This window comes from Myotis daubentonii, chromosome 8 (assembly GCF_963259705.1).
Source record: "Myotis daubentonii chromosome 8, mMyoDau2.1, whole genome shotgun sequence".
Lineage (NCBI taxonomy): Eukaryota > Metazoa > Chordata > Mammalia > Chiroptera > Vespertilionidae > Myotis > Myotis daubentonii.
In genome coordinates, this window is record NC_081847.1 from 67,668,507 (window position 1) to 67,793,991 (window position 125,485).

At 44.8% G+C, this 125,485-nt stretch overlaps 3 protein-coding genes, 1 long non-coding RNA gene and 1 pseudogene across 5 annotated transcripts; 4 read left to right on the forward strand and 1 right to left on the reverse strand.

Annotated features, from left to right (window-relative positions):
* Positions 1-370: 370 nt before the first annotated feature.
* RPN1 (ribophorin I) lies at positions 371-25,646 on the reverse strand. Its single transcript, XM_059706801.1, has 10 exons — positions 25,331-25,646; positions 23,613-23,677; positions 16,118-16,424; positions 11,039-11,248; positions 9,200-9,392; positions 7,232-7,331; positions 5,341-5,479; positions 4,974-5,093; positions 2,315-2,560; positions 371-1,029 (listed from the first exon to the last, which is right to left on the reverse strand). The coding sequence occupies exons 1-10, from the start codon at positions 25,589-25,591 to the stop codon at positions 847-849; spliced, it is 1,824 nt and encodes a 607-aa protein (XP_059562784.1). The 5' UTR covers positions 25,592-25,646; the 3' UTR covers positions 371-846.
* A 4,745-nt stretch (positions 25,647-30,391) lies between these two features.
* On the forward strand, positions 30,392-32,109 carry LOC132239043 (large ribosomal subunit protein uL4-like; annotated as a pseudogene).
* A 15,951-nt stretch (positions 32,110-48,060) lies between these two features.
* Positions 48,061-93,302, forward strand: RAB7A (RAB7A, member RAS oncogene family). 2 transcript variants are annotated; one of them, XM_059706817.1, is made up of 7 exons: positions 48,061-48,261; positions 62,271-62,331; positions 75,995-76,055; positions 78,130-78,256; positions 84,999-85,217; positions 87,353-87,481; positions 91,866-93,302. In XM_059706817.1, the coding sequence occupies exons 3-7, from the start codon at positions 76,003-76,005 to the stop codon at positions 91,959-91,961; spliced, it is 624 nt and encodes a 207-aa protein (XP_059562800.1). In that variant the 5' UTR covers positions 48,061-48,261; positions 62,271-62,331; positions 75,995-76,002; the 3' UTR covers positions 91,962-93,302. The 2 variants fall into 2 exon arrangements, with proteins under 2 accessions (XP_059562800.1, XP_059562797.1); XM_059706814.1 differs by lacking the exon at positions 62,271-62,331 and having other exon boundaries at positions 48,062-48,261.
* A 5,536-nt stretch (positions 93,303-98,838) lies between these two features.
* LOC132239856 (uncharacterized) lies at positions 98,839-108,878 on the forward strand. Its single transcript, XR_009454170.1, has 2 exons — positions 98,839-100,868; positions 103,363-108,878. It is a non-coding gene; the product is annotated as an uncharacterized LOC132239856 (long non-coding RNA).
* Positions 108,879-115,215: 6,337 nt separating this feature from the next.
* On the forward strand, positions 115,216-116,560 carry LOC132239845 (histone H1.10). Its single transcript, XM_059706802.1, has one exon. The coding sequence runs from the start codon at positions 115,536-115,538 to the stop codon at positions 116,151-116,153; it is 618 nt and encodes a 205-aa protein (XP_059562785.1). The 5' UTR covers positions 115,216-115,535; the 3' UTR covers positions 116,154-116,560.
* The last annotated feature ends 8,925 nt before the right edge of the window (positions 116,561-125,485 follow it).

Sequence of the window (125,485 nt, forward strand, 5' to 3'; positions counted from 1 at the left end):
CGGGCAGGGGCCACAGCAGAAGTGGCCGCCGTGGCAGTGGGGGCCAAGGCCCTTGCACAAATTTCGTGCATCAGGCCTCTAGTAGAATTATAAAATTAAAACATGCATGCGATTGGTGCCAGCAAGAGCTTTATATGTATTGCATATGCACAAGTCAACGCTGATTTTTAAATTGCACGTCATATGTACCAGTCGGTCGGTCAGACATATGTACGGTCGGTCACTTTGCCTTTTATATATATAAATAGATACTTACACTTGTATGCACACTTGCTCTAAGGAATAAGTCCATTATTTAATCAATAAAAAGCACTTGATAAAAGCATTATACTCAAGAAGTTATGAGAGAGTGTCAACAGGACAAAACAAATGTTTCACAGTCCCTGTTTTATTTTCTTTTGTTCGCACATGTTTTAAAAAACATGCATATACTTGCAAAATACTCAAACATCAGGAATTAGAAGGGCATAAAACAAGGAGCTTACAGGCTTGAAAGAATATCCTAGGCTTCAGAATAAAACAAAACCAATCAAATATTGAAAATTTATTTGTTCAAAAACACAAAGGTATTTTATTTTTAATGAAATTTAAGTTTTGATGTGTGTGTGTGATTTCAGTTGGTTGTTTAAAAAAATTTTTAAAGGAACAGTTTAGGGGGAAAAAACTAAGCTTCTTGTTTTGTCTAAGGCAGGGCCTGGCTTCTCTTCCTTGAAGGCCTTTTATAAAACACAGATGCCAGCATTCACTGGCCTCAAAGTTCATCCCCCCACCCACACACACACACACACACACACACCTGCCGTAAGTGCAGCACCCTGGGCTCACCCAGTAGACAACTGGCAGGGCCTACAGAGCATCCATGATGTGGTCAATCTTGGTGACCAGCTCCTGTCGCTTTCCCAAGATGAGCTTTTCATTCTCGATATACGTGTCTTTCTTGAGCTTGCCAGCCACCAGCCGCTCAGCTTCCACTGCCGACTTCAGCACCAGCTCCTTGACCTGTGCATCCAGTTTCTGCATTTCGCTCACCTGGCCAAGGCAAGAGCAGGGCAAGGCTTGAGAGTGGTCCTCTCACCCTCATTCAGCAAGGCTCACCACCTCCCATGCCAACAGATTCCAGAACTCCCAGGCCACAGGGGCTGGTTGTGAAGGGAGACAGGCTTGGCTTCAAATGCCAGCCTCACCCCTCCCACCCCCTCACAAACCCTGTTCCTTCAAGCTCTGACCCTGTGAACAAAACCCTTCACCATCCCTGGGCCTTAGCTATAGAAGAGGATTGCAAGAAATGAATGGGAAAATATGTAAAACCACTTAAACACGGTGGTGCCAGGCACACGGTAGGTACTCAAGGAACATTCATTCTCTTCCCTTTGATTATCAAATTAGGTGCAGAAATTCACATAGGCAAAGGACCACTGGCTGGGGTGTGATATTAGGTCTGAGTGACTCCTGTGTTATCACCAACTCGATGTCAGACTGAGGACTTTTATACCCACATTCACTCAATATTCAACAAATATTTAGTGAGCCATAGTGCTAGGGATGATTCTAGGTTCTGGAAAAAGCACTAAAGACAGATCAGGCATCTGCCCCACAAGAAGCTGACAGATTATTAATACTTAAGCACATGAATAAACAGTTTCAGAAAATGGTAGCTGCTATAAAGAAAACAGCACAGGATAAGGAGAATGCTGGGGCGTGGCACATGGAGAGTGTGGTCCGGAACTCTAAAGGACAACTCCAGGGGGAGAGGAGGTTCCCCTCCTCATTTATAGGCCACAGGAACTCACACAGCACGTCCCAGGCAGGATTCTCAGCCCTTTACATCAAGCATGTCAAACTTATTTCACATTCACAACCACTATGGGTAATACTAATAGCACTCCAGTTTACAGGTGAGGCAACTGAGGTACAGAGTGAGATAACATGCCTAGGTTTACAAAGTCTGAATCAGAGCCTGGACTTAACCCCTCTTCTAAGTCTAGTTCTTCTCACGTGGTTCAGACTGGCTTCCAAGGAGGAAGCAGCTGCTGTCAGTACCGGCTGTGAGGACAGACAGGTTATATAATCTAGGAGAGCTTTCTCCACACCCAGCTCAGATCCAAGACACCCAAACTTCCTGTTCCACCACAAGGATAGACACAATGCCACTGGGTGCAGTATCACACCACAAGCCAGCAGTGAGCAAGAGCTGCCTGGTGGCTGACCCAGACAGAGCAGCCATATGATGCTCCAGTCTAGATAGTGGGGTACAACCCTCGAAGATGGGATATGGCAAGCAACGAGCCAAGCGACAGTGCTGACAGGCACCTACCTTATCGCACAGGTCAGAGCCCTCCGTCTTCAGCCTGGACTGCAGCAGTGCAATCTCACTGGTCAAGGCTTTGTGTTCCGTCTCCAGGCTCTTCTTGCCACTGTTGAGGGTGGACACATCCCGGGACTGCTTATACCTATTGACAGTCTCGTCAAAGTGACGGTAGAGGCCTAGTCTCTTATTGACCAGGGTCAAGACCTGCTCTGTGATGCAAGCCACCTTCATCCTGGCTTCCGCAGCCGGATCCTGGAGGAGAGAGACAGTGTAAGACAAAACCAGGCCTGAACCCACTCCAACCTTCACCTCCAAACATCACCCACTACCAGCTGTGCAAACAAAAAAAGCCATCTTCTTGGAAAGTCAGAGAATCAAACTTGTACTAACACTGAATCTGGGCCAGTTCAGCAATGGGAAAGACTGGGGACATGAAGATGAAACAGATGTTCACTTCAAAGCCCAGCAGGGCAGACAAACAGATGTACTAATGCCAGAGTGCACCATGAAAGACATAAGGTGCTGAGGAAAGAGAAATCTCAGCTCAGGTAAGGGCAAGATTCCAGGATGTCCATTATGTCTCTCCTTAAAATACTTCAAGGGAGCACTAGCCGGTTTGGCTCAGTGGGTAGAGTGTCGGCCCGTGGACTGAAGGGTCCCAGGTTAGATTCTGGCCCAGGACACACATACCTCGGTTGCAGGCTCAATCCCTGGCCCTCTGGTCAGGTGCGTACAAGAAGCAACCAATCAATGTGTCTCTCTCACATCGATGTTTCTGTCTCTATCTCTCCCCCTCCCACTCTCTCCAAAAATCAATGGAGCCCTAGCCAGTTTGGCTCTGTGGATAAAGCGTCCGCCTGTGGACTGAAGGGTCCCAGGTTTGATTCTGGTCAAGGGCACATGCCCTGGTTGCAAGCATGATTCCCAGTAGGGGGTGTGCAGGAGGCAGCCAATCAATGATTCTCTCTCATCATTGATGTTTCTCTCTCTCTCTCTCTCCCCGCCCTCCCTTCCTCCCTGAAATCAATAAAAATATATTCAAAAAAAGAGTTAATATCACCAACACTAGGAACTCCTGATGTGACACACTGCAAATCAGCATCACTGTATAGTGTTCGTGATAAAAATGCGTAATCTGAATTTAATCAGGAAGAAACATAAGATAAATGTAAACTAAGGACAGTCTATAAACTTCAAAAGGTCTCTACACTTCAAATATGTCAAGGTCATTAAAGACAAAGAAAGGCTGAGGAACTGCACCAGATTAAAAGATATTAGGGGTGCCCTGGCTGGTTTGGCTCAGTGGATAGAGCGTCGGCCTGCGGACTGAAGGGTCCCAGATTTGATTCCGGTCAAGGGCATGTACCTGGGTTGCAGGCACATCCCCAGTAGGGGGTGTGCAGGAGGTAGCTGATCGATGTTTCTAACTATCCCTCTCCCTTTCTCTCTGTAAAAAAATCAATAAAATATATTTTTTAAAAAAAGAGAGAGAGAGAGAGTGACTAGGGAGCTATGATAACTAAATGAGCTGCATGATCCTGAATTGAATTCTGGAATATGAAAAATAATTGTTATAAAAGTTATCACTGGGATAGTCAGCAGCATTTGGACATGAGCTGAATTACATTTCCTAAATTTGATCATTGCATCGTGGTTATGTAAGAGAACACCCTTGTTCTCAGGTTGCATACATGCTTAAGTATTCAACGGTAAAGGAGCACAAATGTCCGCAAACTTCTCAAATGGTTCAGGAAAAATAATGATGTATAGAGATCAAATGTTAACTGCTATATATAGGTGATGAGTATACCAGTACAGAGTTATTTTTATCTTTTTTTTTTTTTAAATATTTTATTGATTTTTTACAGAGAGGAAGGGAGAGAGATAGAGAGTTAGAAACATCGATGAGAGAGAAACATCGATCAGCTGCCTCCTGCACATCTCCCACTGGGGATGTGCCCACAACCCAGGTACATGCCCTTGACCGGAATCGAACCTGGGACCTTTCAGTCCGCAGGCTGACGCTCTATCCACTGAGCCAAACCGGTTTCGGCTATTTTTATCTTTCTTGTAATGTTTCTATAAATGTAAAATTGTTTCATCAATAAAACAAGAGCAATTTTTATAGCTTAAAAGATAGGGCTATTTCATAATAAAACCTAGACTCAACCCTTCTGCATGACAAAGTTTGTTAGCAGCTATCCCAACTGCACCACCTTGAGCCTTGGGCAGCCTTACTGGTTTATGGAACCAGCTGGATCAACTTTTTTGTTTACATTTATACTACTGCTACCCACAAGTCCCTGTGAGCCCTCTCTTCTGTCCCACAAACTGTTCCCTCTGGCTGAGTGCCCTTCCCACCTTTTCTGCACCTCACCTACTCAGGGTAGCCTTTTGGGCCCTTAAAAGTACACACTGTGTCTGCTGCCCTGATCCCACAGTACTCACTCACCATTAGCAACCTGTGCGTGCTCCATGATCACAGCAACAAAAACAAGGTTATCTTTACAGAAAGGATTAGCAGAAGCCACAGGCAGCAGAGAATCTTCTGGGCTACAAGGAGCTACGTTGGTCTACTGTGACGACCAATGCTCAGTAAAGCTAGTGAAACACATTATCAAGGGTGCAAAATGACAAACTGACAAGAAGGAAGACACAAGGGTACCTTTGTGATAGAAAAATCCAATCTGACATAGATGATGACTGTGAAGAACAAGATGTAGAAAGCAGCCACTACCAGCAGGGGCTCCTGCAGCATGAGCACCTTGTTGAATGTGTAGTGCACCTGGGGGGAGAACCAAGAAGATGGGCTGTGACAGGCCTACATGGACTCAGAAACCTGGGAGCCAAAAGGGGCTTCACCAAGCCAACAATCATCCAGGCTGCCCCACCCCACCTGCCCAGCCCTACCCCCAGAGGATGCCATGTTCAAACCACTCCAGCCCAAGGAGGGAAAGATAGGCAAGACCTGGCCCCCAGCACCCATTCGCTGTGAACGGAGGCACAGGAGACAGAACCGTGGAGTCACGTACCACAATGTCCTGAATGTGCTGTTCTACCAGATTTTTTTTGTAGGCAACAATCACAGGGCGGCCAAATGTGTCCAGGTAGGTGTAGTGCAGCTCATCTGGGGCACGGCTGATTTCATAGGGACTGTCAACTTGGATGTTCCTGGAGGCAGATGGGAATATAATATAGCCTCAGACAAACTGCACTGACCAACTAGGTTTATTTAGGGTTGGAAAATTCCAAGGCTCAATCCAGGGGGCCTTTCAGGGTCACTAAGTTCACACTCCACTCTGCTCCCTTACCAGCACCAGGAACACCTGACCACCTGAGGCAGCTGACCCACTGCCAGAAAGTCCTGAGTATGAGACCATTCTTCTGCTGAGGCAACAACTGTCTATCTCCCTGCAACCTGCACTCATAAGGGCTCACCACTACTGGCCCACCCCTTGGAATCACAGAGATCACAGAACTGTGTGCATTCTACCCAACAAGAGCCTCTCAGGGACTTGAAGAGGCTCCTGAAAAGTTACTCCAAATGGTCTGTCTCTTTACAGATTGGAAATTTGTTACAGGGCATAGTTGGACATGTCCTGCTTTTGCCTACACACACTCATTCTCCCTTCTCCTAGTCAACAGCACTCTAGTTTTACTTGGAGGAACTACCCATTCTCCAACTGAATGTCTTCCACAGGGAGAACAATCAAGATGCCTCTCCTTCTGATGATCAGAGTAGACAAATAACCCAAGGAGGCCAAGTAGATGTTTCCCTTTAAAATGAATCAAGAGTAAAATGACAAAAAGCCTACAAAAAGGTATTTGTCGCTCACGCCAAGGGCAGGTGCCCCTGTGTGTGTCCATCAGTTTTAGCCAACTGGAGTCCTGGAGATACTCTGGCTCTGGCTTCCCTCAGCCTAGTTCCTCAGCCTATGCTGTCATTTTAGGATATCCCTTATTCTTCCAAGTCCACTCCTTTCTTCTTAAATTGACCAAAGACAGCTCCTACAGCTTGTAACCATGGAACGCTAATACACCATCTGAGATCCTCTCCTCTCCCTCCTGTGCCCACCTTTCTGAACCTGGTCTATGGAACCCTTACCTTTCTTTATTCTTTTTTTTTTCTTTTTAATATATCTTTATTGATTTCAGAGAGGAAGGGAGAAGGAGAGAGAGAAATATTAATGAGAAAGAATCATCAATCGGCTGCATCCTGCACACCCCCTACTGGGGATCGAGCCTGCAACCCAGGCATGTGCCCTTGACGAGAATCGAACTTAGGACCCTTCAGTCTGCAGACTGACACTCTATCCACTAAGCCAAACAAGCCAGGGCTCTTCTTCATTCTATTAACACAGCACAAGGGCTGCCTGACTGTCCTGACTTTGAATTATTTCCTACTGCAGATCATCCCATCCGAATCAGGCCATCACTGTGGCCTGCTAAGGTGACTTTGAAGACTGCTCCTGTCACACAAAAGCACTGTGTTTGAGGAATATTTCATAAATAAATCTTGTTCCCTCATCTGAACCTAACTTTTCCACTTAAACTCCAGTCAAAAGGTCCCTACAGGCTTCTGTCAAAGATATATACTGACAACCGGCCAGCGTGACTCAGTGGTTGAGCATCGGCCTATGAACCAGGAGGTCACAGTTCGATTCCGGTCAGGGGCACATGCCTGGGTTGTGGACTCAATCCCCAGTGTGGGACATGCGGGAGGCAGCCAATCAATGATCCTTGATGTTTCTCTCTCTCTCTCTCCCACTCCCTTCCTCTTTGAAATCAATAAAAATATATATATATATTTTAAAAACTATATACTGAGCACTTACTCTGTGCCTCCTCCACACAGATTAGCTTTGAGTAACCAAGGGCACCACCACAGAAATGGGAACAGAGGAACGGAACAATCACACTCACCTGGCTCCTTCGGGCAAGATGATCTTCACAGTCAGAGAATCTATCACTTGCTCATCAAACACGTGGTCCACAAACCTCATTTTCAATGCATACTGGTCACCTGAAGGATCAAACAAACACATGCAATGATGTGAAAAACTAAGAAAATAGGACAGGGGAAAAGGGGAGTACACTCCCATCTTACACAGGAGTAAAGATGCTATCTGAAGTTAATGCACTAGGAGACTCTGGAAGACAGAGGTGGTGGTAGCAGCATAGATTTTGGGTTTTCCCCAATTTCCACATAAAGACAGAGCAACTAGATAACAAAGAAAAAAACCCATGGACCATATTCACAACAAAACTAGGTAACATGGCATCTCCACAAACCCCAAAATACAAGGGGGTGTAGTCCACAAAACACCAACAGCCACACGACCTACACATTATTAGGGTCTGTAAATGATAAAGCAGAAGGAAGCAACTGGGCAACTGATAGACCTGAGGAAAGAGGAGCCCCTGACAGACAATAGTGTTCACTTGAGAGTATGGCAGGCCAGCTGGAGAAGAGCAACTAAAACTCAAGAGTCCTACACCCTGCACAGTGGGTAAGTAAAATGGGCCACAGAAACTCTTTAAGTCTAGAGTAGTCTAGTCCCTGAGCACTTTGAAAAGCCCACCAGAGCTCCCCTGCCAGGACAGTACCCTACACGGATGAAAAACTGCTGGAGTAGAATCAAAAGCAAGTATAATGGGGACAACAGAGCTACAGGAAAACAAAGCCATAGAAAGCTCAGAAAGCAAGCCACCATATTTTTTAATATTACACTAAACAACAGAGAATTGGGCAGTAATAATTATTCCTCCTAAAAGTTCACATTAAAAATGAGCAACAGAAGCCGAAACCGGTTTGGCTCAGTGGATAGAGCGTCGGCTTGCGGACTGAAAGGTCCCAGGTTCGATTCCGGTCAAGGGCATGTACCTGGGTTGTGGGCACATCCCCAGTGGGGAGTGTGCAGGAGGCAGCTGATCGATGTTTCTCTCTCATCGATGTTTCTAACTCTCTATCTCTCTCCCTTCCTCTCTGTAAAAAATCAATAAAATATATTTTAAAAAAAAAATGAGCAACAGAAAAGTATCAGACTCCCCCTTTTGTATTAAATTATATTTTAAAAACTTGTCAACTATAATTAAAAATAATTTTTTAAGTTACAAAAAAAAAAAATCCCTAGAGGAAATGAAAGTAAACCATAAGACATGCCCACAAAACCAATCAAATTTGTTCCTACTATTTCAAACAAGCTAAAGGTATTATGAAAATGACACAAGTTATGAAAAAAATATATAAATCAGACTTATAGAAATTCAGAAAAGTTTCAGAACTCAGGAAAGAAATTAGAAATAAAAGAAAAAAATCATTTTATAAATGAAGGCTAACCTAGAAGGAATGTGAATGAATAAACAGATAATATCTTATGATAAAAAGTAAAAAGAAGTTTTATTTTTTTTTTTTATTTTTTTTTTTTACTTTTTAATGTATTTTTATTGATTTCAGAGAGGAAGGGGGAGAGAGAGAGATAGAAACATAATGAGAAAGAATCATTGATTGGCTGCCTCCTGCACGCCCCCTACTGGGGATGAGCCCGCAACCTAGGCATGTGTCCTTGACCAAAATCAAACCCAGGACCCTTCAGTCTGCAGGCCGACGCTCTATCCACTGAGCCAAACCAACTTAGGCAAGAAGAAAAGTTTTAAATGAAGAAAAGATTCAAGAGAAAATGCCAAATACTGAAGACTGGCAAAGATTCAACCCCCACTGAGCCACGCCGGCCAGGCATAATATCTCAGCCTTTTTAAGAATGATAAGAAAATATTCTTTCTCCCCATCTAGAAGGACTGGCAATTGTGAAATAATAATAATAATAATAACTGCAAGAAACTAAAGAAAAAGATGGTCTCTCCATTCTCCACTCCCTTACTAAGACTGACCCAAATTATAGAGGTACTCATAGCTTGGAAGGTTGTAACCAACGATGTAATGGGTCTTCCACCCTCCAAAAAGAGGGAAACGAGGCCGGATTTCCATCTCTACAGAGTCGTCTAAAACAAGGAGGTGGCTGGTGGAAACATTGCCAATCTCATCCCGGTAATAAACATCCTGGGCAGCAGCAGGAAGAATGGTCTGCAAGAGAATGAACATACATTTTTCAGAGGAATTAATCCTAAATAGAGAAAATACTTTCTGCACCAAAATTTTCATCCCAGTACTACTCAATTAAAATAGTCCCCAAACTGTAAACAATCTAGAGCAGTGGTGGCGAACCTATGACACGCGTGTCAGAGGTGACACGCGAACTCTTTTTTGGTTGATTTTTCTGTTAAATGGTATTTAAATATATAAATATCAAAAATATGTCTTTGTTTTACTATGGTTGCAAATATCAAAACATTTCTATAAGTGACACGGCACCAGAGTTAAGTTAGGGTTTTTCAAAATGCTGACATGCCAAGCTCAAAAGGTTCGCCATCACTGATCTAGAGGCTAACTTTTCCCCCAAGGCTTCAAAATGTCTCGATATCAAATCTACTTCTAAAAAGGTCAATAGTCAAATTCTTCTATAAGTAGATAATAAAGAGAATAATAATTACCTAGACATAACAAAGGTAAAAACAATCTGAAAGTTATTTTACAGAGGGAAACTAAAGATGGAAGAAATTACATCAAATAACTAGGAGACAGGCAAGGTTATAGAAGGGTTTTCTCCACATTACATTCTTTATTGTAGCTTCCAAATCTGGAAGCATATTTTGATAATCAGGGGGAGAAAATGTAATATATTTTTCATACAGCAAACCCTTCTGTAATATGTAAGTACATGAAAATACTTATAAGATTTCATTTGTAAGGCAAAAAAGATAAAACTATATATAAAATATGATCAATTACTTTTTTATTTATAAGACAAAAAGATAAAACTATAAAGTATGATCAATTGCTTTTTTCAAAACAGTGTAAAAAATATTAAAATGTCAGCAATTTTAATTATGAAGGGTAGTATTATGTTTTTCTTTTTTCTATTTAAATTTTCTTTAAAAAAACATGACCTAGTTATATAAATGAGGGCATTTTTTATATGCATGTGACTTGTAAAATTTTTCTTGTATATGTATATATGTTTTTTCTTATACACATTTACATATACATATACACATTTTTTTAATTGATTTCAGAGATGAAGGGAAAGGGAGAAAGAGACAGAAACATCAATGATGAGAGAGAATCACTGATTGGCTGCCTCCTGCATGACCCTACTGGGGGTCAAGCCCACAACCCAGGCATGTGCCCTTGACAGGAATCAAACCCAGGACTCTTCAGTCCATGGGCTGATGCTCTCTCCACTGAGTCAAACAGGCTAGAGGAGGGGTGGGCAAACTTTTTGACTCGAGGGCCACAATGGCTTCTTAAACTGGACTCAGAAGAAGGAGCTGCGGCCGTGTTTCCCAACGTTGCCATGTTTACACTGCTGCTGGTGAAGGAGCAAAGGGAAGAGCAAGAGAACCCTCCGCTCTTTCAGCTCCGCGGGCCGGATAGAACAGCCAAACGGGCCAGATCCGGCCCGCGGGCCGTAGTTTGCCCACGGCTGGGCTAGAGCAATGAGGGCATTTTTTAAAGATTCTTCCTCTTGGTTTTAACCCTGTCACCCAACCACTTAAACCTCAATTAATCTTAAACAAGTGCCCATATTTAGCTACTTTCAAAAAGTAAATGAAAGAACAAATATGATAAAGTCATAGTTTCTACCAACGTCCAAGCTTAAAACTCCATACCTTAAAAGAACGGATGGAGGATATACCACTATCGGGTTGCCTCTGGTAATCATAGCGTGAAAAAGGTCCCTTAAGCACAGCCCCTGTGTGCTTCAAGTCCACATTTTCTTCCACAGCAATATTACCCCAGTGAGAGACCTCGATGACTCGGGTCATGCTGGTGATAGTAAGAAAAGGGCTGTTGTTCTCATAATGTACTTTAAAAGTATCCTGTAGAAAAAGGAAACAAGTAGTTCAAAGTTCAAATCAAACTGATCAGAAACTACATATAAGCAACAGAATGATTAAATTATAATGTATCTACTGTATGTAACATTTTTTAAAATTTACTACAAATTTTTAATACTATATGGAAATATTCATGATGTTATTAATTAGAAAAATAGGATATACAAAATTCTTTTAAGTTCCAACACAAATATCACTTGTTTAAAAAAAAAACTTCTACACTCTACTTATAGCAACTACGTGAGAAAAAAGATTCTAAAATGCAATACATAAGAACGCATATAGGAAGCAGAATTAAAGATTATTTGTACTTTTTCCTTATAGTTTTAATTTTTTCCATTTTTCAATTACGGCTGACACTCAATACTACATTAGTTTCAGGTGTACAGTACAGTGGTTAGACATTTATATAACATATGAAGTGATCCCATGATAAATCTACACCATAGTTATTACTGACTAGATTCCCTATGCTGCACTTTATATCCCAGTGACTATTTTGTAACTGCCAATTTAAACTTCTGAATCCCTTCCCCTTTTCACCTGGCAACCATTAGTTTGTTCTCTGCATCGGAGTTTGTTTCTTTTCGGTTTGTTCATTCATTTTTTTAGATTCCACATATAAGTCAAATCATATGGTATCTGTTTTTCTGACTTATTCCACTCAGCATAATACCCTCTCAGTCCATCCATGTTGTAACAGATGGTCAAGATTCATTGTTTCAAAAGCCAACTACCACTCCACTGCATGTATGTACCGCATTCTCTTTATTCACCCATCAATAGACGGACACTGGTTAATTCCATATTTTGGCTATTGTAAATAATGCTGCAATGCACACAGGATGCAAACATCTTTTCAAATTAGTGTTTTGGATTTCTTTGGATATATACCCAGAAGTGGGATTGCTAGGCCAGATGGTAGCTCTATCTTTAATTTTTTGAGGAACATCCACACTGTTTTCTATACTGGCTGCACCAATTTGCAATTAGGCCAAAAAGCATGAGGGTTTTCTTTCTCCACATCTTGACAACTTAGTTTGTTGATTTATTAATGATAGCCATTCTGACAGGTATAAGGTGATACCTCATTGTGGTTTTAATTTACATTTCTCTGATGAGTAGTGATGTTGAGCATACTTTCATGTCTACTGGACAACTGTATCTTACTTGGAGAAATGTCTCTTCACAGGTCCTGACCATTTGTAACAGATTGTTTTTCAGAGGGTTAAGTTGTATGAGTTCCCTATATATTTTAGATATTAACCCTTTATCAAATGTATCATTGGCAAATATCTTCTCCCATTCAGAAGGTTGTCTTTTCATTTTGATAGTTTCCTTTGCTGTGAAAAAACATTTTAGTTTGATCTAGTCCCATTTGTTTGTTTCTTCATTTGTCTCCCTTGCCCAAGGAGACATATAAAAAAAAAAAAACAGTACTAAGAGCAATGTCAGAGTTTACTGCCTGTTTTCTTCTAGGAGTTTCATAATTGAGTCTTACCTTTAAATCTTTAACCCATTTTGAGTTTATCCTTGTATATGGTTTAAGTGGTCTAGTGTGGTTTCCATTTTTGCATATATCTGTCCAGTTTTCCCAACACCATTTATTAACCAGTTAACTGCCACGCGTCCAAAACAGAAACCAATAAAGGTCCACCACTGTGTCTATAGACACTTATGGTGTACAAAGGGTTAAAGAGACTCTTTACCCCATTGTACTTTTTGCCTCCTTTGTCAGATTAATTGATCATTGATCATATAGGCTTGGATTTATTTCTGGGCTTTCTATTTTGTTCCATTGATCTAGGCATCTGGTTTTATGCCAGTAGGATGATGTTGATTACTAAAGCCTTGTAGTATAGTTTGATATCAGGTAGTGTGGTATCTCCAACTTTGTTTTTTCTCAAGATTATTTTGGCTATTAGGGTCTTTTGTGGTTCATATAAATTTTAGAATTCTTTGTTCCAGTTCTGTGAAAAATACTATTGGTATTTTGATAGGGATTGGACTAAACCTATACATTGCTTTAGGTAGTATGAACATTTTAACCATGTTAAAACAGTTCAACCATGTTTATGCTTCCATTTACTTCTCTCTTCTTCGATTTCTTTCTTTGATGTCTTATAATCTTTTAAGGCCAGGACTTCCAATACTGTTGCATATAGGTGGGGAAAGCAGACATCCATGTCTTGTTCCTGATCTTAAGAAAAATGCTTTTAGCTTTTCATCGTTGAGTATGATGTAAGATGTGGGTTTGTCACATATGGCCTTCATTATGTTGAGGTATGTTCCCTTTATTCACACTTTGCTGAAAGTTTTTATCATAAATGGATGCCATATTTTGTAAAAATGCTGTTTTGTGTAATATTGATGTGATATGGTTTTCACCATTCATTCTTTATGTGGTGTATAATGTTAATTGATTTGTGGATATTGAACCAATCTTATATCCCAGAAATAAATCCCATTTGATCATGGGCACGATTTTTTTATTATACTGCCGAATTGAGTTTAATATTTTGTTTAAGACATTTGCATCTAAGCTCATCAGGGATATTGGCCTATAATTTCTTGTTTTTCTGTAGTCTTTATCTGGTTTTAGAATCAGGGTGATGCTGACCTCATAAAATGAGCTTTGAAGTCTTCCCTCCTCTTCAATTTCTGAAAATAGTTTAAGAACGATATATGATAATTCTTTGAATGTTTGGAAAAATTCACCTGTGAAGCCATGTGAAGCCATCCAACATAGGACTTTTGTTGGGAGTTTTGTTTGTTGGGAGTTTCTTGATTACTGATTCAATTTTGTTAGTAGTTATCAGTCTATTCAGATTTCTGTTTCTAACTGATTCATTCTTTTGGAAGACTGTATGTTTCTAGGGATGTATCCATTTCTTCCAGGTTATCCAACTTGTTGGCAAACAATTGTTCATAGTGTTTTCTTATAATTATTTATACCTCTCTTTAATTTCTGATTTTATCTGGGTCCTCTCTCTTTTCTTCTTGATGAGTCTAATTAAAGATTTAGCATTTTAGCCCCGCCAGTGTGGCATCAACCCAGGAACCAAGAGGTAGCCAGTATGATTCCCAGTCAGGGCACATGCCTGGGTTGTGGGATCAATCCCTGGTAGGGAGCCTGCAGGAGGCAGCCAATCAATGATCCTCTCTCATCACTGATGTTTCTATCTCTCATCCTCTCTCTTCCTCTCTGAAATCAATTAAAATATATATATATTAAAAAAGAAAATGTAAGAATTTTAATTTTCAAAAAATTAAACCTATAAAAATTCTTAAAAAGTTAAAAACAACCCAAAATAAACAGCCCTAACTATATGTTAAATGACATTTAAAAGAGAAAACAGAAAGAAAACATAGGGTGAAATGATATGATTCCTAAGATCTGCTTTAAATTATTACAGCAAATGCCGAATCGGTTTGGCTCAGTGGATAGAGCGTCGGCCTGCAGACTGAAAGGTCCCAGGTTCGATTCCGGTCAAGGGCATGTACCTTGGTTGTGGGCACATCCCCAGTAGGGGGTGTGCAGGAGGCAGCTGATCGATGTTTCTCTCTCATCAATGTTTCTAATTCTCTATCCCTCTCCCTTCTTCTCTGTAAAAAAATCAATAAAATATATTTTAAATAAATAAATAAATAAAATTATTACAGCAAAAAAAAAAGGGGGGACAGCTCAAGTGTGCTGATATCTTGATAACCACTGAATCTAAGTAATATCTAAGTGATGGGTCTATTGGGAGTTGTTATACTACTCTCTATACTTTTACATATGTTTGAAATTTTTCATAACAAAATCTTTTTTAAGACTTAATTGCTCCTTCTACTTTTAAGGCCCTATGCTCTGGTTTCTCTTCAGATCACATAAATCTTTCGCCTTTTACTTTTAAGGCCCAACCCAAGGCTCAGCAATGGAGCCAGCTTTACTACCCACAGCAGCTACTCCAGCCACACTAGACAACACACCACATATTTTCCCATTTCTTTCCTTTTCTCTTTTTTTCAATCCTCATCAGAGGATATGTTAAGAGAGAGGAAGGGGGGGCGGGGGAGAGAGAGAGCAACATCGATCAGCTGCCTCCTGTATCCACCCTGACCAGGGGTTGAACCCACAACCTAGGTATGTGCCCTGACTGGGAATCGAATCCACAACCTTTTGGTGTATGTGACGACGCTCCAACCGACTGAGTCACCCAGCCAGGGTTCCTATCTGTATTCTTATCCTCAGGCCTCTGTCCTTTTTTTCTTTTTAGGATATATTTTTATTGATTTCAGAGAGAACAGGAGAGGGAGAGATAGAAACATCAATGATGAGAGAATCATTGACTGGCTGCCTCCTGCATGCCCCCTACTGGGGATTGATCCTGCTGCCCAGGCATGTGCCCTTGACTGATATCAAACCTGGGACCCTTCAGTCTGCAGGCTGACACTCTAACCACTGAGCCAAACCAGCTAGGGCAGGCCTTTGAGCTTCTTATTGCCTCTACCTAGAATGCCTTGTTTCCTTCTCCCCCAACTCCTACTCCAACTCTCCAAATGCTATCTGCTTTAAAGAGTCTTCCTAGGACATATATACTTTCAATAATAAAGTTTTTTTTTAAATAAAAAATAAATAAATAAATAAACAAACAAACAAACAAATAAATGTCTTCCTAAACTCACAGCCTCTATCTGTACTCCCAAGAGAACAATGACCCCATGGGTCATTCCACAGCAGATTAAAAAATTGATCTTGGATTTCCACCAACCCTACACTACCCAACCCTATCAACTAACTAGCTGTCACTCTAGAAGACGTTTTCTGAAGTATACAGGCATGGGCAATATTCCACATGAGCCTACCTGACTATAGGCAGGGACATCTCTGAAAGGTCCATAATCCAGGAGGTCCTCAGATCGTGTGGGGTTCCCCAACTTGGTGTAGCTCTCCACATTTCGAGAGGCAAGCTTCACACGCATAGTTTGTGTCTTTGTGGGATAGGGAGAATAGAAATAATGGTTTCCCTCAAACACCACAAACTGTTTCTCTGATTGAGTGATCTGGGTTGGATATGGCTGAAGCACATGGGTATAGACTGTTTCCAAAATGACTGAAATCTTCATCCCAGGATCGAGAGCAACTGGTAGCTTGACCATGAAGAATCTACCACTACAGGAAAAATGAGGCAAGAGAAGTAAGGAAATTAGAAACAGCTAGGAACTCAAAGTCACAGCAAAATTTTGTAACCAAGATAAAAGCACGAAATAATCCAGTCGGGGAAAGATAAATATCACATGATCTCACTCATATGTGGGATATAATGATCAACATAATTTGATGAACAAGAATAGATCCAGCCCTAACCAGCTTGGCTCAGTGGATAGAGCGTCGGCCTGCAGACTGAAAGGTCCCAGGTTCGATTCCGGTCAAGGGCATGTACCTTGGTTGCAGGCACATCCCCAGTAGGGCGTGTGCAGGAGGCAGCTGATGGATGTTTCTCTCTCATCGACGTTTCTAACTCTCTATCCCTCTCCTCTCTTCTCTGTAAAAAAATCAATAAAATATCTTAAAAAAAAAAAAAAAGAATAGATCCAGAGACAAATGGTAGGGGAGAAGGTGATTAGAAAGCAATCAAAGGACTTGTATGCATGCATTTAGCATAACCAATGGACACAGACTCTGGGGTGGTGCGGGCACCCGGGCTGGGAATGGCTGGGGGGCGAGGGGAGATCAATTGGGGAAAAAGGAGACATATGTAAAACTTTAGACAATAAAAAAAGAGAGAGAAAAAATAAAACAAAAAAAGATAAAAGCAGTTATATTTAAGAGATCACCTTTAACCTATTAATTAAAACCTTTTAAGATAAATATCTGGATGTTCATCTCAAGATTGTTTATAATAGTAAAAGAGTATAAAACAACATAAATGTCCAACAATAGGATAACAGTTTCAAAAATTCTAGTACAGAGCCACACAATGGGATATTGGCAGCCACTAAAGAAGATACTTAGATTTATCTATATTAAACATTTCCATGTACAATGTAAGTAACAAATTAATTTACAAAAGAAACAGTGTGATTCCTTTTAAAAAAATACATATATACAAATGTATGTGAAGAAAGTATCTCAATGAATGTTCCACACAATGTTTAATGGTAACCATCTCAGGATAGGAGAATAAGCTTCATTTTGTTGTTGTTTTTCCAATTTGTTTCATAATGAGCTATACTCTCATAACCAGAATGAAATAAAGCTGTTAGCATTTTAAAGAAAAAGAGATGGCCTGGAAACTACTAAAATTCATATAAAGAATTAACTCAAAAAATGAATCCTAGTTTATTATGCCAGGTGACCAATTCCTTACAGACCCAGAAACCATTTGTGGAAAACTGAAGGCTTTTTAACATGCTTCCATGGTATTTAGAGTCCTTAACCAACTAACCAACTCTAAGCTAGAAACCTCAGGCATTTTCTGATGCATCACACTACTCTATCCCAATTACAAAATATTGGATTTATCCTGCCTTACAATGTCTCCCAAATCCATCCCCTCCTGGCTTTCCATTGCCTCCTCCTCAATTCAAACCATTATCTCTTGCCTAGATTATTAATCTCCTAATCTCTATCTCCCTGCCAGCCCATCAACACAATTTGATGGTGTCACTCCCACCTTAATTTTCATGTTAAATAATCCCAACATAATTGAATCTTGCTTTGATAATTCAGAGCCATTCAGTGCTCTAGGGTCATTATTTCAGACATCAAATCTTACTGAAGCCCGGCTGGTGTGGCTCAACAGTTGAGCGTTGACTCAGGAAGGGAGAGGTCTCTGGTTTGATTCTCAGTTCAATTCCCAGGCAGTGCACATGCCCAGGTTGTGGGCTCCATCCCCAGTGGGAGCCATGCAGGAGGTCAATCGATGACTTCCTCTCTCATCAATGTTTCTATCTCTCTAGCCCTCTCCCTTCCTCTCTCTAAAAATCAATAAAAAATATTTTTTTAAAAATCTTATTGAAGTGTGCAAACACCGGCTAGTGAAGGTTTCTGATTGATAAAAGGCTGGCCAGGCAACAAAGACCTGAGTATACTGGTGTCTAAGAAGGAGACAGGTTTTTTTTCATATAGCTTTTCTTCTGCAGGACCTAATGGAAGAACATTCTGTGACGAATCTGGTTTTGTTGGGTAAAATAAGGCAATTACTCATTTGTTGAAACATATTACTGAAAACCCAGTAAGTGTCAGTTTCTGTGGCAGGAAGCAGTAATAAAGACAAATCCGTGTAATACATGCACTCAGAATTGGGAATAAATAAAACAGTATGCTGTTAAAGTTTTTAAATATTCCCAACTGACTAAAAAGTCCACAACCCTAAAAATAGTATACAAAGCAGTCCTTAAACTGACCTCAGCCCTCCTTACACATTCCTCTGAACTCCAGCCACTCTAAAGGCCCAGTTAACTAAACACAGCATGAAATGTCAAACCTGTTATCTTTACAATGTCTCTGCCTGGAATGCTCCTTCTCATTGGTTAGTTCGCTTAGTGATTAAGTCAAAATTTACTGAGCACTTACTATGTACCAGGTTCTGTTCCAAGTATATTTTATGAATTAATTTAGTGAATCTTAACCATGATCATATAACGTAGACATTATTACTTTACTAAGAAGGTAAGTATTCTTTAATTTCCCAAGGATACAAAGCCAGTAAATAGTAACAGAGATAGGATTTGAACCCTGGGAGTAAGGCTGCATAAGACCACACTCATAACTACTATGCCATCCTGCCTCTCCAAGAGATGTGCTGCAGGCCATGAGTCGCAGCCAGTAAGCACGACAGCGTCCTTAAACAGCCACAGAGAGAGAGGAGTCTCTGAAATATTAACAAGGGAGAAGGGATTTATTAGCAACTTATTTAAGGCTAACTCAGATCTGGCATCCACAGGGGTGGTGAAGATGCCCAATTCATGCATTCTGAGACTACAATAGAAAAATCAAGGTAATCAACATGTATTATAATTTGGCTCCTTAGAGAATGTTTTTGTAGATCAAATCAAAGCAACTCAAGAATTACATGTAATAAAAGGAAACTATGAAGATCACACAGAAAACAGGAAATATTATGCGGGAGAAAAAAAGATTAAAAAGTAGGAGCACATAAAACTAAATAATAAAATATAAAAAGTATTTTTTTTAAAGTAGGATCACACAGTGATTAAAACTATATAAAATATATCTGCATGTTGAAATGGTCCAGAACAAAAATATCTAAGTTGTCATGCCAGGGTTATGGGACTTGTTTAACGTTGCTATTAAGTTTTATATAGAACTAGGGACGCGTTGCACGAATTCGTGCACCTTGAAAGGAACTGTGGGCCACAAGGCTGCAGTAGGCACAGGGGTGCATCTCAGCCCATCCTCTGTGCCACCGCCCGGCCCCTCCTACCACGGTCCCCGGTCCCGTCTGCCAGCAACCCTGCTCCACTGCTCCCACGTGCTGACGGCGCCATGCTTGCACCTGCTGAAGGCGCAGAGCAATTGGGGCCGGCACCAGCAGCAGATGTGAGCACCAGGCAGGACTTCAGCGTGCGGGAGCAAAGAATTTTCAGTAACCACCAGAGGCTCACCCCAATGACAGCAACCGGTGCCCCACCTTGTAATGGTGCCCCTGCTTACCTGCTCCATCATCCCACCTCAGCCAATGCCTGCCATGTTCTGCGCATGCCCCCTGGTGGTCAGCGCCCGTCATAACGACCAGTTACATATTAGTCTTTTATTATATAGGATAATAAATTTAAATATGATCCCATTTATACCCATATGTAAAATCATGTATGTGCAGACATATGCATTAAAAACAGTTATTGTTAGAACAAATTATTATTAAAAAATTAAAAATAACTGAGAAAAAGTTTTTTTTAATTCTGTCATTTTTTTAAAAATATTTTATTGATTTCAGAAAGGACGGGAAAGGGAGAGAGATACAAACATCAATGGTGAGAGTCATTGATCAGCTGCTTCCTGCACACTCCCTACTGGGGATCTGGAACAGCAAAGTAACCAGAGTCGGGAAGACAGACCACCAAGCACTTGGAAGATGCAGAAATTCACCTTTATTCCAAAAGCAGCACTGCTGGCACAGGGAAATCAGTTTCCAAAAGCTGAGCACCTCTATCCTGCTGAACCCAGTCTTATATAGCTCTAGATTCTGTTTCTTGCTTCCAGGTCTTTGTGTGGGTCTTTCTAAAAGCTATTTTGCTGAAAAATAGGTTATAACAGACCTCTAACTGACACCAGCAGCTAACACTGGGGACCTGGCTTCGGTTCAAAGCCTCTGCAAACTAACTGTTCCAGGATGAGGGTCTGCACGGTGCAGAAAGCGAGGACTAGGCTCATCTATATTAATAAAAGAGTAATATGCTAATTAGGCCAGACAACTTTCTGGATGAAGTCAGGGCTGCAAGGGAAGTCCGGGTCCCAGGTGCCTGCCGGCAGCCGGAGGGGGTCCTGGGTGCCAGAGGGAAGCCGCTGCCAGCAGCCAGGGGAAGGAAGGCCTACTCTTGAACGAATTTCATGCGCCGGGCCTCTAGTTATAGATAAGCAAGCATCCTGTTACTGCTGGGATAGGGTTAAACTGCCCTTACAGATCGAGCACACAATCTGGGCATACGCCCTTGACCGGAATTGAACCCGAGACCCTTCAGTCCGCAGACTGACACTCACTCTATCCATTGAGCCAAACTGGCTAGGGCTCTATCAAATATTTTTAACTAGAGGCCTGGTGCATGGATTCGTGCACCAGTGGGGTCCCTCAGCCTGGCCTGCACCCTCTCGCAACCCAGGACCCCTCAGGGGATGTCGGACTGTCAAACTGGCAGTCCAACATCCCCCAAGGGGTCCAGTAGTGCGTGAAGCAGCAGGCAGCCGGGGAGGAGCCCAAACCCAGGCCGGGCACCGCGCCACTCCCACTTATCCCAGCCCCACTGCGCCTGCCACCGCTTGGTAGCATTGCCACAGAGGCAGGAGAGGCTCGCACTGTTGCAGCTGCACTCACCAGCCATGAGCCCAGTGTTTGGCGCCCACTAGTTAGCTGAGCAGTGCTCCTGCTGTGGGAGCGCACTGACCACCAGGGGCAGCTCCTGAATTGAGCATCTGCCTCCTGGTGGTCAGTGCATGACACAGACACAAGTCAACCAGTCACTTAGGCTTTTATATATATACTAGAGACCCGGTGCACAGATTCGTGCACCGGTGGGGTTCCTTGGCCTGGCCTGCGGGGATCAGGTCAAAACCGGCTCTCCAACATCCCCCAGGGGTCCTGGATTGTGAGAGGGCACAGGCCAGGCCGAGGGACCCCACCAGTGCACGATCGGGGCTGGGGAGGGACCGCGGAAGGGGTCCAGGCATGTCCAGCTCATCTCGCCCAGTCCCGATCGGCTGGACCCCAGCAGCAAGCTAACCTACCGGTCAGAGCAACTGCCCCCTGGTGGTCAGTGCACATCACAGCTACCGCTTGAACAGTCCAACAGTCAAACGGTCACTTAGGCTTTTATATATATAGATAGAAGATAGTCATTTAAGATCCCAAGATTTTTTTCTTGCCCTGGCAGACTGGCCCAGTTAAAGAGTAGTCCCATACACCAAAAGGTTATGGGTTCAATTCCCAGTTAGGGCACATACCTGGGTTTAGGATTTGGACCCTAGTCAGGGCATGTACAGGAGGCAACCAATGGATGTTTCTTTCTCTCTCTCTAAAATCAATGAAGAGAAAAAAAAACCATATCCTGCCCTAACTGGTTTGGCTCAGTGGATAGAGCGTCAGCCTGCAGGCTGAAGGGTCCCAGGTTCGATTCCAGTCAGGGGCATGTACCTTGGTTGTGGGCACATTCCCAGCGGGGAGTGTGTAGGAGGCAGCTGATTGATGTTTCTCTCTCACCGATGTTTCTGGCACTCTGTCCCTCTTCCTTCCTCTCTGTAAAAAATCAATAAAATACATTTAAAAAATAAACAAACATATCCTCATTCTGGCCAGTGTGTCTCAGTTGGCTGAAGTGTTGTCCTGTGCAATGCATGGTCACAGGTTCAATTCCTAGTCAGGACACATACCCAGGTTTGAGGGTTCTCCAGTTGGAGTACATACCTCCCAATCTATGTCTCTCACATCAATGTTTCTCTCTTTCTCCCTCTCTCTCTAAAAATCAATAAAAATTGCCCTAGCCAGTTTGCTAAGTAGATAGAGCGTCGGCCTATGGACTGAAAGGTCCCAGGTTTGATTCTGGTCAAGGGTACATGCCTGGGTTGTGGGCTCAATCCCCAGTAGGGGGCATGCAGGAAGCAGCCAATCTATTATTCTCTCCCATCATGGATGTTGCTATCTCTCTCTCCCTCTCCCTTCTTCTCTGAAGTCAATAAAAATATATTTTAAAAACTAATAAAAATCAATAAAAATTAAAGTATCCTCCTAGCTGGGTGTTCAATGGTTAGAGCGTCAGCCCACAGACTGAAGATTCCTGGGTTCGATTCTGGTCAAGAGCACAAATCTTGGTTGCAGGCTCCCTAATAAAGTGTTTTATTTATTTTTTTTTAAAAAAATATATATTTTATTGATTTTTTACAGAGAGGAAGGGAGAGGGATAGAGAGTTAGAAACGTCAATGAGAGAGAAACATCCATCAGCTGTCTCCTGCACACGCCCTACTGGGGATGTGCCCGCAACCCAGGTACATGCCCTTGACCGGAATCGAACCTGGGACCTTCCAGTCCCCAGGCCGACGCTCTATCCACTGAGCCAAACCGGCTTCGGCAATAAAGTGTTTTAATATAAATAACTAATAAGTGCCAGGCCCCAGGCTATGCTGAAGTTAAAGCTGAGAACAAGGCCAACCCCAGCATTTAAAGAGCTCAGTCTACTTCCTGCAAAGAGGCATCACTTTCCATGCCCTGAAGTCTTGAAAGTGAGGGTGCTGTCTGCTCCTGGGAAACAGGGTAGTAGCTAGCCATGGATGAGAGGATATCTGCTGAGGGAAACAGCTTGAAGTCCTCATCTATTGGATGGGGATCCCTAAGCCACACGGATTAGAGACCTGGGATCAAAAATAACTGCTTTCCTGTTGTAAAATAAACTGCCACTGTTAGGGGAATCCAATTTTAGCAAGTTATCAAAAAAGATATCATACATGGGCCTAAAATATGTTAGTCTGTTGCTTGCTACCACACACTATCTTAATCGAAACAGCTTTTAATACACCAGGCACTTCCTAAGCAATCCTCCTAACTTATGATTCTAACGCTGACAGGATAAGCCATAACAAGAAGAGGCAAACACAGATATAGATATTCTGCCTATTCATTAGCTTACCTTTTACCCTTAATTTTGGTTTCTCGTACTTCCAGATGGTTCTCTTCCTCATCTTCTCCCTTTACCTATAAAAAGACAAAAAAGAAACAGATTGTCAAACTACAGCGGGAAGGCCGGGGAGGCTTGGGGGGCAGGAGGTAGGGGGGTAAGAGATCAACCAAAGGACTTGTATGCATGCATATAAGCATAACCAATGGACATAAGACACTGGGGGATAGGGGAGGCTAGGGGACTATCTAGGGCGGGGGGGGGGGGGGGGGGGGGGGAATGGACACATATGTAATACCCTTTGTAATACTTTAAGCAATAAAATAAAAAAAGAAATTAAAAAAAAGACAAAAAAGGTTACTTCTTTTTATGTCTTTTGGCCTCTAAATTTTGAGTCAACAATTAACCAACAGCCTCAGAATGTTCCCATTAAAATATTCAAACTACCAGAACTTTTTAAAAGATTCAATTCTGGTTTCAGTAACAATTCAAAGGTGCAGCACATAGTTAAATGAAGTGTTTCTCCACCTTCCCACAAACCTGAGCAAATGCTCATGATAGACAGTGTGAATAGGAGTCATTTCAGAAGTATAGTCTCCATAAAGTCCGGTTTATAGCTCCAGATCCGGTCAGGAAGTAAGGTGTGCTTAGAAGAAATATGACACCGTAATGACTATTCTCTTAATGGTTGGGTAATCACTTAATGGATTGCTGTTGTCTAATGAAAACAGCAATAAAAAGCAAAGCTCTGGCCCTGGCCACTGTGGCTCAGTTGGTTGGAGCATCCTCTCGCACACGGAAAGGTCAGGGTCGGATTCCAGGTCAGACACCTCGGTTTCGGGTCCGAGTCAGAGTGCCTGCGGGTGGCAACCAATCAATGTTTCTCACATGGATGTCTCTCTCTCTCTCTCTCTCTCTCTTTCCCTTCCTTTCTGTCTAAAATCAATAAACATATCCTCGGGTGAGGATTAAAAACAAAACCTTAAAAAAATAAAAAAGCAAAGCTCTGTAGCTGTATATCCCCAAAAGCCAACATTTTCTTTCCTTGAGAGCCTTACAAGTGTTCCCTGAAATACCTGGAAGTACACAGCAAACCTGTGCGCTGGACGTGCGAATGGGAACCGGAACGGGAAGTAGAGAACTGGACCTTACCTCTCTGTACAGTTTACACAGGCTTATCTTATGCGCATGATTTTTAAAACCAACCTCAGGATGAAATTTTAAAAAGCGTTCCCCAGCAAGCCTATGAAGTGTGTAATATGAAGCACGGTTTCAAACGGTTACCAAGTTAAACACGGAGCCTACCCTATTGCAGTGCTGGCTGATTTAAATGATATCGAGAAAGAGGCACCCACCTACCCTGAGCCTGATACTGAAATACAGAAATTAAATTCTAGCCCATTCATTCTCCTCCGGTCGGACTGCGGCGCTGCCCGTGAAGAACGCAGGGCCAGCGAGGTGCGCCGTGGCGGCCGGACAGGCCTTCCCCGAGGCGATCATCTTTGTTTTACGGGCGAGAGGGATCGCTCGGCGCGGCCCCACCGGCGCGGCCCGGGAGCCGCCGAGGAGGCTCGCTCAGCGAGACGCGGGCCGCGCCGCGCAGCCTTTACGCTGACGTGTCCGGCGCCAGGGGCTGACGCCCCGACGCCCGGGCCCGCTTTCCCCGAGGCGGAGAGGGGCGCGGGGAGCAACGACAAACGCTAGGAGGGGCGAGGGCCCGCCCCGCTCACCTGCACGCCGAGGTGCGCCAGCCGGGCCTCGAGCTCCGGCTCCAAGGCCAGCAGGAAGGAGGTGGCGCGGGACGTGGAGCTGCCGCCCGGGTGCGCCAGGACCATCTCCACCGTCACCTTGGCCAGGTGGCTGCTCAGGTCCACCGTGCGCTTCACGTCCTCGTTGACCAACGGCGGTGCCTCGGGAGAGGCGCTGCCTGGCGCCGGGGCCCAGGCCCCGAGCAGGAGGAGCACGAGCAGCCGGAAGGCAGGGACCTCCATGACGGGGACCGAGCTGAGCCGCAGGCCGCGCGAGCACCGCCGCCCCGCCTCCGGCCACCGCGCAGCCGCTCATTGGGCCCGGGCTGGCGCCACGAGTTGGCGGCACCGGGGAAGAAGGACCCCGTCTCCAGGGCAACGGGCCGCCCCAGGCGCCTGACTGCGCGGCCCCTCAGTTATTCGATTCTTCCGGGAACGAGCCCCTGCCCATCTGCTCTCTCTAGCCGTTCTTCCCCTGCAATCACCCCTGGCCTTTCTGCTCCTCGAGACAGTAAGATTTAACTCAGACGGAGAAAGTAAAAGCCTAGGCAAAAGTTTAAGCAGAAACAGGGCATCTGCACAGTCTCAGGAGATGAGTAATTACAAAGGGGTGAGTTTACATTGGAGAATCCTGGCAGGCACCCCATTAACCAAGTGATCAAGGTTAACATCGCCCATGATAAGACACGGTGTTATCTATAGCCACTATGGGGTACACCCAGAAGGGCATCCCACCTCTGAGGTATTGCCACAGAACTGCTGAAAACGCATAACCTCAATACAGCCATCAGAAACATCAGGCAAACCGAAAGCACCGGGACTGATCTAGTGAAACCCATTTCAGACTTACGTCCTTGAGAACTGTAGCCATGATAAATTCGTGTTGTTCTAAGCCACTAAATTTGTGGTAATTTGTTACAACAATAAGCAAGTAGTAGCCAGGCTCTCTGAAGGCAGGGAGGATTGTTCATCCCACAGTCCCAGCGTGTAGTACCTAGGTGGTCAGTAAACAATTATTGAATGAATAAATAAGCTTTTCATTATAAACATCCTTACTCCACTTTATGGATGAGTAAATTTAGGTACCCAAGCCAGTAAATGTCAGGCTGTTTGGAAACCTGGACTGACTCCAAAATGGAACTCTTTTCACCAACCCAGGCTATTGAATAAAATCCCAGGTTTTCACAGATTAAAAGAAGCATTAGACTAAGCCCTAACCGGTTTGGCTCAGTGGATAGAGCGCCGGCCTGCGGACTCAAGGGTCCCAGGTTCAATTCCGGTCAAGGGCATGTACCTTGGTTGCAGGTACATCCCCAGTAGGGGGTGTGCGGGATGTGCAGGAGGCAGCTGATGGATGTTTCCCTCTCATCAATGTTTCTAATTCTCTATCCCTCTCCCTTCCTCCCTATAAAAAAATCAATAAAATATTTTTAAAAAAAGAAGCATTAGAGATCCCAATCTAATCTTATTTGCCAAACATAAAATACAGGGCCAGAGTGGGTAAGTTACCCAAAGTCATACAGCTCCTACGAGTAGAACAGGGACTAGAACCTGATCTCCCAGTCAACAAGGACAGAATAGATAATGTTAAACCCTTTAACATTATCATTATTAAAATACAATACAGGGCCCTGGCCGGGGAGCTCAGTTGGTTGGAGTGTTTTCCCAAAAGGTTTTGGGTTCAATTCCCAGTCAGGGCACATACCTAAGCTGCGAGTTTGATCCCCAGTCAGGGTGCATATGGGAGACAACTGTCTCACATCAATGTCTCTCTCTCTCTCTCTCTCTCTCTCTCTCTCTCTCTCTCTCTCTCTCTCTCTCTCTCTCTTCTCTGTCTCTCTCTCTCTCTCAAGACTGGGGTCCTGATCACCCTTGCTCCAGTTCATGAGGCATTGGTTCCATTCAAGGAGAGGCAAGACAAGAAGAATTTAGGTTATTCCCCCCACCTCTCATCCATTAACTGTTCAACTCTTAGAGGGAGGGTGTCATTCAGAGAGAAGTTTTCTATTGTCCCCTTCTCTGGCTCTAGAGTCCTGACTCAGAGATTTTGCCTGGATGGAGAAGCAGGTAGGAAAACAGATAGCTCCTCATGTCTTTCCAAAGGAAATAACTTTATTTGCATCAGAGTATGGAGAAGTACAAACCTAAGAGCACCCCCAAAAACAATGGAGGTTGTGATGAAAGGCAAAAGTGTAGGCCAGCCGTTTTCAGGAGAGAACAGGGAATAAGACAGCTGGGAGGAACTCTCCTAGGACTGGAACAAATGCCAATAATGGCTTCAAAAACTATTCCTTCAAAGGAGCCATATTGGATTGGGTTAGTTTTTTGTAGAGCAATTTATGCCCCAGGGCATTGTTGAAAACAATTGAACTATAATATGCAATTAGTGGAGTTTAACAACATGGTATAGTCAGGGAAAAAGATGAAGAGAGCCCTTAGCCAAATCACTGTCATCCTAAAGTAATTGGGTAAGCCCAGAGCTGCACCTCCCTGCAACATCTGAGGCTTTAACATTGTGAGAGAGAAAATAGACTTCACTGAAAGAATTCAGCCAGTGGACTTCCGGTCAAGATGGTGGCATAGGTAAACACATTACTCAAATCCTCCCACAACCACATCAAAAATACAACTAAGCCCAGCCTGTACAGCTCAGTGGTTGAGCGTCAACCAATGAATCAAGGAGTTGCTGGTTCAATTCCAGTCAGAGCACATACCCAGGTTGCAAACTTGATTCCCAGTAAGGGCATGCAGGAGGCAGCCAATCAATGATTCTCTCTCATCATTGATGTTTCTATCTCTCTCTCCCTCTCCCTTCCTCTCTGAAATCAATAAAAATAATAAAAACATATTTTTTAAAAATATTACTAATATTGCCCCAATCAGAACAGCAAAAAGAAAAAAAAATCTAAAAATATGAAGTTAGTGTAAGGTGCATCAGAGACAACTTCAAGAGTACCAACATCGCCGAAACCGGTTTGGCTCAGTGGATGGAGCGTCGGCCTGCGGACTGAAGGGTCCCGGGTTCGATTCCGGTCGAGGGCATGTACCTGGGTTGCGGGCACATCCCCGGTGGGAGATGTGCAGGAGGCAGCTGATCGATGTTTCTCTCTCATCGATGTTTCTAACTCTCTACCTCTCTCCCTTCCTCTCTGTAAAAAATCAATAAAAAAAAAAAAAGAGTACCAACATTTGCATGGGGGGGGAGGGGGTGGGTGCCAGAAGGAGAAGAGAAAGAGCAAGAAATTAAAAACTATTTGAAAAAAAAAATAATGGCAGAAAACTTCCCCTACCTGAGGAAGTAAGTCAGCATACATGTCCAGGAAGCACAGAATCAAAAAAAAAAAAAAAAAAAATGAGCCTAAAGAGGCCCACATTAAGACACATCATAATTAAAAAGCAAAAGCTTAAAGAAAGAATCTTAAAAGCAGCAAGAGAAAAACAGGTACCTTCCTATAAGGGAACTCCCATAAGATTGTTAGCTGATTTCTCAAAAGAAACTGTATGCCAGGGAGAGTGGCAAGAAATATTCAAAGTGATGTGAAGCAAGGACCTAAAATCAAGAATACTCTACCCAGAAAAGCTATCATTTAGAATAGGAGGACAGATAAAGAGCTTCCCAAACAAGAAAAAACAAAGGAGTTCATCACCACCAAACTAGTGTTACATGAAATGTTACAGGGTTTTCTTTAAGAAAAAGAAGGGGGAAAAACAGAAAAAATATGAACAATAAAATGGCAGTAAATACATATCTATCAACAACTGAATCTAAAAATCAAAATAAATGAACAAGCAGAACAGAAACAGATTTATAAATACATAGAACATTTTGATGGTTGCCAGATGGGAGGGTGGGAAAGATGAAAAAGGTGAAGAGATTTAGAAGTACAAAGCAGTAGTTACATAATATTCATGGGGATATAAAGAACAGCATGGGGAATATAATCAATAATATTCTAATATTCAACATGGTGTCAGGTGGGTATGTCTAATCACTGGGGTGTAGATCTGAAATTAATCTAATATTGTATGTCAACTGTAATTGAAAAATAAAAAATAATTAAAATGAAAGCAAAAATCTGGGGGGGGGGTGGAATTATTCATCCAGTCAATAAAAAATAAACAAGCAAATAAGCCATGAAAGTGGGTTGGGGAGGGAAATCAAGTACCCAGATTTCCTACAATATATTATCTAAAATGTTCAGTTTCCAACAAAAATTATGAGGCATGTAAAGAAACAAAGTGTGAATGATAAACCAGAAGGGGAAAAAAGCAGCCAATCAAACTTCCTGTGAGAGTGACCAAATGTTGGATTTATCAGAAAAAGTCTACAAATAGCCATTGATAACATTTTCACAGAATTAAAGGAAAGCAAGAATAAAGAGTAAAAGAACATATGATGACAATTTCACATCAAATAGAGAATATCAATAAAGAGATAACATTTAAAAGAACCAAATGGGAAGTCTGAAGTTAAAAAGTACAATATTACTGTACTCTCACTGTACCAAAAGTACTGAAATTACAAATTCACTAGAGGGACTCAAAAGTGGATCTGAACTGGCAGAATAAAGAATAAGCAAACTTATGATAGATCACTAGAGATGCAAGCCAAAGAATAGAGAGGTGAAAGAGTAAAATAAATGAAAAAAGCCTCAGAGAAATGTAGGGTGGACACACCAGAAGGGGAGGGAAATAGACAGAAATATATCTATAATAATAAAAGCGTAATATGCTAATTAGACCAGACAGCCGAAGGACCTTCCAGACAAAGCTGGAGCTGTGAGTGCGAGGCAGCTACTGTGGCTGTCAGCGCCGAGCCCCTTGCAGGAATTTCATGCATCGGGCCTCTAGTATATATTCCAAGAAATAATGGCTGAACACTTCTCAAAGTTATTAAAAAATAATAACCATCCTGTCCAGGTGGCTCAGTTGGTCAGAGCATCATCCCAACGCACCAAGGTGTGGGCACATATAAGAATCAATCAATGACCTTTCCCTGTGAGGGTCCCCGGATTGAGAAAAGTGTGGCCTTCTCTCCATGCCATGGCATGTGCTCATCCACTGATATCAGTTACTCCAAAAAGGGGGAATCATCTGGCAAAAATGTCATTTTGCCTGCTGTGTTCAAGGCTCTTATTAGACCAGATATTGTGAACTTTTCTCACACTAACTTGCACAAAAACAATAGACAGCCCAATGCTGTCAGTTAATTGGCAGGTCATCAAACCAGTGTTGAGCCTTGTGGTACTAGCAGAGCTATAGCTCAAATTCCCAGAATTCAAGATGGTGAAATTTATCATTCTGGCCTGGGTGCTTTAAGAAATATGTGTCGCCGGAACCGGTTTGGCTCAGTGGATAGAGCGTCGGCCTGCGGACTGAAAGGTCCCAGGTTCGATTCCGGTCAGGGGCATGTACCTGGGTTGCGGGCATATCCCCAGTGGGAGATGTGCAGGAGGCAGCTGATCGATGTTTCTCTCTCATCGATGTTTCTAACTCTCTATCTCTCTCCCTTCCTCTCTGTAAAAAATCAATAAAATATATTTTAAAAAAAAGAAAAGAAATATGTGTCATGGTGGCTGCTTGTTTGCACCAACCAAAACTGGCACCATTGGCACCACAGAGTGAACACAACACAGAAGTGATATGCCATCTGTTCTGCCGTGGCTGCCTCAGCCTTACCAGCACTGGTCATGTCAAAAGGTCATCATGTAGCCCAGCCTGTGTGGTTCAGTGGTTGAGCATCGACCCAGGAACTAAGAGGTCACTGGTTCAATTTACAGTCAGAGCACATGCCCAGACTGCAGGCTCGACCCCTAGTAGGAGCAATGGAGGAAGCAGCCAATCTATGATGTTTCTCTCTCACCAATGTTTCTAACTCTCTATCCCTCTCCCTTCCTCTCTCTCTTAAAAAAAACGTCAATAAAAACATTTTTTTAAAATCATCTTATTGAGGAAGTTCCTGAACTTCCTTTGGTGGTTGAAGATAAAATTAAAGGTTACAAGAAAACCAAGAAGGCTATTTTGCTTCTGAAGAAATTAAGCCTCGGAATGATATCAAAAAGGTCTATGCCTCTCAGCCAATAAGAGCTGCCAAGAGCAAAATGAGAAACCATCTTTGGATCCAGCACGGGGGACCCTGCATCATCTATAACGAGGACACTGGCATCATCGAAGCCTTCAGAAACATCCCGGGAATTACTCTTCTTAACGTACGCAAACCGAACTTTTTGAAACTTGCTCCTGGTGGGCTTTTGGGTAGTTTCTGCATTTGGACTGAAGTTAGATGAAGGGAATGGCACTTAGCGTAAAGCTGCCTCCCTCAAGAGTACAACCTTCCCATGCACAAGATGCTTAATATAGACCCTGGCAGAATCTGGAAAAGCCCAGTGATCCAAAGAGCCCTCTGAGTCCCACGCAAGAAGATTCATCGCAGAGTCCTGAAGAAGAATCCACTGGAAGGCCTGAGAATCACGTTGAAGCTAAACCCGTACGCAAAGAATATGCGCCAGAAACACCATTCTTCGACAGGCCAAGAACCACAAGCTCTGGGTGGATAGAGCAGCAGCAGGTTAAAAGCCAAGTCAGATGAGAAGGGGGTTCCAGGCAAGAAGCCTGTGGTCGGGAAGAAAGGAAAGAAGGCTGTTGGCATTAAGAAGCAGAAGACTTTGGTGGGGAAAGAGGCTGCAGCTACCAAGAAGCCAGCAGCTGAGAAGTCCTCAGAAAAGAAACCCACCACAGAAGAAAAGAAGCCTACAGCATAAACTTAAATGTTTATTACATAAAAATAAAATCACTTTGGACAACTAATTTTGAATGAAAACTGATCAAAGGCAAAAAAAAAAAAAGAATCGACCAATGAGCCCTGGCTGGGTGGCTCAGTTGGTTGGAGTGTCGTCCCATGCACCAAAAGGTTGCAGGTTTGATTCCCAGTTGGGGCATGTACAGGAGGCAACTGATCAATGTTTCTCTCTCACATCAATGTTCTCCTCTCTCTCTCTCTCTCTCTCTCTCTCTCTCTCTCTCTCTCTCTCTCTTCTTCCCTCTCTCTCAAAAAATCAATGGAAACATATCCTTGGGTGAGGATTAAAATTAGAAAATAAATCAACCAATGAATATATGCGTGGTACAACAAATCGAGGTTTCTATCTCTCTCCCTCTCTCTAAAATCAATAAATAAAAATTTAAAAATATATATATCCTTCACATCCAGGGAGCTCAACAAAATCCAAGTAGGGTAAATGTAAAGAGGTCCACAGATACATTATATTAAAAAGTTGCTGAAAGTTAAAGAAAAACATCTTGAAAGCATTGAAAGAAAATGACTCATTACATACAAGGGAATACTAATAAGATTAGCAAACTTCTTTTTTAAAAAAAAAACAGAATATGATTATATTTAATGCACAAGTTTGATACAACCAAAAAGTAAAACACCAGAGTAAAATAGTAACAAAAAACATGGTATATCATTTGCAATGCATGAGAAATGGTTAACATCGTTAGTTATAAACAAGGGATTAGCAAACTTCTTAACAGAAACAATGGAGGCCATAGAGCAGTGGGATAATATGTCCCAAGTGGTCAAATAAAAACACTATCAACCATTTTTGAGAAATTAGAAAGTACTTTCAGGTGAATGAAAATGAAGAAATATCAGTGTTCATGGGATGCAGCTATAGCACTGCATAGACAGAAATTTATAACTGTAAATATCTATATTAAGAAAGAAGAAAGATCTCAAATCAATAAATATAAGACACTAGTAAAAGAGCAAATTAAACCAAGAGCAAACAGAAGAAAATATAAATATTAGAGCATAAATTAATGACATAGTAACACATAGTGAAAATCAATTAAACCAAAAGCTGGTTCTTTGAAAAGATCAACAAAACTGACAAATATACAGCTAGACTAAACAAGAAAAAAAGAGAGAAGTTGCAAACTCCTAGAATTAGAAATGAAAGAGAATACATTACTACTAACCTTACAGAAATAATTAAGGATTGTGGGAGAATACTGTGGTCATTTGTATGCTACCAAAATATATAACCTTGATGAAATGGATAAAATTCCTAGGAAAATAAAACTACCAAAACTGACTCAAGAAGAAATAAATATTCTGAATAGACCTATAATAAGTGAAGATACTGAATTATTAATTTAAAAAACTACCCACAATGAAAAGACTAGGAGTAGATGGCTTCACTGGTAATATTCCACTAAACATTAAAGAAGAATTAGTACCAATTTTTCACAAACTCTTATCATAAAGAGAAGAGGGGCACTTCCCAACTCATTATATGAGTCCAGTACTATCCTGATACCAAACCCAGAGAAAGCCCTCACAAGAGAAAAAAAAGACTGTTTGGCCACAGTGGCTCAGTGGTTGAACATTGACCCAAGAACCACGAGGCCGAGGTTTAGATCCTGGTTGGCGCACATGCCCAGGTTCTGGGCTCAACCCTCAGTAGGGGGCATGAAGCAGGTGGCCAGTTGATGATTCTCTCTCATCTCTCTCTCTCTCTCTCTCTCTCTCTCTCTCTCTCTCTCTCTCTCTTCCTCTTTCTCTAAAATCAATAAAAATATTTTACAAAAGAGAGTAAACTACAGACCAATATATTTTATGAATATGTATGTATTGGAGGGTAAAGGGAGTCTTAATATATGGTGAGAGGGGAAGATTTAATTTTGGGTGGTGGGCACACAGTGCAATATATAGATCTTGTAACATAGAAATCCACACCTGAAACCTATATGTTCATGCTGACCAATGTCACCCCAATAAATTTAATAAAAAAATGCATGTAGATGTTCCCAACAACATATTAGCAAACAGAATCCAGCAATATTTAAACATAATTATACAGAATGGTCAAGTGGGCTTTTTCCCAAGAATGTGAGATTGGTTTAATATCCAAAATCAACTAATGTAACATAGTATAATAATAGATGCCGAAACCAGTTTGGCTCAGTGGATAGAGCGTCGGCCTGTGGACTGAAAGGTCCCGGGTTCGATTCCGGTCAAGGGCATGTACCTGGGTTGCGGGCACATCCCCAGGGGGTGTGCAGGAGGCAGCTGATCGATGTTTCTCTCTCATCGATGTTTCTAGCTCTCTATCTCTCTCCCTTCCTCTCTGTAAGAAATCAATAAAATATATATTTTAAAAAAATAATAGAATAAAAATAAAAGTGAAATTAAGGCTTTCCCAGATAAACAAAAATTGAGAGAATGTGTTACTAGTAGACCTGCACTATAAGAAATGCAAAAGGGAATCTTTCAGGCTAAAATGAAATGACTATACAGTAACTCAATCACAAATCTATATATATAAAACCCTAAGCGACCGGTCAACCGTTTGACCGGTCACTATGATGCACACTGACCACTAGGGGGCAGACACTCAACACAGGAGCTGCCCCCTGGTGGTCAGTGTGCTCCCACAGTGGAAGCACCACTCAGCTGACCATTGGGCGTTAGACGCTGGGCTCAGGGCTGGGGAGCGCAGCTGCAGTGGTGGCGAGCCTCTCCCGCCTCTACTGAAGCACTACTGAGCAGCAGCGGAGGCAGGCGCCGTGGGGCCAGGATGAGTGGGTGTGGTGTCCAGCCAGGGCTGCCTGCTGCTTTGAGCACTACTACATGCCTCGAGGGTTCCCAGATTGTGAGAGGGTTCAGGCCAGGCTGAGGGACCCCACCAGTGCACAAATCCGTGCACTGGGCCTCTAGTGAAAAAATAAAAAGCACAAATAGATGTAACCACTTAGATAAATCCAATAGACAACATAAATGTACTTTTTTTGTAGCTCTTCCCCCCCCCTTCTATCTGATTTAAAAGACAACTGCATAACCCTGGCGGGTGTGACTTAGTTGGTTGAGCATCGTCCAATGAATAAGGATGGGGGTAGTGTGAGGGAGGAGGGGCAAAGGAGAGGCAACAGATCAATGTTTCTCTTATACATCAATGTTTCTCCCTCTCTCTCAAGTCAGTAAAAAAAAAAAAAAAGACAACTGTATAAAACATTAAGCATTAATTATACACATTATGTGGAAAAAATACAAAGGCATAATGTTCTCATTTGTTTTGGTTTGTGTTGTTTAATGCCATTCATAACTTTAAGGATGACATTGTAGAATTTAAATATTAGTCACAGAAAAAATACATTTCCTTATTTCATTTCTCTCACAAGGCAATAATATTTGCCCATTTGCACACCCAGGTTTAACAAACTTTGTGTATTTCCCAAGGGCAGAAACAGAATCTCCCCTAGAAACTGGATTTCTCACCCAGGATTTGTGACAATTGATGAAAACTGTGTGACTCATACTTGCCCTTAACGAAGTTTTAAACACATCACTGTGGAAGTGCTAATAACCAGTGTGGAAACTGGTAACAGATGTGAAGGTATCTTTGCACTTTAATGAAAAGGTCTCCTGAAGACCTGGAATGCATTCAATTTCCAGAAACAGGAAACTTTTCTGATGAAATAGAAGGTGGCCTGATCGAAGCAGGTAATGGTATCTGGATTCCTCAAATCACTGTTTGCAACTTCTGACTTAAGAAATTGGTGCTATGGGTCTTGGATGTGTGAATACAGAAGATATTTCAGTCCCTCTCCTTATGAAGGAAAACCCTAACAAATAGCAACCTTCCAGGGGAGGCCAAGCTGCCAGACTCCTGAGACAGCGCGTGAACTGCCTTCCAGGGACTGCCCGACCTCAGGCATGTTCCTGGCTGCGAGAGCTGACAGCCGGGAGGTACCAGAACACCATCACCATGGCAACCCCTCCCCAGTCACAGGTTAGGTACAAGGCTTGCAGTGTAGCTTCTTTGGAGACGAAATTAATATAATTACCAACCGGGCTCTGTAATCTGAAATGTCAATCCTCGCGACAATCTCCAAGATTTTACAGAAATTAGGGAGGGGGTACTTCTAATCCCATCTCTGCCAGGGTTTAGCAGAGTGGGCGATGAGGGTTGGCGTGTTTTCTCACCTGTAAATGATAACAATAATAGGTGCCTCACCGCGTGGAGGAGACGCTTAACAGACCCTTAAGCATTGGTTTCTTTCCCAGCTGCCCGCCCGCCCGCACGACCGGCCTCGCCCTTTCCCCTTCGCTCAGCGCGCAGGCTCACATCCCACCCTGGCCGCGCCCCAGCGAAGGGTTCCCTGCCGGGACCGCCCACGCCGACCCAGAAGAGAACTCTCCAGGTCCCAGCTGACGTCGCTGCTCCGGACCGGCCGCCAGGGGGCGACAGAGTCGCACGCGTGGGCTCGCGCCGCCCTTCTTACGTCAGCAGGCCCGTCCCGGAAACGACGGGGTTGCCGTACAAGATGGCTGTTCCCTTGGTGGTGGTAAGGGGCGCGGAGACGCTTTCCCGTTTATGGGAAACGCGGTGACCTGAGCTCAGTTATTGCAGCGCGGGCTTCTCGTAAGAGATGGCTGCCGCCGAGCTAACCGGTGTCTCTCTTGACCGAGTCGGTGGCAAGAAGCACAAGATGGCGGGCGCGGCTGCGGACGGGAAAATGGCAGCGCGAGGGCTGCTGGGGCGCCTGCCCCTGGGCCGGCCCGCCCCCCGGGGTGAGGCTGGGCCTTCGCGCTGGGCTGTAGGCACCGGCGGGAAGGTGGCGTCCGCCGCTGGGCGCTTCGGCCAGGCGCGTCCCGGCGCTGCTCGGGGTGAGTGGCACCCCATGGTACCTAGTGGAGGGGTTTCCTCCCAGCGATTTAGAGACGGCAACATGCGGCTTTCGTGCCTTCCAACCGACTCAGTCCACAGAAACACTTCCCTATCGTTACGTACGAAACCAGAGAACCAGGTAAAATCGGTGAGAGTCCACCTTTTTAGAGGAATAACGGGCCGTGGCTGGAAAGAGCAAAGCAGCGGTTTTTATACTAATGGTAACCAACTCCAAGACGTATTAAGGGCAAGAAAGCAAAGCGCAGAAAAATGTTCCCCATGTGCCGTTGTCTGCGTTGTTTTTGTTAAAGACCCATGAAAGTAAAGATACACGTGAGCTTGTAGGCATAGACTAGACCTAGATCCAGGAAGAAGGAACTGGTGACAGCGATTGCCCAATCTAACCAAAGAAATGGAAGTAAAGACGGGGAACAAGCCGAACCCCTGTGCTCAGTGGTTGAGCGTCCACCTAGGTCACATGCCCAGGTTGCAGGCTCTCTCCCTCTCCTGTCCTCTCTCTCTAAAGAAGAGAACGATTTCTGTCCTCCGTTCAATGGCCTTGGTATCCTTGTGGAAAATCAATTGACCATAAATTCTCAGTTATATTCCCTTAATCTGTATGTCTAACCTTCTAACAAATACAGTTTGGTATTGATTTCAGAGAGGACGGGGGAGGGAGAGAGAGAGAAACAAAAATCATGAGAAAGAGCCCTAGCTGGTTTGGCTCAGTGGATAGAGCCCTGCCAAGGGCACATGCCCAGGTTGCAGGCTCAATCCCCCCCCCCCCCCAGTAGGGGGCGTGCCAGAGGCAGCCAATAAATGCTTCTGTCATCGATGTTTCTATCTCTATTGCTCTCCCTTCCTCTCTGAAATCAATAAAAATATTTTAAAAATAAATAAAATGATGAGAAAGAATCATCTATCTGCTGCCACCTGCATGCCCCACATTGGGGATCAAACTCCTAGTTCATAGGTCAATGCTCAATCACTGAGCCACACCAGCTGGGCAATAAAAATAAATTTTAAAAACAAAAAAAGATGGGGAACAGGGATGGGAGGAAAAATATGTTTTGCAAATATTAGTTACATGAATAAAGATGCAAAGTTCTTTTTTTTAAGAAAAACAAACATTGATTTTTTACAGAGAGGAAGGGAGAGGGGTAGAGAGTTAGAAACATCCATCAGCTGCCTCCTGCACACCCCCCCACTGGGGATGTGCCCGCAACCAGGGTACATGCCCTATGACTGGAATCGAACCTGGAACCCTTGAGTCCGCAGGCCGACGCTCTATCCACTGAGCCAAACCAGTTACGGCACAAAGTTCTTCTATAAGGTTATATCAAAGCAAGAACAGCACATTGTTGAATGAATAAATGCATGTATGCATGCCTTTCTGCTACAAGCATGCATATTCCCAGTGGCTTCTTCTGTTGCTGGTATATCTCCCGGTGTTTTTAGGGTTAGTATCATAGAAAACAATGGTAGCGTTGAGTGAGAATTCAAACCAAGCTCTGTCTTTAAATCACCCAGAAATGTGTTTCCAATGCTTAAAAAATACAGTAGCAGTTTCAGAATTGGTATTATCTTGGGAATTACATATTTGAATGGGAAATGAGTATCAATCCTCCATCCCAAAACAACCGACCATTACTGAGTCTTTACTTGTATGCCATGACCTGACAAGTGGACACTCTTACACATACCACTCTGGGTTTTTGGATAAATTGCATATGATAATGTAATTAGAGTTTAGCCAAGTTCCTAACCTGTACTAAATGCTCAATAAATATTAGCAATTATTATTTTGGCTCAACCCTGGGTTGCTTGATACAGTACATTTTTGCCTCTGAGACTTTGGTGGGAGTGGCTTTAAAAAATACACTAGCTGCGGGAGAGGTCAATGGGGAAAAAGGAGACTTATGTAATACTTCAAACAATAAAGAATTTAAATTTTAAAAAATACACTAGTTGCTGTGAAATGTTATTATTCTTTTTATCATCTTAGAGGCCATATGGTAAAATGGAAGACATTTAGCTTTTTAAAATATTTTTAAATTTTATTGAATTTATTGGGGTGACATTGATTAATAAAATTATATAGGTTTCAGATGTACAATTCTATAATACATCATATGTATATTGTGTGTTCACCACCCCAAGTCTAAATCTCCTCCCATCACCATTTATCTCCCCTTTTCTCTCTTCTCCCTTTCCCCACCCTCCTCCCTTCTGGTAATCACCATACTGTTGTCTGGGTCTATGAGTTGCTCTTTTTTGCTTAACCCTTTCACCTTTTCACCCAGCTCCTCAAGCCCCCTCCCCTCTGACACTTCTGACAGCTGCCAGTCTGTTCTCTGTATCTGAATCTGTTTCTATTTTATTTTGTTCTTTAGATGCCACCTATCAGTGAAATCATATGGTACTTGTCTTTCCCTGACTAGCTTATTTCACTCAGCATAATACTTTCCAGGTCCATCCATGCAGTTGCAAAGGGTAAGATTTCCTTTTTTATGACTGAGTAGTATTCTATTGTGTAAATGTACCACAGCTTTTTTTTTATCCACACATCTATTGATGGACACTTGGGCTGCTTCCAAATCTTGGCTATTGAAAATAATGCTGCAATGAACATAGAAGGTGGTTTGGTTTCAATATTTTTGCACGTATCTGCCCAATTTTTCCAACATTTATTGAATAGACTGTCTTCACCCCATTGTAAGTTTTTACCTCCCGTGTCAAATATTAACTGACCCTACAGGCATGGGTTTATTTCTGGACTCTTAACTCTGTTCCATTGATCTATATATCTATTTTTATTCCAGTACTATGCTATTTTGGTTAATATAGTATGATGTCAAGTCTTTCTCCAGATTGCTATGGCTATTCAGGGTCTTTTGTAGTTCCTAATAAATTTTTGGAATATTTATTCTAGTTCTGTGAAATATGCCATTGGTATCTTGATAGAAATTGCATTTAAATTATATAGATTGCTTTGAGTAGTATGGACATTTTTTAAAAATATTTTTTTATTGTTGATAGTATTACAGATATCTCCCATCCCCCCCCCCTTTTACATCTCTCTCCCAGCCTCTACCCCCCCCCCCCCAGGTGAGTAGTAAGGACATTTTAATGATGTTAATTCTTCCTATCCATGAACACAGTACAGTATACGCTTCCACTTCTCTGTATCTTCTTCAATTTCTGTCTTCAGAGTCCTATAATATTCTGAGCACAGGTAGGAATTTAGCTTTTTATTCTGTATTCTTGAGTAAGGTACTTAATCTTTCAGGACTTCAGTCTCCTTATGCGTAAGACACGATTCACAAAACCTCTTTCAGGGGTCACCGTGAAAATAGTAATTAGAAATAATGTATGCAAAGTACTTTATGCAGGGCATACAGTAGGCATTCAATAAGTGATCTCTAACTCAGTTATATTTCAACCTCAGAATTAAGGAACTAATACTGCACGCAGAGGCAGGAAAACTTATCTGGTCAAGGGACAGGAGCAGGCGGCCACAGGGTGACAGTTAACACAGGAAGCCTACAAGGAGAAGTTAGAAGGATGGTAGGTCCGCTGGCTTCACGGCCTCAGGTTTCCTGTCTCCATTGGGAAAATGGCGAGGCCTCCACACCAGGCGGATATGGTCTGCAGGCCGTTTGCAGAGATACTCCCTTGCCAACAGCCACTTGCACTGTTTCAGCGCACAGTCACCTCTTTGTAGCACCTTTCAGAGATATCAGCCAATGTTTCTGAGGCTCATTCCTCATACTTTAGTATTTAATATTAAGTGCATGTTTAATTTTCTTTATTTTTCTAGTTTTTAATGGTGTTAAAAAACACATAACATAAAATTTACCACCTTAATTTTGTAAGTGTACAGTTCAGTGGCATTGAGCACACTCACATTATTGTGTAACCATGTCTTTCATATTACAAAAGGATGATATGAAAGGATGAAACTCTACCCATTAAACAATACCTCTTCACTCTGCCCTCCCCCCCAGCCCCTGGCAACCACTTTTTTACTTTCTATCTCTGAATTTAACTGCTCTAGAGATCTCATATAAGTTTGATGGTGTTTTATGTTACTTAGCACAATATCCTCAAGGTTCATCCCTATTGTAGCATGTCATGATTTTCTTCCTTTTAGATGCTGCTGAATATTTTATTCTATGGGTAGACCACATTTTGTTTATCTAATCATCTATCAATGAACACTTGGGTTGCTTCTACCTTTTGGCTATTGTAAATATTTAAAAATTATATCTACATCCTTGAATTACCATGGTTATTTTTAAAAATTGAAGACCTTTAACATAGTGTTAAGAATTTAAACAAAGAGAAATTTAAAAAGAAAACAAAGAAATTGAACACAAGGAAAATCAAAGGCTGCCCAAGAAAGGAAATGTAACCATAGTACACTGGTTGCACAGGTAATATTTATATAGTACTAAACGTATGAGCAATATTTATCAAATTTTCAATGTTTAGAGTCCACATATAGGATCAGTAAGGAAGACAATTATGGTTATAGAACAAAACATAAATATTACCAATTTTAGTGGTGTAAAATTAAAATTACAGTTAACAGAAGTACAGAGATGGGAGAATGAGGTGAAGAAAAGAGTTGGTGCCAGAATAGCCATATCTTACAAAATTGGAACTCAGATCCTGTCTAGAGTTGATAGAACAAGAAATACGACCATAAAACCTGAGGTTACAAAGACTAAGAACAGTGAAAAAACTAGGAAAGAGTGGGGTAAGAGCAGGGTATAAGTGAATTAAATCCTTCGTATCTATATATATGAAAGGCTAATATGCTAAGTGTCCATCCAACTGGTAGCTATGATGCACACTGACCACTGGAGGGCAGTGGTCAGACGCTCAACGCAGGAGCTGCCGAGCTGCAGTGCCTTGGCAGCAGCCGTTCTTGGGTGACGCACTCCCAAAGTCAGAGAGGAGAGAGCCTGATTCCTCTCTGGGCTGTGCAGTTCCACCTTTGGCCACCATGGGTTATGTTGTTGCTGGGGCGCTGTCAGTGCCGAATCTGGTTTACTGCATACTTGTGTTTGCAGTCCACACCCTGTACGACAGCAACTTTACAGAGTGCCCTCTCGCACTCCGGGACCCCTTGGGGGATGTCCAAGAGCCAGTTTTGGCCTGATCCCCGCAGGCCAGGCCAAGGGACCCCACCTGCCGGAGGGAACCCGCAGATACCCTTGGAGCCACAGCGCCACCCCGGGTGTGGCAGGCCAGGGGAGGGACTGTGGGAGGTTGGCTCCAGGGCATGTCTGGCCCATCTCACCCAGTCCCCGCCCCGCTGGCCACCTTCTAATTAATTTCCTTTCAATGTGCACAAATCCGTGCACCGGGTCACTGGTATCATATAAGTATCATTCATATATGCAGAAACAGCAGGATAAGCATATTATTTAGAGCTATAGGAGTAACTGTCATAAAAACAAACAGTTAAAGAGTGATATCTCTGAGAAGCAACCTAAGGGTCAGGAAGTGATGATGCCTTAGCTTTTATTAAAACACTTCAGTACTATTTTTAAAATTGACTTGAGAGAAAAATATTGATTTGTTGTTCCACTTATTTATGCATTCATTGGTTGATTCTTATATGTGTCCTGACCAGCTTTGTCACTGACTGCTAAGAGCCATGTGACCCTGACAGAGCATTTCAGTTTTCTGATTCTCACTTTCCATTGTGAAAGTGAGGACCAAATAAATAAATAAATAAATAAAAAGTAAGTCCTATGCCAAAACCGGTTTGGCTCAGTGGATAGAGCGTCGGCCTGTGGACTGGGAGGTCCCAGGTTCGATTCTGGTCAGGGGCATGTACCTGGGTTGTGGGCACATCCCCAGTGGGGGATGTGCAGGTGGCAGCTGATCGATGTTTCTCTCTCATTGATGCTTCTAGCTCTCTGTCTCTCTCCCTTCCTCTCTGTAAAAAATCAATAAAATATATTTTAAAAAAAAAGTAAGTCCTACAATTGTTACAAGGACTAGATGTAATCCTGCGACGGACTTTCCAAATCTTAGGAATTGGCATGCCACCTACATGGTTTTGGCCATATCTTCATGCCAGTTCTCCTATTTACCTAATAATTCCCCCTAATTGCTTTTGCTTTGCAAATGTGGCCGTGACCTGAAGAAATGCTGCCTACAAAATTGGGTTTATTTTACATATTGTTTTCCTATTCAAAATAATGAGAAAATGACTGAAATTAAACGTGGTTCATGTGTGTACCACTGTGGGATAACTCATGCAGAGTGATTGTTGCCTCCTCTCTGCATCAGCCCTGTCACCAACACCCCTCCATTACTCTACCCTCACAGTCTTTGATTTAACATCCATGGCTTTGTTAGTAGGGAAATGAAAGAAGCCCCAGATCTCTTTGATGATAGGTATTTAAAACCATTCAGTAAGTTGTTGCAGACATTCAACTTGCCTGAGTCATGGTCAGGATTGTACAACTCCTACCTTTGGGTATGGAAGGGAGGACCAGATATGTCAGAAGCAGGATGCCTGCAGAGAAGGCTGTGTTTATGTTTGCCCTAACTTGCCCTCAAAAGTAGCCTACTGTCGTCCACCTGCAGCAGGCCAAGCCAGGGGAGCTTTCTGTGGGAGGTGTCCACATTGCCTTCTGGGCATGGCAGCAACAGGCTCCTCAGAGCCTGAATTATAGCCACATTTTATGTGGAATGCAGCTGGATAATCAGTTCTGACTGCATAGCCTTTTCATTAATTAGGGTTCAGTTATTTGCCCTTGACTGGGAATTGAGCCTGTGACCCTTCAGTGAGTGGGCCGACACTCTAACCACTGATCAACACTAGCCATTTTAATCAGAAGGCAATTAGACGCTTACAAAATCCTTGGAAGGCCAGGAATGGTTCTGGGTGGGCTACCAACAATGCACCCAGAACATGCAGCAGAACTGAGAAGGTGCCGGAAGGGGGGAATCAGGAGGCTGCCACCAGAATCAAAACCAGGACCCTTCAGTCCGCAGTCTGACGCTCTATCCACTGAGCCAAACCGGTCCAGGCAGAAGGTGGGATTTTTTAAACTCCAGTTTCAAAGCCTTGATGAACTCTTCATTTGTGGTATAATTTTTTTAAAAACCTATTTCTTTTAAATTATACATTTTGGATTGGTTTGGGGATTGTAGGGTTATTTATTTATTTTTAGTGGGGGAGCAGAGGACAGGGGCTAATTAATATGTTCTTATGGATAAGTTTTACTTTTTTCCAGCAAAATTCAGGTATTTGAATAATTGTAAATTTTTTTGCTTTTAAATTTTGTTAGTGCCATTCATCATAGGATTTTTATACTTTAAAATGTCAACAGAGCATCACAAATGAGCTGTCATCTCAAACAAAACTATTAGTTTACACACCCAGCCAGTGTGCTCAGTAATTGAGTGTCGACCTATGAACTAGGTCAGGGTTCCATTTCTGGTCAGAGCACATGCCTGGGTTGCAGGTAGGGGGCGTGCACCAGGCAGTTGATCAATGATTCTCAGCTGATTAACGTTTCTATCTTTCTATCTCTCCCTCTACCTTCCTCTCTCTGAAATCAATAAAAAACAGTGGTATTTTTTAAAACCTACTAGCTTATAAAATGTTCCTCTGGAAGATCTTTGGTTAGGGTCTTTCTGCAAAAGACCCGGGAGTTAATTCTTTGCTCAAAGGGCAACATTTTATTGAGCTAATTTTAAAATTCTCTTTCCTCCAATATTTGTTGTCAGGCAGACTATAGTTCAGTATGCAATATTCTACAAAGTAGCTGCCAGTGCTACAATTAATGAAGCAGATAATATGTATTCAGGGTCTAGATTAGAATCAACACCTTCACATCCATTATACTTATTTGGGATGGGGGAGGGCAGGAGTGAAAACGAAGATTTTCTGGTGTGTTTCATTGGTCCCCAAACCCCTTCTAATCTGAACATGATGGGGCCCAGCTCAGGTGGTTTTTCTCAAATTTCATGAAAGCAGGTCAAGGTCTTTTGTCTCTGTTTAGGTAAAATATGGAAACTTGTCCAATAGTAATGACATCACTTGGCTCCTGACACCATTGTCCTCATAGGAATGTGGATACTGCACATATAGAAAGCTGAGACAATATTTGCTTACCCTCTAATACTTCAGACATTCCAGAACTCCTGTCACAGTGTTTACATTGTGTGGCTACTTATTTTTTCAATTGAGTTAAAATTATACTCGTATATGGTAAGAAAAAAGATTTAAAATCACTCTCTTAAAAGGAAAATAAGTAGCACTTGCTATAAATGGGATGAGAGACAACTGTGAAATCATACAAGGTGGGAGAGAAGGAATTCCTTCTTGTGAGACTTGGCATCATTTCATGCTGCCCTCTAGGCTATAGTCAGGTGAGTACTTGCTCCACACTCTGAGAATCCCAATTCAACCAATTTTGCCCTGCCGCCCTGGTCAAGGAAGTTAATTGAGTTTATCTTTCAGGATCCCAGTGTTTTTGTTTTTGTTTTTTGTGTGTATTTGTGTGTTTAGTTTGTTTTCTTACTCTCACCTGAGGATATGTTTATTGGCTTTAGAGAGAAAGGGAGAGAGAAACATCAATTGTCTCCCATATGCGCCCCAAGGATCGAACCCACAACCTAGGTATATGCCCTGACCAGGAATTGAACCTGTAACCTTTTGGTGCACAGGACAATGCTCCAACCAACTTAGCTGCCCAGACATGACTTTGTTTGTTTGTTTAATTACATTAGGGACAAGCAGAAAACTAAAGGAACTATCAACTCACCATCCTATTTTATGATCTGGCTGTTGACAGTTCCCTAGTTAACTCTTAGTAACCCACATCAATCACTTAAATTTTGTGAAAATTATTGTGGGACAAACTCTCCACTTGTAAAATCTCTTAAGTAAATCTGTATGTATTTTTTCTTATAAGGTAATTAGCCCATTGCCAAAAGGTTTTACCAATTTATTTTTATTTTATTTTTGTTAATCCTCACCCAAGGATACAATTCCATTGATTTTTTAGAGAGAATGGAAGGGAGGGGGAGAGACAGAGAAAGAGGAACATCAATGTGAGAGAGACACATTCCATTGGTTGCCTTACACACACACACACACACACACACACACACACACACACACCCTGAGCCAGGGATCAGGCCTGCCGGGTCTGATTTCAGTAAAGGGCACAAGACCAGGTTGCGGGCTCGATCCCCAGTGTGGGGCGTGCAGGAGGCAGCCGATTTATGATTCTCTCTCATCATTGGTATTTCTCTCTCCTCCTCTCCCTTTCTCTTTGAAATCAATTTTTTTTTAAAAAGCCATCGTAATCAAAGCAACCCGGTACTGGCACAAAAACAGGCATATAGACCAATGGAACAGAACAGAGACCCCAGAAATCAACCCAAGTTATTACACTCAATTAATATTTGACAAAGGAGGCAAGAACATACAATGGGGTCAAGACACTCTCTTCAATAAATGGTGTTGGGGAAATTGGATGCAAAAAAATGAAACTAGACCACCAACTTACATCCAACACAAGGACAAGAATAAACTCAAAATGGATAAAATTCTTTTTTAAAAAAATATGTATTTTATTGCCTTTTTACAGAGAGGAAGGGAGAGGGATAGAGAGTTAGAAATATTGATGAGAGAGAAGCATCAATCAGCTGCCTCCTGCACACCTCCTACTGGGGATGTGCTCACAACCAAGGTACATGCCCTTGACCGGAATCGAACCTGGGACCCTTCAGTTCGAAGGCCAAAGCTCTATCCACTGAGCCAAACCAATTACGGCACATCATTTGTTTTCTGATTGGTGGAGTAACTGCTGACTCAGTGATGAAGAGGGGTGTGAGGTGAGAACAATGGGTAGTATATGATTAAGCATTTATCAAGGCCTAGTTTCAGCCCAGGCCTACAGAAGAAAAAGGCTGTCTTTGATCACACAATTATAATACAGGGAGTATTATTATTATTATTGCTTGATTTTAGAGAGGGAGGGAGGGATAGAGAGAGAAAAAACATCAATTTGTTGTTCCACTTATTTTTGTTGTTGTTGTTGTTGGTGGTGGTGGTGGTGCCCTGACTGGGAATCAAACCATGACCTCCTGGTTCATAGGTCTATGCTCAACCACTGAGCCACCCTGGTGGGGCTGTTGTTCCACTTATTATGAATTCATTGGTTGATTTTTGTATGTGTCCTAATTGGGGATTAACCTCAGGACCTTAATGTATCAGGATGATGTTCTAACCAACAGCTACCTGGCTAGAGACAGTAGGGACTATTCTTTAACAACGATTCCAGGAGTGCAATTTATCACAGTACAACACATACTTGGTTGAAATCCCTGTACTACCACTTACCGTGTGAGCTGGATCAAGAGACCTGTGCTGGGTTTCAGTTCCCTATTTACAAAACGGTGAAAATAATCTTCCCTCCAGTGGTTCAAGGAGAAATGGAGACCCCGAAGGTGTGTGTGGGTGTATGGTGGGGGCTCAGTACTGTAGACATGGATGCTCTTCCTCACCCTGCTATCAATTCGTGAAATAACCACCGTCTTGTCTCCCACTACTAACAGATTTCTCCCTGGGAAAGCCTTTCCTAGAGCAAACTTGGATCATGATTAGCTCTGGGCACTCAGGATTACTTGTTGGGCTGACCAGTGCCTTCGGGGAAAGGGACACTAATGGAAGGTCCAGTTTATCCCCGTTTCCACCCTACTTCTTCGCGCACACACCCCTCCCCCACCCCGCCCCGCCCCCACATTCATTATTCCGGGGGAACTAGAGGATGGATGGCTTAAACAGGCGCCTGGATTTAACATGGCGCCGCCCTTTCCCTTGCAGGAGCCTCAAAGATGGCGATAACCACCGGGAGCAGACATGTTTGTCCCACGTGACCCAGGTCCAGGCCGGAGGCTGCCAGAGCGTGACGCAAGGTCGAGGCGGGGCTCCTTCCCCGCACCCTTGACGTCGAGCGCCTCGTGACAGGTACTTCCGCTCGGGGCGGCGGCGGTGGCGGAAGTGGGAGCGGAGCCGGAGTCTTGGCCTTAAAGCCCTAGGCGGCGGCTGTATTGGTGCTGGAGTCTGGGGAGATCGCCGAAGGGTCTGCTGGAATTGGAACTTGGACTGCTCCGTCCCCGTCCTCCCTTGCACCTCCTTCTCGGCGGGAGCCCTTGTGACACGCCCGGCTCGGAGCGCCCAGCGGAGCGGCCGAGGTAAGCCGCGGGCCCAGCCCGGCCGGCTGCCCGGCCCCATCCCCCTCCTTAGCCCCTCAGTCGCCAAGGCCTCGCGTCATCCTTTTCTTGGGCAGCTCTGGGTCCAGCCGGCGCTTGGCGCGGGGAGGCCGCGTCGCTCAGGCCCCGGGAGCAGGCCCGGCCTGGGAGAGGTCAGAGGTTGCTGGCTGTGACCTCTGGCCGGCTGGCCGACCCCTGGCCGGCGGTCACGGACGCCTTGTTTACTGGTCGCGTCAAGACTGGAGCCCCGGGAAGGTTTCCTGACTTGGTGGCCGCCGGGCACTGGGAGCCTTGTGCGGCGGTGGGACGCGCCGGTTGCGTTCCTTGGAGCGGCGATCGGGAGGGTGTCGGAGCCGATCCCCAGCTGTTGTGTCGGCTGGGGACCTAGTCGCCACCATCAGCGCGGGCATTGGTGAAATCGCCCAGGTCTGAGCCACTTTTCTGTCTCTTCGGTCGAACAGGCCCTGACTCTTCGGTGCGAGAGGTCCCCTGAATACAGGCAGTGAGTCAGGTCACATGCACTGGGCTCGCCTCAAACACTTGTATACATGTGACACGCCTCTGGCTCTGGGAGACAGGGAACTTTTTATCATAAACATGTTACAGTAAACCCTGAAAGAAGTTGTCAAACTTACCGGGGGAAAGATGGTGGTTGGCTGAAGAGCTGTGTGTGAATTACAACCGCGCGTCGGCGGCCGTCTTGCTGCTTAATGGTTCCTCAAAGTGGGAAAATGGAGAATAATCCTAGCAAACATTTGACTACTTATACTATGCTGTGCAGCATGGCAAGGTCGTTGCAGAGATAATCTTTAATTCTCAGAGCAGCCATTATAAAGTACCGTTATTGTGCCCATTGTAGATAGGGAAATCAGAGAACAGAGAGGGTGTCGTTGGTCTAAGGTCACACAGCTGCTAAGTTACGCAGCAGAGATTCAAGCGCAGGCAGGCAGACGCCAGAGCACTGCTCTCGGCCTGTGGGTGCGGTGCTTCCAGGTGACCCTGAAGCTTGTGATTTATCTTCTGCCACCTGGTATCTGCCTGTCTCCCTCTCTGTCGCCTTTCTTTTCTAGTGATGTCATTTGAAACCCTCCTTTGGTGAAATTAGTTCTACCCCAAAGCCGTAAAACACTCTTGTTTTCAGTTGTGACTTTTAACACATCTTTTTGTAGTGTGATGCCAGTAAATTAGGAGCTCTAGAATTCTAACAAAGTACTGAATTGAGTTTGTAAATTTTGGTTACCTAAATCTTCCGTCAAATGAAGTAGGCCTGGCTATCCTGCCATGTCCACCTTTCTTAAAACCTTAGTACATTGTGTATAGCCAGTAGGTTCTTTCTGGTTGAAAATAACTGTATCTTCTCTTTGGATTCCAAAAGAATAGGCTCTTGTCTCCTGCTTGTGACTTAAGCAGCTTATTAGCTGTATGACTGCTCATCCGTGGAATAATAGCCCCCTATTAGTGTGTGTCTCTCTTCAGACTTGGGAGAGAGTTTGTTCAGATTTAAGTCTAAGAACTGGAAAGGGAGTTGTAAGTATTTCTTGTTTTGTTTTTTTGTAATTTTTATTTATTGATTTTTAGGGAGAGAGAGAAGCAGTGATTTGTTCTATTTATTTGTGCATTTATTGGTTGATTTTGTATGTACCCTGACCAGGGGTCCAATCTGCAACCTTGGCATATCGGGACAATGCTCTAACCATCTGAGCTACCCAGCCAGGGTCAAGATGTGAGTACATCTGAAGATACTGTCGAAATTCAAGCTTAGTATTACAATTCTAATTTCTTTTTTAAAAGTATATTTTTATTGATTTCAGAGAGAAAGGGAGAGGGAGGAATAGATAGAAACATCAATGATGAGAGAGAGTCATTGATTGGTTGCCTCCTGCACGCTCCACACTGGGGATTGAGCCACTGCCGGGGCATGTGCCCTGACTGGGAATTGAACCGGTGTCTCCTGGTTCATAGATCAATGCTCAACCATTGAGCCACACCAGCTGGGCTCTTTCTTATTTTTTTTTTAACTTTGCTACCCAGCCTAATATATTTAAAGTGAGTAATAAGTATGGTAGCCTTAAGTAATATGTTACGTTTAGAGGAGAGTATGATAAGCACCTTTTCATTTAGTCATCAAATGTTTTGAGTATCTGCCATGTATCAGGCATTGCTGGATATTGACTCAGGGAGACAGGCATTGTTCCTGTCCTCAAGGAAATAAAAAATGGCGAGTGATCATGGCCAAGCATATTGTTGTGGAATGGCTTGGCTGTAGAACTTGAGGCTTTTGGAAAGAGGAGTTATTTCTTATCTGCGAGTAAATCCATAGTGTTTTGGCTAACTTAAAGGCTTTGTTAATTTAACAGCATTTGTATGGTTTGCTCTTTAAGAGAGTATGGAAGAGAATATTATGGTTTCTAATTGATCATGTTTTTTGAAGAGTAACCTTCAACAATAAGCTTGTTTCTCCTTTTGCTCTGATGGGAGGGAGTTCATGTCCTGCCATTTAAGCTGCAAATGCTAGCTGTTGCAGTGCCCTTAGAACAAAGACACATTTGGCTTGCTGGATTTTTCTTCTTCAGCTGATGAGGAAAGTTTAATGTAGTGCCTACCAGCCACAGTACCAGCATCATCCTAGATAAAATCTATGCTACCCATCTCCCAAAACTGTGTTGGCTCCCTCTTCATTAAAAGGGGATCTGAGTTGCATTTATAGAACTGCAGAGTAAACAAACAGAAAGGTGGAATGTAGGAGAAGGTACTAAAAATGTTTTTGTTTTGTTTTGTTTTGTTTTGTTTTGTTTTTAGTATATTCCTCCAGATCATCGTTAGCAACCACTTGAGGCAACATTTTTATTTTTATTTAACTTTGCAACAACTGGGTCTAAGCCCCCAAACCCCCATAATTAAAAAGCATTGCTTTATAATAAAAGTGTGTCTTTCCCGACCCCACAACCAAGTGATTCAAAAAGGTTTTGATTTTTGATTAGCTTTGAATAAATCTCTAAAGACATCTGCACTAATAACATTTTCTGCCCTAACATTTGATTTGATATTAGCCTTTCTGTGCAAAAATGTAGCAAACCCAGACTCCAAACCACCCAGGTGTGACAATTGTCTTAGATACTGTTCCTCTCTGAGATTTGACATATTTACCATTATTGCTGTGATAAATTGTCTGGTATTCCATTTATATAATTCAACACTCATAGCTAAGGAAGATTTGACCAGATATTGGACTGGGAGTTACAGGTAAGGTCTTCCAGGGAAGTAAGGAGAGGAGTCCTCCCTGAGTAAGACTAAAGAGGGGTTCCCCTTGGTACTGACGCCATTCTCTAAAGGAGACTGAAGCTTTAAAAGTTAACTACTCCCTTCCACCCCATTTTGTACCTACTGAATTTCTGCTGACTCTTAATCGCCCATGTAACATTGCCATGTATTCCAGGCATCCATTCCTATGTGTTATTAAACACTTATCTATTAATGCCATCTAATAGATCTCTATGTTTGTCTGCAGTTTGCTGCAGCAACATTCTGCAATATGTCTGTATTTTCAGTTATTTACTCTCACATTTTCTTTCAGTTTTCTGCCATTTTCCCTCCACATATGCATTATACACAGAAAAAATAGTTTGCATTTGTTTTTTAAAACTTCTCGTGGTGTTTGGGTAAAAGTGATGTGGTAGATGAAATCAGAACAGGCTTTTTAGCAGTGTTTCTGACTAGTTTCAATTTTAGTACTCCAGTCTGATTTCAAAATCAAATTTAAGAATAGCTACTTGCAAAATGTCTTTTGGGGGAAGAAAGAGAGCTTGGATGTTGAGTCCAGTGGTGACATACAGTATTGACCTTGTTCATTTGCCTGAAGATACAGTACTTGATGCAAGGGACCTTACGCCTTGCCTATGGCTCCCTGTTTAGGTGATGTCATCACTGCCGTGGATATCAGTCTGACTGATTCTGTTGTCCATTTCCTGGCCGCTTAGGACTGCTTTATGTCAGTACAGAACAAATCTGAGGGCGCATATTAAGGGAGGCCTCTGCACTGGGCAGTGTTAGGAATTCTGTAACTTGCTTGGTTCTCAAATGCACTTGTGTGACTGCTGCCAGACACAGTGAAGGAGCGGCTGGCTCGCTCTGTTTTCCCTTCTCTTTCAAGTAAAGATGCCTTGCTTCTTACTACTACTTTCCTGGAGTTATCCAGCTCAGTTCAGGAATCCTTTAACAGTTACATTGTGGTACATTTGAAATGCAGAATAATATTGGATGTAAGCTTGTAATTGAAAAAAATTTTTAATTTTTTAAAAAATTGCATTGTAAGTAAATAGTTATGTCATTGGTCTCCAGTCTTTGTATGCAATTTTAATTAAAAAGTTTTATTTCCATATGACAAACCTTTTAGTTTGAGTTACTTGAATATACATGTCAAAGCTACTGTGAATTTTCAAAAAACCCAGCCGTAGCAACGTAGACTTTAAAAATAGTGCCTATTACATATGGTATTTAATCAGTCTACCAACAATTCTCTGTGCACCTGCAGATCTGGGAATCCCTGAAGTAACTTTGGGTCATCTGAGTAGCAGGTTAAGTGCCGCTCTTAACACATTGCGTACCGCATAGAAATCTCTAAGACATATGCCAGGGACCGCACGTTTTTGGGCAAACTGCACGTTATTTAAATCATCATAACTACAGATCATAAAGCACTTTAGGTGTTGTTTTTCAATAATTATAACATTTTTATTTACAAAAACAATTAAACAATTAAAGTTCCTAGTACTTTTTTAACGTATGGTACTGCGTAAAACATTTTCCTCTATGAAGAGGGACCAAACAAAATTTACATAAGTATCTAGATTCACTCCTTTTTCCATGGGCGGCACAAACTCTGAAGTCTCTCGTAGGAAATCTTTTCTTTCCACTCGCTGGAATATACATAGGTTCATGCTGCTTCATATCACCTGACAACCTTTTGGGTGGATCTTTATGAGGTGCTCTCCTTGCACCCCCAGGGGAAGGGCTGGACAGATTTGTCTCTGGTTCCAGAGAGCCTTCATTATTGTCATCCGTTATCCAGTCTCTCGCCACCGATAGCAGAAACTGTTTATACTTCATTTTTGCTTGTAGATTGAGGACATTGTACACTCTAAATGAATTGAAAAGTCCACAGTTTATAAGGTACAGCACTACTTTTTTTGTCCATTTCATCGTTTTCCTTAGAATGGAACAATATGAAAGGAAGTGTATCAGTTTCATTGGTTTCCTTCCTTTTTCTGAGAGAGGGCATTTCTAAAAGCGCCAGGAACTTGAAGACGAAGACTATTCGAATGACCAAAATACAATGTAACTGCAATGCTTTATGGGTTCGTGCAATTATATAGTTTTTCGTAGATTGACCTGAACCGTTTCCACCAATGAGATCGCTTCATTCGATGTGGACAAGACAGTGTGTTGACATCTAAGGTCCATAACAGATGGCGCGTGAAAAACGAGAAAACTCGTGAGCGGTCCTTAACAGATGGTGCGCGAAACACAAGAAAGCTCGTGTGCGGTACTAAAGGTGTTAAATCCTCTGATGGTTGTTAAAGACCATTAATGTTTTGTAGAAATCTTCCTACACAGTATTTATTTTTTAATGCTTTCTAATATTTGTGTAGTGCTTACAATTTGCATAGGATTTCATTTAATGCTGCCAGCAACTGTGTAGGCTTAGAGGGGTAGCCATTTCTGTATTTTCTGTCTGAGATAACTGAGGCTGAGTGCTCAGGTGTCCTAGCTACCCAGAATGCTAATCTAGGTCTATTGAAACATAGCTCAGTGATCTTCCTCAAGCACCGTCCTGTCTTTTTGATTATACATGATTACCATAAAGGCCTCAGCATTTGACTGCTTATAAAAATGTATCTTTCTCCCATAATTTTACTTAAATGGCATTTCTCTTTCGCTGATTATTAAATCTGTCAGTTCTTATGGGGGAGGGAAGCTAGGAATATACAGAAGTAAAAAGAAGAAAAAATTAAATTCAATACCTAGAGCAGGGGTGGGGAATGTCTGGCCCTGCCAAGGCATTAGGGTTGAGTTAATTAAATGTTTGACCAAATATAGCAGGCTAATTTTTAAGTTGATAATTTTGTATGGCCTGTGAATGATGTTATAATGGCCCTTGGCAGAATAAAGGTTCCCCACCCCTGACCTAGAGGAAGACCAAGGTGTTAACTGGTTATTTTCTTTCTATGAATATATACCTTAATACATTACTTCCTTTATAAAATTGAATACAAAATATGGTGTGAGAATTTAACTGAGGAGGGGACTGAACACTCTTGGATTCTTTGACCTGCGGGACTTTTTTTTTTTTTTTAATATATTTTATTGATTTTTTTACAGAGAGGAAGGGAGAGGGATAGAGAGTTAGAAACATCAATGAGAGAGAAACATCGATCAGCTGCCTCCTGCACATCCCCCACTGGGGATGTGCCCGCAACCAAGGTACATGCCCTTGACCAGAATTGAACCCGGGACCCTTGAGTCCGCAGGCCGATTCTCTATCCCCTGAGCCAAACCGGTTAGGGCTCTGCGGGACTTCTAATAACGCTCAGCGATGAGAAGCTGGAAATTATCTCCTGGGGATCATAAGACTCTGTATTTTTCAAATGTTTAATGGCAGTAGGTAAAGAGCCTAATGATGCATCCCATTGCAGAATAAGGTTTATTTGCCATGGTGACACTGGACAAGTAGCGTGTTGCCCTTAATTTTTAGTAATTTGTCATTTAGTATTTGAAGTAGAACCATACATACGGAAAAGTGCACAAATAAGTGAAGTTGAAAATTTCCATAAACTCAGAAATTCCCTTGTGCCTCCTTCAAGTCATTATCATTCCCTCCTCTCAGGGTAATGAGTCTGATGATTTTTAACACTTAATTTTGTCTGATTTGAGCTTTTGTATACATGGAATCATACACTATGTACTATTCTGCATCTGGTTTCTATGACTCAGTATTATTTTTGAGATACTGTTCTATGTAGTAGCAATTCCATTTTCATTGCTCAGTAGTATTCCATTATGTGAAATACTAGAATGTATTTATTAACTTTTTTTTTTTCTTTTAAGAGAGGAAGGGAGCAGGAGAGAGACAGAAACATCTATGATGAGAGAGAATCATTGATTGGCTGCCTCCTGCACGCCTCCCACTGGGGATTGAGCCCACAACCCAGGCATGTGCCCTGACCAGGAATCTAACCATGACCTACTAGTTCATAGGTCGATGCCTAACTACTTAGCTACACTAGCCAGGCTATTTTTAACTTATTGATGGGCATTTGTGTAGGATATAGTTTATGGCTGTTGCAAATAAAGCTGTATGAGTACACATTTCCATTGAATTAATACAGAAGAGTGGAAGGCTGAGTTTTAGAGTATGTATCTGTATTCTTTTGCTAGGCTGCTTTAACAGATACCACAGCCTGGATGACTTAAACAACAGAAATTTATTTTTTCATAATTCTGGAGGCTAGAAGCTCAAGATCAAGGAGTCAGCAGGGTTGGTTTCTTTAGAAGCGTCTCTTTTTCGCTTGCAGATAACCACCTTCTATTGATGTTTTCATATGGTCTTTCTTCTGTACATGTCTGTGTTCTAATCTCTCTTTCTTATAAGGACACTAGAGGCCCAATGCACGAAATTCATGCAAGCGTAGGCCTTCCTTCCCCTGGCTGCCGGCTTTGCAGCCCCGGCTCTCGAAGCCCTCCTGCACCCACCTTTGCCTGGTGCTGCCACACACCCCGGGTTTCCCAGTTCCACGGAGCCCCTCGATTGATCGCCCCGCCGACCCGTGGCCTGGACCTTCCTCTGCGGGGCAATCTTGGGGCAGTGGTGGAGATCGCCCCCTCTCCCCCAAATCACATGGCACCCGCCTTGGCTGGCCTGGCGCCAGTGTGTGTCATAGTGTGGTTGTCCAGAAGGTCATTCTGTTTGATCGTTGGTCGATTTGCATATTATGCTTTTATTATTATAGATTAGTCATATTGATTAGGGCCCACCCTCATAACCTCGTTTAACCTTTATCCTTTAAAGGCCCTATCTCCAAATACAGTCATGTTCTGAAGTGTTGGGGTTAGGACTTCAACATATGAATTGGGGAGACACAGTTCAGCCTATTACACTTTGGTAGTTACTGCCAGTCTTCCAAAGTTGTACCAACTTACACTCCTGCCAGCAGTGTATGGGAGTTCTGTATGTTCCACGTCTTTGCTAACATCTATTATTTTATTTTTAGTCTCTTATTTTTGCTCTTCTGGTATGAGCCTGCTTCTTTATGGCTCCATTCAGTACCAGCGTAGGCAATCCTTGAGGGGATGGAGAGATTGTTTTGTAGCAAAATTTGTCATAGTTTGAGAGAACAGTCAAACCTTGGTTGTGGAACAAATTGGGTTCTTGACCTGACAACCCTTTCATGTGGATATATCAGCATGACAAAAAGTGTCTCTTAGGCCACAAACAAAAGAGAGAATGCAGGAGTGTGAGTCAGGTTACTGCTAAACCTTGACTTGTTAACATCTCAGGAAATTGTGCTGTGAATATTTTTGTGTTTTTTGGCTTTTGTTGCTAGCAAAATGGACGATTAGCAGAATTTAAAAACATAAAGAGGCCATAAAGAGTACTGATGTTGCCCTGGCCAGTGTGGTTAGAGTGTTGTCCTGTACACTGAAGGGTTGCAGGTTCGATTCCCGGTCAAGGGCACACACCTGGGTTTCATACCTGTGGGAGACAGCCAGTCGATGCGTCTCTCTCACACTGATGTTTCTCTCTCTCTTTCTTTTTCTCTCCCCCCCCCCTCCTACTTTCTGAAAAGCAATGGAAAAAATATACTCAGGTGAGGATTAACAAAAAAATGTAAGTAAATAGAGTGCTGATGTTGCTAAGTGTGAAAGTGCTCCTGAAACAATGTTCACAGGCAACTGAAGAAGTAGAAAAATTGTTGTTGATTTGGGTAAACAAAAGGAAGTTAACCTTTGCCCTGCTGGTGTTGCTGAGTGATTGAGCATCGGCCCATGAACCAGGAGGTGATGGGGTGTCACGGTTTGATTCTTACTGTAGTTAGGGCACATGCCTGGTTTGTGGGCTCAAACCCCAGTAGGAGGTATGCAGGAGGTAGCGGATCGATGATTCTCTCTCATCATTGACTTTTTTCTCTCTCACTCTCTCTTTCTCTCTCTCTCTGAAATCAATTTTAAAAAATTATTTTAATAAAAGTTTGGCTGTGACAGCATTTTGAAGGCAGTGATATGTGTAAATGCGAAAATGCTGCATATTTACCTCTTGAAAGATACCCCTGGAACGAGTGCTGAAAGTGATTGATTTAAGGCTAGTAGGGGATGGTTTGATAAATTAAGAAAAGCAGTGGGGGGTTTTAATAGATTAAACAGTACATTAGACATGTACTATGTAAGAAAGGTTAAAACAAGGAATCATTTGGGTGTCTGGAATGAATTAATTCAATTTATATTATTTCTAATGGATAAAAATGATTTGGTTCTCTAACATATTGCTTCTCGAATAGCCTTCCAGAATGAATTAAGTTAGAGAACCGAGGTTCCACTTCACTGTAAATGCTTCATAAATCCATTGGGACTAGAAAAGCAGAATGGCTTCAGACTAGTGAGCAGTTGGCTCTTCATAGTTATCCTTGTGGATTAGTTTTTGCTTTTATAATCTGGATCCATTCCCAGTGGTAGAATTGGCATCAAAATATCATCTGTGGGTTATGAACCTATCCATAGTAGATAGTGCTTCATTCAAACTCTTCTTTAGTTTGACACGAGTCCTTACAATATGTATTCCTAACATACATGCTAGAAGTAGTTCTCTTTTGCATGTCCTGACTGATAATTTAGATATTAGTTGGTATTTGATAAATAGCCTTCTGGCTGAGTGATCTTGAGGTTTGTACATCTACTTAAGAGTTTAATTTGGGTGGAATGTTATTACAAGACTTTGCCTCTTCCCCACCCTAACTTCCTTGAGGGCAGGGAGAAGTCATTATTCTAGGATGGATCTTACTCAGTCAACTTAGAAGATATTTTCCAGCTCTAACTTTGCATAATAAGTTACTATTTGTAGCATGTTAGTTATGCTTTTAAGCCACTAATTAATATGTATTGCTTTCCTGAATGATAAACTATGTATTCTGTTTTCATTTGACAGATTTTTATTGTATGCTATAAGAAAACACTGCTGGCAGCTATGGGAAGTATAAAATAAAAAGGACTGGAGGTTTAGGAATAATTGTGAAAACAAGGCAGATGAGAGTCATAAAAATAGTTTAAAATGCTAGAGGTGCCGAGACCGGTCTGGCTCAGTGGATAGAGCGTCGGCCTGTGGACTGAAAGGTCCCAGGTTCGATTCTGGTTGGGGGCATGTACTTGGGTTGCGGGCATGTCCCCGGTGGGGGATGTGCAGGAGGCGGCTGGTCGATGTTTCTCTCTCATCGATGTTTCTGGCTCTCTGTTTCTCTCCCTTCCTCTCTGTGGAAAATCAATAAAATATATTTAAAAAAAATAAAATAAAATGCTAGAGGTGATCAGTGGCCAGATTAAGTGGGTGCTCAGTGGATTCTTGGATAAATGGATATGGAGGGAAGACTTGGGAAAGCCATTACAGCTGTAGGGAAGGCATAGCACATGAATGGAGATAGGGAAATGGTAAGGCAGATGAAGGGACTGCAGTATTTCCAATTTGGGAATGACTATATTTATGGGGGGCAGATTGGAGAGGGGCAGAGGGGAAGATAGGCACTTCATTGCCATGTTGAACAGTTTATGTTTAAAAGTATCAGCCAAGCCCTGGCTGGTGTGGCTCAGTTGGTTGGGCATCATCCCATGCACCCAAAGGTTGCCAGTTTGATTCCTTGTCAGGGCACATGTCCAGGTTGCAAGCTTGATCCCCAGCAGGGGTTGTGCAGGAGGCAGCTAATCAGTGTTTCACTATCACATTGATGTTTCTCTCTATCCCTTCCTCTCTCTCTCTAAAAATCAATAAAAAATCTTAAAAAGAAAGTATCAGCCAAAGTGATATCTTCACTGGATGATGCTAGAATAGGATAAGATTTGGTATCCAAATTATGGATGAGGAATAGCTTTGATGTTTGTTATAATTTGTCTAAAGCAGCATACATTTAGATTGGTGGGACCAGGCCTGAAGTGCAAATATTATGCTTAAACCTTCAAAGATTTGCTTCTTCAGCAGTGCCTTTAACACAGGTTAAAGGGTGGGAGCTGGTTCAGGAGATAGGATGGTGGAAGATAATTTGGTTTTCCTTTAGCCAGTCCTTCCATTGTGGGCTCATCTTGGCAATTTAAGGGCAATTTGTTTTACTGGGTAAATGCCTGAGATGATCTAGGGTTGATATCAAAACCTTTGTTATAATAGTTATGTGTAACTGTCTGTTTTACTAGCTATCTGCTTTCCAGTCTGCCATACCAAAAAGAAGAGAAATGGGCTCTGGTCTCTTATTAAAAGACTCTTAGCTCACCCTAACCAGTTTGGCTCAGTGGATAGAGCGTCAACCTGCGGACTGAACGGTTCGATTCTGGTCAAGGGCATGTACCTTGGTTGTGGGCACATCCCCAGTAGGGGGTGTGCAGGAGGCAGCTGATCGCTGTTTCTCTCTCATCGATGTTTCTAACTCTATGCCTCTCCCTTCCTCTCCGTAAAAAATCAATAAAATATATTAATAATTTTAAAAAGGCTCTTAGCTCTTGGTTTGGTACCTGCATTTGAAAAGCTAGAAAACAGTGGGAACATCACATTCAATCTATTGACCTGGACTGCAAAATCCTCTTAACAAGAATTCCCTCCCAAGGAACTTGCTTCTTTATGAAAGTTGCTTTAGTATTTTCCCTCCCTAGACGAATGTGATACCTGAAACAAAGTGTGTGTGTGTGCGTATGTGTGTGTACATACATATATGTATATATATGCACACACACACAATGTCTTTACATTTTATAGAGCTCAACTGTTACCTTGTTTAAGCTTCGTTCCAGAGTTCAAACAACAGAATTAAAGTTACCGCCATCTTTTTTCAGATGAGAAAATGGCCTGAAAGGACATGCTTAATGCCATAGAGTCGTGGGACCGGTGCTCACACTCAGTATTCTCAGTGGGCAGGTTTCTTTAACCTTAATAGTGGTGAGAATAGCAAGAATAGTATCTTCTATGTAAATTTTATTATTTAGTTTTATTTAAGTGGGTGTTTTTTTTTTGTTTAGGTTTTTTTTGTGTGTTTTGTTTTTTAAAAAAGAAGGATGCTTTGACTATTCCGTTTCTTTTGACATGTAAATTTCCAGCTAGTGAATTTTCAAGCATTATCAGACTGAATATGCTAGGTTATTCTGTAGCAACAAATACTCTTAAAATGGCTGGAAACAACATAGGTTTATTTGCTGCTCATGCAGCATGTTCAGCATGGGTTTCCAGGGGCTCTGCATCATTCCTACTCCAGCTGAAGGAGCAGCCATATATGGAATATCGCTGGCTCTCTTGACAAAGTGAAAAACAACAACAACAAACTATTGTAGAGTCTTAGTCCTACAGTTAAATGTCCTAGCCCAGAAATGACATGTCACTTCTGCTTACAACTCACTGGACAGAATGAGTCACATTGCACAAGAGACCAAGAAGTGTGATTCTCCAATGTTATCACCAATAAGAATTTAATCTCCAACATTTATAGGGAACTCATACAACTTAACAAAAGGAAGATAAACAATCCAATCAAAAAATGGGCAAAGGACCTAAATAGACACTTTTCAAAAGAGGACATTCTTGGGACAGTTTTGAAAATTGCCCTAAGAAAGCCAAGAGACATGAAAACATGCTCAAAGTCACTAATATCCGAGAAATGCAAATCAAAACAACGAGGTACCATTTCACACCTGTCAGAATGGCTATCATCAACAAATCAACAAACGACAAGTGCTGGAGAGGATGTGGGGAAAAAGGAACACTCGTGCACAGCTGGTGGGAATGCAGACTGGTGCAGCCACTATGGAAGACAGTATGGAGTTTCCTCAAAAAGTTAAAAATGGAACTCCCATTTTGACCCAGTGATCCCACTTCTAGGAATATATCCCAAGAAAACAGAAACACCAATTAGAAAGGATATATGCATCCCTATGTTCATAGCACAATTTACCATAGCTAAGATCTGGAAACAGCCTAAGTGCCCATCAGCAGATGAATGGGTTAGAAAACTGTGGTACATCTACACAATGGAATACTATGCTGCTGTAAAAAAAGAAGGAATTCTTACCATTTGCAACAGCATGGATGGAACTGGAGAGCATTATGCTAACTGAAATAAGCCAGTCAATGAAAGAAAAATACCACATGATCTCACTCATTTATGGATAATTAAGACCATTATAAACTGATGAACAAAAATAGATACAGAGGCAGAGCAACATCGAACAGACTGTCAAACTACAGCAGGAAGGCTGGGGAGGGTTGGGGGGGGGGGGAGTAAGAGATCAACCGAAGGACTTGTATGCATGCATATAAGCATAACCAATGGATACAAGACACGGGGAGGGGGGGGAGGGGAGGCCAGGGGAAGGTCAAGGGGAGAAAAAAAAGACATATGTAATACTCTTTGTAATACTTTAAGCAATAAAACAAAATTTTAAGAAAGTGATTCTACTATGGACTTGGAAAGCAGAGTTGGAAATATTTGGGGAAATGGTGCTAGTTTTATATTGGTTTGCTTTAATAGGTAATAACTGGTGCGGGGAGGGGGGGCATGCTTCCCCCAACAGTTAGTGTAAAATTTTTTTAATTTTTGTTTTAGTTGGCTGATACTTAAAATGCTAAAAAAGATACCAAGATACCCATCATCACTGATAAATCACTTTCCTAGCCTAAGAAATCCATTTCTTTTATTTATTTTAAAATAATTCTTTATTGTTGAAAGTATTACATATGTCCCCCTTTTCCCCCCCAGCTCGCCTCCAACCTGCCCCAGGCCCTCATCACCCCATTGTCGGAGGCCATGAGTCACATATGTATGCATACAAGGTTCTTGTTTGATTACTTCCCACCCCCCACCCCCCTTCCCTCCGAGATTCTGCACTCTGTTCCATGCTTCCGTTTCTCTGGATCCACTCCGTTCATCACCTTATTTTGTTACTTAGATTCCACATATGAGTGAGATCATGTGATACTTATCTTTCTCTGACTGACTTATTTCATTTAGTATGATACTCTCCAGGTCCCTCCGTGCTGTCTCAAAGAGTAAGAGATTCTTTTTTACTGCTGCATAGTATTCCATAGAAATCCATTTTCTTTTCTTCAGTATTTTTTTTTATTGTTGAAAGTATTACATATGTCCCCTTTTCTCCCCATTGTCCTCTCCCAGCCTCCCCCCTCCCCCCCAGTGTCTATATCCATTGTTTATGCTTATGTGCACACAAGTTCTTTGGTTGATCTCTCTTCCCTCCCACCCCCACCCCCACCCCTGCCGTCCCTCTGAGGTTTGACAGTCTGTTCGATGATTCTGTGTCTCTCGATCTGTTTTTATTTACCAGTTTAAGTTGTTCTTTATATTCCACAAATGAGTGAGATCATGTGATACTTATCTTTCTCTGACTGGCTTATTTCACTTAACATAATGCTCTCCAGGTACATCCTTGCAGAAATCCATTTATTTTATTTTTTTTTTTTGTATTTTGATTGATTTCAGGGAGGAAGGGAGAGGGAGAGAGAGATAGAAACAATAATGATGAGAGTGAATCATTGATCAGCTGCCTCCTGCACGTCCCCTACTGGGGATCAGGCCGCAACCTGGGCATGTGCCCTTGACTGGAATTGAACCCGGGACCCTTCAGTCCACAGGCAGACGCTCTATCCACTGAGCCAAACCAGCCAGGGCTGAAATCCATTTCTTTTATGTATTTTTAAATATATATTTTATTGTTTTTTTACAGAGAGGAAGGGAGAGAGATAGAGAGTTAGAAACATCGATGAGAGAGAATCATCTATCAGCTGCCTCCTGCTCATCTCCCACTGGGGATATGCCCGCAACCCAGGTACATGCCCTTGACCGGAATCGAACCTGGGACCTGTCAGTCCGCAGGCCGACGCTCTATCCACTGAGCCAAACCGGTTTCGGCTGAAATCCATTTCTTTTAAAAGATAAATGTGATAAGCTCAGTTTATGCGACTTGAAATATCCTTTGCATGAAGTAAGCTTAGGTCCTATTCCTTCCCTGTGTTTTAAAAAAAATCAACTAAAAAATTTTAAAAATCTTACTGTCTGGATTCAATTTGTCAGGAATCAGGCAGCATCTCATTAGCAGATAGAAAGGAGCACTTAAGAGCTATACAAAATAAAAGACTTTTATAGGGAGGAGGGGGCGAGACAGGGAAGTTAACTAGTGAAGTGGATTATTGGTGGTAAGGTAACCTTCCCTTATGGGATAGCAGGGGTCTGTCAAGCAGATTACCTCACTAGTTCTGAACAGGTAATTCCAGATTGACTAGTTTGAGATTCTGTTGCTGAAGGAAGCTAAAACTGTAATTAAATCAGGCATTAATTCTTGGTTTGGTGTCCTGGGGCTTAGTGCAAGTGACTCCGTTTTGGGCTTTTGTCTCTTTTTAACATCTGTCCACAGAACTCTAACTTGTCTTCCTTGCTTTGATCTTCTTTTGATGTACATCCCATTTTGCCCTGAAATGCTTTACTTACCTTTTCCATACTATGCTTTATTCCCTGCTCCCGTCAGCGTGTTTTCTGCCAGTTCCTTTCATTTCTTAACTGACTCAGGTATCACCAGCTCATTTTAAAGCTTTTCCTGGTTGCTTTAGCTTGTACTATTCTTACCTTTCACTGGATCCTTGTAAATGCATTTATATATATATATGTATATATATTTATTGATTTCAGAGAGGAAGGGTAAGGGAAATAAAAAACATCAATGATGAGAGAATCATTGATAGCTGCTTCCTGCACGCCCGCTACTGGGGATTGAGCCCGCAACCTGGGCATGTGCCCTTGACCATAATCGAACCTGGGACCCTTCAGTCCGTAGGCCGACACTCTATTCACTCTGCCAAACCGGCTAGCTAGGACAAGGTATGTGCCCTTGACTGGAATTGAACCCTCGACCCTTCATTCCTCAGGCCAACACTAACCACTGAGCAAAACCAGCTAAGGCTGAAACGCCTTTTTATCTTGGTGATCAGCCCATTGTATTGGCTAATATGAGGGTCATTGTAATTAGCCCTGGGCTCCAGTCTTACATCTGAATATTTTTATAAACCCAATGACTACCTATGAACTTCTGTTTTCTCATCTGTTAAATGAATGATCCCCAGTGGCAGCCGATTCACGATTCTCTGTCATCATTGATGTTTCTATCTCTCCCTCTCCCTCTCTGAAATCAATAAGATATATTTTTTTAAAAATGTTTGACTCTATTAATCTATGGAACCAGTTGATCCTCATTTCTAGCTGCAGGTATACCTCGTGTTATTGTGCCTTACAGATCTGTGTGTTTTTACACATTGAAAGCAAGATCCTATACTAGCAAAAAGATTGACTCACTTTATTGAGACACTTGCTTTATTGCAGTGGTCTGTAATTGAACTCACATGGTCTCTGAGGTATATCTGTGTATGATTAATAATGATCTGTGCTCATGATAGTTGGGGGATGGTGAAATGAAAATACTGATTTATTGCTGATAGGGAAAATTATTCTGGAAATAATTTGTCAGTATATTTTAAGAATCCTCAAAATATTCATACTGTTTACCTGCGTAATAACACATTTGTGAGATTATATGCATAGATTCATTTCATCAAATTAAAAGCAACTGCCCTAACTGGTTTGGCTCAGTGGATAGAGCGTCAGCCTGTGGACTCAAGGGTCCCAGGTTCGTTTCTGGTCAAGGGCATATACCTTGGTTGTGGGCGCATGCCAAGTGGGGAGTGTGCAGGAGGCAGCTGATCGATGTTTCTCTCTCATCGATGTTTCTAACTCTGAATCCTTCTCCCTTCCTCTCTGTAAAAAAATCAATAAAATATATTTTTTTAAAAAAAGCAACTGAGTGCTTAATAACAAGGAAAGGAGTGTAATTATCCATATGCTGAAATATCGTGCAATCTCAATGCTAATAGCATGGGAAGAAGATATTTAATGTAGAAAAAAAAAACAGACTGCAAAGTTATAAACAGTATAACCTCAACCATTTGCAGGAAACCTGTAAAGACCTATACCTTGATGCTAATAGTGATTGTTCCTAGGAGATGGAATTGTGAGTGGCTTTTTTTTTCATTCCTTTGTACTTACCTGAATTTTCTACAATTCAGTACTTTCATCGGAGGTGGTGAATGGGGGACAGGGCAGTATAAAAGTCTTCTTTTTTAAATATATTTTTTAATTGATTTCAGAGGGGGCGGTGGGGGGGGGGGAGAATGAGAATAACATCAATGATTAGAGATGATCATTGATCGGCTGCCTCCTGCCTCCTGCATGCCCCACACTGGGGATCGAGCCCACAACCCAGGCATGTGCCCTGACTGGGAATCGAATCCTGACCTCCTGATTCATAGGTCAACACTCAACCACTGAGCCATGCTGGCAGGGCCAAAAGTCATCTTTTTGGTTAAGATTTAGTTCACATGGATGTCAAGTACAGCACAGGGAATATAGTCAGTAATAGTGTAATGACTGTGTATGGGGTCATAGTTACTGGAAATCTCAGGGAGAAACTTTGTAATTTTTTTAAAAAATAAAGGAATACTGATACATGGAACAGATTGGAGAGTGCCAGAGGGGAGAGGGGTAGATAAGGAAGATAGTTAAAGAACATAAATGCATATCCCATGGACGTGGACAATAGTGTGGTGAAGGCCAAGGGGGACTTGGGGCGAGGGGGTAGGGGAGGTGGGGAAATGGGGAAAGTCTGCAATGTCAACATAAACATTTTTTAATATATAAAAAAAGAAAGATCTAACTGTTCATAGGTAGGCAACTTGGAAACACCAAGCAAGTAAAAATGTTAATAGCCTATAGAAAATCAGTTGGTTTAACTCTCCCAGTCTTATTGAATCGTTAACATTTACTCAGATATGTAGTGTCATCATTACAATTTTGTATCAGACACACATGTAAATCAGAACAGTGATTATTGCCTCAGTCACCAGAGGGAACTATTTTTTTAAAATATATTTTATTGATTTTTTACAGAGAGGAAGGAAGAGGGATAGAGAGTTAGAAACATCAATGAGAGAGAAACATCGATCAGCTGCCTCCTGCACACTCCCCACTGGGGACGTGCCCGCAACCAAGGTACATGCCCTTGACCGGAATCAAACCTGGGACCCTTAAGTTCGCAGGCCGACGCTCTATCCACTGAGCCAAACTGGTCAGGGCCAGAGGGAAGTTTTAAAAATGCCTAATGGAACCTGCTCCCTAGCCCTGGTGAATCAGAATCCTTTCTGCTATGAGAGCTGGTAGTATTTCAGAACAGCATGGTTAACTACTGGGCCTGCACTGACACCTGGTAATTCCAGCTCTACCTTAATTGGTTTGTGCCCTTGAATCTAATAAACTCCTGGTTCAGTTTAATTCCCTACATTTTACACTGTTATCTTTATGACTTCACCTCCACTTAAGCCTAGTCATTGTATGTTTCTGATCACCATGCAAAATTGTTCAACTTACAGAAATTCAGGCTTTGAAATGGCCCACTGACCCCCAACTTTCTACACTTCCCTGCTCTTTTTCCCCCCACACCAGTCTTGTTCTTAGCCTACACACACACACACATCCCTTTACATTGTCTGTCACGCCTTTTCTGCCCTCACTAACCCTGCCCAGCCCAGACCCTTGAAAGGTATTTTCCCTGACCTTTTTACCTGCTTGGTGTTTCTTTATTGTGTCTGTCTATATGGTCATATTTGACTTCTTTGCTTCAGAGACAAGAAAAGTGATGATAACTCCAGGCAGTGGAGAGAAACTCTACGTTTTGATTTATTACACAAGAAATGTACTTGAGGGAAAGAATCAATTCCGCATATGGAATACTGTCAGTGTTTGTTCTTGTAGGGAATTCTTTCTAAAGCACACTGATGAGGTTTGATTTGATAGCAGAAGAAAGAAAATGTGTTCTTAATATACCTTATTTTAGAAAGGTTTTAGAAGATGCTTGTATATAACCAGATTAATGTTACCTAAAATGTTCATTTCCAAGGAACTGGGGTCAGGGACCTTGTATATAACAACTTATTCTGCTCTGCCTGATTCATTTTCTCCTGTAAAAATAAGTTGTCTATGTATTAGGGAACTGGTTTCCAATTACAAATTTCTATACGTTTTTAAAAAGTAATTACAGCCCTAACCAGTTTGGCTCAATGGATAGAGCGTCGGCCTGCTGACTCAGGGGTCCCAGGTTCGATTCCGGTCAAGGGCATGTACCCAGTAGGGAGTGTGCAGGAGGCAGCTGATTGATGTTCTATACTCTCTATCTCTCTCCCTTCCTCTCTGTAAAAAAATCAATAAAATATATATTTTTTTAAAAAAAGTAATTACAGTATTCAGAAATCCATTGAAGATGGTGATGGAGATGGGTTACAGAAAGCAAAAACTACCAGTGGAGATTTTAATGACTGTGGCTTGGGCAGCTTCTTGTGGCAAAGGTTGTGTACAAGTTTTGTTTTGTTTGTTTTTTTCTTAGCTTTTTTTCTAAAAACAAGTGTCCCATTTTTAAAAATATATATTTTATTGATTTTTTACAGAGAGGAAGGGAGTGGGATAGAGAGTTAGAAACATCAATGAGAGAAACCTCAATCGGCTGCCTCCTGCACACCTCTGACTGGGGATGTGCCTGCAACCAAGGTACATGCCCTTGACCAGAATCGAACCTGGGACCCTTGAGTACGCAGGCTGACGCTCTATCCACTGAGCCAAATCGCTTAGAGCAAGTGTCCCATTCTTGATCCTGGAGAGCATTAAGTACAAAAACATAGCTCTTAACTTTTACCAGTTTAAAACCATTTATATCCTAGTGAAACCAGATGTGTGATTTCTTTGGATCAACTATTGAATACCATTTGCAACAACCCCCAAATATTTAGCAAGCCCTAAGTGAAAACGTGGGAGAAATAAAATACCAGATTGCATGCTGAGGCTTTGCAACGGCAATAGTGGGGACTTAAGGGTCTTCCGCCCTGCACCCTCAGGTAGTTTCTGGATTACTCCGACTGGGGCTTGCAGACGAGGAAAGGCGCCTCTGCTGCCCAAGAGGGTCAGCCTGACAAGATGGCCACACAATAAGCCTGCAACCTATGTGAGCAAAAAGATAAAAGGAAACAAACCTGAAATCTGTCCTGCGGGACTAGGGAGCTTGTTTCCTGCTTGCTTGCTTTCTGATATTATTAAATAACTAGGGGCCTGGTGCACGAAGATTCGTGCGCTGGGGTGGATCCCTCAGCCCGACCTGCACCCTCTCCAATCTGGGAGCCCTCAGGGGAGCCCTCTCCAATCCGGGAGTTTCTGTCTGTCTTTGCAATCATATGAGCGAATTGTCTGAGACCCCAACCCAGTTTGGTTTGTTGCTCACAGAATAATAGAGGCATTTATTTTTTCTTTGCTTCATTGGAGATTTCCTGGAAGTTTTAGGCTATCTTCCCTTTAATTTTTCCTAGACACTCTGATTTTACTTATGTCTCTCATCTTTGCTTCTCTCCATCCCCCACCGCAACAGTAACTTGCTCCAGGCTCACTTTGCTCTAGTGCAGGGGTGGGCAAACTTTTTGACTCAAGGGCCACAATGGGTTCTTAAACTGGACCGGAGGGCCGGAACAAAAGCATGGATGGAGTGCTTGTGTGAACTAATATAAATTCAAAGTAAATGTCATTACATAAAAGGGTACGGTCTTTTTTTTTTTTTTAGTTTTATTCATTTCAAACGGGCCGGATCCGGCCCACAGGCTGTAGTTTGCCCACAGCTGGTCTAGGAGATCCATCTGCCACCAGAACTACGATTCCCAGCATTCCTGGTGCTCCTGCGCTCTTGGTTTTCCCTTCCTGCTCTGTCTCCGTCCCACAGCCTCCCACTCTGCCAAGTCCTCCAAGCCGCCAGCTCTCCCTCTCTGCTCTCCATCTGGTGGCTTGGGGAGCCAAGTTCCCCAAGCTGCTCCACTCTCTACAGGCTCTCCCGCTCTGCTCTCCGCCCAGTGGCTTGGGGGAGCAATCGAGGGAACCACGTCCCCCCAAGCCTCCGGCTCTCCTGCTCTGCTCTCCACCCGGCGCCTGTATATGCAAATTAATCCACTGGCTTTTGCAGGTTAATTTGCATACTCACTCCTGATTGGCTGATGACATAGTGGAGGGACGGTCAATTTACATGTTTCTCTTTTGTTATATAGGATACTGAGTACACCAGTGAAACTCACTAAACCAAGTTATAGAAATCCCTTTTCCCATCCTCAAAATTAATGACTTTCTTAAATATTCTTCAAGAATTTCTTTGTAAAGCTTCTTTTATATATATATATATATATATATTATTGATCTTTCACAGAGAGGAAGGGAGAGAGATAGAGAGTTAGAAACATCAATGAGAGAGAAACATCGATCAGCTGCCTCCTGCACATCTCCCACTGGGGATGTGCCCGCAACCCAGATACATGCCCTTGACCGGAATCGAACCTGGGACCTTTCAGTCTGCAGGCCAACGCTCTATCCACTGAGCCAAACCGGTTTCGGCTGTAAAGCTTCTTATCTTCTATTTATCCTTTCCCTTAATTTACCCTTCTTTGGATTTAAAATTTGCCCCAAGTGTGATATTCTGATCTCTATTCCAAAATGTGATACCAGATCATGGGATGAGACCTTTAAACCTTGGTCAAGACAGTCCCTGGGGAGGAAGATGGTAGTTTAACTGGTAGTTTGGAATGTAAACTCATACCTCTTTATAGTGCTTTGCAGATATTTGGGGGAGGGAATGTTTGTTACAAATTTAAGGTTTATGGTAAACATGTTTTGAGCAAATCTATTGGTGCCATTTTCCTGACATTTACTTACTTCATGTCTCTGTTAATTTTGATAATTCTCTCAATATTTCAAAATTGTTCATTACTAATGTATTTGTTATAGTGATCTGTGATGTTAATATTGTAATTGTTTGGGGTGGGGTACCAAAAATGTGCCCATGTAAATAAGATGGTGAATGTAATCGGTAAACATTGTGTGTGTTCTTACTACTCCGCAACCAGTCATCCCCCCACCTTTCCCTTTCCTTGGGCCTCCCTATTCCCCAAGATACAACAGTATTGAAATTAGCCAATTAATAACTCTACAATGGCCTCTAAGTGTTCAAATAAAAGAAGTGTCACATGTCTCCTACTTTTAATCAAAAGCTAGAAATGATTAAGCTCAGCAAGGAAGGCATGTTTGAAAGCTGAGATAGGTCAAAAGTTCGCCTTCTTGCGCCAGTTAGCCAAGTTGTGAATGCAAACAAAGAAAAAGTTCTTGAAGATTAAAAGTGGTATTCCAGTGACCGCAAGAATGATAAGAAGACAAAACAGACTTATTGCTGATGTGGCAAAGGTTTTAGTGGTCTGGTTGGAAGATTAAACCAGCTGCAACATACCCTTAAGACAAAGTCTAGCCCAGCCGGTGTGGCTCAATGGTTGAGTGTCAACCTATGAACCAGGAGGTCACGGTTCAATTCCCAGTAAGGGCACATGCCACAGTTGCATGCTCGATCCCCAATGGGGGTTGTGCAGGAGGCAGCCTATCAATGAAATCTCTCTCTCCCTCTCCCTTCCTCTCTGAAATAAATAAAAATATATATATTTTTAAAAAGACAAAGACTAATTCAGAACAAGTCTATAAAGACTGAAAGAGGTGAGGAAACTGCACAAGAAAAGTTTGAAGCCAGCAGAGGTTGGTCAGTGAGGTTTAAGGAAAGAAGCCGTTTCTATAACATAGAAGTGCAAGGTGAAGCAGACAGTGCTGATGTAGAAGCTGCAGCAAGTTATCCAGAAGATCTAGCTAAAATAATGAAGGTGGCTACACTAAACAGATTTTCACTGCAGATGAAACAGTCTTATATTAGAAGAAGATACCATCTAGGACCTTCATAGCAAGAGAAGTCAATGCCTGTCTTCAAAGCTTCAGAGGATAGCCTGACTGTTGTTGGGGGTTAATGCAACTGATGATCAACCAAAGGACTTATATGCAAGCATATAGGCCTAACCAATGGACACTGACAACAGGGGGGTGAGGGCATGAGCGGGGGGGGGGGGGGGGGGGGTAGAGGGTAACGTGCGTGGGGACAAGGACACATATGTAATATCTTAATCAATAAAAAATACATATATATAAAAAAAGAAGAGTCAAAATATCAACATTAACTGGAATTTGGAAGAAGCTGATTCCAACCCTCGTGGATGACTTTGAAGGGTTCAAGACCCCACTCAGTCCAGGAAGTAATTGTAAATGTGGTGGAAGCAGCAAGAGAGCTAGAATTACATTGGAGCCTGAAAGTGGGACTGAATTCTGCAACTTCATGATAAAACTTGAATGAATGAGAGTTTCTTCTTATGGATCAGCAAGAAAAGTGGTTTCTTAAGATGGAATGTACTCCTGGTGAAGATGCTGTGGAGTGTTGAAATAAACAAAGGGTTTAGAGTATTACATACACTTAGTTGATAAAGCAGTGGCAGGGTTTGAGAGGACTGACCCCAATTTTGAAAGAAGTTCTACTGGGGTAAAATACTACTAAACACCATCGCATGCTACAGAGAAATCATTCATCAAAGGAAGAGTCAATCGGGGACCCTTTCCCCCTCCCCACGTGGGAGTCCATTCTGTGGGAATCTTTCCCTCTCCACACGTGGAGTCTGTACTTGTTCCACTTTTACTATAAAAAAAAAAAGAATCAATGCAGCAAATTTCATTACTGTCCTATTTTAAGAAATTGCCACAGCTACCCCAGCTTCAGCAACTGCCACCCTGATCAGTCATCAGCCATCAACATTGAGGCACAACCTTCCATCAGCAAAATGATTATGACTCACTGAAGGCTCAAATGATGATTTTTTTTTAGCAATAAAACATTTTTAATTAAGGTATATACATTGTTTTTAGACATAATGTTATTGCACAGTTCTAGACTACAGTATATTGAGAACAACTTTTATATTTATTGGGAAACAAAAAACTTGGTCTGACTCCCTTTATTGCAATATTTGCTGTATTGTGATATGCAATATTCTGATGTATTCTGTTAGGAGAAACAAAAAAACCCCCACACACACGTAGATATAGTGGAAGCCTAGAGGAAATGGGCTTTGCACAACTCCCCCTCATCTTACTCTACCTTCTAACTAGCACAAGTGGGAGCTTTCTAAACAAATCCTAGGGGTCTTCATAGATCAGCCATGGGCATGAGGCTTTGGGCACTGAGACAGCCTGAACCTCGAGGTATGGGTAATGGGGTATGGTTTAAGTGCACAGTAAATTGCCTCTAGTCTAGTCCCGTTCCCACATGTTTCTGAAGCCACGGAAAATGCCACTTTTCAGTAGCATAGTGCTTATTATCTAATCATGTTCGGTGGAGCTGTGGTCAGGTCTAATATTTCCTTTCAGTTTGTGGTCTTTGGTATAGTATCACCTGTTGAAAGAGAACAGTTGACAGTCAAGCGTCTGGAAACAGCAGAGTGTAGCTTAAATACCTTGCCTATTCTCTATGACATACTGGTTCTCTCATTACCTCTGTAATTTATTCATCTCTGTATTTTGCACACATTAAAATGATAGCAGTCAACATTTATTAGCCACTATATTTTAGTCACTGTCCTTTGCATTTTACTCCTTCAGGCCTCACATCATCCTTAGAACATAAAAACGGTTATTCCTATGTCCCTATCCCAACGGAGATAATTACATGACTTGCCTAAGGTCACACAGCTAATAATAGATAGCAAAGACAGGATAAACATTTCAGTAGTCTGGGATCAGAATTTCATGATTAAGTCACTCCCACTGCAGATTGAACTATTAGCCTTATCCTTAAGGAAGCTAGGTGGTTAAAGATGAAACTAAAGAATAGCTTTTCTGAGACCCATTCTTGACTTTTGTTTTTCCAAGCTGTAGAGGAATAACACCTGGCTGTTGTGGACCTACTTCCTTACCTATTTGTTTATGTAGAAACACTTATTTTTCCCATCTCTGCGAAAGGCAGGAGTAGGATGCTACTTTGTTACTCATCGTCTCCTGGGTATTTCATTGTCTATTGAGGATAATGGACCTAAGCTAGGGATTCTCAGAAGGAGTAAGATGGCATTTTTTAGGGCGCTCACATTCAGTGTTGAGTTCCAGATTCTAGAGGTGAACACAGGACTCATACTTGAGATTCCAACTGTCTGAGGAGCAGTGCTCCTCTAACAGTCTTTAAATAAGTTGCTCATGTTTAGGACTCCTACTTTTCTGAAAGCCAGTTATTTTCTGAAAGTCACTGAGCCATGCTCTGGGGACTGAGAGGTAATTAAGACAGGAGCCCTCTCTTGATAAATAAAATAGGACATGGTGTGGTCAGTTGTGGAAGAGGGTTAAGCAAAGATTACCTATCTGGTGAAGGGTATAGGAGGGCTGCCTGAAAGGTTTTCTGGAAAAAGTTGAGTAAAAGTAAGAGCCTCAAAGTCAAGTATTATTCATGCACTCCTATCCTATATAATAAAAGGGTAATATGCAAATTGACCTAACAGCAGAACTGGGAATGACTGGTGACTATGACACACACTGACCACAGGGTGCAGACGCTCAATGCAGGAGCTGCCCTCTGGTGGTCAGTGCGCTCCCACAGGGGGAGCTCTGCTCAGCCACAAGCCAGGCTGATGGCTGCCAGCACAGAGGTGGTGGCGGGAGCCTCTCCCGCCTCAGCAGCGCTAAGGATGTCTGACTGCAGCTTAGGCCTGCTCCCCACTGGCAAGTGGACATCCCCCGAGGGCTCCCTGACTGCCAGCTTAGGCCAGATCCTCCGGGGAAGCAGGCCTAAGCCAGCAGGTGGACATCCCCTGAGGAGTCCCAGACTGCGAGAGGGCACAGGCCGGGCTGGGGGACCCCCCCCCCCAGTGCACAAATTTTTGTGCACCGGGCCTCTAGTTTGATAATAATTCTCTAATTGGCACGGGAGGTACAGTGGGGAATAAAACTGTCTTCAAGGAGATTACTAAAAGAGGGAGAAGACAGACAAACTGATACATAAAAATGTCAAGGAGCGCCCTGACTGGTTTGGCTCAGTGGATGGAGCGTCAGCCTGCAGACTCAAGGGTCCCGGGTTCGATTCCAGTCAAGGGCATGTGCCTTGGTTGCGGGCACATCCCCAGTGGGGAGTGTGCAGGAGGCAGCTGATCGGTGTTTCTCTCTCATCGATGTTTCTAATTCTCTCCCCCTCTCCCTTCCTCTCTGTAAAAAATCAATAAAATATATTTTTAAAAAAATGTCAAGGAGCCCTACTCAGTTTCTCAGTGGTTAGAGCGTTGGCCTTTGGACTGAAGGGTTGCAGGTTCAATTCCTGTCATGAGCACGTACGTCAGTTGCAGGCTCAATCCCAGTGATTGGGGCGCATGCAGGTGCAAGCACAACCAGTTAATGTGTCTCTCTCACATCGATGTTTCTCTCTGTCACTCTACCACCCTTTCATTCTCTAAAAAAAATCAATGGGGAAAATATCCTCAGGTGAGGATTAACAAACAAACAAAAGTCAAGTAGTGGTAATGCTCTGAAGAAAAATAAGGCAGAATAAAGGAATGGAGAGCAAATAGGGGAGCGCATGCTACTTGAGATAAAGGGATCACCTCTCTGAGGAAGGCATATCTGTGCAGAGACTTGAAGGAAGTAGGGTGTAGCTGAGTAAGTTGGAACATTAATCCAGGATTTCCAATGCATTTTCTGAAATATGCAATACCTGATTATTTAGTTAGGGGCACTGCCCACTTTTCCCTTAGATTTTTATTGTCAAATAAAAATACGACAGTGGCCAACACAGCAACAGCAGTCTGGTATGAATGAATAAAAATTACACCTATTTTTTGTCAGATCAGCAAAAAATATAATACTTTTTTTGGAATGTCGCCGAATTTTAGTGATACGTTTATGTGCACCGTGAGATGAGAAAGGTTGTAAATTTCTGCATTAATCCCAACTGTTCCCACATCCAAGCGGGACAGTCCATTCTCAGACTACTCCCAGGGGCAGGATGACCTGCCATGTGCCTTTGCCTACCTTTGGGGTCCAGAGTTCTAGTGACTGATACTGCTCTCTATAACAGCCCCTAGATTAGTGATGGTGAACCTATGACACGCGTGTCAGAGATGACACGCGAACTCATTTTTTTGGTTGATTTTTCTTTGTTAAATGGCATTTAAATATATAAAATAAATATCAAAAATATAAGTCTTTGTTTTACTATGGTTCCAAAGATCAAAAAATTTCTGTATGTGACATGGCACCAGAGTTAAGTTAGGGTTTTTCAAAATGCTGACACGCTGAGCTCAAAAGGTTCACCATCACTGCCCTAGATAGTAGGGGAAATGGCCAGCAGGAGGGTTGAGGGCACAGTTCTCCTGGGGCATTTAGGTGTTTGTGCCAGGGAAAGTGGTTCACCTTGGTGTTTCCCTCTACTTACAGTGCTTTCTTCTTTCTTCTTTTAGTTTGAAGGATGACCTCTAGGAAGAAAGTGTTGCTGAAGGTTATCATCCTGGGAGATTCAGGGTAAGTGTTTCTCATAAATTTGACCTAACAAATTGTCTTGGATTTAAACTTCACTTCCTTGGAACCCATCCCGCCATACGACATTTGCCACTTCTCTAATTGCAGTGGCATTAGGGCCCTAGGTCTTCCTGCTATTTGGGGACACCATAGAAATTAGAATTATTCTTTGTTACGTAACCCTATGTTCTCTGATTTTTGGCATGATTTGGGGGAAAAGGGTGACTATTTGAACTCAACTAATAATAGTTTTTCAGGGAATCACTTTTTTTCCAAGCTAGTTAGACTAGGGACAGGGACTTCTGTTATGTAGATTTTCTGATGTTGGCATTGGGCCTACTAGATGTGGGCTTGGGGTATGTTATGCAGTATCTTCCTACTGCTGTGCCTGTTTCAGGATTTGAAAGAGCCTCAGACTAGGGAACTGAGTTCTGATCCAAGATCTACCACGTACTAACTTTTTAGTAACTGCTAAGATTCTGTGGGAGGTTTTTAGACTTGGCTTCTGAAGTGACCTATGAAAGCGTAAACCTACTGGAGGCTATATTTTTTAAAAAATTTAATTAATAATAATGAATACAGGTGTACCTCTTTATTCCAGTGATCGCTGCCCTTTCTTTAAAAAGGCAGCAATTTGTATGCCCTGGCTGGTTTGTTTTTAATCACCTGAGTAGCCTTTTAAAAGTTAGCATTTGGCCCTGGCCAGATCACTCAGTTGGTTAGAGCGTCATCTCAATATGCCAAGGTTGCAGGTTCAATCCCCAGTCAGGGCACATACAAGAATTCATGTCTCTCTCTCTCTCTCTCTTCCCCCTGTCCTTCCCCCTCCTCTTCCCCTCTTTCCCGCTCACGCACATACACCACTCTCCTGATGATTCTGGTGTGCTGTCAGGATTGCAAGGCACTGCTTTTAGTCCTGTGTTAATCAGACTTGCCTGAAAAGAAACACCAGGCCTTGGTTCCAAATGCTTCCTAGAACCTCTAATTCAGGTGGCCTGGGTTGGAGAACTCTGCCTTAGGCTGTGTCTATATTTTCAGGTCATCTGCGTGTGAAAAGGAATGTGCTCCTTTGTGGGAAAGAAAGGTGGCATTATTGGCCCTGAGGAAGGCTTTTGCATTCTATCCATCCTGCCTAACTAACCTCATCAGGAGAAAAATCATACATGGTCTCTTGTTTAACTTTCTTACTGAAAAACATGTCTGAAAGGAGCATACTTTGAGGTAGATTCTGGTATGGTGGAATACTGGTGCTTTTTCTCTGACAGATTTGAAACTTTGAAGCAGCTGGTTGGCTGACTGCCCTATGTATCTCTCAAATCCAGTGGATGTCTCTTGCTATTATTTCTTGGACTGAATAACAACCATTAAATGGAGAGACACCCAAGACAGCAGAGATATTTTTGGAGAGTATTTGCTGGCATCCTTCTGGAAGGGAAAAAATGGTTCTACCTGCTGAATTGTCTGTACCAAAACTTATAAGCAATATCCTGGCCAGTGTGACTCAGTTGATTGGAGCGTCGTCCCTTACACCAAAAGGTTGTAGGTTCGATTCCAGGTCAGGGCACGTACATAGGTTGCGGATTTGATATCCGGTTGGGGTGTGTGCAGGAGACAGCCAATCCATGTTTCTCACATTGATGTCTCTTTCTCACCACCAGCCCCCCACCCCCGCCCACCCACCTGTCTCCCTTCCACTCTATAAAATCAATAAAATACATATACAGGGTGTCCCAAAAATATATATACGCACTTTGAATACCTATTAATTCCAATGGGTTAAATCTGAAAAGAAAGAAACATCAATTAAGCTATTAGCTGTTAAGTGTATATACATTTTTTGGGGACACCCTGTATATATCAGCTTTTAACACGTGGCCCACATCTGTATCCTGTGTTTTTATCCCAGGAGAAAATACAACCTCAAATGAGTAATGCTGGGAATTTTGCTGTCTGCCCTGTGTGTGAGCTCAGTTTCCTGTTCTTCACAACAGGCAGGTTCCTTCAAAGCTGCAAGTATCAGAATCAGCTTTGCTCCCTTCCTAGTTGATTTATACTTGTGGTTTTTCTCCAATTTCAGAGTTGGTAAGACATCACTCATGAACCAGTATGTGAACAAGAAATTCAGTAATCAGTACAAAGCCACAATAGGAGCAGACTTTCTGACAAAGGAGGTGATGGTGGATGACAGACTAGTTACAATGCAGGTAAGCACACGTCTCAACAAGCCTTGTTAAGTTCACTGAGTCTTAACCCTTTGTTCATTTCCCCTCCCTGATCTTCAAATCCCATTGTTATTTTCATGGATCATTCACTACAGGTAGAATTACCAGATAAAATACAAGACCTCAAGCATGTTTCAAATATAGTACAAGACATACTAAAAATTTAACTTGGACTTTCTGGGTTGTTTTGTTTTGTTTGCTAAATTTAACCCAGGTCCCTACTTGTGTTTCCAAAATATCTAATTTTTTTCCTTTCTTCCTATCCTTGCCTAGTGCTTTAGGCAGAAAAAAAATAATAATAATCTTTGTCTCCCGTCTAGGTTCTTGTAGCAGTCATTAATTTTCCTGTTTTTTCTGGATTATTTTAATTTGTCTTATCGATAGCTGCCAAAGTTGTGTTTCTGTTAAGCCAATCTGTTTGTTTGTTTGTTTCATGTATCAGCTTGATTTTTCAAGGGCTTCCCTTTCTACAGTTAGGATAAAATACGGTTTTTTGAAAGCCTTCACATTCTGGTTACAAAATATTCTTCATTCCTGCCAGTTCTTCCAACTCATGTACACATGAATGTGCTTCCATTGAGGCTCCTTTGTCACATATACACCTTTTCTGAAGTCTCCACCTTTTGTCCAGATGATGTCTTGAAACTTCTTCCTTCATATAAGTTTCCTCTCCATATTATTAAAATGATGTCCCTGGATGACTGAGTTTCTAGAGACAAATACATTGTGTCCTAGCAAGCACTAGATTCACTGCAATGTTTGAATGATACAAGTTATATTCAATGGTAAAAGTTTTTACATGTGTTAATTTTGAGCTGTGACATGCTCCCAGAGAGTAAGGATTTGATACTTTCTTTTTCTTTTGTAGTATATTTTTTTATTGAAGAGAGGAAGGGAAAGAGAGAGAAACATCAGTGATGAGAGAGAGTCATTGATCGGCTGCCTCCTACACACCCCCTGCAGGGGACCGAGCCCATAACCTGGACATGTGCCTTTGACTGGAATCAAAGCTAGGATCCTTCAGTCTGCAGGCCGATGCTCTATCCACTGAACCAAACCAGCTGGGGCAGGATTTCATACTTTCTTGACTCACACATTCAGGACACAGTTATTCTGGATCTCCCTTTCTTACCTCCCCCATACATGTACCTGGAGATGTTCAAAATATAACTCATATTTTCTCAAGAAGCCAAGCTTGAGAAAAGAAAATTTCCAGATTACAGGAAAGAAGAGGGAACTGAAAGTTAGTGATAAGCTCAGGGGCTCCTGCTGTGGTGATTTGCACTTGCGGAACAGGAACTTGAGTTGTATCAATTAGCAGAGACAGGAGTTGTGACTGTACAAGGTAGGGGAGCTAGAACTGAGAATTCCCTTGGAAACATGCACCCACACACTTGTCTAGGACTTTGGAAAGACGTGAAAACAGGACCAAACACCTCGACCAAAGAAAGTGGCAAAGCTTGTGTGTGAAAAATAGGCTTGGGGCTTTGCCTCCTTGTTGGAGAATCTCAGTCCCAGTGTGCTCATATGTGTATTGAGTTTATACTCTGCACACAAATCTTTGGAAGAATTTAACATAAATCCTATCACTGTGGGCAAAAACAAAGATGAGATTACTCTGTAGGGACACTTATAAGCCATGGACAGAAGATGAGCTCATAGCCACATGAGGAAATAATATACCGCAAAAAATGTTCACAATGACTAGAGACTTTTGAAAAAGGAATAGAAACCAAATGAAAAGAGATACTATAAAAAAAAATGGGGATATGGAAAACTTACAACTTCACGAAGTGAAAAAATAGTCATTGAAATAAACTAAATAGCCAGTTAAACTGCAAATTAAAGTAGCTGAAGAAAACAGTAAACTGTAAGAACTGAGCAGATTGTCTCTAAGAAAACTCAAAACTGCAGAACACCAAAAAGCAGAGTCATAAGAGCAAGTAGAGAGAAAAGGCAGATTACTTACAAAGGACCAACCGACGGATGAGTTCTCAACAGCAACAGAAGGCAGAATGAAATGGAATCCTTTTGGGGTGCTGGGGATAAAGTACCACCTGAAGATTTTACACATATGTGCTACTTCCTACACCAGGAGAAACAGACCTAGAGAACCAAGCTGTGGTATTGATAGTCTTGTGGACGGATTCAGAAGTCAGAGCCTAACCCCTCAGGGTTGGGAGCCCCTATATTAGAGCCACACACACTGGTAATCTGGGATCCTGGAGTAAACACCTGGAGAACCACGGGGCACTGAGTGGAGTCCAGAAAGAGTGGAACAGAGAATGTATTCCTGAGAGGTGAACAAAGGGCCGGCCCTTGTGGGGTTTTTTCCCCCTTGTGCTTTTGCAGCCAATTTAAAAGACCAAGTAAATGAAAACGATCATCTTCGGACAAAGGCATCATCATCCTAGATCTTGAGGTATCCTCACATATTTTTCGGGACCTTTTAGCAGCTTACAATAAAAGATAATCCAAATAAGAAAACAGACAAGAAGAGCCAGTGGAAATGGTGATTTTAGGGTGTTTTTTATATTCACAGAATTAAAGCAATCTTATATATCTGCATAGAAAAAACTAAAGTCACATAGGTTAGTACAACTTCTGAAAATGAAATACAGTAACCAAAAGTTGAAAATTCTGAGATTTTTAGTGGCAGTTAAGATGAGGCCTGAAAGAAGAATGGATGATTCTCTCTCATCATTGATGTTTCTTTCTCTCTCCCTCTCCCTTCCTCTCTGAACTCAATAAAAATACATCTTTGAGAAAACTGACATTAAAATTGCAGTGTTGGAATTTTTACATTAGACTAGTAGGTGTATTTTGAATGTAGAAAATAAAATGTTTCAATTTAAATATTAAAAATTTTAAAAGATCACAGCCATGGAACTTTTTTCTAAGTTTGAAGTTAAATTAATTCTGGAAACTTGCTAGGAATAACTGCCCCCCCCCCCACACACACACACACACATACACACTTTTCAGCTTTTAAGAAAAAATTCTTGCCGAAACCGGTTTGGCTCAGTGGATAGAGCGTCGGCCTGCAGACTGAAGGGTCCCGGGTTCGATTCCGGTCAAGGGCATGTACCTGGGTTGCGTACACATCCCCAGTGGGAGATGTGCAGGAGGCAGCTGATTGATGTTTCTCTCTCATCGATGTTTCCAACTCTCTATTTCTCTCCCTTCCTCTCTGTAGAAAATCAATAAAATATATTTAAAAAAAAAAAAAAGAAGAAAAAATTCTTACTTTGCCATCTTTGTGTATCTGGAATGCCAGATACCCATTTGCTTCCACCCAATAGTTCTCTTGTGATTCTGTCCTAAAGAAGCAATCTGAAATATAGAAAAGGCTTTGTATGTTCATGTTTATTATTAAGTTATTTATAATATGAAAAATTAGCAACAATGTTTTTGTAAAAAACAGGAATGTAGTTATTCACTGAGTTTCCCGAGTTTTTGAGCAACAATAAAGATGGGAGTTATTGCTGGGGTGAACACCGTGGTGTTTTGCGGGGCAGAGGAGTGATATGAGAGAACTTGTAGAGTGATGTGTGGTATAAGGTTTCAGCTACATAAAACCCTACAATGTGGGTAAGAATAAGACATGAGCTAGTGAAGATGTTTTCTGGGCAGGAGCCAAGTGATTGAGTTTTTTCTTTTGATTACCCAAATTACATAACGATATTATTTCTCTAAGGAAAAATATTTTATTAAATTTGTCCAAACCTAGATTTAAAATGTTTCTTCCCTATTTTCTCTTTTTAGGAGTAGTTGTCTCTTTCTACTTTCCTTATTCTCCCCCACTTTAGTCTCTTTTTATGAGAAAAGGTTCGCTTTGTCACTCTAAGAGATATATATTCAGTGTAGAATGTTGAAAAAACAGAAAACCGCCAAGGCAAGCATCACCAGCAGTCCCTGAACTGGTTATCTACTGTCAGTAGAGATCCTATTTTGCCTACTGTGTACTTACTAAATGCTTATTGTACTGGGGGCAGGCAGGATTTAGTCTCCACACCCTGCTGAGAAGCAGATAGAATAATTAGATTTGAATTTGTCTTTTATTGCCCTTTATCCTTACATATAAGCCATCATCACATCATCATTTGAGTGGCTGCTTCCTTTACCCAGTCATTTGAGCTGTATACCTCATGCAGACATTCATGACAGCCTCCCAACTCCATTCCCACAACCTCTGTGGCTGCTTGGACATGTCCTATTGTAGAACGGTTCTTCCCAGAGTAAGTAGAGTGTGTATTGGTTAGAGTTGCCTGGGAAGGGAGTGGGTTACCAAAGTCAGGCTCCCTGCTACCAGAGGTGTGGCCAAGAGTCTGGTTGACCATGCTGTCATGTACTGATTGTGGAAGGCCACATACATCAGAGGAAAGGATGAGGTGGACTTCTCAGAGTTGCCCTAACAGGAGTAACCTTGGGGCTTCTGGGAATTATTATTCAACAGAAAGCTGAGATATGCTCTCTGCTCACCACTGACACTGGTAACCAGAGTAGCTCCTTCCAGCCTGCCATCAGCCTGGTCTACTTTGACCAATCTGTGAGAGAGAGTGTTCAGCCTATGTAGTTGTGTTGCTTTTTTGAAGCTTCTTAAAGGTTTTAATGCTGCCATTTCCAGTCTTCCAAACAGTATTTAAGTTATGGCTCTGCTCCTGTTTGCCACTGTGTCATCTGAGCCAGTTCCCAACAGTAAACCTACTGTCTAGAAGTGCATAGTATGTTTTAGGACTCCTTTTGGAGAGCGTTGTAGGAGGTATTGGGTTTAGAACATCATGAGCTTTGTTTACCTTGGTAGTAATAAAGAAGTGTTGATCCCATAATACTGCCTTGTCCTACTTTATTGCCATTATGCATATTTACATATTCTAACCAAGCAGCCTACCTCATTTTATATAATGAGGCTTCTACCTGAAGGGGAGCTTAGCCTGTGGCCTGGGTGCAGTTGACATGTTCTCCAAGTGTTCAGGATCACTGAGAGGCAAGATTGACTGACTGAGAAGGGCTTCAAAGAGGAGGTCAACCATCCTTTTGCAAAATCTGATTCTGGATAGAAAACTGGAGTGACCCAATCCATACTCCATTTTGGTTTGAACCCCAGGCCTTTGGGGGAGTTGGCTGGTGATTTGGACATAAAGCTGGAATTTATTAGGGTTATGAGGATGGTCCACGTTTTCATGTTGTCCTAAGTGGTTCTCCTATAAACACACTGTGGATCCAATAGTTGAAGACCCATGTCAGCAGGAAGTAACTGCAAGCTACTTCTGACCCAGGCACTCTCCTAAACCAGGCGGCTGTTCTCAGAATACTGTCATCTCTCTAGGCCAGGGGTGGGCAACCCCTGGCACGCGTGCCAAACATGGCACGCCAGTAACTTTTGCTGGCATGCGAAACCCTCTCTTATAATCTTCCATTTACAATTTTTTTCTTAATATCGACTTCTTTATTTTTCAGATAAATTCAGTGTAGGTGCATCTAAGATAAATAAATAATTTTGCACAACAAGTTATCTTAAAGACCATAGACATGGATTGACGAGAGAGGGGAAGAGCAATTTCTATGCCTCTGCCTTAACTCTCCCTGCCTTCCTAGATCCGACCAGTGTTTTGGTTTCATCCACATATGCTTGTGAATCTTTGTTCTCAGTGATCAATTTTGTTAAGTCTCGTAATAGGAGTAGCCTGACGGATGAAAATAGTAGCTCGTGCATATCTCTGAAGGTCACGAAATATAAACCTGATATAAAATCTCTGTCATCAGTGATGCAGCAGCAAAAGTGCCACTGATAATATCAAATGGAGTCATAAAGTTTTCTGTCGGACTATCGGTGTACATGTATACATTAAAAAATAAATGTATTTTTCATCATCATATACTGTGTTTTTGTTGCTCAAATGAATTTTATTTCTTCTTCAAGGTTCTTCACATACATACACCTTAAGAGATATCAAGTAGGCGTAACATGTTCTCAAAAAATTAGAGTTGGCACGCAGAAGAATTTTGAGTCAGAGATTTTGCTGGTTTTGGGACGCACTCACAAAAAGGTTGCCCACCCCTGCTCTAGGCTGACCAAGTGGCCCTGTTAGAGATCTAGGTCAGTGAGAAAGCCACCCTTGCTCTTTGAACCTAGCATGGCAATGTGTGATGAGAACTTTGAGCTGGTCACTAGGGTCTGGTGTTCTTTTGATTAAAAGCTAGCTTTCATCTGTACTCTAGAATGTGTACTTGTTGTCTTTATCTCTCTGTCAGGGTTTGTTTTTTGTTTGTTTTTTTTGCTTTGATTTTTATTTGAGGTATAAATAAAACATAATAAATAAGCTGATTTTTTAAAACTATATGCAGTGAAATGCATAGATTTATATATACAATTTAGTGAGACATCATCTCCCTATATTCACCCCCAGACAGTTCCCAGAATACATAAATGTTCATTTTTATAGTGTGAATATTTCATAAATATCTACCAATGTGACTACCACCTGGATTAAGATAAAATTGTCTAGGGCCCCAGAGTTCACACTCAATGTCACCCCTCATAGACACACCTACTCACATTTATGCTATTTGTCTGGGTTGTTTTAGATACTCTGGTAGTGAAATCTGTTTCCTGAATTCTGAAGTTGCTTGATCTGGCTGGCCCCATAATCCATCTCATATCCTCTGGCTTCCCTCAGTCCTGGTGCTCCTACCCCAAGGAATAATGTTTTGTCTCTCACAGATCTGGGACACGGCAGGACAGGAACGGTTCCAGTCTCTCGGTGTGGCCTTCTATAGGGGTGCAGACTGCTGCGTTCTGGTATTTGACGTGACTGCCCCCAACACCTTCAAAACCCTTGATAGTTGGAGAGATGAGTTTCTCATCCAGGCCAGTCCTCGGGATCCTGAAAACTTTCCTTTCGTGGTGTTGGGAAATAAGATTGACCTTGAAAACAGACAAGTAAGTGCTAAAGATGGTGGGAATCATAAATGTGGAGGCTTATGAACCTACCCTCATGTAGGTTATGGCTATTGGATCACAGAAAAGGCCTTTTAAAAGTGACAGCTAAGTTTGGGATGACAGGTGCTGCTTTCAGCTTTGATTGGTATAATGCCACATGCCTCAAGGACCAGTACCCCATATGTCTGTGTGCCCCATGGGGGTGAGGGGTGGAGGAAGGAATAGCTAATGAGTTACGTGCTCAGCCCTTGGAATGGAGTCTTGCTGTCTAACTGGGTAAAGGCATGCCATGTTGGCTTCCCTGTGGTAAAATAGGGACTGTGAAGTCTGCAGTGGTGGTCCCTTTGAAGTCATGTCAGCAGAGCAGCAAGTCCATGCTGAGGTGCTGCCTGTACTGGCCACCCCTCATGGTCTGTCCTAGTGAAACAATTTGACGAGGGTATGTGGTATCTTGCATTTTGGTCTTTTGGATTTAAAGACAGAATTACCCTGGCAAGTGTTAACTGGTTAGAGCATCAACCTGCACACCAAAGGGCCTGTGGAGGAAGCAACCAATTAATGTGTCTCTCTCACGTCGATGTTTCTCTCTCCCCCTTCCTCCCTTCCACTCTGAAAATCAATGGGAAAAATATCCTCAGGTGAATATTAACAAAAATAAAGTCCGAATTGAATTTAAAACCTGGCTTATGCACCCCCCCCCCAAAAGAGGCCCTGCCCTGCCTCTTCTTAATTTTTATTTAATATATTTTTTATTGTTTTCAGAGAGCGAGAGGGAGAGAGAGAGGTATAAACATCAATGATGAGAGAGAATCATTGATTGGCTGCCCTCTGCATGCTCCCCACCAAAGATCGAGCTGCAACCTGGGCATGTGCCCTGACCGGGAATCATACTGCAATCTCCTGGTTCATAGGTCCACGCTCAACCACTGACCCATGACAGCCAGGATGCACTGTTAATTTGGAAGTATTTCCTCTCCTATGAGAGACACTTGCTTCTAAGGGACCATGTGAATTTGAAGGGTTCTGTGCTAAGCCCAGAATTGCTCTAGTATTTTCACATGAGAGTGTGAGCTAACTTTAGACCAGCAGCCTTTAAGGACCAGGGCACAGAAGACCTGGTTTAAATCCCAATGCTGGCCCAGCTGGCTGTGATATTGGGCTATTACCTTTGGCCTCTGAGCCTCAGTTCCCTTTCTGCACTTAAAAGGAGGGAATTAAGCCCAGCCGGCATGGCTAAGTGGTTTAGTGTCAACCTATGAACCAGGAGATCGTGTTTTGATTCCCGGCCAGAGCACATGCCTGGGTTGCAGGCTCGATCCCCAGTAGGGGATGTGCAGGGGGCAGCTGATCGATGATTCTCATCATTGATGTTTCTATCTCTCTCTCCCTCTCTCCTCCTTTCTAAAGTCAATAAAAATATATTTAAAATAAAAGGAAGGAATTCGATTTTGTCATTCTCAAGTGCTCTCCCAATGCCTCAAGGACCTGCCTAGATCATCATTGGTGTAGAAAATTGCTTTGAGCTTTGAATAAAATTACTCTGGTTTACTTTCATGTGGCATTTCTCTTGGGAACATAGACTTTTTCTTAAGGTTTATTTCTGACCATTAATCTTTTTCCTAAGTGAATTAGTCCTGCTCTTGTACCTGAAAATTGGCTGGGGTAGGGGAAGGAATTAGGATATGAGGGTCAAGAGTGTTGTTGAGAGCTGCAGAATTCTTTGGCACTTTGGTGTGTGGCACAGGTGACATAGCATTTGCAGTAATGGGGAAGGGACTGCAAACCTTAAGACCAAGCTGTTAGGCATTTCCTGTGCTGGGTCCTCTGAAGTCCCAGGAGAGACCATTCATTTCTTCCTGGGCTGGCTTCTTATTCCCTTCACAAGCTGCTTTTATGTATAGCAGAAGGTCAAAAGCCATGGGTTGTAAGAGAATGGGCTTTGAGTTTGAATCCTAGCTACACAGTGCATAGCCAGCAGGTCTCTCTCCATCCCCTACCCACTGCACATCCTCATGCCTGAAGCCTGTTTCCTCACCTATGCTACCTGTAGACTAGGGACAATAATCCCCCTGGGAAGGGCTGAGTCAGTGCTGGCTACTTCTAATATGAGCACACATATCCCTGCTTCCTTCCAGGTGGCCACGAAACGAGCACAGGCCTGGTGCTACAGCAAAAACAACATTCCCTACTTTGAGACCAGTGCCAAGGAGGCCATCAACGTGGAGCAGGCATTCCAGACGATTGCACGGAATGCACTTAAACAGGTTGGTCTCTGGCAGCTGTCTGGCTCCCTGTGGTGATGACTGGCCATTGACCCAGACCCTGCCTGGCTTCCTTATTCTTAATCTTCTTTCCTAGCCGACCCTTTTCCATGTAGCCAGGAAATGTTTATCTGGGAAGTAATGGCATATTCTGCTAAAGCTTCTAGAAATGCCACTTGGTTATGAATAATGATGCAGGGAAGTGAAGACTTCAGCTGAGGCTACCCTTGTTTGGCTGGGCATGTTCTCATTTTCTTCACATGCTAAGGAGGTCGGGCCACTTGGGGGCCCCTGGCGGGATTACTCCTGTTCATGGAGGGGTAAACTTGACTTGGAACCCCGGCTCTGTTACCCATCAGTAGATCTAGTTGATCACTGGCGAGCTTCCATCTCTTCATCTCTAAAATGAGAATGGCAGGGTTGCACAGTGGTTATACCGACTAAATGAGATGGACTGACTTTTGTCATCAAAAGGTTAACCAGAAGCTCTAGGAATTGTATTCCTTGAATAAAATTTTCCAGCATTTTCTTTCTTGTGTTATTCACTCAACTATTCACAGATAAAATGGTATGTGTTGTCATGTGGGAGTTGAAGGCTTTTTTGATTTAGCAGCTTCATTAGGGCCAGTGAGTAAGGCAAGTCATGAAGCATTGTCAGTAGTGTGTGGTAGTCAGGCACGGATTGAGAGGTTGTCAGAGGTGAGGTGCACATCGGGCATGCAGAGAACATTTGAGGGAGCATGTAGTGGTTGTAAAGGGCCAGGCGGGTTCTGCTTGCTCCAGGAAACTGTATAGATGGCAGCGGGTCTTAGCAGGATAGGGCATCTGGACTTGTGAGCAGGGAGAAATTTGGAATGAGTTTTCCAAAGACGGGGCTGCATTGAGTGTTCCATAATGAAAAGGGACAGCCCTATCCAGCGAAGAATTGGTCCACCCAAAATGCCAAGAGACCCCACTGAGAAACACGGATACAGCAGGAAAGGACCTGACCAGGATGCAGGCTTAGCCTTTTTGTCTCCCTCTTTCCCCCGGCCTTTAACCCACTCTCACACTTAGATTAATAACCTATTGTGTTTTTCCTGATTGCATGCAAAACTAAATATGTGTGAGAAATTGTTTTCCACCAGTTCCCTGTTGACTACCATCACTGTTGGAGTTTTTCTCTTTGAATATTGCTGTCTCTATAGCCTTACTATAATGCTTGTATTGTATAAGCTAGCCTCACAGGACTGAGATTGTTAAATTGAAAGCCGTGTATATTTTTAAGAGATGATACCAGATTGCTTTCCCCAGGGTGAGTAATACTTTAGTTCCCACTAGCAATGCAAGTTTTCTTTTACCTCCTTGTCAGCAGGTGGTCGGCATCATCTGTAACTCTGCTGACACTCTGCCAATCTTTGGGTTTTCTCTGCTACAGGTAGCCAGTACAGCACTTACCTGGACACCTTCAGTCCTCCTAAGCTCTTTGTGAACTGAAATTAACCTCACCTGTACTGGAAGTAATTTTTTTCCCAACTCTGCTGTTTTTATATACTGTATATAAAGTATAGTGTATGTATATAGATATATACACCTCCTTTGGCCATAGGAAAAAAGTAATTTTTTAGTTAGGTATGTCATTTTAAATTTCTGCGTTTCCTGTGTCTAGCTCACATGTTTTCTTATTCAGGTGGAATTTATTTTGGCTTATGGCAGGAAACGACTCCCCTTTTTCTTCCAGAGGGGGATAGCCAGTTATCTCAAATATTAGTAGGTGGTTATTAAACCATTTTCCCCACTGGGTTGAAAAATTACCTTTGTTATATTAAATGTTCATATATATTGGGATCTATTTCTGTTCTTCCCAGTCTGTTCTGGTAAGTTATCTGTTCCTTGCCTTGACCAACTTGATTTGACTACCATTATAGTATGATCTGACAAAGTCTCCCCTCACAGTCCTGTTTATGTTTTTTTTTACTGGCAATTTTGGTACATTTTCCATTTAGACTAAGAATTTTATTTTAGTTCCACCTTTTTCTTTCCTCACCCTTCCTGAAAATAAAACTATACTGAGATTCTGATTGGAATTGTATTATAGCTGTTGTATTAGTATCTTCTGGGAGCTATAACAAAATACAGACTAGGTGGCTTAAATAACAAAATTTTGCCGAAACCGGTTTGGCTCAGTGGATAGAGCGTCGGCTTGCGGACTGAAAGGTCCCAGGTTCGATTCCGGTCAAGGGCATGTACCTGGGTTGCGGGCACATCCCCAGTGGGAGATGTGCAGGAGGCAGCTGATCGATGTTTCTCTCTCATCGATGTTTCTAACTCTCTCTCTCTCTCCCTTCCTCTCTGTAAAAAATCAATAAAATATATTTTAAAAAAATAATAACAAAATTTTATTTTCTCTCAATTCTGGAGGCCAAAAGACCATAATTAAGGTGCCAGAAAATTCTTTTTCTCTTCATCTCTTGCAGACTGCCACCATCTCCCTTTGTCCTCACTTGGCCTTTCCTGCGTGAACATGCAGAGGATGGGGATAGTGGGGAGAGACAGAGAGAACTCTGATGGCTCTTATAAGGGCACGTTATCTTGTCAGATCAGGGCCCCACCCTTATGATTTCATTTTAACCTTAATTTATTAATCCAAATACAATCACATTGGGTGTTAAAACTTCAACATATTCATTTTGAAGGGATACAAACATTCAGTCCATAACAGCTATTATTTTAGGCCTTGTGTTATATCCTTCAATAAGATTTTCTAATTTTTCAGATCCTTTGCCTTTCATATTAAATGTATTCCCAGCCCTAACCGGTTTGGCTCAGTGAGTAGAGCATCAGCCTATGGACTGAAAGGTCCCAGGTTTGATTCTGGTCAAGGGCATTTACCTTGGTTGCGGGCACATCCCCAGTAGGGGTGTGCAGGAAGCAGCCAATCGATGTTTCTCTCGCGTCGATGTTTCTAACTCTCTATCCCTCTCCCTTCCTCTCTGTAAAAAAATCAATAAAATATATTTAAAAATAAATAAATAAATGTATTCCCATGTACTGGTGGGAATGTAAAATGGTGCAGCCACTTTGGAAAACTGTTCCTCAGAAAGTTAAACCTAAGAAAGCCGTATGAGCCAACAATTCCACTGCTAAGTATATACCCAGAGAAATGAAAACAGGTTAACACAAAAACTTGTACACAGATGTTCATAACAGCGTTATTTATAATATCCAAAGTGTGGAAACAGCCCAAACAAACGTCCATCAAATGAAATGTACAAAATAGGCAAATCTGTTAAGACAGAAAGTAGATAGGTGGTTGGCAAGGGTTAGGAATACCAGATGGAGACAGGGTGCTCTCTCTCTCTCTCTCTCTCTCTCTCTCTCTCTCTCTCTCTCTTTTTTTCCTTTACTTTTTATAGCTATTGCGAACGGAGTAATTTTTCCAAGGGAACTTTTATTTTTAAATATATTTTATTGATTTTTTTACAGAGAGGAAGGGAGAGGGATAGAGAGTTAGAAACATCGATGAGAGAGAAACATCGATCAGCTGCCTCCTGCACACCATCTACTGGGGATGTGCCCGCAACCAAGGTACATGCCCTTGACTGGAATCGAACCTAGGACCCTTCAGTCCGCAGGCTGACGCTCTATCCACTGAGCCAAACCGGTTAGGGCCCAAGGGAACTTTTAATGAATAGAAACATCCCTGCTTCAATCTCCAAATCCTAGAACAGTTCCTGGCACACTGGTAGTCAGTGCTTAAATGACAAATTGTTTTCCTACACCAGGAAGTAGAAACCTGCTCCTCATTGGAAAAATGTTAATTCAGCAGAAATCCCACTAAACTGTCCCAGTCCCTTCTTACCACAGATGGTGATAAAATTCATCCACAGCTGGTTTCTAAGCATGCAGCATTTGGAAACATAACTCTCCTAAACCTTTGGGGGGTAAAAGAAAATATACCCTAAGTCCAGAAAAATAAGTGGCAGATAGAGAACTGGAGGAATGTTTTGGAACTGAGGCAGCTAGCACTCAGCTTTAGCTCACTGTTGCCTCGTGGAGTTGCCAAAATCCCGGCATCTTTTTGTGTTGGTGGCTATCTGGACCATACTGAAAGCATCTATGAGCTGGCTGTGGTCTCCAAGCCACCAGCTTGTGATCTAATGCAGGGCTTCTGTCCTGAATGCTCAGTGTCGATTGCTATTCTTCCTGTGAATTTCTCTCTTCACATTGTCCTGGAATTATCACAAAACCTTTCTTCCTATTGCTCAGCTTTTGAGGGTTGTGTGCCTTCTGCCCTCTCTTCACTGCTAGGTCTGTCCCCACTCTCTACCCACTATGCCTAGGTGTGCATATGCCACAGGAATTCCCCAGTGCGCCAAGTAACAAACCTTTCTCTCTCGTTACCCAGGAAACGGAGGTGGAACTGTACAATGAATTTCCTGAACCCATCAAACTGGACAAGAACGACCGGGCCAAAGCCTCGGCGGAAAGCTGCAGTTGCTGAATGGGCGGTCCGAGCAGAGCACAGAGCCCTTCACAAACGAAGAACACACTTAGGCCTTCCAACACAAACTCCCCTCTCCTCTTTCAAACAAAACGTATACATAAAGTAATCTCATATCCAGCTGCCAAAAGAAACCCCACCAGACACACCCTCCATACAACACACAGACCTGACACAGCAGAGACTCCAGCAGCCCAGGCCTGCGTGGCTCCATCAGGGTCTGCCCACACACTGCATCTGCCCTCATGTGGCAACAGGATGGGCCAGCTGTAGAAATTGTTCTGGTGTACAGTCGAATCAGAAGCCTATTCTTTTCGTCCACCAGGGAGAGAGAACTGTTTACAGTTAATCTGTGTCTAATTAGTTATCTTGATTTTTTTTTAAAAAACGGTCTTGTGATCTTTTTACCCCCTCCTCTCCCCCCTCCGTGAAGGCTATCACTTGGGAAGGCTGGTGCCCCATGCTTCATTACAGGCTCATACCCAGTCTGATCAGGCTGAGTTTTGTATGTATCTGTTAATGCTTGTTACTTTTAACTAATCAGATCTTTTTACAGTATCCATTTATTATGTAATGCTTCTTAGAAAAGAATCTTATAGTACATGTTAATATATGCAACCAATTAAAAATATATAAATTAGTGTAAGAAATTCTTGGATTATGTGTTTAAGTCCTGTAATGCAGGCATGTAAGATGGAGGGTTGAACCCTGTCTAGATTGCAGATTGTTAGCAACTCAGAATTCAGAAATCCAGCTAGAGGCAGTATTCTGTACAGTAGGCACAAGAATTATGTACGCCTTTTATCAAAGACTTAAGAGCCAAAAAGCTTTTCATCTCTCCAGGGGGAAAACTATCTAGTTCCCTCCTGTATCTAAATTTTCCAAAAGGTTGATTTGCATAATACAGTGGTGTGTGCAGTGGATAAATGACTGTTGTTAAAATTCTTACTCTTTTTTCCCCCCCTCTGCTCCACACTTTGAAACTTCCCATTAGATCAGCATCCTGCGTATACAAGGAAAAGGAAAATCCTAACAGATCTGTCCTAGTGATTTTACCTTTGTTCTAGAAGGCACTCCTTTCAGGGTTGTGGCATCCTTAGGTTAGCAAACCTTTTTCTCCTTTTCCCCACCAGCTCCCCAATATTGCCCGTTATTGCTCAACCTGTTTCTTTGGTATGGAACCCTGGCAGTTTTGCGCCCTCCCTAGGATCTGCCCCTGCATTGTAGCTTGCTTAACGAAGCACTTCCGTTTTTCCCTAAGGTCTGCATTCTAGGGTGTGGGCCGAGTTCTTCTGTAAAGAGATGAACGTGATGCCAATAAAATGTAACAAGAGCAAAGACCATCTGCCTTTTCCCTGTCTTTTTTCCTTCTTCTAGAAACATTGGCTCAGTAGACACCATGCTAGCTAATCATAACCGATGCTTTATTAAGCAGGAGAGCCCTCCATAACCGGGCACATTGGCTCTTTGAGACAGAAAGGCCTCTCATATCCAATCCTGCAGTACCTGTCCCTAGTTTGTTTTGGCTTTTTTGTTTGTTTTGTTTTGTCTTTTTAATCATAGTATTGGCGGGAAGGAGGGGGGAGGGCCTGAATGGAAAACATTGGCCCTTTAGAGGAGCAAACACAAACTGCTGGTAACCCATAGACCAGCACAGCCTGAGTGTAACTTAGCCTTTGTGTTGTATTGTGTTTTGTTTTTTAATTGGTGTACTTGCTGGTCCTTAGATATTACATAGTTCTGGATTTCTGATTTTTCATAGGAGAGGAAGATTTGGCAGTAGGGGCCCTGTATTCCAGCACATGTAAGCCACCAACTGCAACTGAAGAGAGGCCACCTAGAACCAGTTTTATAAAGTGCAGTGTTTCAGTCAGTGGGTGAGTGTAGGTTTTGCAGAATTGCCCTGTTTACATAGCTCTTAGATTCTACTTTGGTGTGATTCCACTCTCCGGCTCCTCAGTTGGTTTCTTTTTTTGTACCTGCACTTGGTTCATACTTCATGCATTAAAAATAGCATTCTGCCAAGACCGGTTTGGCTCAGTGGATAGAGTGACGGCCTGCGGACTGAAAGGTTCCAGGTTCGATTCCGGTCAAGGGCATGTACCTTGGTTGCGGGCACATCCCCAGTGGGAGGTGTGCAGGAGGCAGCTGGTCGATGTTTCTCTCTCATCAATGTTTCTGGCTCTCTATCCCTCTCCCTTCCTCTCTGTAAAAAATCAATAAAAAATATATTTTAAAAAAAAAGCATTCTTAGGAGCTCACCATTATAATTCCACCATGGCTAAGGGTTTGTGGCTTAAATCTTCTCTGGTCCCACTCCCTGAGCTGGGCCTAACTGGTGTTCTGCTTGGCTTCAAGAGAAACAGAGTCCTCTCCAACTTGGGGCTATGGTGTATAGACCTAGTGTGATGCTCAGCTCTACAAACCAGGCTACTGTTCCTCTGATCTTAACCTTGAACATGACATGAAAATGGAACTTGACATCTGATCTTGACCATCATTCTAAAACTGATGATCATTCTAACATTAACCTACTTTACCTTGAACTAAGCTTGAATGTAACCTTGTAGGTGGCCCTGATCCCATTAATAGTTCACCCTAATTTTAATCTTGATAATAAACTGACCTTGACTCTGATCTTCACCCCCATCTTGTTACTGACGGCCATTCTATAAACATGGTCCCCTTGAAATGACATTGAACCTGACCCTTGCTCAGCTGGCATGGCTCAATGGTTGAGCAAATACCTATGAGCCCAGGAGGTCACAGTTCAATTCCTGGTCAGGGCATCTGCCCGGGTTGTGGGCTCGATCCCCAGTAGGGGGCGTGCAGGAGGCAGCCGATCAATGATTCTCTCTAATCACTGTTGTTTCTATCTCTCCCTCTCCCTCTCTGAAATCAATAAAAAAATATATTAAAAATAAGAAACAGACCCTAATCAATCCTGACTTTGAATATTCAACTCTGCTTATACTCCACCCTGTGACTAATCATTCTAATATCCCATCAGCCCAATGTCTGGCTGATTTTTATCGTTTATACCTAAATTGTACACATACACACTATGCTCATCTAAATTTGGTTTACAGTAAGAAGCAATGGCTACGACTGAAATTGGCACTCATACACTATCCTTTTCCATATCCCTACTTGGATTCACCATAAATGTGCTTTTGAGAGAAGTCCATTTGCTTCACTAAGCAGTAAGGATTCTTTTCAGTTATACTGCTGAGGTTCATTTGAATTTGCTCTGCCTCCCAGAAAGAATGTGAATTGAGATGAATGTGTGTTGCTATGTTTATATTCATCTGTTTGCTCTAACAATAAGTCACTTTTTCTTTTTAGTATATTTTTATTGATTTCAGAGAGGAAGAATAGAAACATCAATGAGAAGAATCGATTGGCTGCCTCTTGCGCGCGCGCGCGCGCGCGCACACACACACACACACACACACACACACACACACACACTGGTGATCTAGCCTGCAAACCAGGCATGTGCCCTGACTGGGAATCGAACTGTGACCTCCTGGTTCATAGGGTGACACTCAACCCCTGAGCCACACAGGCACAGCAGCAATAAGTTTCTTTTGAGAAGAATGTCTGGGAATGAATTTGTTGCACTAACACAAATTCATTTCGATACTTCTGCTTAGTTTAATCCAAATTCACTCTCACAGCATGGATGTGAAATACTGCTGTGCTTACCTTCACCTCAGTTTATTCCAACAAGCTATGGATTTGATTATTTGAAGTTGTCCTTAAAATTGACCCTTATTCTGACTACATCAAAATAAAAAGCTTCTACACAGCAAAAGAAACCATCAACAAAATGAAAAGGGGGCCCACTGTATGGGAGAACAAACTTGGCAAGGATACATCTGAAAAAGGGTTAATATCCAAAAAATATAAGAAATTCATACAACTTAACAAAAGGAAGACAAGCCATCCAATTAAAAAATGGGTAAAGGATCTAAATAGACACTTCTCCAAAGTGGACATACAAATGGCCAAGAGACATGAAAAAAATGCTCAAAGTCACAGATCATCAGAGAGATGTAAATTAAAACGACAATGAGGTACCACCTCACACCTGTCAGAATGGCTGCCATCAACAAATGACAAGTGTTGGTGAGGATGTGGAGAAAAGGGAACCCCAGTATACTTGCTGGTGGGAATGCAGACTGGTACAACCATTATGGAAAACAGTATGGAGTTTCCTCAAAAAGTTAAATATGGAACTAGCATTTGATCCAGTGATCCCACTTCTAGGAATATATCCTAAAAAACCCCAAACATCAATCAGAATGTATGCACCCCTATGTTCATAGCAACACAATTTACAATAGCTAAGATCTGGAAACAGCCCAAGTGCCCATCAGTAGATGAGTGGATAAAAATCTGGTACATGCCCTAACCGGTTTGGCTCAGTGGATAGAGCATCAGCCTGCAAACTTAAGGGTCCCAGGTTCGATTCTGGTCAAGGGCATGTACCTTGGTTGCGGGCACATCCCCAGTAGGGGGTGTGCTGGAGGCAACTGATCGATGTTTCTAACTCTACCCCTCTCCCTTCCTCTCTGCAAAAAATCAATAAAATGTTGGTTTTTTTAAAATCTGTGGTACATTTATGCCATGGAATACTATGCAACAGTAAAAAAGAATCTCTTACTCTTTGAGACATCATGGAGGGACCTGGAGAGTAACATGCTAAGTGAAGTAAGTCAGAAAAAGACATGATCTCACTTATATGTGGAATCTAAGTAACAAACTGATGGGGTGGATCCAGAAACATGGAAGCATGGAATAGCTTGGAATTTCAGAGGGAAGGTGGGGGAGGGTGGGTGGATGAGAGGTAATCAACCAAAGACCTTGTATGCATATATGCATGGCCCATGGACACAGACAATAGGGTGGTGAAGGCCTGGGGTGCGAGTGGCCTGGAGGGAATCAATGGAGGAAAAAGGGGAAGTGTAATACTTTCAACAATAATGAATTCTAAAATAAAAAATTGTAAAAACTAAAAAAAATATTTGACCCTTATTCTGACTCAGATCATCCCACCAGTGTAGACACTCAGTCACCGATTTTTTTAAATAATATATTTTTATTGATTTCAGAGAGGAAGGGAGAGAAGGGATAGATAGAAACATCAATGATGAGAATTACTGATGGGCTGCCTCTTGCAGGCCCCAGCAGGCTGACACCCTATCCACTGAGCCAAACCGGCTAGGGCAACTTAAAATGATTCTGATCCTGGCCCTAATCCTTAGCTTTCTTCAGATATTTGACCTGACCCTCGTCCTAATGCCAAGCAGCATCCTGACTATAACTTTTCCTAAGTTTTGACTTGACCTTGAACCTGACAGATTCTTTTTTTTTTAAATATATTTTATTGATTTTTTACAGAGAGGAAGGTAGAGGGATAGAGAGGTAAAAACATCAATGAGAGAGAAACATCGATCAGCTGCCTCCTGCACACTCCCCACTGGGGATGCGCCCGCAACCAAGGTAAATGCCCTTGACCGGAATCGAACCTGGGACCCTTCAGTCTGCAGGCCAACGCTCTATCCACTGAGCCAAACCGGTTAGGGCAAACCTGGCATATTCTTAACATGACCCTCTTCCTTACACTAACAGTCTTCCTTACTTGAGGCACTCTGACTTTGAAGTGAACTTGAATTCGAGTTTGTTGTGTGTGGTTTTTTTCCCCCATTAATTTGACTGATTCTGATCCTGAACATTATGTTTCTGTGTTGATTTCATTTTGAACCTGACCCTGCTCCAGATTCTCATCTTGACCCTGACAGTCATCCTGACCTTTCTCGGCCTGGCCTTGAAATAATCCTACCTGTACACTGATCCTGCTGCTCTGCCGAAGAGGACCCATTTTGACTTGAACTCTGTGTTGTCCTGATCTTTACCATCCTTTGGTCACAGACCATCATTCATACTTGGACCCACCCCAATTATTAAATTAGCCTTAAAATTGACCTTAACACTGACTGACTCTGATATTTACCCTCACCTTTACCTCTGATGGTCACTGCCGCACCTTCAACGTGCTCGTGAAGCCAACTCTGATCCTGACGTGACGTGCCCTTCTAGAGGCCTTTTCCTATGGCTTCCCCTTTCTGCTCTCACCGCAAGATCCCACTTTGTTGTTTTTCAAGAGCTCTTTTGTATCCGCTAGGACTTCCCTTACAAATACCGCAGATTGGGTGGCTTAAACAACAGAATTTTATTGTCTTACAGTTTTGAAGGATAGAAGTCTGAGATCAGGATGTTGGCAGGATTGGTTCCTTCTGAGGGCCTCGCTCCTTATCTTGTAGATGGGCATCTTCTCCACGTCTTCACTTGGACCACCCTCCATGTGTCAGTCCTCATCTCTTTTTAAAATGTATATTATTTTAATTTTTCAATTACAGTTGACATACAATATTGGTTTTAGGTCTATCTAATCTCCTTGTCTTATGAGGGATCTTTGTGGCACCAGTCACGTGCAAAGAAAAGTGTCCAGGTTAGAGCCTACCCGTATGTCCTTATTTTAACTTAATTACACCTTTAAGGAGCCTGTCTCCGAAAAGTCACAATAACTTTTACTTTCTTAGAGCTGGCTTCTTGCTGGGCTTCTCCTTTCCAGGAATTAAAAACTTGCCGAAGCCGGTTTGGCTCAGTGGATAGAGCGTCGGGCTGCGGACTGAAGGGTCCCAGGTTCGATTCCGGTCAAGGGCATGTACCTGGGTTGCAGGCACATCCCCAGTGGGGAGTGTGCAGGAGGCAGCTGATCGATGTTTCTCTCTCATCGATGTTTCTAGCTCTCTGTCTCTCTCCCTTCCTCTCTGTAAAAAATCAATAAAATATATTTAAAAAAAAAAAACTTGTTAAGGTACCAACTACCCTCTGTAAAGGAGAAAACTACTTCATTACTTTCCAAAAGTTGGCTGGGAGAAGGTTCCTTTCTCAACCCTGGCTGTATATTGGAATTAACTGAGCCTGGACCAAACTCAATTTACTGAACTTTACAGCACTGGTGTGGTGGGGCCCAGATATCCTTTTGAAACCTCTCTAGGTAATTCTAAAGGGCAGAGTGAACCGGTATAAAAATATTTCCCTAAGTATTTTGAACAACAATAATGTGTAAGGCTCATTATTGTTTCATGACAGATTTAGCCTTTTAAAAAAAATTAAAGATCTCAAATGTGTTCTAACCCTCCCCACCCGCTACCACCACTGTTGTAATTCTGTACCTACTTTGACCCACTCCCCTACACACTTCTAACCAATATTTAAAATGAGAAGATACCATACAAAATCCAGTTTTCTAGCTGCTTTTAAAAAATGGGAAGAAAATACAACACTGTGATCTCATTCCTGATATCCTCATAGTGATCAGTAATTGAGGACCCACCTTATTTAAAACTTACCTGCCTGGCTCCTGTGTTTTAAAAAGCAAAGCAAAATAAAAAACCATTTTGTGTGTTTTATGTCAATCATATAAAAAGAAATTCAACATTCTTTCATTAAAAAAACACTTAAACTTCTATTGCAATACAAGTAAACCTCCTCAACATATTAAAAGCCATTAGGAAAACCCCCACAGCAAACATCATATTCAGTGATGAAAGACTGGAAGACTTTTCCCTGAAATCATGCATAGATCCTTACAAAACTAGTAAAGGAGCTGGAGAATTGTCTCCAGCATCCATTGCCCTGTAAGATGACAGGTTGGCAAGAGACAAGGGGTTTATTTCTATTCCTGCTTTGTGTGTTTCTGGGCAGGAAACAAGAAAATCCCTTCTCCTTTGTTAGTTAAGAGGGGAAACCTGAGGAACTGCTCTTCACATGCCCCTTATTGTGTGCACATGAGTATGGCTACCGTTGTGGCCATTACATTCCTTTGGAAAGCCAAACTGAGTCTGGAGGAGGCAAGGGCTCCCTGGGAAACGCGGTCCCCCAGCTGGCCCCTGGTGCCCCTGAGTGCCATGCAGGTTGCTAGTTAGCACATAAGCCAGCCAAGAAGTGGCCCAAGAACTAGTTGCAGCTTTTGGGCACCGGGTGTGGGAATGTCAGGGCTGGCTGTGCACCAGACCCGTGGAAGTTTCCCAGTGTGCACTTCCCGAGTGCTGTCCGGCTTTCTCCCGGGACCTGTAGGTTCAGGGTGCGAGGAGAAGCCTTGGAGAAATTACCTCCAAGTCTGTGGTGGAAACTTACAGGGAGAAAAGAGCAGCCTGGCAGTCACCCTGGCAATGCTGAGTGGCCGTTAGCGGTGAGAGACACTGAGGGGCCTCGGACCAGCTCCCTCTTGTCATGGGGCATCTCCTTCCAGGCTGGGTTCCCAGATCAGTGTGGTAAAGAGTCTTTGGCCAGCTGCTGTTCCTCAGTGAGCAGTAGGTTTCCTGGCATTCATGAAGGAGAACCATGTCAGGAAGCTAAGTAAGGTAGGGAGGGGCTCATAAGCTCATGGGGCAGACAGCCCTTGTAATGGAGGGATCTTTGTGGCACCAGCTACAAGCAGAGAAGGGTGTGGGGGTCTGCACAGGGGGTGTTGAAATGAAGTTTCAATAAGATTGTGGACAGGCAGGGTTGAATCTGCACTGAAGCCCAGGGTTATTAAAAGATAGGCAGCCTGTGGGCCAACCCAAAACTGCAGAAGTGTTTTGTTTTACCGCGTGCAATTTTTCATTTAATCTGAACTTTAAATGCTCAGTGTTTAAAGACGAGAGATTACATATTTAAAAACACTATTTTTCCACTTCTTTTCAGAATCTCTTGCAGCCCTGGGCCCACCTTCTGCTTGGCACAGCAGCTGGAGCTGGCCTCAGTTGCCCCCTCATGGCTCCACTATGCCCTTCAGGTCACCAGTCCTTCACAAATGACTTCATTTTTTTATGCTATCTGCCTGTCCAGGTGGGCCTACAATTTGTGAACTCTGGAACATACAAAAATAAATCCTTGTTTTCTTTTGGCTTCTTGGGACAAAATTTGAAAAGCATTCCAGACAGAGGCACAGGCAGCATGGACACGAAAGACACTGAGGTGGTGTGGTAGTTCTACCTGCAAACACATCTCTGGTGGTGCTACGATCAGACAAGTCTGGGAAGCACCTCTCCCCAGTGTCCAGTATAACCCCAGGGGCTGACAGTCCAACCACACAGGCCTTGAAGGCAGCATCAGGACTGTCCCATCTTTCCCTTCGCCAGATCACCCTAGAAGTCAGAGTTCAGGTCAGCCTGCCCCAGTATTTATTTACACACACACACACACACACACACACACACACACACACACATTATATATATATACTAGGGTCCCGGTGCACGAAATTCGTGCACTGGGTGTGTGGGGGGGTCCCTCAGCCCAGCCTGCCCCCTCTCACATACTGGGAGCCCTCAGGCGTTGACCCCCATCACCCTCCAATCGCAGGATCGGCCCCTTGCCCAGGCCTGACGCCTCTGACAGAGGTGTCAGGCCTGGGCAGGGGACTCTCATTTCCCCCCATCACTGGTTGTGCCCCTAGCCCAGGCCTGATGCCTCTGGTCCAGGCATCAGGCCTGGGCAGGGGACCCCCAGACCCCTCCGATTGCTGGCTCTGCCCCTTGCCCAGGCCTGATGCCTCAGCCAGAGGCGTAGACCCCCATCACCCTCTGATCACCTGATCGGCCCCTTGCCCAGGCCTGACGCCTCCGCCAGAGGTGTCAGGCTTGGACAGGGGACCCCCATTTCCCCCCGATCACTGGCTCTGGCCTCCGCCCAGGCCTGAGGCCTCTGGCCCAGGAATCATGCCTGGGCAGGGGACCCCCATCTCCCTCTGATCGCTTGCTCCACCCCCCACCCAAGCCTGATGCCTCTGACCCAGGCTTCAGGCCTGGGCAAGGGGACCATCATATCCCCCCAATCCCTGGCTCAGCCCCCTGCCCAGGCCTGATGCCTCGGCCAGAGGAGTTGACCCTCATCATCCTCCGATCACCAATCACCGGATCGACCCCTTGACCAGGCCTGAGGCCTCCGGCAGAGGTGTCAGGCCTGGGCAGGGGACCCCCAGCTCCCCGCAGTTGCAGGCTCCGCCCCTGCCCAGGCCTAACGCCTCTGGCTGAGGCGTCCGGCTCGGGCAGCGGGGACCCGCAGCTGCAGCAGCCCCGCGATCGTGGGCTCTGCTTTAGGCCCAGGCAAGGGACCCCTAGCTCCCGGGACTGCCAGCTTTGACCGTGTCCAGCTCCCATCGCTGGCTCCACCCCTACTTCCTGCTATCACTGGCCAGGGCAGCAAAGGCGCCTGATTCTCCGATCATGGCTGGGGGGCAGGGCAAAGGCGGCCCCAGGGCCGCCTTTGCCCTGCCCCCCAGCTCTTAGCCCCCCCCTGGGTTTCCGATCACTGTCAGTGGCAGGGGGCTTCTTCCTGCTTTCCCTTTCGCCTCCCTGCATTGTGCCTACATATGCAAATTAACCGCCATCTTGTTGGCAGTTAACTGCCAATCATAGTTGGCAGTTAATTTGCATATAGCCCTGATTAGCCAATGAAAAGGGTAGCTCGTACGCCAATTACCATTTTTCTCTTTTATTAGTGTTGATACTTAATATATTTTTACTGATTTCAGAGAGGAAGAGATAGGAACATCAATGATGAGAGAGAATCATTGATTGGCTGCCTCCTGCATGCCCCCTACTGGGGATCAAGCCTCCAACCCAGACATGTACCCTTGACTGGAATAGAACCTGGGACCCTTCAGTCCACGGGTGGATGCTCTATCCACTGAGCCAAACTGGCTAGGGCCTGCCCCAGTATATTTTTAACCCATTGGCTCTATTGGAACTCTGGACATCTAAAAGTCTATGCAGAGGGTCTCGTGTGGTGACCAGCAATTGGTCTCCTTGGCAGGCTTAGGTGTGACCTACTGTGGTGGGAGGGGCTACAGATGGGTGCTGAAGAATGTTATTTCAGACTCCCAGGTAGAGATCAAAGACAGTGGTCAGCTTTGCAGAACTGTGATGGCCTGGCCAGGGTTTAAGGGGACAGGGGAGGCAGTCCCCAAAGCAAGAATGCCTTCCCTGGGGCTTCTATCCTTTTCATGGCAGCCTGTAATGGGGCAAGGTATCAGGATGATCTGTGCCCAGGGGACAAACCCTTGGGCCCCACCCCAGGGAAGCGCCTCGGGAGAGCCTCGCTGGAGGAAAGCTCTAATGCAGGTCCTGGACTACTTCCTAGTAACTATACCCAAGAAACCCAACTCTCTAGGCTTTGCGTCCATTCCTTTGCCAGTCTTGCCCGATCACCGGTCGTCAGAATCTCCTTGTTAAAATAGCGAATCCCACGCCCCTCCCTGGACCTACTGACTGGCTCCTTAGAGAAGGGAGCCTGGGAGCCTGGGAGCCTGCATGTTAATCAACGTCTCCACTGGTTTTAGGATTTGGCAAGTCTTGGAGACTCAAGCCCACTGAGCCCAGAAAAGGCGCGTGTCCCAGGAGCCGGTTGAGTCGTTTGCTGCAAGGAGCTCAACTTCAGGCACTGCAGTGGGGAGGCGTGCGGGTCGCCGTGGAGACAAGACGCCAGCGAGGCCCCTGCCCGGGGACATTGGGGGCGGGGCGCGCGCCCAACGCCTAACTGCCGCTCGGAACCAGGCGGAGCCCAGTGATCCGGTGGCGGCCAGTGCCAGCCCTGGGACCTGCCCTGTCGGGATCTAACCCTGGGGAGCTGGTGGTGTGGGAGGCGAGAGGTACAGAAAGGACGAAAGGACGGCCCTGTGACCCCTCTGGGCAAAGGCCAGGAAGGGCCGCCTTCCGCTTGTCCAGGAACCATGAGCCCAGCCAAGCGCTGTGTGGGCGCATCGTTGAAACTGCAGGCGCTAACTGGGAGCTAGCCTCCCACTCCGGAGGCTCTGGACTTAGCTAAACATGGTGATAGCTGGGAACCTGCTACTGCTTCCCCCTGGAATAGAGAACCATCCTTTCAGGGGCCCCGAATCTTTAGGAGCCAGCACTCAACCTCCTTCAGGTGTAACCAGGGGTCGTTTTCATGATCTCCCCAGAGGCCTCCCACACGATGGACTCAGGCCTTGGTCGCTACCAAGCTGTGCAACATCCTCATGGGCCATTTTTAACACCAGGGTTGAAGATTTGGTCCTGACGGAGAACCATCCCAGCTCCCCAGCACCAAAGCTGCCCCTCCTGCCACACCGGGCGTGCAGGTTCTGTCAACATCCACTCCAAGCCACCCTTCAAATCGGCACTGGCTGAAGGCACTGGCCCAGCGCAGAGCGCCTATCCCTCTGCAGGGAGCTTACAGTGGGGGAGCGGAGACAGACCAATACAAGTCATCTACACCTTTGTAAATGCTCAGTCCTCACGGGGCTGGGCAGCTCACCCCCAGGCCTAGGATAACAAGTAGGAGAGGCAGGGGAAGACGCTGTCTTGGTCCTCACCTCCAGGATCTCCAGACACCCAGTTCAACACTTTGGGCAAAAAGACTAGGCCAAATCTCTGTACTCCATGAGTGCCCTTCATGTTCCATTTCTTCAAACATGTTTATTGAGCATCTACTGTGTGCCAGTACAGAAGATTCAGTGATCCATAAAACAGAAGCTGATCTTCGGGTGGGATGGAGAAACTAGGAAAAATGCAAAAACTTCAAGTAGTTATAAGTGCTATGAAGAAAAACATGAAAACGTGATGATGAAAGATGGGAGGCAACCCTACTTGAGATGGGGTGTATAGGGAGGGCTTCCTTAAGGAGGTGAGGTGATATTAACTTGATGGGCAACAAGGGATGGGACCTGTGAGTCTGGGAGGGAGGGCACAGCAGCACAAAGGCAGGCAGTGGGGTGGGCTCAGCTGACCAAGGCTTGGACAGGAAAGCAGGCCATGATGAGGAGTGGCTAGCAAAGCGCAGACCTTGTCAGGCATTCAAGGAGAGACATTTGGATTTTCCTCTTAAGTGTGAGGGGAGGCTGCCCCAGTGTGTTAGCAGGGCAGGCAGGGTCCACTGAGGGCTTTGAGAAAACCTTGGCCTCTGGGAAGATGTGGCAACAGAGAGACCCACTTTGAGGCTTCCTCCATCTGGGGCAGACGGTACCAAATGGGCTGGTCCAGAATGTAGTGTAGATGTCAGAAAAGTGCTCAGTTCCTCTTCACACTGTTGCCAGTGAGGCGTGGTTCCAGGGCCAGGCCTGGCCCACCCTCCAGGGGCTGTCTTCTGCGCCCAGACCAGGAGGCGCTCAGCTGAATGCCCGTTTCCAGCCTGTGGCTTCTCCTTGACCTTGCTTCCCCTTCCCCACACCCAGCTAAGTGGACAGACGAGAGGATCAGGTGGGGCAAGGGCACTGGACTGGGAATTAGATTTGGAGTATAATCCAAACACACTGGCTGGGGCCTGCCTCTTCTCTGGACCTCAGCTTCTTCATGTGAAATGAGGGGTGGCAGACAGACAATAAGATGGGTCTGAGGATCCTTACCATTCAACCCCTCAATGGTCCCAAAGGGTTCCTCAAGGGCCGCCTTGTTCAAGAATTATTACCCGATTAGAGGGGGATGAAGGAACACATTTTTTCAGGCCCATTTATATCAGGCTCTCAGGTTGGGTGCTGGTTTGGTTGGCTTTTAATTTTTTTAATTTTTTTTTCCCCTTCTACAAATACAATTCTGAGTCCTGACTAGGACCAGGAGTTAGATTCATTTCTAGATTCTCATCATTTGATGCTATACAAAACAGACAAGGCCTTGGGGGTCAAGGGAAAGATTAAGCATGTAAATAAAAGGTAATTTAGCTGTAGAAAATGTATGAGGAAAGGAGTCAGGATGACAGAATTGAAGAAGCTTGTGGAGGCGCGGAAAAGAGGGTCAGGCAGGCAGAACCGCTGGCAGCACTGGACAGTCGGCACCACAGCCCATCAGACACTGTGCCTGACAGAGAAACGAGGCCACGGGGAGGGTAAGAACACGGGGAGGTAAAGTCGGAGAGATCAGCAGGGGCCCGGATGCTGCAGAGCCTGGTGGGGGAACTGCTGAAGGGTTTTGAGCAGGAGAGCAACAAGCTCTGGTTCACTTTTTCAAAGGCCACTCTGGCTGCCTCGAAGTAGAAAAAGGATTGGCTTGAACTTGGGAAGGCAGAGAGAGGAGGCAGGGGGACCAGACAGGAGAAGATGATGGTAGCATGGGCCAGGTGGCCGGTAAACCCCTTTGCTACTCTCTACCGGGGGGAGCCATGTCTCCATTCTCCCAGCCCCCCTCAGATAATGGCAGTTGGGGAGCAGAGTCTGGTTTGCGGTTGAGGACCTCATCTAAGGAGGAAACTCTCCATTCAGCTGTTCACCCATTCTTGACTAGGAGAGAATTTTAGGATCCCCAAGACTGGACAAGTAATAACTGTATGAAATAAACTTGCACATGTCTTAGTAGGCTTTCCATTAAGTTTTTCAAAGGTGTCACAATACCAGTGGTGCCCCACTACCTGCTCTGCCAGGTGGCCTCGTGGGGCCCAGCACAGACACTTTGCATAGGATTCGTGCTGTGACAGGAAGCATAAGAGTACTGAGCCGGAGCTGGGTTTGACTCCCATCTCATTCAACAAATATTTATTGAGGACCTACTATGTGCCAGGCCCTGAGCTGCAGTTAGGGCTCCTGCTGTAGTAGAGGTCACAGGTATTGAACAGGTCAACTCAGAAAATGATAAGGGGTATAAAACAAAGTACTAGAAAGTGACTGGGGGTGGCCGAGGGGTGACTTTAAGTGGAGTGAGCAGCGTATGCCTTGCCACCTTTTCCAGGCCAGATAACATTGGGAGTAATACTCAGTCTCCCTCAAGCCTCAGTTTCCTCATCTGGACAGTGGAGGTAGAAGTACCCCCACCATAGGAATGTGCAATTCCTGGCAAGTAGACCGTGCCAGGCGGTGCCTCAGCTCTGTCTTGCTGAGCACGTCGCTTCAGGCAGCTCCCACCCAGGAAGGCAATCTCCACAAAATGGGGCTGCTTGGAAGAAAGAGAAATAAAACCAAGATTCCCTTGCCTGCACCTCAGCCAAGAGGGGCCCTGTGGCAGCGGTGGCCAGAGCAGGCTGCCCAGGGCTGACTGCACAGGAAGACACTGCAAGATCTTTTCTCTGTCAGGTTTGTCCTGGTCGCCCAGAACTCCCTGCCAGAATGGTCTCTTGATCCTGTCCTGGCTCCTTGGGCCTCAATCCTTGGGGCCTCTAGAGAAGAGAGGTCACGCTCTACCCCAGGTCTGAGGCTGGAGACTATCCTGGCCCTCCAGTGGAAGCCACTAAGGGGAGGCCCCTCTCCCAGAGGCCAGGCCGCCACAGACGCTGCTGCTGGGGTCCTGGGGAGCTCAAGCTGGGCCAGTGCTCGCTCTGAGCCTCTAAACTGGCATTGGGGTCGGGGAGGTTGAGGATTGTACCCAGAAGACCCTGGCCCCCAAAGTAAAGGAAATCCCCCGAAGCAGACATAGTGGGGGCTGGGAGCCAGGCTCTCTTGTGCTGCAAGAGTCTGGCTTCCCTCTCCTCGCCTTCACTCCAGGATGTTTCCTAAACGACTGAGCTCCTCTGAGCTTCCCTCTCCACTGGCCAGGAGCTCTTCTACCCTGACTCATGCCCGCCAGTTGTTTGAGGGCAGGGCTTGGAGAAGCCATTATCTAGTTTCTAATGCTCCTTCCCTCGTTCATCCCCTCGCCCCTGGTCCAAGCTTTCTGAGCTCCAGCACCAGGCCCTGTACAGCCAAGACGCTGGAGAGCCAGGCAGAAGCCCCGGTTCCGTGCCCCAGGGTGCAGAGGGCAGGAGAGGCTTCTGGGGGAGGCCGGTGAGACACAGGAAAGGGCAGCAGGCCCCTTGCGGTGCTGCCGAGAGCAGGAAAGGAATCTGGTGGGAGTGAAGAATGGGAGGTGAAGTTAGCAAAGCAGGCAGAAGCCAGACTATGAAGGGGACACGAAGTCACATGCTTTCAAGTCCCCCCCCCCCCCCAAGAAAGACTGTGCAATAGCCCAGAAGAGATGGCAGTGGGGCGAGGGGAGAGCACAGGCAGGAAGACCCTGAGGACTAAGAGGAGGAGGAGGAGGGGCCAGGTCACTGAGAGTTTGGCAGTGATGGCAACGCCTGAAATGGGGTCCAGGGGAGGACACATGTAAACCGAGCTGGTGGGTCACAGATGGTGAAAGGGATGGGAAACAAATCCTGAGGTCTGGGGGCTCACACCAGGGTGGCAAGATGTGTGGAATCAGGCCCGAGGTAGGGACACAGGCATGGGGAGGAGGAAGAGGGGAGGGGTGCGTGCTCTGAGGGCAGCCTGGTCACAGGTCAACAATAATTGACATTTCTCTTTAACGGAGAAACCTCATTAGTAAGGCCCCTGCAGATATTTCTGGCCAGCAAAAGAAGGATAGGAGTTGCACCACTGTATTAGCCCGGTGAAATAAACTCAGGCCCAACCAGCTGTGGGACTCTGCAACTATTCAAAAGAACAAGTTCCACCCAGATGAAGCGATGGAGACGCTCAGAGTAAACAAAAGCAGGATGCAGGGTGCGCACGTGTGTCCCACTGCAGGCAGCACACGAGCGCCGGTCACTGGTGTGTGCGCTTGGGTAGGTCCGGCTGTATGCCCACCACAGGCTGTGGCCACATCCAGGCAATGCAAGGAAGGACGGTGTTAGGTCTGATCAAATAATTGAATCGATGCCCCCTCCCCTGGGAACTGACCTGTAGGCCACTTCACAAGGAACATTCCCTTTGGCTTAGACACATTCCACTTGCTAAGACCATTATCCTTCCCCTCCGGACCATCCCAGGATCCACACCGGCCCAGGGAATTCTCCGCCCAGAAAAAGCTCGCCTAGAGTCCCTTTAAAGTCTCTGACTCCCTGTCCCTGGGTGCTGGCGCCATGGTGGGGCCCAGCCCATCTGGTATCCAGATGACCCAATAAATTAACCCCTCACAACCTTCGGCCTTGGTGCGTTCCTCCTTCCGTGGCGACCCTAACAGACGGGGACTTTGTTTTCACTGCACATCCTTCTATACCACTTGGGTTTTATACTATGAATGACTTTAAGAAAAAAACAGATTTTTTTTTTTTTTAAGAGAGAGAGGAAGGGAGAGAGAAATACCAATGTGAGAAACATCCAATGGTTGCCTCCCACACAAACCCTGGCAGGGATCGAACTCACAACCTGGGTATGTGCCCTGACTGGGAATGGAACCAGGGACCTTTTGGTGCACGGGACGACACTCAACCCACGGAGCAACACCGGCCAGGGCAAAATTAACCAGCGTTTGATGGCTGTGTGACTTACAGCAGGACCGGGGCTCCCACCGTCCCTTTTCTCCTGTGCCACCACAATGCCCAGTCCAGCGCTTTTACAGTTCTTGGAGAACCAGCAGAGGGAGGTGGCTAAATCCTTTCTGGAGATGAAAAACGGGTTCAAATCTCCAATCGTGCACAACTCTTTCAGCACCTCGGGTCCTAGCTCTAGGTTGGGGATTCTTACTCGGCAATATGGTGCTTGGTCCCTGGAATGAAGCCCTCCCTTGAAGTTAAATAACGCAGATGTGTGCATGTGGGCCTGTGGCAGCTAAAGACTGGGGCACGGGGCCCTCTCCCTTAATGTGATTCCAAGTACAAATAGCACTGATGCTGTGTGAAGTCCTGCAAGGTCTGGTCCCTTTCGTAATGAGTGCTTCTAACCTGTTCTAAACAATGCCTATGATGGGAGAACCCTTTGAGAGGCTCTGGCTTTGCTGGTGCCCGAGGTCTGGACTGTGGGCGGTTGGTGGAGAGTCCGTCCTCCAGTTGCTTTCCCAGTCCCCCCTGCAGAGCTGGGCCCAGCAACTCCTTGAACCCCCACTCCCACCTGGGCAGGAGCAGCCATCAGGCTCCCTCCTCGCTGGACCTCTGGGAACTCCGTTCCATCCCAGCCCCTCCTTTACCTACCCTCTCAGCCTCAGCAGCAACTGTGATTCTGATCCTTTGATCTCTGGCCCTTGCACCTCATTCGTAACCCTCTTGCCCCTCAGCTCACCGCCTGGCCTGGAGGAGCTCACCGGAGCCCAAGGCCCTTACCCAGTCCCCATGCAGGGCCTCACAATACACATTTGCATCTTAAAGGCACCCTTCCCATGGTTTATTTCCCTTTGTCTCCTCTTAATGCTGAAAAGCACTAAGTTCCATTTACATTTTAAGTCCAAAATGGGGCCCAGCTATTCTCCCTTCCAGCCCAGGCATAGTCTGGAGCCAACCTCTGGATTTAAAACAAGTTTTGGGGAGACAGACTCTCTGGCCCTGAACTGTTACCCTCAGCAGCCTGGCCCAAGCCCTCAGGCAGCAGGGCCTCTGAACCCATTCCCAGGCCTGGTGACTCCTGCACCACCTCTCAGCCTCCCCCCTACCTCAACCCCCACCTGGGCTTCTGCCCGGGGTTTCAGACACCTTTCCAGGTGGAGGTGCCTCCGTGAGCTCGTGTGCATATAATCCTTTCACAGATGACAACACTGAGGCTGAGGGAGACACAGGAGCCCACCCAGAGCCCACAGCTGTGCAGCCCCGCAGACAGCTCCCCTGGCACCTGGGCCGCTGGCTGTGTCCCATTCTCCAGCCAGGCTGTATTCTTCTGGGTCCTCACTTTTCTCGAGGCCATCTGTCTCTGTTCAGAAGTCCAGATGCAGACTGCTAAAGCTAAAGGGATCATTCAAACTCCAGACATCCAACTCCTTTTCAGAAACTGGGGAACAGGCTGGGCAGTGTGGGTGGGTGGTAGTGGATCTCCCACATGGAATTTGTGGGAGATCAACACTTCAAGCCAAACTAGGGACTTGACTCCCAGTTCACCTTCCTGTTTCCACTGCCCAGGCAAACCTGTGTCGTCCTCGGGCTCAGAAAACAGTGAGTAGGTGCTGTGCCCGCCAGGAAAGGTGTGCCCAGGATTGGGGCCTGGCAGGGAGCAAGGCAGACCCAGCTTTGCTCTTAGCTCCCAGTCCTCAAGTAAATAGGCAAAGTAGGGCCAGATGATGATAAGTGCTATGCAGAAAATAAAGTAGGCGATGACAGGGATTCTGGCACAGCCGGCAGGGAGGCTGCTCTGGAGGGAGAGGTATTTATGGACTGAAATCTGAACGAAAGAAGTGAGCCACACAGTAGTGGAAGAGAAGTGAAACGGGAACCCCTGTGTGTGTGTGAGGAACAAGAAGGCCAGTGTGGCTGAGTGCAGATTTTCCCTAAGTTTGATGAGAAGTCATTGGAGGCCTTTTAGCAGAGAGGCAGTACACACAGGATTGGGCTTCCATTAACCACTCCCTCCGATGCTGCAGGGAGAGGACCAGAGAAGCCAGAGGGGAAGGATGGGGAGAGCACAGTGGCTTGGGAGAAGTGGGTGAATGTAGGGCCAACGGGGGTCAACCTGATGATGGGTTGGGTGAGTAGAGGGAAAACATAAATCAGAGCGGGCATGCATTCTGGCTAGGACATTTTGTGAAAGCCTGGGGAGGAGCAGGTTTGCAAGAGAAAATCGGTTGTTTTAGCCACTACACAGAAGGGATGTGGAGAGGGTGGCAGGCAGCCGGAAACCAGAGTCTATTGATCCGGAGGGACGCAGAAATCAAGGCTGGGGGCAGAAAGGGAGTGTCCTCACGGTGTGAACCCTGTTTGGAGCCCCAGGCCTGGACGAGCGCCCTCGCCTGGGGAGAGAAGAGTGTGAGAACATAAAACAGGCCTCTCCTTGTCTTTGTTGTGGCCTTCCCACAATTTATGAGAAGCACCTGGTAATGAAACGCAGAGCCTGCTGGCTCTTGTGATTCAAGCAGCCTCTCTATTCAAACATGGAGACAGATAGGGGCTGTGCTCAAGGCTGCACTCTCCCCCGCCCACCCCCACCCCTGCTGTTTTAACAACTCCAGGATGATTCCCACCCAGGAGTCTCCAGTGAGTAGGAAGTTCCCTTCTCCCACCCCTTCAGAAAAGCCTCTTTTATTATAACTTTGGTTCTAAGCTTGTTTAAAAGGCTTGGGAAAATGCTGATAAAGACACCTCCTTGGTACATCTGTGGGCTGTCTCCTGGAAATCAAATAAACCGGGACTTTTCAAAGACAACTCCAGGTATCTGGTCACAGCTGAAGCGCTAATTTAACACAATCCCCGCCCTTCCTTGTCGCCTAGCAACAGCAACTGCTTGCTCTTTCAAAGTGCAAACTCTTTCTTCCCCACCCTGTGTTGCCTATCAATCAATACTTGGCCCTTTTCTCCCTTGTAAAATTAGTTTCCTCGCTATATCACAACTAAGAGTAGTTGTGAATACGTTCACAAACCGCGTCACTGGCCCAAAATCTAACAAAGAGAACTCCTCCTCTGAGCTTCCTCTCCAGACTGGCCAGGCCTGGCCGCTTCCAGGTGCTCCTTTTTTCACATTTTGTCATTTTTCATGAGCCGCTTGAGGCCTTCTCCATGGTTTCCTTAGAAGGGTGGCAGGGACGGTCCCTACCTGGGAGTGTAGGGCTGGGGTCCTGAAGGCTAGCAGGACCCCAGGCCTAGCCACTAACTACCCCTCCCTCCAGTGGGATAAAACCACGTGGTCCCTGCCAGCTCCCAAAGCCTGGAATCGGCCTTCCTGAGCCCTGGTCCACAGGCCCACAGGCAGCCAGCCTGCCTTTTGGCACAGCACCCCCTCCACTGGAGGCCAGGGAATCTCTCGGGCTGAGATGGACTCTGAACCGCGCTGGCCTGGACTACACTGCCTGCCTGCTGAGCCTCCACTGGTTTCTCCTCTCCTCCACTTACACGGTCAGGGCTCCAGAACCTTCCCTCTGCCCCCACGGTTCTGGAAGTCTGGCTCATCTGGAGGAAGCCCACCCCGTCTCTCCCCAACCCAGATCAAATCAGATTTTTTTAAAAAGGGAAATCGGAAATGTGGTCTGCATTTTTATCTGAAATCGCCTGTTTTTTAAAAATCCTGGAACTACTTTAGGTTGTTTTAAAAAACAAAAACAAAAAAAACACTGGGTGAAATGAGCCTGTGAGTCTTGGGAGTGATGAGCTTGGCCTCTGTGGCTGCAAGCTCACCAGTCTCCTCAGCTTTGCTGAGTCTTCCGCTCTGAGGATAAATCCACTTTCTGAGCCGGTTACACTTTGATGGACCAGCCTTTCCTTCTTGAAACTACCTCCTTCTCGGCCTCCGTGACACCAGCTCTGCCTGGTTTCTTCCTTCCTCTTTGACCATTCTTCCCGACTCCCGTGGAGCAGTTTCCGTTTTCTACCATCCCCAGCCCTCCTCTTCCTCCCCAGCATGCTGCTGCCACCAGCTCCAGATTCACATTTCCAGCGACCTTCTCTCCAGTGAGGGTGGCACAAATGGAAATCTGGGGGGTGCCCTTGCTGCCCACACTGGGGTTCCATCAGGGGTGTTACCCTCTGCTTTCCCTTTGACTTTTCAGAGACCAAAGCTCAAGCCCCTCTCAGCCAGTCACCTGGCCACCTCCTCTCCACTGGGTTTCCTCTGGCCCGCTCTCTTCTGGGTGTCCCTGTTCCCAACCCATCTCCAGGCACTCTGGCCAACCCAGAGAGGGCCACCAGGCGCCTCCCCGGCGAGCCCTCTGCTCATTCTCGGAAGGCTCCCGCTGCTGGGCAGACACGTGCCTATGGGTTGGTTGTGGCATCTGCATTTTGCCACCTCTCTCTCGTCTCTATGAATCCTGGCCCAAACTCCAGCCAGCACACTCCAGCATTTCAGAACTCGAGGTCTTTGTTCAAGCCGTGGAGTCTTTGCAAGACCCTTCCCATGCTCCAGTGCAGTTTCCAGGGCTCAGCTGTGTCACTTTCAGAAATTTATGTAGATAGTTTCATTGGGTGGTGGGGGGGTGTCCTCCTTTCTGGGAGAAGGGGCTGGCCTTCTTTGCAGGAACCTGGACTACAATCTATCCTCTCTCCTATAGCATGCACTCACTGCCCCAGGGGGCAGAGGTCGGATCCTGAACCACCACCACCTCCACCAAACACACCGGTTCACCTTTCCCGCTTCAATGTCTTTCTTTCCTGGGGCTTATTCACTAGCTCTCTGAGGGCAAACGGTGTCTGTGTGAGCGCCATGAAAGAGGTGAGAACCTACAAGAGGAGGGGACCATCATGCCCGCTCAGAGGCGCCTGCTGGGGCAAGAAGGACCCGAAACGTGCCATGCCCCCACCATGTAGAGACCTCTAGCCCCCAGCTCTCTGCACCCTGGAACCCTAGTTCTCTAGCCTGCCCTCCACTTGCTCTTCCTCCATGCTTGGGTCCCAGGGGGCTGGCTCTTGTTTGCACCTCTGCAGTGGCCCCTTGGTCCGGGCCTGAAATCCCTAAGTCCAAAGCGGATCAGGTCTCCTCCCTAGTGTCTCCCCACAGTCTGCTTCCCCAAAGTGGAGGCTTCTTTGGCTCAAGACTGTCCCGCGCGCCTCCTAAGCACCCCCAATACTGGGTCCCGCAAAGCCTTGGCAGGGGTCTTCGCCTGGTACACAAGAGGTCTCTCCAAGACCCTCTCAATTTCCCTTCTCAGAAAGGGGGCAGGGGTGTGGTCGGGAACTAAAAGCAACTTCCCTGCGGCTTTACACCCCCTCCACTCAGTCCCACCCAGGAGCCCCCATTTTGCTTTGGGGGGGGCAGTGGTAGCTACCCACAAAATGGGTACTTGGAGCATCAACAGTGTGTGTGCGTTGGGGGGGGGGGGGGTAGGCACTGCCGTCCTCCCGGCTTCCTCCGGTGTTGCATCGGGCCCCGCAGGCATAACGAGACAGCGGGTTAGCGGCTGCAGGCGGCTGAAGCCCCTCAAAGCCGTCCCAGCTCACTGCCCCCACCGACCACGTGAGGGCGTGCCCTGTGTTAGTTCGGACAAATTAAAGCTGGTCCTGCGAGCAGGCGGGGGGTTCCCTGGACGCGGTCAGGGCTTGGGTGCACGTGGCGCACTCTTGGCTGCCACCCGCAAAGCTCAGGGCCGCGGGGCCTCCCCCAGGACCTGCGCTATTCGTCCCCAAACCGGGTGCCCCCCTGCACTCGCGCCCTGCAGCCTAGGGTGCGCCCCTCCGTTCCCCAATGCCGGGGCCTTCCCACGCACAGCTCGCCTCTTCGCTGCCCCTCGCGCTCGGGTACGGTCCGGGACGCAGGACTGAGCGCGCGCCGAGGCCGGGGAGGTGCCGTGCGGGAAGCCAACGGCCGCGGAAGGGGCTCCAAAAAGCACAAGCTGGGGCTGGCTCCGGACCAGGCTGTTGTTGTTCTCAACGCGGTCCGCCGCGGAGCCATAAAAGGGAGTCGCGGCGCCCTCGCCGGCGGAGCGCAGCGCGCACGCTCAGAGCGCTCTGGCGGCCGCAGTGGTAGCGGCAGCTCCCTCGGGCGGCTTCTCCGCTCCGGCGCGTTCCCTGCTCCGGTTTCCTCCTTCCTCTCCGGCCCAGGCCCGGCCCGGGGCGCCCGCCGGCCCGGCCCCCGCCCCAGCCCTGCCGCCTGGCTCCAGGCCTGGCCGCGGCCGCTCCCGCCTGGAGCCGCCGCGCGCCCCCAGCTCCCCGGCGTCCCCCCAGCCCCTCGCTTTCCTCTTCCCGGCGCGGCCACCAGGTTTCCGCGTCCGGCCCGCCACCAACCCGCTCGCCACTATGTCTGTGGAGCTCGAGGAGGCCCTGCCGCTGACGACCGCCGACGGAGCGGCCAAGAAGGCGGCCAAAGCTAGCGGCTCGGCGGCGCCGTCCCCATCCAAGAAGAGGAAGAACAAGAAGAAGAACCAGCCGGGCAAGTACAGCCAGCTGGTGGTGGAGACCATTCGCAGGCTGGGCGAGCGCAACGGCTCGTCGCTGGCCAAGATCTACACGGAGGCCAAGAAGGTGCCGTGGTTCGACCAGCAGAATGGGCGCACCTACCTGAAGTATTCCATCAAGGCCCTGGTGCAGAACGACACGCTCCTGCAGGTGAAGGGCACCGGCGCCAACGGCTCCTTCAAGCTCAACCGCAAGAAGGTGGAAGGCGGCGGCGAGCGGCGGGGAGCCTCGGCGGCCGCCCCCGCCCCGGCCGCCGCCGTGCACAAGGCCAAGAAGGCGGCCCCGGGCGCGGCGGCACCGCGGCGCGCGGACCCGAAGCCCGAGAAGCGCTCGCACAAGAAGGGCGCCGCCTCCAAGAAGCACAAAGGCGGCAAGGCGAAGAAGGCGGCGGCGGCGGCGGGCAAGGTGAAGAAGGCCGCCAAGCCCAGCGTCCCCAAAGTGCCGAAGGGCCGCAAGTGAGCGCGCCGGGCTGCCGGGCGGGCGGGCGTTCGGTTTTGTATCCCAAGTGTATGTAGTTTTATACGGTTCCCTGGCCCAGGCCTTCGCGCCCGCTGAGCGCAGCGAGGGGCCCAGGGCCCCTCCGTCCCTCCCATCCCCCGCCCATCGTGGTAGTGTGTTGTTTTTTTGTTTATTTGCTTTGGATTTTGAAACGGCCCTGGCGTCGCCCCCATTGGCTCCTCGCCCTTGGCAACGGCTGTCGCTATGGTTACCCGCTCGTAGGCGCCACTGGCCGGAGCCACCGTGCAGCCCTTCTGTCTCCCCACTCTTCCCGCCTTTCGGTGCGCGACAAACAATCGCGCGGTACTGCGTGGCGCTTCCCTCCATCCCGTCAGCATTTGGGGGCACAATAAATTGTTTAAACCTTTGCACCGCTCTCCTTTTCTTCTCAGTGGAACAGGGATGGGCGCGGTCGGCATTCTTGAGTGGGATGATGGGCCCCAGGGGACCACAGCTCGGAAGATGCTGGAGGTGGTCTGGTCAGGTCCCGATAAGGGGCCCTGGGCCTTGGGATGGGGCGGAGTGGCGGTGCTTTTTCAGGGTTTTCTGCCAAGGGCTCCTCGGCTCTTACAAGGGCACACCAGGGTTGGGCTTTTATGGAGGTAGATTATTCTGAATTCTGGGTGACTTAGTGCAGATGTGAAATTAATAGTGAGGGCCCTGGGCTCTGGCTTGCCACCCACATCCGGAGGTGCAGCCTGAGCAACAGCACTGAATGGTCCTAATTGAGTGCAGAATGGATGGGAGGGTTACTGGGCACATTGGGACCTTTAGCCCGGAGACGCTCTGGTGTCCAGCATATGGATAGTTGTCCCTCTAGTTGGGCAGCAGGCTGAGTCGTATTCTGACATGTTTATAAAAAGACAATCTTAAAACCAGGGATGCTCTAGAACAGTGGGTAGTAGTACATGTACCAGATCGGGCGGGGCTGGGGTTAAGGGAGAGAGATGCAGGGGATCTTTTGATCCCTATGTAGACTGTAGATGGTAGGGGGAAGGGCAATAGATTGGGGGAGGGGATACCACTGGGGAAGGGCCTCTGGCCTGCTGATCCTCCTGACCTGAGTGTGACTGGTGGCTGCAGGAAGCACTGTCATTAGGGCAGAGAAGAAAATGTGATGCTAGACTTGTTGGGGGCTAGTTCTGGGGGACTGGGCATCCAGGAAACAGACAGGAGGCCTCAGTTGGAGACTGGACCAGTAGTGGGCCAGGGCTGACAGCTCCACTCACCCTGCCAGCCCATGTCCTGGCCACTTGCTGATCAGGAACAACTTCACCTACTTTGCAGTTGATTGGGGGGCAGTGTTCCCCATGCCCTGCTGAGTTACTATGCTAGCCTAGGTCCTGCCCCATCCTTGCCTGCTGGGCCAGTGAGTGGAATAGCAGCTGGAGGCCAAGAGAAGCCCCAATTTACCCAGGATTCTGGGGCATGGTGCTCCTGATCAGTTAGATGTGATTCCCTCAGATTCTGCTGTACTTCCCTAAATCAAAACCCCAGCCTAAATGCCTCCTAGACTCACCCCAATTGTCCTTATTGGAATTTGGGGCTGGGGCCTGGGACTTTGCTTTCTGACCAGGTTCCAGGTGGCTTTGAGATTCAGAGGGTTGGAAAGGGCCACTGCAGGGGCCCTGGCACTTGCATGGCATACTGCTCCGTCCTGCCCAGCAGTTGACACTTGAGATTCATCCCCTTCTTGGAGCCCTCCCTAACCAAAGCCCCCCACCCTGCTGACTGTCAGTCCTTGGAGGACATCCCCTGAGCACTTAGCACACCCCAAATACCCATTAGGTCATCCTTATTCCGTGCTGCCTTTCCATATTTCTGACCAAAATTCTTCCTTTACTGCTCACACCTCCTGGTCTCCCAGTGGCCTCCCTCTTTGACTCTGTGGTATTCGTCTCTCTAGTCTCCATCTCTTTGTTCCTTGATGTCTTGGGCCCCTGGCTTGCTGTCTACTCCACCCTAAGGGCTGCTTCCTTCAGGAGCATCCAGTAGACCAGCCCTTGGTGCAGGCCTCCTACTCTTCTGGAAAAACAAAAACAAAACAACTTTAATTTTCCTCTCGGGACTCAAACCAGCCTACTCTCAGGCCATATGGTTCTGGGAGCCTTATCCCTTCAGTCCTAGGGATGGTTGCATGGCCCAAAGATAGAGCAAATGGGGGTTGAGTCAGTTCACTTCATCACAATGATTGGGTCAGAAGTAGGTTTACCCCATGGGTTCACTGAGAGCCAGTGTTCTCTTCCCCAGAATCACCAAGGATAGGGACATGGGGCTAGAATTGCCAGTGGCCATCTCTGTCAACACATAGGAAGAGCCTACCTGAAAAAGGAGCCAAGACAGAGAACGTCGGAACCAAAAAATGGAGAGGCAGATGCATGAGGATTTGAATGGAGCCTGTACCACGAAAAGCAAGCTAGTTTGAATTTTTGTCATTTGAGATCTGGTCTCCCCCTTGACTCACTTGACCCTCCCATGATCACATGCTGGTCCTTATTCCTTCAAATTGCTCTTCCCCCAAAACCACTCCTCAGTGTCCCACTCTACCCACAGGCCTCTCCTCCCTGCAGCTTGCTCACTTAGGTCCTTCAGCTGAGCTGCACCTCTGTGGGTGGACCCCACATCTCTGACATGCATCCTAAGTTGAAGGATGAATGGCCGTAATCAGCCCCAGGTGAACACTCAGTGTGTACCAGGCACTCTGAGGAAAGCAGCACAGGTCTCAGGTTAGCCTCACGACAGCCCCAGTAAGAAGGTGTTAAAAAAAAAACCCATCTTACTGGTGTGGGTGCTGAGACTGGGAGGTTTATTTTCTGCCCTGACACCATACTCAGCTCCTGTGTGGAGCTGGGGAGTTGAGGATAGACCAGCCATGGGCAAACTACGGCCCGTTTGAAATGAATAAAACTAAAAAAAAAAAAAAAAAAAAAAAGACGGTACCCTTTTATGTAATGACAAGAGGCCCGGTGCACAAAAATTTGTGCACTCGGGGGGGAGGGGGGTCCCCTCAGCCCGGCCTGTGCCCTCTCACAGTGTGGGACCCCTCAGGAGATAACGACTTGCTGGTTTAGGCCTGCTCCCGGGTGGCAGAGAGCAGGCCCAATCCCTAGGTGCAGCCCCTGGTCGGGCTCAGAGCAGGGCTGATTGGGGAGTTGGGGCACCGCCCCGTCATGCACAGAGCAGGGAGATTGGGAGGTTGTGATGCCACCCTCAGTCACGATCAGGGTAGGGCCGATTGGGGGGTTGGGGCACCGTCCCCTGTCACTCAAGGCAGGGTCGATGGGGAGGTTGCGGCGCCACCCCCTGTCATGCACAGAGCAGGGCCAATCAGGGGGTTGGGGCACTGCCCCCTGTCACTCACAGAGCAGGGCCGATCAGGGGGTTGGGGTGCCGCCACTCTCACACTCAGGGCAGGGCCGATGGGGAGGTTATGGCTCTACCCGTCACACACACAGCAGGGCCCGTGGGGGGGTGGATTGGGGAGCTCCCCCCTATCAGGCACAGAGCAGGGCTGCTCAGGGGGTTGGGGCCCCACCCCCTGTCACAGAGCTGCAGGGTGATCAGGGGGTTTGGGTGCTGCCCCCTGTCACGCTGATCCCAGTGCCAGGAGGCATATTACCCTTTTACTATATAGGGTAGAGGCCTGGTGCATGGGTGGGGCCAGCTGGTTTGCCCTGAAGGGTGTCCTGGATCAGGGTGGGGGTCCCCACTGGGGTGCCTGGCCAGCCTGGGTGAGGGGATGATGGCTGTTTGCAGCTGGTCACACACCATTCAGGGTAGAGGTCCCCACTGGGTGCCTGGCCAGTCTGGGTGAGGGGCTGAGGGCTGTTTTCAGGCTGGGGGTGACTGAAGCTCCCAACTGCTCCTTTTTTTCCTTTTTTTTTTTTTATTCTGGGCCAGCTTTAGCTTGAGGCTTGGCTCCAGCTCTTAGGCCTCCGGCTGAAAGTAGGTTTCTGGCCTTTTCGTACAATGTTGCGAATCTGCTGGCTGAAGTCCCGCAGTATCTGTTACAATGTTTGAAACTGCAGGCCTGCAGCCACAGGCGGGGAACGTTGGTTTCCTCCATCACTGAAGCAAGCAAGCCTCATGTTAGTTTCAAGCTGCCTGGCTGCCGGCTGCCATCTTGACTGACAGTTAATTTGCATATCTCGCTGATTAGCCAATGAAAAGGGTAGCGGTCGTACGCCAATTACCATGTTTCTCTTTTATTAGTGTAGATGTTTACTTTGAATTTATATTAGTTCACACAAACACTCCATCCATGCTTTTGTTCCGGCCCTCCGGTCCAGTTTAAGAACCCATTGTGGCCCTCGAGTCAAAAAGTTTGCCCACCCCTGGGATAGACACACCATTTACCTACTGTGTCTCTTGGACTTGGCTTCAGGGAGCTTTGGTTCCAGATGAACATCGAAGGCACCTAACACTGCAAGGCCCAGGAGGAGGGCTTCATGGGGGAGGTGACTCCAGTACAGTGAGGAGGCAAAGGACAATGTATGTAGCAATGGCTCAGGCCATGGCATCTCTCAGCATCCACTGATCAGGAGGGGGATTGAGTGGGACCAGGTCCTGGAGGCTGAGGTCAAGTGTTCTGGGTCTGGCTCCACTATGGTCTTTTGGTCTAGGGCAAGATTGTCCTCCCCAACCTTCAGTTTCTTCATCTATAAGTGGAGCCAAGAAAGATTTCTTTTACTCAACTGCCAACCAAGGAGGGTCTGAACACACTGCCTCTGGCCAGGGTCTCCAAGGTTTTCCAGTCCTTGTATGCCCCTGGGTGTATTGCTCTCTCTCCCTGCTACCTTGCCTCCCTGTGAACATCCTAAGGATATCAATCAGGTCTACCTTCTGGGTCTCTAGTTCCAACTTTCTGGCCCCAGGACAGCCCTACCAGCACTCGAAAGGCCCCTTTCCAGGCTGTGCAGCCTTAGCAATCCACCCAATTGATTTCCGTGGACTGAGCTAGCTGTCCTTCTACCATGGCAGGGCTTACTGCTGAGCACATGACGTGTAGGGAAGTCTGAACACTCAGCACAGGGGTACTTGTGTCTCAGGCATCAGATCTGGGATGGCCAGAGACAGCTCATGAGGCCATTTGCATTTGCAAAATAAAAGACATTGACACACAGGTACTGGGAGAAGATTGCAATCTTTTATATCAAGGGCCTAGTCCACAGTCATTAATGCGGAACGTGCTGAGCTGAGGCAGGGACAGAGATCTATCAGCCCTGCTCCCTGATCTGAAGGAGCCCAGCCACATGCAGGAGGAGGACAGATAAACCAGCAACTTCCAGGGAGGGACATGGCAGGCCGTAGGAGCACCGGCACAGGCCCCCAGGAATGGAAAAAGCTCCTGAGTTTGGGGAATGATGAAAGCTGTGAGCTGACGGACAGATCATGAGGCAGGATAGTGAGTAGTGGGACTTCAGGTTCCCATATCAGTCCGAGTTCAATGGAGAAGCAGAACCAGAAGGGAGACACGCCTTTTTCATATTCGATATGCTGCCAGGAACTGGCCTGCACACTGTGGGACTGATTACGCAGTTTCTGTAAGGCTAAACCTCTGTGACTGATGCTGGAGCTTGAGGTGCTCAGTCAGAAGGGGAAGATCATGAGTGGGGAGAGCCACTAGCACAAGCGGGGGCCCTAGGGTGGACCGTGCCTGTGTCCTTTATTGCTGCTTCTGACCTTGGTGATGGAGGGGGTCCTGCAGAAGCTGAGTGAGGCCCTTCTTTATACAGAGCTAACTAGCCATGCGCACAACTGATTGAGGAGTCAAAAACAAAACCTGGAGGAGAATCTACGGAAAATAGGGTAATTGCAGGCCTACGTGCTGCTTCACACTAAGAAGATCTGCTTCAAACGCAGATCAGCAATCAAATGGTTGCTTCCTTCCAAATCTGGCAAATACATGCCTTGTAGCCCTCCCTAACAAGAAACAAAGTAAGGGAGTTCTGGGAAATGTAGTTTAGCTGAGACAAGTTGACAAAGCCATCACAATCCCCCCATTATAAAATGGATCTGGCCCTAGCCAGTTTGGCTCAGTGGATAGAGCATTGGCCCGAAGACTGAAGGGTCCCGGGTTCAATTCCGGTCAAGGGCAGGTACTTAGATTGCAGGCTCCATTCCCACACCTTCCAGCCCTGGTCTGGGGCATGTGTGGGAGGCAATTGATGTGTCTGTTCTCTCTCACATGGATGTTTCTCTTATCCCCTCCTCTCCACTCTCTCAAAAAAAAAAAAAAGAAAAAAAAATCAATGGACAATCCTCAGGTGAGGATTAATAAAATGGATGAGGGTGACAAGAGACTAGACCAGGGTCTCAAACACAGAGGTGCAGGGGTACCAGGCCAGACAGGGCAGTTCGGCCATCTGGAGGACACAAGACCCTATCTGAATTGGGGCGGTAACTACCCAGTCCTGCTGACTGTTGCCAGGCAGCATGTGGCTTAGTATGGCAAGAGCTTCACATTTTTTCAGATTGTGTTAGAAGCATCTCATGGAAACTTTTTTGTTGTTCTTAATCCTCACCTGAGGGTATTTTTTTCCATTGACTTTTAGGGAGTGGATGGAGGAAGGGGGAGAGGGAGAGGAAAAAAAACACAACACGTCAGTGAGAGAGACACATCGAATTAGTTGCCTTCTGCACCTTCCCTGACCGGAGCTGGGGATCAAACCTGCAACTCAGGTTAAGTGCCCTTGACCAGGAATCGAACCCGCCACGCTTCAGTGCTCAGGCCAATGCTGTAACCACTGAGAAACGCTGGCCAGGGGTCATGAAATATTTTTAAGTGCCCCCTCTACAGGCAAGGGGGTGTGGCCTGGACCATTCAGGGAGGCATGCATATGGTGCCTTAGCATGGCAGTGGTCCCACATGAACTCAGCTGTCATTTGAGGTACACATCTCTCAAGAATTTTTTATGTGAAAACTACAAACTTTTGTGTGTGTGTGAAACCTCCCACTTTTAAGATGTGGGCTAAAAAAAAAAAAAAAGGTTCTATTTCACACCTATTAGGATGGTTATTAAAAAGAACAGAACAAAACAAGTATTGGCGAGGATGTGGAGAAATTGGAACCCTTGTCCACTGTTGGTGGGAATATAAGATGGTGCAACTGCTATGGAAAATAGTATGGTGGTTTCTCAAAAAGTTAAACATAGAATTACCATATTATCCAGCATTTTCACTTCTCGGTATACATAAAAAAAAAATTGAAAGCAGGGTCTCGAAGAGTTATCTGTACACCCATGTTCATAGCAGCATTATTTACATTAGCCAAAAGGTGGAAGCACCTCAAGTGCTTCGACAGATGAATGGATAAACAAAATGTGGTCTATCCATACAATGAAATGTTATTGTCTTAAAAAGTAAGGAAAGCCCTAACTGGTTTGGCTCAAAGGATAGAGCGTCGGCCTGCGGACTCAAGGGTCCCAGGTTCAATTCTGGTCAAGGGCATGTACCTTGGTTGCGGGCACATGCCCAGTGGGGAGTGTGCAGGAAGCAGCTGATCGATGTTTCTCTCTCATCGATGTTTCTAACTCTCTATCCCTCTCCTTTCCTCTCTGTAAAAAATCAATAAAATATATATTTAAAAAAGGAAATTTTGATATAAACTACAAAATGGATGAATCTTGAGGACAATAAGTTAAATAAACCAGACACAAAAAGACAAATATTGTATGATTCTACTTATATGAAATGTCAGATTCATAGATATGTAAAGCTAAGTAGTGGCTGCCAGGGTTGGATGTAGGGAGGAATAGGGAATTACTATTTAATGGGTAAAAAGTTTCAGTTTTGCAAGATGAAAAATCTCTGGCCAAGTTAACACAGTTGTTTAGAGAGAGCAGCGGTCCCCAACCTTTTGGACCACATGGATCACCAGTGGTGGTCCGCGGACCACTGGTTGGCGACCACTGGTTTAGAGCATTGTCCCAATATGCCAAGGTTGAGGGTTGGAGAGCACATACAAGTATCAGCCAATTAATGCATAAAATAAGTGGAACAACAAATCAATGTTTCTCTCCCTTTCTCCCTTCCTCTCTCTAAAATCAATAAGTAAAAATTTAAAAAATAAAAGTAAAAGTTCTGGAGACTGGTTGCAAATGTGAATATAATTAACATTATTGAACTGTATACTTAAAAATGGTTAAGATGGTAAAGTTTATGTGTACTTTACCAGAATTAAAAATACTGTATGGGCCAAACAAAATCATGTGTGAGCTTAATATGGCCTGCAGTCTCCCCTTTGAGATCGATCAACTTGATCTTCTATGAGGGCCCCTCTGGCTGCTTCACAAGATGAGAAGCCCTGGAGAGTGGGGTTCTGAAGAAGACTGAGACAAGGAAGCCACATAGTGAAAGCCAGAGACCCAGCCTTCTAATCCTGAGGGAGGTTATACACCGAGGACAACCACCTCTCCATTCAGGATTGTCATAAGGATCCCAGAGCCTTGTGCAATGCACCCTGCACATAGGTGCTTCCACAGGCCCCTTTTCTCACCCACCTTCTCTTGCCTCTCTCTCAGCTCCTGTCTTTCTTGTGACTGTCTCCATTAGGGGTTACGAGTGTGGCACTGGGGTCCTGCACTAGCCTGGCTGCCCTTTAAAACATTTTGTGTTGCTCAGCTTGTCCAACCCCTTTCACTGATGCCCCCAGCCCTTACAAACAGTCCTCTAGCTTCTGCTTTCCACTGGGTGTTTTGCCCAAAGAGCCTACTTGGAGTCCCGGACATAAGTGGGTGGGGGGTCTTCAATCCATCTCCACATGAAGGACACCAGCCCAAATGTAGGTTTGGGATCTCCAACAACCAGCATTTGTTCCTCTGGGTTCCTGGAGAGTTCAATTGTGAGCAGCCACTCTCCTGATTCAGAGATGGGCCAACCAAGTCTCAGAGCAAAGGACGTGGTCAGTTTTGCATGTACTAGGAACCCTCCCGTACAGCTTGAGCCAAAGCTCCTTTCCCCAGTGAATGAGGCTCCACCTTTCTCATCACTTGCTCCTTTTTCTGGTTGAAGGTAGGGAGGGTGTACAGGCCCAGGAGCGTAGGAGTCTGAGGTTATCCATTACTCTGTCTGGTTCTCACCACAAAACTGCCCTGAGCTTTCTCAGCAACAAGAAGGATCTTGTCCAAACTCTAAGCTTAAACCCCTCCCAGACCAGACCCCTTGGATTTGTTCTCAACTTGCCTGTACCAAACTGGTCCCTTGGTCAAACCTCTCCCTTGTCTGGGTCTATTCTGCCTTTGTACAAAGCAGGGTTGGGCTTTGGGCACACAGGCTTTGCACCGGGAGATGGA

Excerpts from the sequence above, each read along its gene's own strand:
- LOC132239845 (XM_059706802.1), top strand. The coding sequence starts at position 115,536 with ATGTCTGTGGAGCTCGAGGAGGCCCTGCCGCTGACGACCGCCGACGGA.
- RAB7A (XM_059706817.1), top strand. The coding sequence starts at position 76,003 with ATGACCTCTAGGAAGAAAGTGTTGCTGAAGGTTATCATCCTGGGAGAT. Across the intron at positions 78,257-84,998 it reads ACAGACTAGTTACAATGCAG|ATCTGGGACACGGCAGGACA; the intron begins GTAAGCACACGT and ends TGTCTCTCACAG. Across the intron at positions 85,218-87,352 it reads TTGACCTTGAAAACAGACAA|GTGGCCACGAAACGAGCACA; the intron begins GTAAGTGCTAAA and ends GCTTCCTTCCAG.
- RPN1 (XM_059706801.1), bottom strand. The coding sequence starts at position 25,591 with ATGGAGGTCCCTGCCTTCCGGCTGCTCGTGCTCCTCCTGCTCGGGGCC. Across the intron at positions 23,678-25,330 it reads TGGCGCACCTCGGCGTGCAG|GTAAAGGGAGAAGATGAGGA; the intron begins GTGAGCGGGGCG and ends GTCTTTTTATAG. Across the intron at positions 16,425-23,612 it reads ACCAAAATTAAGGGTAAAAG|TGGTAGATTCTTCATGGTCA; the intron begins GTAAGCTAATGA and ends TTTTTCCTGTAG.